At 45.1% G+C, this 129328-nt stretch overlaps 10 protein-coding genes and 2 non-coding genes across 17 annotated transcripts in view; 6 read left to right on the top strand and 6 right to left on the bottom strand.

Moving 5' to 3' along the window:
• LOC112235898 (phospholipid phosphatase-related protein type 3-like) overlaps positions 1 to 6355 on the bottom strand; it is a 7270-nt gene extending 915 nt beyond the window's left edge. The window contains exons 1-10 of the mRNA XM_042324989.1: positions 5376 to 6355; positions 4404 to 4510; positions 4051 to 4236; positions 3819 to 3945; positions 2084 to 2279; positions 1803 to 1860; positions 1410 to 1583; positions 954 to 1166; positions 653 to 879; positions 126 to 564 (exon numbers count right to left, since the gene is read on the bottom strand). Coding sequence (XP_042180923.1) covers positions 126 to 564; positions 653 to 879; positions 954 to 1166; positions 1410 to 1583; positions 1803 to 1860; positions 2084 to 2279; positions 3819 to 3945; positions 4051 to 4236; positions 4404 to 4487 — 1704 coding nt within the window. The 5' untranslated portion in view covers positions 4488 to 4510; positions 5376 to 6355. The remainder of the gene's footprint in view (positions 1 to 125; positions 565 to 652; positions 880 to 953; positions 1167 to 1409; positions 1584 to 1802; positions 1861 to 2083; positions 2280 to 3818; positions 3946 to 4050; positions 4237 to 4403; positions 4511 to 5375) is intronic.
• Positions 6356 to 10037: 3682 nt separating this feature from the next.
• On the top strand, positions 10038 to 23947 carry LOC112235897 (paralemmin-1-like). Its single transcript, XM_042323914.1, has 6 exons — positions 10038 to 10543; positions 17140 to 17182; positions 19779 to 19859; positions 22064 to 22179; positions 22465 to 22520; positions 23640 to 23947. Exons 1-6 carry the CDS (start codon positions 10482 to 10484, stop codon positions 23930 to 23932), a joined length of 651 nt encoding a protein of 216 aa, XP_042179848.1. The 5' UTR covers positions 10038 to 10481; the 3' UTR covers positions 23933 to 23947.
• A 2716-nt stretch (positions 23948 to 26663) lies between these two features.
• Positions 26664 to 37099, top strand: LOC112235907 (polypyrimidine tract-binding protein 1). Of its 3 annotated transcripts, none has more exons than XM_042323911.1 (17): positions 26664 to 26796; positions 27483 to 27539; positions 27615 to 27699; positions 28202 to 28244; positions 29981 to 30153; positions 30863 to 31009; positions 31174 to 31383; positions 31498 to 31608; positions 31748 to 31937; positions 32081 to 32155; positions 32949 to 33085; positions 33741 to 33774; positions 34263 to 34355; positions 34442 to 34531; positions 34642 to 34768; positions 34851 to 34928; positions 35402 to 37099. In XM_042323911.1, exons 1-17 carry the CDS (start codon positions 26789 to 26791, stop codon positions 35532 to 35534), a joined length of 1791 nt encoding a protein of 596 aa, XP_042179845.1. In that variant the 5' UTR covers positions 26664 to 26788; the 3' UTR covers positions 35535 to 37099. The 3 variants fall into 3 exon arrangements, with proteins under 3 accessions (XP_042179845.1, XP_042179846.1, XP_042179847.1); XM_042323912.1 differs by having other exon boundaries at positions 26665 to 26796; positions 27681 to 27699; XM_042323913.1 differs by lacking the exon at positions 26664 to 26796 and adding an exon at positions 27237 to 27256 and having other exon boundaries at positions 27681 to 27699.
• Positions 37100 to 40678: 3579 nt separating this feature from the next.
• Positions 40679 to 77017, top strand: LOC112242635 (ephrin-A2-like). The gene is made up of 4 exons (XM_042323910.1): positions 40679 to 42339; positions 72976 to 73268; positions 74164 to 74229; positions 76883 to 77017. Exons 1-4 carry the CDS (start codon positions 42149 to 42151, stop codon positions 77014 to 77016), a joined length of 684 nt encoding a protein of 227 aa, XP_042179844.1. The 5' UTR covers positions 40679 to 42148; the 3' UTR covers position 77017.
• Positions 77018 to 78152: 1135 nt separating this feature from the next.
• On the bottom strand, positions 78153 to 80080 carry LOC112235900 (coiled-coil domain-containing protein 122-like). Its single transcript, XM_024404445.2, has 4 exons — positions 79676 to 80080; positions 79111 to 79509; positions 78830 to 78946; positions 78153 to 78566 (listed from the first exon to the last, which is right to left on the bottom strand). The coding sequence occupies exons 2-4, from the start codon at positions 79447 to 79449 to the stop codon at positions 78420 to 78422; spliced, it is 603 nt and encodes a 200-aa protein (XP_024260213.2). The 5' UTR covers positions 79450 to 79509; positions 79676 to 80080; the 3' UTR covers positions 78153 to 78419.
• Positions 80081 to 82914: 2834 nt separating this feature from the next.
• LOC112235911 (tumor necrosis factor ligand superfamily member 11) lies at positions 82915 to 84991 on the bottom strand. The gene is made up of 2 exons (XM_024404457.2): positions 84695 to 84991; positions 82915 to 83855 (listed from the first exon to the last, which is right to left on the bottom strand). Exons 1-2 carry the CDS (start codon positions 84842 to 84844, stop codon positions 83226 to 83228), a joined length of 780 nt encoding a protein of 259 aa, XP_024260225.1. The 5' UTR covers positions 84845 to 84991; the 3' UTR covers positions 82915 to 83225.
• A 124-nt stretch (positions 84992 to 85115) lies between these two features.
• LOC112235909 (mitochondrial translational release factor 1) lies at positions 85116 to 88168 on the top strand. Of its 2 annotated transcripts, none has more exons than XM_024404455.2 (9): positions 85116 to 85578; positions 85784 to 85881; positions 85973 to 86054; positions 86176 to 86283; positions 86388 to 86485; positions 86630 to 86747; positions 86909 to 87045; positions 87233 to 87331; positions 87445 to 88168. In XM_024404455.2, exons 1-9 carry the CDS (start codon positions 85239 to 85241, stop codon positions 87553 to 87555), a joined length of 1191 nt encoding a protein of 396 aa, XP_024260223.2. In that variant the 5' UTR covers positions 85116 to 85238; the 3' UTR covers positions 87556 to 88168. The 2 variants fall into 2 exon arrangements, with proteins under 2 accessions (XP_024260223.2, XP_024260222.2); XM_024404454.2 differs by having other exon boundaries at positions 86388 to 86560.
• LOC112235910 (WW domain-binding protein 4) lies at positions 88090 to 94451 on the bottom strand. The gene is made up of 10 exons (XM_024404456.2): positions 94314 to 94451; positions 92755 to 92827; positions 92416 to 92478; positions 91910 to 92036; positions 91408 to 91587; positions 90144 to 90214; positions 89915 to 89990; positions 89636 to 89823; positions 89296 to 89486; positions 88090 to 89099 (listed from the first exon to the last, which is right to left on the bottom strand). Coding segments are annotated over exons 1-10 (1188 nt in total). The 5' UTR covers positions 94316 to 94451; the 3' UTR covers positions 88090 to 88882.
• Positions 94452 to 94664: 213 nt separating this feature from the next.
• Positions 94665 to 94736, top strand: trnae-uuc. Its single transcript has one exon. It is a non-coding gene; the product is annotated as a tRNA-Glu (tRNA).
• A 1827-nt stretch (positions 94737 to 96563) lies between these two features.
• Positions 96564 to 96635, top strand: trnae-uuc. Its single transcript has one exon. It is a non-coding gene; the product is annotated as a tRNA-Glu (tRNA).
• Positions 96636 to 97046: 411 nt separating this feature from the next.
• On the bottom strand, positions 97047 to 105991 carry LOC112235912 (SLAIN motif-containing protein 1). Of its 3 annotated transcripts, XM_042323907.1 has the most exons (9): positions 105375 to 105990; positions 104391 to 104524; positions 102108 to 102239; positions 101554 to 101661; positions 100638 to 100787; positions 99824 to 100192; positions 98819 to 98971; positions 98320 to 98608; positions 97047 to 98208 (listed from the first exon to the last, which is right to left on the bottom strand). In XM_042323907.1, the coding sequence occupies exons 1-9, from the start codon at positions 105788 to 105790 to the stop codon at positions 98133 to 98135; spliced, it is 1827 nt and encodes a 608-aa protein (XP_042179841.1). In that variant the 5' UTR covers positions 105791 to 105990; the 3' UTR covers positions 97047 to 98132. The 3 variants fall into 3 exon arrangements, with proteins under 3 accessions (XP_042179841.1, XP_042179842.1, XP_042179843.1); XM_042323908.1 differs by lacking the exon at positions 101554 to 101661 and having other exon boundaries at positions 105375 to 105991; XM_042323909.1 differs by lacking the exons at positions 101554 to 101661; positions 102108 to 102239.
• Positions 105992 to 106767: 776 nt separating this feature from the next.
• LOC112235913 (28S ribosomal protein S9, mitochondrial) lies at positions 106768 to 121422 on the bottom strand. The gene is made up of 9 exons (XM_042324988.1): positions 121399 to 121422; positions 120628 to 120726; positions 116006 to 116236; positions 112623 to 112708; positions 112485 to 112539; positions 110855 to 111023; positions 110515 to 110623; positions 109448 to 109530; positions 106768 to 107220 (listed from the first exon to the last, which is right to left on the bottom strand). Exons 1-9 carry the CDS (start codon positions 121420 to 121422, stop codon positions 107129 to 107131), a joined length of 948 nt encoding a protein of 315 aa, XP_042180922.1. The 3' UTR covers positions 106768 to 107128.
• Positions 121423 to 129328: the final 7906 nt, after the last annotated feature.

The following is a 129328-nucleotide window of genomic DNA, read 5'->3' as shown; positions in this document are numbered from 1 at the left end:
CATTTAGCTAGTTACTTCAGCTAGTTAGAATGGAAATCAACAGTTCATTTAGCTAGTTACTTCAGCTAGTTAGAATGGAAATCAACAGTTCATTTTAACTAACTCAGATTTGATATTTATCTCACCTGCGCCACTCGCGGCTGATTGGGCGGCTGGTGGGGCACACGCGGAGTCGTCACAGGGATAGGACCCTCCCTGACTCGTTCCCCTCCCTGGTTAAGTGACATCAACTTGGCACGCGTCACCGCGCTCTTAGGGGAGACGGGGGGAGGTAGAGAGGAGACAGAAGGAGGTAGAGGGGAGACAGTAGGGGGGTGTCTAATCCCCTCCTTAGGGATATGCACTGGTGGGGCTGGCACTGGGGTAGCCGTGGCAACGGCTCTATTGGCCGACTGTACCATCGGATAGAGGGAGGGAGGATTCATCACCCCTGTCTCCCCTGCCTCTCCCCCTCCTCCTGCTCCTCCCTCTCCTCCGCCAGATGTGTCCGTCTCTCCCTCCTCCTCGCTCCGTCTCTCCGTAGAGCGCTGCTGTCTCCACTCCTGCACCAGCGGTGGTCGCAGCCTGAGATCACACATGATGTGTTTGACTTGACGATTAATACCAGGGTTGTATGACACACACCTACAACACACACTAGCCACAAACGTACCTTGGTTGTGACCTGCGGGGGTCGAAGGACAGGTGGAAGGTCATGTGACGCTGGTTGGAGGGGTCGTCTCCGGGGGGCGAGGTGCTGCTGTTGCCATTGGCGACGCGGGGTAAGGTATTGCTGAATGTTACCATGGTTTCCTTTCCCATGGGGCCGCGGGGTGCCAGGAGCTCCACGTCAGCACTGGCCCTCTTCAGAGATGCTACGCTGGCCTTCTCCCTACGAACCTACAGAACAACATAGTGTGGCTAACTACTAATACTAACCACGAATACACAACCTGTCTCCCTTCATCTCGTACCTTGCAGCGTCCAGTGCCCAGTTCCTCCCTGCTGTCTGAGGGTCTGGGTGTTTTGCTGCGGTACAGAGAGCCATGCTGAGAAGCATGACCTCTCTGGGCTCTTCCCCTCACCACCACCTCCCTCTGCTGCTGGGGGGGGGACGCAGCCCTCCGGACAGGCTGGGGGAGGCAGTCCTCCTCGGATGACCTGAAGTTACCTACTGCATACAGAGACTAGAGGGAGGGTACAGAGGGAGGGGAAGGAGAGGTGGAGATGGCGATAGAGAGAGAGGGATAGAAGCTTGAAATCTGTTGAGACAGGCCTTCTAAAAAATAACAGTGAAATTCTCCCCCTGAGAACTCTTAAAAGATTATTAATTCCCATCTCTCTCTGTCTCTTTCTCAGTCTACCCCCCCAGACACACACAAAGTCCCACACAAACACAAAGTCGCACCCCCCCACACACACACACTCACCAGGTAGACTCCTATGCCAGCTCCTATGGCGTAGCCAACATAGACATCTCTGGGATGGCAGCGGTGTTGTGTGATCTGAGTCAGTCCGGCTATACCCGCCGCCAGACAGTATCCAAACACCAGCACCGGCTTCACCAGCTTAGTACTACTGCTGATCACACTGTTCAAATACATCTACACACACACACACACACATACACAAAGTTAGAACTATTGCGGATGGCAATTTTTCCAATTTTAACTTCAAATGCATCTTCATAATGTCAGGCAGTCAGGCAGACAGGCAGGCAGACAGGCAGGCAGGCAGTCAGACAGACAGTCAGACAGTCAGTCAGGCAGGCAGACAGGCAGGCAGGCAGACAGGCAGACAAGTTAGTAGCTGTCAGTGCTTACAGAGATGTAGACAGCAGCGAAGCCAGAGAGCGTTGCATGCTGGGACGGAAATGTTTTCCTGAAGAGAAGGAGAGGGAGAGTAAGAATCAGGGAGAGAGAGGGAGACGTGATGCAGAGAGAGAGAAGGAGAGGTGGAGGTTTAATTGAAGCTGGAGAACACAAAGAGTGTGTTTGTGTGTGTGTGTGTGTGTGTGTGTGTGTGTGTGTGTGTGTGTGTGTGTGTGTGTGTGTGTGTGTGTGTGTGTGTGTGTGTGTGTGTGTGTGTGTTTTTTATTTTTTACCTGGCTGACAGGATGGCATACAGATCTTTCCCAGAGCAGATGTCCTGTGTGATGTAGTTGTTCCGGTCACATGATATCCCAGGCAGCGTGTAATTGGGCTGACAGACAGTCAGGAAGAAAGGGGTGGGATAACCAGTAGCCAATTGGATGATGTCCGTCATTAGGGCTGTTGCCAGGAGACCAAACACATGAACACCTGGGAGAGAAGGACGAGGGATGGAGGAGGAGAGAGTGGGAGAAAGGGAGAAGGGATGGAGGAGGAGAGAGGGGGAGACAGGGAGAAGGGATGGAGGAGGGAGAGGGGGAGACAGGGAGAAGGGATGGAGGAGAGAGAGGGGGAGACAGGGAGAAGGGATGGAGGAGAGAGAGGGAGAAGGGATGAAAGGAAGGAGCAGAGAGAGAGGGAGACCGGGAGAAGGGATGGAGAAGGAGAGAGGGGGAGACAGGGAGAAAGGAAGGAAGGAAGGAAGGAGAGAGAGAGGGAGACCGGGAGAAGGGATGGAGAAGGAGAGAGGGGGAGACCGGGAGAAGGGATGGAGAAGGAGAGAGGGGGAGACAGGGAGAAGGGGGAGGGAGGAGCATGCACCACGTAACAGTTATCTGAAACATCTGAAGACGTCTCGCCTGTCCTCATTCCCTCTACATCTCTCTTCCCTGTCCTCATTCCCTCTACATCTCTCTCTCCCCTGTCCTCATTCCCTCTACATCTCTCTCTCCCCTGTCCTCATTCCCTCTACATCTCTCTCCCCTGTCCTCATTCCCTCTACATCTCTCTCTCCTCCGTCCTTATTCCCTCTACATCTCTCTGTCCCCTGTCCTCATTCCCTCTACATCTCTCTCTCCTCCGTACTCATTCCCTCAACATCTCTCTCTCCCCTGTCCTCATTCCCTCTACATCTCTCTCTCCCCTGTCCTCTACATCTCTCTCTCCCCTGTCCTCATTCCCTCTACATCTCTCTCCCCTGTCCTCATTCCCTCTACATCTCTCTCTCCCCTGTCCTCATTCCCTCTACATCTCTCTCTCCCCTGTCCTCATTCCCTCTACATCTCTCTCTCCTCCGTCCTCATTCCCTCTACATCTCTCTCTCCTCCGTCCTCATTCCCTCTACATCTCTCTCTCCTCCGTCCTCATTCCCTCTACATCTCTCTCTCCTCCGTCCTCATTCCCTTACATCTCTCTCTCCTCCGTCCTCATTCCCTCTACATCTCTCTCTCTCCTGTCCTCATTCCCTCTACATCTCTCTCTCCCCTGTCCTCATTCCCTCTTCTCTCCCTAGGCTATCATTACTCTCTGAAGTAGATTCTCTCCCTAGGCTATCATTACTCTCTGATCTAGATTCTCTCCCTAGGCTATCATTACTCTCTGATCTAGATTCTCTCCCTAGGCTATCATTACTCTCTGATCTAGATTCTCTCCCTAGGCTATCATTACTCTCTGAAGTAGATTCTCTCCCTAGGCTATCATTACTCTCTGATCTAGATTCTCTCCCTAGGCTATCATTACTCTCTGATCTAGATTCTCTCCCTAGGCTATCATTACTCTCTGAAGTAGATTCTCTCCCTAGGCTATCATTACTCTCTGAAGTAGATTCTCTCCCTAGGCTATCATTACTCTCTGAAGTAGATTCTCTCCCTAGGCTATCATTACTCTCTGAAGTAGATTCTCTCCCTAGGCTAGCATTGTGCACCTGTTCACTCCCCCTTGAGGATTCAAGCGTAAATAACAGGTATGTACCAACAAAGCGAACAGTCCTCCGTAGGAAGGAGTTGAAGTTACACCCTCCAGCGATGATGGATCCTTCAGCTTTACTCTGTTTGACTCTGGACTGGTAACAATACACCAGCCCTTCACCTAGCATGATCTATTCACACACACACACACACACACACACAATTAGTCATGCACCCTGATAGGCTGTTCATTGATCAGTCTATTGATTCTAGGTTCTGACGGTGTGTGTACTAACCGAGGCAGCCGGTCCTGCGAAGGCCAGGCTCAGTAACATCAGCAGAGGGATCAGTTCGTCTCCTGTCTCCAGGTAGGGCAACGACAGGTCACGGTCATAGCAATGGAACCCAGGGGTCGCCGGGGACAACAGGTCTGTCAACTCCATGAAGTAGAGAGAGACAAGGGAGGAGAGGACGATGGGGAGCTAGACAGAAAGAAAGAGAGAACGAGAGAGAGTGAAGGCGAGCAAGGGAGAGAGAGAGTAAGGGAGAGAGGTAAGAGGGAGATATTGTCTTACTAACAGCCATAGTGAGTGGTATACATTAAATGCAGTTATATTGGACACACACGTATGCACGTACACACACACACCTCTATGAAGTAGAAGCATGGTAGAAGTGTCATGCTGTCTTTGGGAGGTTTCTTCTTGGTCTTGGCTTTTGGTGACGACATCATCCTGGTGTTGGTCCAATCAGAGTCTAGGAACAGACAGAAGGGGAGTGCTTAGTCATCACACTGGTGGCGTTCCAGGTGGCATACATTACAGAGGCGTTGTTGCACATTATCAGCTTGTTAAGTCATATTCTGCTACTACTTCCACATGGGCAAACATCTGCTTGGTCTCAGACTGGTCCTTTGAAGCAACCCGAAGCTAATAGTAAATAGCTGAATGCACATCTGTTGGGTTGGTCCCTCAACTCCAAATGAACGGAACATCAGAACACACACACACACACACACACACACACAAACACACACACACAAACACACACACACACACACACACACAAAACACACACACACACACAAACACACACACAAACACACACACAAACACACACACACAAACACAAACACACACACACAAACACACACACACACACACACACACACACACAAACATCTGTTTCCCACTTATCTCTCTAAATTCAGGACAATGGAGTGGACACAGGACAGCGCTAATAGTTACAGTAACTCAGAGAGAAAGAAGCAGGGAGTTGAGACACACACAATGCGTCACATACTCCTTTTGCCCGGAGTTATTCTACTGTAACTATGGCGCTGACCACTGCATGGTCCTGAACTCAGAGAGGGAGAAGCAGGGAGTTGAGACACACACAATGCGATACATACTCCTTTTGCCCGGAGTTATTCTACTGTAACTATGGCGCTGTCCACTGCATGGTCCTGAACTCAGAGAGAGAGAAAAAAACTGTCCTGATTAAAAAACATCGATTCTCTCAGACACTAGTGTCAGACTCACCCTGCCTTGCCTCTCCTCCACACACACACACACAAACACACAAACACACACACACACACACACACAGAGCGCTAAATTACCTCTGTCCCGCGGGTTGTGTGTGTTTGCAGAGGCCCGTCTTGCCCTCCCCCCTCGCCGAGGTCTAGCGTGCTGCTCCAGTTTTCCGTTCAAACGTTAATCCATCTTCACGCGCTGCCAGTTGTTTTACGCTCCCAAAACACACATACACACACAGTAGGTTGTTTGGGTTGGTCAGATTCTCCACGGATTGAGAGGACGAGAGAATGATAGATGGGTAAAACGAAAGGGAAAATATATTCGATATTTCTCCGTTATTTTCCCTTCTGATCGCGCATGTGTGAATAAACTCAGAGGTTTCACGTGCCTTCTACCGGTTCACCCCAGTCCCAGTCAGCCACGCTATGTTCGAACAGCCCACACAAACTCAAACAGCGCTCAGAAACGAACCGATATCTCACTTGAAGAACCGATATCTCACTTGAAGAACCGCCGTTTACAGAGAGCCTCGCGCACACAAAGGCATGGGGGGCGGCGGGAGACGAGGGGAGGAGACCGACTGCTCCTTCACACATACACAAACGCCCCTCCTCTCACCACTACAAATTCCTAATGGAGGAGTGCCACCACCATAAAGCTGGGAAAAACAAAGCGATGGATTTTGGTGTGTGTTTGGGTATGCGCGTGCATGAGTGAAAGCATGTGTGTCTGTTTGATTCTGAGTGTTTCTTCGAATATATTACCCTTTTAGAACATTCTATTTTAAATGTAAAGGCTATTAATTTTAGGCAAAAAGATGCTGAACCCCCCATCTCTCTTCCTCTTTCATATTTGGTTAGTTTTGTTGTGGGTAGACCTAGCCCAGTAGGGTGGGGTTGGGTTGGGTTCTGACCACGTGCCTGTGACTGCTGCTGCGGTGTGTATTTGCGTCTCTTCATTCAACAAACGTGCACGCCCGCACTCACACATCTACTGCCTCTGACTGTCTGATTTACCTTGACATGTACACATTCAAACCTTTCCCCCACAGTTATAAATACACATACACCATGACACACCCTACCCACCCACCCACCCACACACACACCCTACCCATCCACCCTTTTCTCCTGGACTGGTCACAGCTGGGCTGCTAATAAACTCATCACTCACTCACAAATACATATAGAGAAGACTCCAACCTATCAGCACTAACCTACAGACGACAGAGAAGACTCCAACCTATCAGCACTAACCTACAGACAACAGAGAAGACTCCAACCTATCAGCACTAACCTACAGACGACAGAGAAGACTCCAACCTATCAGCACTAACCTACAGACGACAGAGAAGACTCCAACCTATCAGCACTAACCTACAGACAACAGAGAAGACTCCAACCAACCTAATCAGCACTAACCTAACAGACAACAGAGAAGACTCCAACCTATCAGCACTAACCTACAGACAACAGAGAAGACTCCAACCAACCTAATCAGCACTCCAACCTATCAGACAGACACAGAAGACTCCAACCTATCAGCACTAACCTACAGACAACAGAGAAGACTCCAACCTATCAGCACTAACCTACAGACAACAGAGAAGACTCCAACCTATCAGCACTAACCTACAGACAACAGAGAAGACTCCAACCTATCAGCACTAACCTACAGACAACAGAGAAGACTCCAACCTATCAGCACTAACCTACAGACGACAGAGAAGACTCCAACCTATCAGCACTAACTACAGACAACAGAGAAGACTCCAACCTATCAGACTAAACAGAGAAGACTCCAACCTATCAGCACACTACAGACAACAGAGAAGCCTATCAGACAGACAGAGAAGACTCCAACCTATCAGCACTAGCCTACAGACAACAGAGAAGACTCCAACCTATCAGCACTAGCCTACAGACAACAGAGAAGACTCCAACCTATCAGCACTAGCCTACAGACAACAGAGAAGACTCCAACCTATCAGCACTAGCCTACAGACAACAGAGAAGACTCCAACCTATCAGCACTAGCCTACAGACAACAGAGAAGACTCCAACCTATCAGCACTAGCCTACAGACAATAGAGAAGACTCCAACCTATCAGCACTAACCTACAGACAACAGAGAAGACTCCAACCTATCAGCACTAGCCTGCCTACAGACAACAGAGAAGACTCCAACCATCAGCCTATCAGCACTCAGCACTCTTCTACAGACAACAGAGAAGACTCCAACCTATCAGCACTAGCCTATCAGCACTAGCCTACAGACACAGAGAAGACTCCAACCTACAGCACTAGCCTACAGACAACAGAGAAGACTCCAACCTATCAGCACTAGCCTACAGACAAGAGAAGACTCCAACCTATCAGCACTAGCCTACAGACAACAGAGAAGACTCCAACCTACCAGCACTAGCCTACAGACAACAGAGAAGACTCCAACCTATCAGCACTAGCCTACAGACAACAGAGAAGACTCCAACCTATCAGCACTAGCCTACAGACAACAGAGAAGACTCCAACCTACCAGCACTAGCCTACAGACAACAGAGAAGACTCCAACCTATCAGCACTAGCCTACAGACAACAGAGAAGACTCCAACCTATCAGCACTAGCCTACAGACAATAGAGAAGACTCCAACCTATCAGCACTAGCCTGCAGACAACAGAGAAGACTCCAACCTATCAGCACTAAACATATGATTCTATCTCTACCTGTATTCTCTGTAAATCCAGCCTGGTCACCAGAAATACCACAGCAATCAGTAGCTCTATTGATATATTCTGCCTGTACATGTAGTAGGGCTACTTTTCATTTGTTTCTGTTTACATGAATAAATACAGAAGTAAATGAATGAAATATGTTTAGAGCGCATGGGTCTGAGTGTGTCTTTATACATGTGTGTCCCAATTTACAGCTGCTAATGGCTAGAGGCATCCTCTTCATCCTTTCATCTCTTCCCTGTCCTCTCCTCTTCTCCGTCTATGAACCAAATGCAGCACACAAAAGCCCCCTTCTGACCACAGGATACCACATGCCACAATAAATATGTTATGGCCAGTAGATGGTGGACTTCACCAACTGAACCTATCTACATGAACAGTGCCTTCAGAAAGTATTCATACCCCTGGACTTTTTCCCCATTTCGTTGTGTTACACTTACAGACTGAATTCAAAATGGATTAAATATATATTTTTCTCACCCATCTACACACAATACCCCATAATGACATCACAATACCCCATAATGACATCACATCACAATACCCCATAATGACATCACAATACCCCATAATGACATCACAATACCCCATAATGACATCACAATACCCCATAGTGACAAAGTGACAACATGTTTTTTGAAATTGTTGTACATTTATTTCAAATAAAAACGGAAATATCTCATTTACATAAGTATTCACAACCCTGAGTCAATACTTTGTAGAAGCACATTTGACAGCGATTAAGAGATTTCCACACCTGGATTGTGCAACATTTGCCAGTTAATCTTTTCAAAATTCTTCAAGCTCTGTAAAATTGGTTGTTGATCATTACTGACAACCATTTTCAGGTCTTGCCATAGATTTTCCAGTAGATTTAAGTCAAAACATTAACTTGGCCACTCAGGAACATTCACTGTCTTCTTGGTCAGCAACTCAAGCGTAGATTTGGCCTTGTGTTTTAGGTTATTGTTCTGCTGTCTGATGGAAAGTAAACTGAACCTGGTTTTCCTCTAGGATTTTTCCTGTGCTACGCTCCATTCCATTATTTTTTTGTCCTGAAAAACTCCCCAGACCTTAACAATTACAAGCATACCCATAGCATGATGCAGCCACCACTATGCTTGAAAATATGGAGTGTTGTACTCAGTAATGTGTTGTATTGGATTTGCCCCAAACATAACACTTTGTATTCAGGACAAAACGTGAATTGCTTTGTCACTTAAATATTACTTTAGTTCCTTGTTGCAAACAGGATGCATGTTTTGGAATATTTGTATTCTGTACAGGCTTCCTTCTTTTCACTCTGTCATTTAGGTTAGTATTGTGGAGTAACTACAATGTTGTTGATCCATCCTCAGTTTTCACCAATTACAGCCCTTTAACTGTTTTAAAGTTACCATTGGCCTCATGATGAAATTGATCCAATTTCAATGTTGTTTGAGTTGCTTTGTGCATCAGCAAATTAGCTTGAGATGATTTTACTGCAACACTGGTCACTGTATCCAAGTTGCTTGACATGGGTGTTTCAAAGAGCTGTCAGTCAAGGTGAGCTCATGAATATAAGCTCCCTGCCCACTCAGCCTATCTTTTCAAACTTCCTGGTAGTTAGCCATGAGAGAAAAGGTACATTTCAGAATGACTGTTCAGGACCTTTAATGTCTTTGAACTCTGTTTCCTGACTGAATCAGCATTCAAATGTAATTAATTGTGTTTGTGGTAGAGCCTCATTGGCAGCTATTGTTATCATACTGTATGTCTGCATCAGACTGTCGGCTAGACCCAGAGCCATTTAGAAACAGAGGCCCATTATCGTGTCAGACTGTCGGCTAGACTCAGACCCCATTTATAACCAGAGGCTCCAATATCCTATCAGACTGTCGGCAATACCCAGACCCCAATTATAACCAGAGGCCTCAATATCATATCAGTCAACAACACACCCTGGGCCTCCTTATCTCGGGAGGAAGGCTACTTCTCTCTCTCTCTCTCTCTCTCTCTCTCTCTCTCTCTCTCTCTCTGTGTGTTTGGCCAGCTGGTGAGAGCACAAACCTTTCTGCAAAACAGGTCGCCTACAGGAGACAAATCATAATTTTGAGGGGACCAGGAGAGCTTTCATCTCTCCAAAAATCGCCAATTCACCCACGAACTCCTGTAATGTCGTGGAACGAAGATAAATAACGGCCAACTTGTTCTCTCTGTTGGTGTTGAGCGGATCGAGCTCCCGCGACACACACGCACACACACAGCTCGGCGTTCCCGCGACTCCTCAGCGGCCAACGGAAGGGTGGCAGGAGAGAGGAGAGAGGAGGAGGAGAAGGGGAGAGAGGAGGGAGAGGAGGGGAGGAAACCCGACTGTTTTGAAGCTATACGCCAGTAAACATAGACTATAATCATACACAGTGAAAGAAGAGAAAACCGTCGCAGTGCTATTTTAATTCAGTGTGGATGAAGCTACGATGAGAGAGACGCCAAAGGAGAGAGACGCCATCGGTGACAAGATAAAGGACTCCGCTATTAGGTAAGTAGCCCGGCTGTCTGTCTGCTCGTTACACGCAGTGTCGACTCACGACTATACTTGGCCTGATTTCCGCGAATTTGTTGACTAGCCGTAGCGCTCCACTGCCTCAGCATCACCGAACAGCGATGAAGGATGGAGGTGAGGAGAGAAGGGGATGGAGGGATGGAGCAGAGGGAGAGATGCAGAATAGACGGAAAACGAGATGAAGAGATAATGTGTGTTTTCTAATGTAGGCATAATGTAATTATAAATTATACAAATCCCGTTAATGCATACATGGAAATGCATGACAATAATGTGAACAAAACAATATGATAATAAATACCACTCTTACATAAATAAATAAACAATATACAGTACAGGTATAGCCGGATTATGAAATCATAGACCTCGGGGCACTGTTTTTTTTTGGCCCCCACACACTTCCTGGCACACCATTATTTTCTGTAAACAAATCCATCCACCAAGATGCAATTCAATGCGAGGTTTCCTGTTGAAGAAAAAGCCCCTTTATAATAAAGCCATAATAACATTTGTAATGTAGGCTACAGTTGAGCAGGGGCGTTTTTAGGATTTCCACACATGGGGAACACTTGTTTGCAGGGTCCGAATATTTGTTTTGCCTTTTAAAAACGCATTTCATACAATGCTACATACTTTACACGATAGAAGACATTAGCGGAATCGTTTCTAATACCACTCAAATGACCGAAATCAGTGGCTACTCTGTCACTAACAAACTGAGATCAATCTGGTCTGGAATTCAAACAAATATAGCGAAGGCTAATGAAGCGACACACATTGTACAATATTGGGAGGTAATATAGACTATATATACAAAAGTATGTGGACACCCCTTGAAATTAGTGGATTCGGCTATTCCATCCACACCCGTGGCTGACAGTTGTATAAAATCGAGCACACCGCCATGCAATCTCCATAGACAAACATTGGCAGTAGAATGGCCTTACTGAAGAGCTCAGTGACTTTCAACGTGCCACCGTCATAGGCCACCTTTCCAACAAGTCAGTTCGTCAAATGTCTGCCCTGCTAGAGCTGCTCCGGTCTACTGTACGTGCTGTTATTATGAAGTGGAAACGTGGAGCAACAACGGCTCAGCTGCGAAGTGGTTGGCCACACAAACTCACAGAACGGGACTGCAGAGTGCTGAAGCGCGTAGCACGTAAAAATAGTCTGCCCTTGGTTGCCACACTCACTACCGAGTTCCAAACTGCCTCTGGAAGCAATGTCAGCACAAGAACTGTTGGTCGGGAGCTTCATGAAATGGGTTTCCATGGGTCTCCCGAGGGCCGCAGCGGTCTAAGGCACTGCATCACAGTGCTAGAGGTGTTACTACAGAACCAGGTTCATTCCCAGGCTGAGCCACAACCGGCAGTGGCCAGGAGTCCCATAGGACGGCACACAATTGGCCCAGTGTGGTCCGGGTTAGGCGAGGGTTTGGCCGTGGAGGCTTAACTTGGCTCATCACACCCTATTGACTGCTTGTGGTGGGCCGGGTGCCTGCAAGCTGACCCCGGTCACCAGTTGAACGGTTTCCTCCGACACGGCTGTATGTGTAGAAGGCTTGACAGAAATGGTAGCAGAAGGTGAATGTTGAACTTTTGTTGCATACATTTCCAGATGATGCTGTACACTATTTTGCACAACGACGCTGTCGGTGTGATCGAAGCGTAAGATCACCAAGTGTCGGCTGGAGTGGTGTAAAGCTGGCTGCAATTGGACTCTGGAGCAGTGGAAACGCCATCTCTGGATTGATGAATCACACTTCACCATCTGGCAGTCCAACGGACAAATCTGGGTTTGCGGATGCCAGGAGAACGCTACCTGCCCCAATGCTTAGTGCCAACTGTAAAGTTTGGTGGAGGAGGAATAATGGTCTGGGGCTGTTTTTCATGGTTTGGGCTAGGTCCCCTTAGTACTGCATCTAGCTCTGACCTCAACTCCATCAAACACCTTTAGGATGATTTGGAACATCAACTGCGAGCCAGACCTCACTAATGCTCTTGTGGCTGAATGGAAGCAAGTCCACACAGAAATGTTCCAACCTCTAGTGGAAGCCTTCCCAGAAGAGTGGAGGCTGTTATAGCAGTGGGTAAGACCCTCCATTAATTAAAATGTGAAAACAAACAGTATGCTCTGCCCCTGTATGTTGAATAGCTTATTCTAGGCCTTAAATTCTCAAACGGTCAGGTGGACTAGGCTAACACAAATAATAATTTGACAATTTGAATTGTTGCTACATAGGATAGGACATAGGCGACACTAAACGATTCCAATATGTTAGTGTAATCATTTATGATGTAGGCCTACCTTTCATGTTTATCTATTTCTTTGACACACACACACACACACACACACACACACACACACACACACACACACACACACACACACACACACACACACACACACACACACACACACACACACACACACACACACACAGACAATATAGATCTGTTGTGGGAGTGTTTCTATTTTGGGGTGTCTGGCTTTTAGCATCGATATGGCATTTTACCAGGCAGGAGAGAGAGAGAGACAGAGAGAGAGAGAGAGAGAGAGAGAGAGAGAGAGAGTGTGTGTGTGTGTGTGTGTGTGTGTGTGTGTGTGTGTGTGTGTGTGTGTGTGTGTGTGTGTGTGTGTGTGTGTGTGTGTGTGAGTGTGAGTGTGAGAGAGAGGGAAGAGAGAGAGGGATAAGAGAGAGAGAACGGGAGAAGAGAGAGAGACAGAGAGAGACAGTGAGAGAGAGAGAGAGAGAACGGGGAGAAGAGAGAGAGACAGAGAGAGACAGTGAGAGAGAGAGAGAGAATAGGAGAAGAGAGAGAGAGACAGAGAGAGAATGGGAGAAGAGAGAGAGAAAGAAAGAGAGAGAGAGAGAGAGAGAACGGGAGAAGAGAGAGAGACAGAGAGAGACAGTGAGAGAGAGAGAACGAGAGAAGAGAGAGAGACAGAGAGAGACAGTGAGAGAGAGAGAGAGAGAACGGGAGAAGAGAGAGAGACAGAGAGAGAACGGGAGAAGAAGAGAGAGAAAGAGAGAGAGAGAGAGCAGAGAGAGACAGGAGAGAGAGAGAGGCAGAGAGAGACAGTGAGAGAGAGAGAGAGAAGAGAGAAAGAGAGAGAGAAGAGAGAGAACTTGAGAAGAGAGAGAGACAGAGAGAGACAGTGAGAGATAGAGACAGAGAGAGAGAGAGAGAGAGAGAGAGAGAGAGAGAGAGAAGAGAGAGAACTTGAGAAGAGAGAGAGACAGAGAGAGACAGTGAGAGAGAGAGAGAGAGAGAGAGAGAGAGAGAGGGGGATAAGAGAGAGAGAGAACGGGAGAAGAGAGAGAGAGAGAGAGATACAGTGAGAAAGACAGTGAGAGAGAGAGAGAGAGCGAGAGAGAGAGAGAGAAGAGAGAGATTCAGATTTGTAAGACGTGTGCTTGCTCCCTGAGCCTTTAGCCCATCAGGCTCACACAGTCTTGTGGCATGCAGGTGACATGTTTGAGACTCCCCCTCCCCTCCCCTTCTTTCCCTCCTCCCCATCATACCAGATAAAAGAAAGGATTTGTTTGTTTTCTCTATCTGTTGTTTTCTGATCAATTGTGTCATTTTTAGCCTCTAATCCATTTTAATCTCTCTGTCTCTATCTCTCTGTCTCTCTCTCTCTATCTCTCTTTCTCCCCGTCCATCTCTCTCTCTCTCTCAATTAAATTCATTTAAATTCAAGGGCTTTATTGGCATGGGAAACATATGTTAACATTGCCAAAGCAAGTGAAGCAGATAATAAACAAAAGTGAAATAGACAATAAAAATGAACAGTAAACATTACACTTAGAGAAGTTCCAAAAGAATAAAGACATTTCAAATGTCATATTATGTACATATACAGTGTTGTAACGATTGTTGTATTTACAATGATGTTTGTTCTGGTTGCCCTTTTCTTGTGGCAACAGGTCACAAATCTTGCTACTGTGATGGCACACTGTGGAATTTCAAGTATGTACAAGTCAAAGCTTTCCTTAAGTTTGGGTCAGTCACAGGGGTCAGGTATTATGCCACTGTGTACTCTCTGTTTAGGGCCAAGTAGCATTCTAGTTTGCTCTGTTTTTTTGTTAATTCTTTCCTATGTGTCATGCAATTATCATTTTGTTTTCTCATGATTTGATTGGGACTAATTGTGTTGCTGTCCTGGTGCTCTGTGGGGTCTGTTTGTGTTTGTGAACAGAGCCCCAGGACCAGCATGCTTAGAGGACTCTTCTCCAGGTTCATCTCTCTGTAGGTGATGGTTTTGTTATGTAAGTTTTAGGAATCATTTAGTTTTAGGTGGTTGTAGAATTTAACGTCTCGTTTCTGGATTTTGATCATTAGCGGGTATCGGCCGTATTCTGCTCTGTATGCATTATTTGGTGTTTTACATTGTACACAGAGCATATTTTTGCAGACTTTTGCATGCAGTCTCAATTTGGGGTTTGTCCCACTTTGTAAATTCTTGGTTGGTGAGTGGACCACAGACCACACAACCATAAAGAGCAATGGGTTCTATTACTGATTCAGGTATTTTTAGCCAGATCCTAGTTGGTATGTCGAATTTAATGTTCCTTTTGATGGCATAGAATGCCCTTCTTGCCTTGTCTCTCAGCTCGTTCACAGCTTTGTGGAAGTTACCTGTGGCGCTGATATGGTATGTATAGTATGTATAGTTTTTTGTTTGCTCTAGGTGTCTAGATTGAATTTTTATTTGTGGTCCTGGCGTCTGGACCTTTTTTGTAACACCATTAGTTTTTGTCTTACTGTGATTTCCTGTTAGGGCCCAGGTCTAGCAGAATCTATCCTCCTTAGTTGGGGACAGAAGCACCAGATCATCAGCAAACAGTAGACATTTGACTTCATATTCTAGTAGGGTGAGGCCAGGTGCTGCAGATTGTTCTAGTGCCCTCGCCAATTCGTTGATATATATGTTGAAGAGGGTAGGGCTTAAGCTGCATCCCTGTCTCACCCCACGGCCCTGTGGAAAGAAATGTATGTGTTTTTTGCCAATTTTAACCTCACACTTGTTGTTTGTGTACATGGATTCTATAATGTTGTAGGTTTTTCCCCCAACACCACTTTACATCAATTTGTATAGCAGACCCTCGTGCCAAATTGAGTCAGTCTTTTTTGAAATAAACATGCATGAGAAAACGTTGCCATTGTTTTAGTTTGTTCGTTTGTCAATTAGAGTGTGCAGGGTGAGTACGTGGTCTGACGTATGGTAATTTGGTAAAAAGCCAATTTGATATTTGCTCAGTACATTGTTTTCACTGAGGAAATGTACGAGTCTGCTGTTAATGATAATGCATCATCTTTTGTGGATTGGTGTGATCAGTCCTTGGTTTCAAATATTTGGGAAGATGCCATAGGATGATGGTAAAGGGTTTAAGTATAGCCAATTGGAATTTGTTGTCTGTATATTTTAGAATTTCATTGAGGATACCATCAACACCACAGGCCTTTTTGGGTTGGAGGGTTTGTATTTTGTCCTGTAGTTCATTCAATGTAATTAGAGAATCCAGTAGGTTCTGGTAGTCTTTAATAGTTGATTCTAAGATTTGTATTTGATCATGTATATGTTTTTGCTGTTTGTTTTTTGTTATAGGGCCTAAAATATTGGAGAAGTGGTTTACCCATACATCTCCATTGTGGATAAATAACTCTTTGTGTTGTTGTTTGTTTAGTGTTTTCCAATTTTCCCAGAAGTGGTTAGAGTCTATGAATTCTTCGATTACATTGAGCTGATTTCTGACATGCTGTTCCTTCTCTCTCTCTCTCACTCTCTCTCTTTCACACGCTCACTCATGATCATCAGCAGTCCTGCACCAGATATATAAAATCCAATGCACTATTGATAGAGAACAGAGGGGTCCAGTATATTTTACTACCTGTTCTCCCTCAGGCTACAATTACATACAAACACACACACACTCACACACACACACACACACACACACACACACACACACACACACACACACACACACACACACACACACACACACACACACACACACACACACACACACACACACACACACACACACACACACACACACACACACCATATTGTATCAGGAGTTGACTGTACATAACAGACTGGTCAATAACCTTGGCCTTATGGCTCTGCTCTACCATTAGCATTGATTGATTGATCAGTCTCCTCTCTACCCCAAGACTGTTTCTGGATGTTTCTGAGTAGATGGGGAGAGTTATTCAATTGTATAATGAGAATCCCTCCAGAGTTAGGGTTCATGTTATAGGGTTACGATCAGTACTCATGTACGTGTTGTGTTATGTCATGTTATGCAGCGTGTCAGGGTACCTGCAGTGTGTGTTGTATGTCTCTCCTAATCCAGGTCTCTTGGTATTTATTTCAGACTGATCACACCCACGTACGGCACCACACACACGTGGACGCACTCACGCACTCACGCAACCATGCAAGTCTTCCCAATGAGGCAGAGCGGTATTCCCTGCCAGAGCTCTGGAATCTATTAAAGCAGGAATGTCGACATCACTCTGTTATTCTTCTATCTCACTAACTTTATTTCTCTCTCTCAGGATGGCTGAGGTTTCACAGCAGGAGAGAATTCAGGCTATCGCTGTAAGTGACACACACACACACACACACACACACACACACACACACACACAGCATGCATGGTTTCATACAACCATTAATTAATAACTCCTGTTAGACCAGCCTGATCAACAGAAATAGACTTAGATTTCGGACATTTGAAAAGTTCCTGAGAACGTTGCGCTCACCAAAAAAAAGAGCTCAGACCACTGCGCTACGATAGTTCACAATGCTCTAGCAAGCCGTGAGAATACTTTATGATACTTGAGGGTATGAGGTCGGTCAGTTTGCAGAGCCTTCCCCAAACCATGCCGAATGAACCCTGTAACCATGCCGAATGAACCCTGTAACCATGCCGAATGAACCCTGTAACCATGCCAAATGAACCCTGTAACCATGCCGAATTAACCCCGTAACCATGCCGAATTAACCCTGCAACCATGCAGAATTAACCCCGTAACCATGCCGAATTAACCCTGCAACCATGCCGAATTAACCCTGCAACCATGCCGAATTAACCCTGCAACCATGCAGAATTAACCCCGTAACCATGCCGAATTAACCCTGCAACCATGCCGAATTAACCCTGCAACCATGCCGAATTAACCCTGTAACCATGCAGAATTAACCCTGTAACCCACTCATTGCTTTTTACCCCCCCCCCACACACACACACATACACACACACACCTCAGACCTATTAGCCCTTTCCGCCCCTATCCCTCCAGACCCCCTATCCCTCCAGACCCCATATCCCTCCAGACCCACTATCCTTCTAGACCCCCTATCCCTCCAGACCCCCTATCCCTCCAGACCCCATATACCTCCAGACCCCCTATCCCTCCAGACCCCCTATACCTCCAGACCCCATCCCTCCAGACCCCCTATCCCTCCAGACCCCCTATCCCTCCAGACCCCTAGACATCCCCTCCAGACCCAGACTCCAGACCCCTCCCTCCAGACATCCTCCAGACCCCCTTTCCAGACCTCCAGACCCCTATACCTCCAGATCCCTCTAGACATCCTACCTTTCCAGACCTCCAGACCCCATATACCTCCAGATCCCTCCAGACCCCTATCCCTCCAGACCCCCTATCCCCCCCTATCCCTCCAGACCCCCTATCCCTCCAGACCCACTATCCCTCTAGACATCCTACCTTTCCAGACCTCCAGACCCCCTATCCCTCCAGACCCCCTATCCCTCCAGACCCCCTATCCCTCTAGACCTCCTATCCCTCTAGACCTCCTATACCTCCAGACCCCCTATCCCTCCAGACCCCCTATCCCTCCAGACCTCCTATCCCTCTAGACCTCCTATCCCTCCAGACCCCCTATCCCTCCAGACCCCCATCCCTCCAGACCTCCTATCCCTCCAGACCCCCTATCCCTCCAGACCCCCTATCCCTCTAGACCTCCTATCCCTCCAGACCTCCTATCCCTCTAGACATCCTATCCCTCCAGACCCCCTATCCCTCCAGACCCCCTATCCCTCTAGACATCCTATCCCTCTAGACATCCTATCCATCCAGACCCCTATCCCTCCAGACCCCCTATCCCTCCAGACCCCCTATCCCTCTAGACATCCTATCCCTCTAGACATCCTATCCCTCCAGACATCATATCCCTCTAGACATCCTATCCCTCCAGACCTCCTATCCCTCCAGACATCCTATCCCTCTAGACATCCTATCCCTCTAGACATCCTATCCCTCTAGACATCCTATCCCTCCAGACCTCCTGTCCCTCTAGACATCCTATCCCTCTAGACATCCTATCTCTCTAGACATCCTATCCCTCCAGACATCCTATCCCTCCAGACATCCTATCCCTCCAGACATCCTATCCCTCTAGACATCCTATCCCTCTAGACATCCTATTCCTCTAGACCTCCTATCCCTCCAGACCCCCTATCCCTCTAGACCTCCTATCCCTCCAGACCCCCTATCCCTCTAGACCTCCTATTCCTCCAGACCCCCTATTCCTCCAGACCTCCTATCCCTCCAGACATCCTATCCCTCTAGACATCCTATCCCTCCAGACCTCATATCCCTCTAGACATCCTATCCCTCCAGACATCCTATCCCACTAGACATCCTATCCCTCTAGACATCCTATCCCTCTAGACATCCTATCCCTCCAGACCTCCTATCCCGCTAGACATCCTATCCCTCTAGACATCCTATCCCTCCAGACCTCCTATCCCTCTAGACATCCTATCCCTCCAGACCTCCTATCCCTCTAGACATCCTATCCCTCTAGACATTCTATCCCTCTAGACATCCTATCCCTCTAGACATCCTATCCCTCCAGACATCCTATCCCTCCATACCTCCTAACCCTTCCAGACAACCTATCCCTCTAGACATCCTATCCCTCCAGACAACCTATCCCTCTAGGCATCCTATCCCTCTAGACATCCTATCACTCTAGAGCCTGTAGATGAACATCTGTAGCTGAACATCCAGAAGCATTAGGCTAATGCTAGAACAGTGATGGACTTATATCCGGCATGAACATGCAGACACAGCACACATCACATTGGTCAAAATATTTAACATGGCCACTTACTGTGTGTGTGTGTGTGCGTGTGTGTGTGTGTGTGTGTGTTGTGTCTTTACAGGAGAAGAGGAAGAGGCAGACAGAGATTGAGAACAAGAGGAGACAGCTGGAAGATGACAGAAGACAGCTTCAACACCTAAAGGTACACACACACACACACACACACACACACACACAGTCCTTTGTGTCTCTGTTTAGTACCAGATAGAAACACACTCAGCTGTCACAGACTGTTAACACAAGCTAGGAGATAAAGCCTGCTTCGATGCACACTACATAGCCTCCCTGTTATCTCCCATCTAGCTGACTTGACCAAAGCTAAAATAGCCATTTGATAACCCTTCACACACTGACTGAAGCACCAGCCTCTGATAAAAGTAGTGCGTGTTAGAACACCACCAATGACCTTGTGTGCTCCCATTCCTGTCTTCTCTGTGTGTGGCTAAAACGGGGTACAGAATGTGTGTGAGAGTGGTTTCCTGCTCAGAGGGAGTGGGACACAAATCTGTTTCCTCTGACCAACCTTCTATGGATTATAGACACACACACACACACACACTATAGACACACACACACACACACACACACACACACACTATGAGTTCTACAGCGGCTGTTTCTAATTAGGTGTCATATGTGATGATGTAATGCAGCCTGGAGATTTTGTGATGTAACCATGGAGACGTGCACACGTATGGTAGAGAAGTAAAAGTTTGAGAGGTGTGTGTGTGGTGTGTGTGTGTATGTGTGTGTGTGTGTGTGTGTGTGTGTGTGTGTGTGTGTGTGTGTGTGTGTGTGTGTGTGTGTGTGTGTGTGTGTGTGTGTGTGTGTGTGTGTGTTTGTGTTCCTTCCATTGTCAGTAGTGTAAGTAGTATTTGCACCAGAACAATGAACAGTGTGCTGAGCTGGGGAGGGTGTGTATATCCAATTATATCCAAGCGGTGGGGGGAAGGGGAGACACTTTGCTGATGGCTACTTTACTGAGGAAAAATGTACTTACTAGGTCTGATGTGTGGTTGTCCCACCTAGCTATCTTAAGATGAATGCACTAACTGTCACTCTGGATAAGAGAGTCCTGGCGAGAGAAGGACTACTCCTTTTTCCTGGAGCTGGTCTAGCTGACAGAAGAATCCTGGGGAGAGAAGGACTACTCATTTTTCCTGGAGCTGGTCTAGCTGACAGAAGAATCCTGGGGAGAGAAGGACTACTCCTTTTTCCTGGAGCTGGTCTAGCTGACAGAAGAATGCTGAGGAGAGAAGGCCTGCTCCTTTTTCCTGGAGCTGGTCTAGCTGACAGAAGAATGCTGAGGAGAGAAGGCCTGCTCCTTTTTCCTGGAGCTGGTCTAGCTGACAGGAGAATGCTGGGGAGAGGAGAGAAGGCCCGCTCCTTTTTCCTGGAGCTGGTCTAGCTGAGAGGAAAATGCTAGGGAGAAAAGGAGCTGGTCTAGCTGACAGAAGAATCCTGGGGAGAGAAGGACTACTCCTTTTTCCTGGAGCTGGTCTAGCTGACAGAAGAATCCTGGGGAGAGAAGGACTACTCCTTTTTCCTGGAGCTGGTCTAGCTGACAGAAGAATCCTGGGGAGAGAAGGACTACTCCTTTTTCCTGGAGCTGGTCTAGCTGACAGAAGAATCCTGGGGAGAGAAGGACTACTCCTTTTTCCTGGAGCTGGTCTAGCTGACAGAAGAATCCTGGGGAGAGAAGGACTACTCATTTTTCCTGGAGCTGGTCTAGCTGACAGAAGAATCCTGGGGAGAGAAGGACTACTCCTTTTTCCTGGAGCTGGTCTAGCTGACAGAAGAATCCTGGGGAGAGAAGGACTACTCCTTTTTCCTGGAGCTGGTCTAGCTGACAGAAGAATGCTGAGGAGAGAAGGCCTGCTCCTTTTTCCTGGAGCTGGTCTAGCTGACAGAAGAATCCTGGGGAGAGAAGGAGCTGGTCTACGTAGTTGACACAGTGTCGCTGCCTGAAATATACACTTAGATAAAAGGCTTTAGGACCCTTTCAGTTCCATGTAGAATCCTCCCTGGAAAGTGTTCTACATGGAACCGAAAGGGTTCTACCCTTAACCAAAAAGGGTTCTTCAAAGTGTTCTCCTTTGGGGACAGCTGAAGAAACTTTATTGGTTCTAGATAGAACCACTTTTTTCTAAGTGTGTACATAGCCTAAATACCTTCCTCTGTGACCAGGGGTTGAACCTCTATTTCCTACTGTCTGTCTACCCTCTCTCTATGCCCTTGCTCATTCTATTCTACCTGTGCTTGCGTGTGTGTGTGTGTGTGTGTGTGTGTGTGTGTGTGTGCGTGCGCGCGTATATTTCCTGCATGCGTGCGTGCGTGCGTGTGTAGTCGAAGGCTCTGAGAGAGCGCTGGTTGTTGGATGGGGCTCCAGAGGAAGATGAGACTCAGAGACGACTTCAGGAGGACGAAGAGAGGACTAAGGCACTAGAGAAGAGCATCCTCTGGTTAGTACAAATACATACACACACATACGCACACGCACACACACATACACACGCCGTTGCCGGTCGTTGTTGTCGATAAAGCAAAGTAACTCTTTACTTTCTCTTTAATACTCTTTCTCCACACACTCCATTCATGTGTAATTAATGTGTGTGTGTGTGTGTGTGTGTGTGTGTGTGTGTGTGTGTGTGTGCGCGCGCGCATATGTGTGTGTGTGTGTGTGTGCGCGCACGCATGTGTGTGTGTGTGTGCGTGTGCGTGTGCATGCGCGTGCGTGTCTGTGTCAGCTTGGAGCAGGATATAGAGGAGCTGGAGAATCCAGTCGTGACCAAAGAGAACGGAGGTCAGTATTTTCCATGTGGTATTGCTTTTTTTCCCATTTGTTAAAAAAGTACCAAAAGTTTACCAACATTTGCTGATTATATGATGCAAACTATTTTTATATGACAGTACTTTATTCACATAAAAACAGTTGGATGGAAACCTGGCTAATGTTTTCTAGATTTGTGTTAATGTAGAGCCTAACCAGCTCCCCCCCTCTCACTCACCTCTTTCTCTCCCCCTCTCTATTTCCCCCTCTCTCACTCTCCTCTTTCTTCCCCCTCTCTCACTCTCCTCTTTCTCACCCCCTCTCTATTTCCCCCTCTCTCACTCACCTCTTTCTCTCCCCCTCTCTATTTCCCCCCCTCTCTCACTCTCCTCTTTCTCTCCCCCTCTCTATTTCTCCCCCTCTCTCTCACTCTCCTCTTTCTCTCCCCCTCTCTATTTCCCCCTCTCTCACTCTCCTCTTTCTCTCCCCCTCTCTATTCCCCCTCTCTCTCACTCTCCTCTTTCTCTCCCCCTCTCTATTTCCCCCTCTCTCACTCTCCTCTTTCTCTCCCCTCTCTATTTCCCCCTCTCTCCTCTCCCTTCTCTCCCCCTCTCTGTTTCCCCCTCTCTCCTCTCCCTTCTCTCCCCCTCTCTATTTCCCCCTCTCTCCTCTCCCTTCTCTCCCCCTCTCTATTTCCCCCTCTCTCCTCTCCCTTCTCTCCCCCTCTCTATTTCCCCCTCTCCCTCTCCTTCTCTCCCCCTCTCTATTTCCCCCTCTCTCCTCTCCCTTCTCTCCCCCTCTCTATTTCCCCCTCTCTCCTCTCCCTTCTCTCCCCCTCTCTATTTCCCCTCTCTCCTCTCCCTTCTCTCCCCCTCTCTATTTCCCCCTCTCTCCTCTCCCTTCTCTCCCCCTCTCTCCTCTCCTTTCTCTCCCCCTCTCTATTTCCCCCCTCTCTCCTCTCCCTTCTCTCCCCCTCTCTATTTCCCCCTCTCTCCTCTCCCTTCTCTCCCCCTCTCTATTACCCCCTCTCTCCTCTCCCTTCTCTCCCCCTCTCTATTTCCCCCTCTCCCCTCTCCCTTCTCTCCACCTCTCTCCTCTCCTTTCTCTCCCCCTCTCTATTTCCCCCCTCTCTCCTCTCCCTTCTCTCCCCAGCTGTAAATGGAGTATCACAGAACCAGAGTCCTAGAAGAGAACTAACAGGAGTAGAAGCCAAGCTGTTGGGTCCCAGTCCAGACCAGGCCAGTGCTGAGCACCCTGTTACCCTGGTCTTCATGGGCTATACAGCTCTGGAGGGTGAGACAGCAGGGGAGGTGGGGGAGGCAGGGGGGACAGAGGGTGGAGACGGCTCAGTCAAGGCGGAGTTTGTGATGCTACCAGACGGGGGGGAAGGGGGTAGGAGAGGGGGAGACGGAGACACAGGCAGCAGCCAATGGGAGTACGGGTGAGAAGGGGGAGGCAAATGGGGGAGGAGGGGAGGAGGGGGAGAAGGAAAAGAAACCGAGTTGCAAGTGTTGCACAGTCATGTGAGTGTGTGTGTGTGTGTGTGTGTGTGTGTGTGTGTGTGTGTCAAAGAAAGATGCTTGTGTGTGTGTGTGTGAGTGTGTCAGAGCAAGAAAGACTCGAGTGCGTACGTGTATGTGTGTCTGATCACACACTTCACAGGACTACAAAACCAAACAGTCCGACTCCTCCTGCCAAGCAGCAAAAACTACAGCCAACACCAACCATATACAGCCAACAGACACTGGAGAATCAATACTACTGTATTACTGTAGTAGTACTACAACAACAACCTACAGCCAGGACAATATACACTAGACTATGTCTTACTCTAGTACTACAATAACAACCTACAGCCAGGACAATATACACTAGACTATGTACTACTCTAGTACTACAATAACAATCTACAGCCAGGACAATATACACTAGACTATGTACTCCTCTAGTACTACAATAACAACCTACAGCCAGGACAATATACACTAGACTATGTACTACTCTAGTACTACAATAACAACCTACAGCCAGGACAATATACACTAGACTATGTACTCCTCTAGTACTACAATAACAATACAGCCAGGACAATATACACTAGAAATCTAGAAATGAAATCTGAAAACCCTATTCCCTATAGTACTTTGGGCCAAAACACTCCCACAGTGCACTAGTATAGGAAAAGGGCTGCTGTTTCAGATACAGCTAGTACCTCCAGACTGATCAAGCAAAACCTCCCTCACTGTGTACTGCTATCGTACTACTATTTACTACAATGTATTTCTTCTGATATGGATTATTCTTTTATTGTGATTGCTATTTTTATATTTTTCTGTCTTGACATTTATAGTGTATTCTGTGTGTACTTCTGTATGCTATTCTATTAATATTATCTTTATTATTGAACTGGATGTGCCGTCACGTTATTGTTGAAAAGAAAATGTAGCAGGTCTTTGTATTGTAATGTGTCTGCTATCGGAGCCATCTGGAAAATGTCTATCATTGTTTTTTAGTCCAGAATATGAAGAAGACATACATTTTGTATATTTCTCTGTGTATCGAGCATTTATCAGTCAGTTTCATATTATATTGTCTCTGTAATATAGTTTCACAGTGTGAACAGTATTCAAATATGTTGATATCAAGTTTTATACAATGTATTCATTGGTTTGGTTTCTGCCAAATCATAGCCAGCCACACTCTGCATGCAAGCTTGTACCATCATCACAAATCAATAGGTAAACCAATCAATCAATTCATCAATCAGCCACACCATGTCATCTGGTACATCTCAGATAACATTATTATCTCTGTTTTAAACTGTCCATCCCATGTCGTCATCTCTATCTCATCATCTCAAGTCATTTATACTCTACTTACATCTAGTAATCTATTGATCTCTACTAATCTCCTCATTAGACTCACTATGACACTGCAACTCATAAACACATTTCACTATTTTATTATTATTTTTAATTAAAAGATGGCTGTTTCACTGTTTGAGTCAAGCCCAGCCATTGTTTTAATGCTGATGCTTATGAATTTTGTTGAGTCAGTGATGTTGAATCTTCTGATGTAGCATTAACTCTAACTCTGATTAGTGTTGTTATTGATCGTAATACTCCTCATCAGGTCTGATCAGTATCATTGAAAACTATATACATCCCTTCGGCATATTGCTTAACATGAATGTAATAATGGGTTCTATTGGGATCGAAGGGAAGGTGAAACCTGTCGTCAGCAGAATAAACCTTCCATTCCCAGAGACTCTCTGGTGTCTGTGTGTTCCATTACCCTGCTCTACAGTGTACACTAGGGGAAAGAGAAAGGGTGGGGTCTGGGATGAGAGAGGGAGGAGGGAGAGAAGGGAGACTGGAGAGGATAGGTTGAATGAAGGGAAATAGAGAGGGGAGAGGGAGGTGGAGAGAGAAGGTGGGGTTAGGGGGAGAGAGAGAGAGAGAGAGAGAGAGGAGCAAGAGAGTGAGAGATTACAGATCTCTCGCTGGAACCAGGGAGTGTGATGGTCTTGGGTTAGCTGGGGTTGTTTATGGGTCAGATCCACACACCATATATTACCTCTGCTTTTTTATGCATTGGAAATAGTAACAACTGTTTCAAACCCCTTAATACAACAACAACAAAAACATGCAAAAAAACACCTGGGTCAAAGTCTGTGAAATGCTTTGGATTAATTCATGTGAGGTTGATTTTGTTTTACCAAGCATGGAGTTTGTACCTAACTATTCCATTGTATCCAGCATAGTAATCTGCTGCTGAAGTATAATGAACGTTGATATTTTGACCCAGCAGGTCTTGCTTAGAGTCCCATAGTAAACCAAATCACACAGCCGCTCCTCCTCAGTCAGCCCTGTAATAGACAAATTATGCCATCTGTTGGCCAGTGCATGAACTACAACTCTATGGAATTTGTATTTTCTGAACTACATGAACTGATTGTGAAACAGGAAAGAAGCAGCATTCATTGTTTAGTTGCAAAGGTTTGCGAGTCAGCCATCCGATACTAGAACATAATAAATCAATGTGTGTCAATGTGTGTCAACAAAACAAGGGTATGGTTTCACAGTTATTTTGGTAAAATTTCGGTCGAGAACTTTAAGAGAATGTTATAACCACCCTTTTACGAACCAATCAATTCGCGGTGCTAGGTGTAAGTGCCCGCCCATTTCGGGGTTTTCCATGTACCTGGACCAATCAACGAACGCCTCGGTGTATTCAGCCATTTTGTATGAAAATCAAGGAAATCTGCCGCCGTTCCAGAAACCTGTGGATTATATCGAACGATGGAAGGGTGAGTGAAAAAGATGTAGTTTCATGTCGAAAAGAAACGGAAATAATCTAACCGTAGTTTGACTATTTTTATATACAGTTATGTTGTTATGCAATATGTTTAGTAGTAGTTTAACGTTTAGTTTGAGACGAGATGATGTTTGAGACTTTCAACAAGGCTAGCTAGTTAGCATTGTCTGCGCGTGAGCGTGTCCGGAAGAGATGCGAACTAGTTGAAGTTAAGACTTTTAATAAGGGTTGTTTTTAAAAAAACTTATTATATTGCAAATAACAGAAAAAAACGCTAGTTGCAGTTTTTTTCCCATGTAGACAAAAGTAACCACCTTTAACGTATTGCCAAATTTAGTTTAAAAAAAACGCCCATCTTGAATCAACGTGTCTTTGTAACGTTAGCTAGTTTCCGCATTCCCATATGTGCGCTCGTGTTTGTGGAAGGCGAATGTTGTGTGTTCGGGATTGGGGTAAATTCTTCCAATTCTATGGCTATTAGCTGCTCAGGGGACATTTCAATTCAACGAAGTGAACTAACGCAACTTTTCTTGAGTCAATGCAGTTTCTAGCTAGCTATGAACTTCCATAAAGTTAGTAACTAAACTTCCTCTATCCTCCATTTCCTTGTCTTTCTCTCCCCCCTCCCCCTCCTCCCCCCTCCCCCCCCTCCCCTCCCCTCCCCCCCTGTCTCAACAGACACAAATTAGATGCTGATCTGTATCCTATGGGACCTGGCTACGTCACAGACATAGAGTAAGTCTCCTGATAAGATTTTTGCATTTTACAATCAATGTAAAATGTTGATTTACTGATTGGTTGATCTTTTAGGAAAATGCATCCTGCTGTCTTTGGAGTAACTCAAATGAGTAACCCTCCTTTTCTCTCTCTCACCAGCGTCTCAGTGGGTACCAAGGTAGGCATCTTTTCATTCACAATTTAATTCCTTGTTTTTTCTCTCTGTCTTTACCCCTGTCTTCTGTGCTAAAACGTTGGTTAAAGTCTCTCCTCTCTGGCTGTGTGTCTTGAGTGCTGTTAGCATGAGTGTCTTTGTGTCTCTGGCTGGAACAGTAGCTGTATTGTAGAGAGATGGAGTGAGGCTGCTGGGCCACTCCAGACATGAGCACCATTGACTGACTGACACAGAGCGGCTTCATTAACTGTAGTCTGGCTGAGCAAGACCATCTGTCTGACAGACTGCTCCTCTCCAGCCATAACTCATAACTACATTTACCCAGGTCGTATTTGTTGGTGTATGTAGCAAAACGTTTTGGAACAGAAAATGGAAACAAGTTTGTTATTGAGCATGTTCATGTTTTTTTCCAGTTAGTGCTTAGTGAATACAACCCAGCTAGGCCTGTGTCTATCTCCATGATGTATGTGGTTATGATCATTGTGAATGTTCCTTTCTCTTCCAGAGGGGATCTGATGAACTCTTCTCCTCCTACATCATGACCCCAGGTGTGTGTGTAGCTGATGATTAATCAGAATGTTCTCTGTTGTTCTCTAGTAGCTAATGGTACTGTCTGTTAATCAGAATGCTGTTCTCTAAGAGATACATTACCATTAGCTACTAGAGAACAGCATAGAACATTCTGATTAATAACAGACACATTACCATTAGATACTAGAGAACAGCATAGAACATTCTGATTAATAACAGACACATTACCATTAGATACTAGAGAACAGCACAGATCATTCTGATTAACCTGTCTAGGACCCCGCAACAGCCAGTGAAAGTGTAGGGTGCCAAGTTCAAAACAACAAAAATCTTATAATTAAAATTCCTCAAGCATACAAGTGTTTTAAACCATTTTAGAGATACAATTCTCGTTAATCCAGCCACAGTGTCTGATTTCAAAAAGGATTTACAGCGAAAGCACCACAAACGATGTTGTTAGGTCACCACCAAGCCACAGAAAAACAGCCATTTTTTCCAGCCAAGGAGAGAAGTCACAAAAAGCAGAAATAGAGATAAAATTAATCACTAACCTTTGATCTTCATCAGATGACACTCATAGGACTTCATGTTACACAATACGTGTATGTTTTGTTTGATAAAGTTCATATTTATATATATATTTTTTAAATCTGAGTTTACATTGGCACGTTACATTCAGTAGTTCTAAAACATGCGGTGATATTGCAGAGAGCCACATAAATTTACAGAAACACCCATAATAAAGATACGACTACTATACATGGAACTTTAGATAAACTTCTCACCGCGGTGTCAGATTTTTAAAGAAAGCAAACCATGCAATAATCTGAGTATAGCTTTTAGGCAACAAAGCAGCCAAAAAGATACCCGCCATATTGGGTAGTCAGAAATAGCATTTTAAATATTCACTTACCCTTGATCTTCATCAGAATGCACTCCCCGGAATCCCAGTTCCACCATAAATGTTTGATTTGTTCGATAATGTCCATCAGTTATGTCCAAATATCTTCTTTTGTAAGGGCGTTTGATAAACAAATCCAAAAGTGTGTTCAGGTCGTGCCGAACGTCGGACGAAGAGTTAAAAAAGTTCCATTACAGCCCGTAGAAACATGCCAAACTGATTCCATACTTAATCTTTAGGATGTTTTTAACATAAAACTTAATGTTCCAACCGGACAATTCCTTTGTCTGTACAAATGAAGTGGAGCGTAGCTACCTTTCACGTGAGCGCATCAGACCGAGGCTGTGGCACTCTGCCAGACCACTCACTCAAAGAGCCCTTATGAGCCCCTCCTTTAGAATAGAATCCCCAAAACAGGTTCTAAATACTGTTGACATCTAGTGGAAGCCGTGGGAAGTGAAACATAACCAATATCACCCTGTATCTTCAATGGGGGCTGAGTTGAAAAACCACAAACCTCAGATTTCCCACTTCCTGGTTGGATTTTTTTTCTCGGGTTTTTGCCTGCCATATGAGTTCTGTTATGCTCACAGACATCAATTCAAACAGTTTGGAAACTTCAGTGTTTTCTATCCAAATGTACTAATTATATGCATTTTCTAGCTTTTACGGCTGAGTAGCGGGCAGCTTAATTTGGACATGTTTTTCATCCAAGCTTCCCAATATTGCCCCCTACCCCAAAGAAGTTAACAGACACATTACCATTAGCTACTAATCAGAATGTTCTGTTGTTCTCTAGTAGTTCATGGTGCTAAGAGTAAGAAGTTAAATTTAAAAGTTGTCTGTTTGTAGCCAACGGTAATGACAGTAAGAAGTTCAAAGGTGAGATGCGGAGCCCCAGCGCTCCATCGCGTGTCATCCACCTGCGCCAGCTGCCCGGGGACATCCAGGATTCTGAAGTCATCAGCATGGGAATGCCCTTTGGGAAGGTCACCAACCTTCTGATGATGAAGGGAAAGAACCAGGTACGTGAGCACACTACAGATCCTCTACCCTAAAGGTGTTCTCACACACACTACAGATCCTTTACCCTAAAGGTGTTCTCACACACACTACAGATCCTCTACCCTAAAGGTGTTCTCACACACACTACAGATCCTTTACCCTAAAGGTGTTCTCACACCCACTACTGATCCTCTACCCTATGGGGTGTTCACACACACTACAGATCCTTTACCCTAAAGGTGTTCTCACACACACTACTGATCCTCTACCCTAAAGGTGTTCTCACACCCACTACTGATCCTCTACCCTAAAGATGTTCTCACACACACACTACTGATCCTTTACCCTAAAGGTGTTCTCTCACACACTACAGATCCTCTACCCTAAAGGTGTTCTCACACACACTACAGATCCTCTACCCTAAAGGTGTTCTCACACACACTACAGATCCTCTACCCTAAAGGTGTTCTCACACACACACTACAGATCCTCTACCCTAAAGGTGTTCTCACACACACACTACAGATCCTTTACCCTAAAGGTGTTCTCACACACACTACAGATCCTCTACCCTAAAGGTGTTCTCACACACTACAGATCCTTTACCCTAAAGGTGTTCACACGCACACACACTACAGATCCTTTACCCTACAGATGTTCACACACACATTACAGATCCTTTACCCTAAAGGGGTTCACACACCCGGCTGATCTTATGTGTGTGTGTAGGCGTTCCTGGAGATGAACACTGTGGACCAGGCTCAGACCATGGTGAACTACTACGCTACGGTCACCCCCCTCATCAGACAGCAGCCTGTATTCATGCAGTACAGCAACCACAAGGAACTCAAGACCGACAACTCACCTAACCAAGTAGTAAGAGGACACTTCCACCATTGACCCATACCAATATGAGACTCACTAACTTGTATGTCTGTAGCACATTTGTCAAATCATTTTCTTTGTCATATGCAGAGGTTACAGCATAGTGCCCACGGTACAATGTAATAACAGTGTATGTTTGTGTGTCCCCTCCCTAGAGAGTCCAGGCAGCACTGCAGGCAGTGAATGCTGTCCAGGGTGGCACCATGTTGGGCTCTACCATGTCCGGTATGGGGGGTGTAATGGGTGCTACCATGTCAGTTGGAGGGGGAGAGATGGGAGCCAGAGGCATGGCCACCCAGAGCCCTGTCCTTAGAGTCATAGTGGAAAACCTCTTCTACCCCGTCACACTGGAAGTCCTGCACCAGGTACGCACACTCCTCCAGTGTTTCTTAGTCATGAGTGTGTTCAAATGGTGTTCTTTTGCTTGTTGTCAAAATGCCCGCAGAAGGGATGTAACCTGTGTGTGTTCTCCCCTGTAGATCTTCTCCAAGTATGGGTCTGTTCTGAAGATCATCACCTTCACTAAGAACAACCAGTTCCAGGCTCTGGTCCAATACGCTGACCCCATGACGGCACAGCACACCAAAATGGTACGTACACCCCTCCCCCCTTGAATAAACCTCTATCTCTCTCTCTCTGCCATCTCCAGATGGTCAGAACATCAATAATAGATGCTGTAAATGGACTTGCCTGAACTTCCACACCCCCAATCCCTCTGTGTCTCTGCAGTCTCTAGACGGTCAGAACATCTATAACGGTTGCTGTACTCTGAGGGTGAGTTTCTCCAAGCTGACCAGCCTCAACGTGAAGTTTAACAACGATAAGAGCCGTGACTACACCAGACCTGACCTTTCTACTGGAGAGCAACACAACCCTCAGCCTGGAATGGACCAGCACGCGATGGCTGCTGCCGCCTTCGGTAACACACACACGTTAGACCGGTGTTTCTCAAACTTGTTTTGTACCAGGAGCTACCAGGGTGCTCTTCTGGAGACTGTCAAACTGACACTGGAATTAGATTCATGTCTTTTTCCCTTCCCTCTCCCACCTATCTCTTTCCAGGGTCTCCAGGTCTGATCTCAGCATCTCCTTATGGACACGGATTCCCCCAGGCCTTCACTCTACAGCAGGCAGCAGGTACATCCTCACATTAACCTCTCTGGGATATGTGGGACGGTAGCCTCCCACTTTGCTAAAAGCCAGAGAAAATGCAGAGCGCCAAATTCAAATAAATTCCTGTAAAAATCAAACTTCCATGAAACGTAAGATACCAAATTAAATTAAAGCTACAGGTGTTGTGAATCCATCCAACATGTCAGATTTCAAAAAGGCTTTTCGGAGAGGATTGCACCATAGTAAACAAGAGAGAGAACATTTCAACCCTGCAGGCTCGACACAAAACGCAGAAATAAAAATGTAAATCATGCCCTACCTTTGACGAGCTTCTTCTGTTGGCACTCAAATATTTCCCATAGACATCACAAATGGTCCTTTTGTTCGATTTAATTCCGTCCATATATATCCAAAATGTCCATTTATTTGGCACGTTTGATCCAGAACAACACCGGTTCCATCCTGCGCAACGTGACTACAAAATATCTCAAGTTGCCTGTAAACTTTTCCAAAACATTTCAAACTACTTGTATTACACAACTTTAAATATTTTAGTTTTAGAAACTTCAGAGTGTTTTCTATCCAAATGTACTAATATGCATTTCTTATCTTCTGGGAATGAGAAGCAGGCATTTGAAATTTTCATCCAAAATCCAGTCAGCTGGTTCACTCTACCTGTAGCCTACTACAACCCTGTTCTTACTCCATTTATTACATAGCTTTTGCTACATTGTCAAATCATCGGTCGGTCTACTCCAGCTGCACAGGTTGGCCCCGGTGCTTGAGATAATGTGTGTGTTTCTTTGTGTGTGCCTAGGTTTGTCTATGCCCGGTGCCTTGGCGTCATTCGGTATGGGTCCAGGGGGCATGGCCGCTAGTCGTCTCGGCCTGCAAGCCCTCGGCGGTGGAGGAGGACAAGCTGGCGTGCTATTGGTCAGCAACCTCAACCCAGAGGTCAGGACTGTTACTACCCACACACTCTTTCTCTCACCCACAAGCACACCAGTATACATCCTTTCTCTATTGTACAAGCACACCAGAGTAAACTTTTCCTCTAAACCCTTTAAATGGGTGTATCTCCACAGTTTAGAACTAACAGTCTTCTGTTATCTTCCATTTCATGGCTTCCTTTTTGTCTATTCTTGAGTTGCTGGAGACACAATAATCCTTATATAGAGACACCCCCCCATGTTATTGTACTGTATTATCTGACCTGTACTGTTGCATTGTTAATCTCTCTTTTCTCCTCCTAATGTTGCCATAGTGACAGTGTTTTAATTTAGACACTTCTGTGTTTACTGACCTTGTTTTTTTCTTCTTTACCTCCTTTTCTTTCTTTTATTCTCTCTCCTTCCCCATCTCATCCTGCTCTTTGCCCTTTATAAAAACTCACTCCTATGCCAACTTTTTCTTCTCATCATTCTCTCTCGATCTCTCTCCCTCTCTCTACCTCCTCCATGTGATCCTCCCGTGGACCTCTTGGCTGCTGACTGCTGGACTCCATCCCTCCATCCCTGACTCCACTCTCCTCCCCCACTTTACCCCTGTCCCCTCCCTCTTTCTCTCTCCCCCTCCCTGGTTCCTCTACCTCCCCCTGCTGTTTATAAAGAGCGTTACACCAAACTGCCTCTTTATTCTCTTTGGTATGTTATCAGCCTTTCGTTTCCCTTTATGACTTTAGATTTTACATTTACCTACTGTTACCAATAATATTATATCATCACTGTACCTACCTCATTCAGTCTTCATTTACCCTTATATTGACCTAAATATATACTTTTTATTATTTTATCATTCTTGAATCTGTTTCATTTAATATATTTATTTAATTACCAACTGGTACTGAATCTAACTGTTACCTGGGCTGGTTTTCATGTTGTGGTCTGTCTGTCTCTGAATCAGAAATCCAAGCTCTCCTTTACATTAATCAGTCGTTTCATTTCAATGGCCAGAAACTGAGTAGTGTGGTGGTATAGAACCTGTTGTCTGGGCATTACAGTAGTCTAGTCTGTCTGCTGTTGATCAAGACAATCACATTACAACACTGACATTACAACTAAGTCTCTTTCTTCATGAAAAATGCATCTGGTTTGGAGTGTGTGCTGTGTTTTAACCTGTGTGTGTTCTCCAGGTGTGTATGGTGACGTGATGAGAGTGAAGATTCTGTTCAATAAGAAGGACAACGCTCTGGTCCAGATGGCTGATGGCACACAGGCTCAGCTAGGTACTGTGTGTCTGTGTGTTGTTGTGTGCATTGCAGTAGTTGGTGAGTGTGTGCTCTGGTGTTTGACGGGCTTGTCTTCTCCTCAGCAATGAGCCACCTGAACGGGGTGCGTCTCCATGGCCGGTCTCTACGTGTCTCCATGTCTAAACACACCACCGTACAGCTGCCCAGAGAAGGTATGTACACACACTACCATGTCTAAACACACAGCTGCCCAGGGAAGGTATGGGCCGTCTAACATCCACTACTGTTGTGTCATGACATGTTCTACTCTATCCTATTCAAGGCCATGAGGATCAGGGGTTGACTAAGGACTATGCCACCTCTCCTCTCCATCGTTTTAAGAAGCCTGGCTCCAAAAATTACAACAACATCTACCCTCCCTCTGGCACACTGCACCTCTCCAACATACCGTACGTACACACACACACACAACATCCCCTTTATGTTTGATTGTCCTATTGCTTTCTCCTAATGCTTTCTCTTTCTCTGTAGTCCTGCAGTAGGGGAGGAGGATCTGAAGGCTTTGTTCAGCAGTTCAGGAGCTTCAGTCACGGCCTTCAAGTTCTTCCAGTAAGTCTCAACATCCAACTACACTTTTATGACATCACTACCTAATCATCAAATCAAACTTTATTTGTCACATGCGCCGAATACAACAAGTGTAGACTTTACCATGAAATGCTTACTTACAAGCCCTTAACCCAACAGTGTAGTTCAAGAAGAGTTAAGAAAATATTTATCAAGTAGACTAAAACACAATGACAAGGTTATATACAGGGGGCACCAGTACTGAGTCAGTGTGCGGGGGTACAGGTTAGTTGAGGTAATTGATGTGCTCGTCTTTACGACATCTTTACCTAATGATGTAATCGTCTTTGGGGCATCACTACCCGACAATGTAAAGGTCTTTACGATGTCACTACCCAATGTTCTAGTCTTTATGGCATCACTACCTGACGATGTTCTAGTCTTTATGGCATCACTATCTGTATTTATGGCCATCACTATGTAATGGGGAATCCTCTTTCCTGGTGTGTGTATAGGAAGGACCGTAAGATGGCTCTGATCCAGATGAGCTCAGTGGAGGAAGCTGTTGAGAGTCTCATCGAGTTCCACAACCATGACCTGGGAGATAACCACCACCTCAGAGTGTCTTTCTCCAAATCTACCATCTAACACAATCACTCACACACAGCTGTAACTACAGAGTATAGACCAAACCTGTTCATCAGAATGCCTTCCACGTCGTTTGTATGTCAAGTCTTGTTCTACACGAGACACTTAATCATTCCTTTATACTTGTTTAAGTTTTATTATTTTTACACAATTATTTACATTTACTATGGATATAATCGGTTCATATTTTATTTTAGTAGTTCGACTTCTATGGAAGGAAACTCACAGAACTCTCCAAGATGCACATCTAGTATTTCTGTTTCTACACTCTGCAGAATGCACATCTAGTCTTTCTGTTTCTAGATTACAATGTTTTTTTCATTTGATATACTTAAAAAAAATATTCCATTGATTAATGTTTTCTGTTTCTACTGTCTGTCCTTGGGATCTTCACCACTAGTCATATTGCTCTAACAAAATGCCTTTCTGCAACAGTCTAGTGCCTTAACCAGACCAGCTGGCTAGCCTTTCCATGCTATTACATTGATTTTATACGATTGGAGATATATATTTCTTTGAACATCAATAATTTGATTTGAAATATATGGCTGTGGTCTTCCCTTTTTGATTTCTAGATGTACACTATGCATTCCATTGTATTTTTGTAACATTAGTAGTTCTATACTCTTATTTTCTATACTGTTTGATATCTACAGGTCACTGTGCCTCAAGTCTTAATTCTTGCTCCAGAGGTGCCACTTAAAATCATGCAGCATTTAGTCTTTAGTGCCTACTTCACCCCTAATATTTTACAGATACACACATGCAATTCTCCAATTTTATTTCACACAGGCTTAGGTATTTAGTTCCTACAACACAAATGTATTTATTACCTTTGTTCTGGCACTGACTGTCTATATATAGCTTTTGCTATAGATTCTTCTGTAGCATAAACAGTTTCATGTAGCTATTGATGGTTGATGTTATTGAGGACCAAAGTACCTACCACCCCTGCTACTTAAATGATCCTTGTCAGTTTAAAAGACAACGTTCTAAACTCTCTTTTCTCCCATTGGTTTGATTCTATGGTCCAAATCGCCTTTAGGGATTTGATTTTGTTTTAATTTTATACCTAATCAGTCGGCCACTAGATTTAAAAATCGTAATTATACCTTGAATTTGTGATATTTGGTTTCTTGGCCCATTTCTGATTCATTACAGTTAAATTTCTCTGGTAGAGTACTTTAAGCATGAATATATATACTGTATGTTGACCTAGTTGGTGATATCACAGTGGATAGCTGTGAGGTAGTTCTGTGTTCCTCTCCTGGTAACGGTTGACGCTTTTATTTTCCATTATGGGTTTTATTGAGGTCAGGGGTCAACAGGATGTGATGTCATGAAGCAGGGGGAGGGTTTTTGTCTGTCTATATTTAGTGTTTTTGTACCACAGTGATTTGGATTGTACCACAGATTCCATTTCATTCCAACATGTATATTTTGATATATAGTTAACAAACGTTGATTCCAACATGTATATTTTGATATAAAGGTAATGCCAGCTTTCTCTGGAGGGCTGTAAAGATGAGTTTTGTATCACAAAAAATTAAACTTAATGGAACACAGCCTTATGTTTTTGATGTTTGCTGATTTCCAAATGGCCCCCTAGTCTCAAGGCACTACCCCCGGCCCCTACTCCCAATGGGCACACTGGTAGATCTGAAAAGATTTGAGAGGTTTAAGCAAGCGTCTTTGACTTCTGATAGGCTTGGGAATTACCCTCTCACTGGTCAATCCCTGTATGGCCACTTGGTGGAGCTAGAGCCATGTATACAGTATACATCACTATCCAGGAAGATAATATGGCACTAGGTGGAGCCATCTCTTACTGACTTTGTCCCCACTGATACAGAGGTGACTTTACCTTGTGATTATTTCTCTGACTGTCCCCACTGCTACGAAGATGACAACCTGGTGATCATCTCCCTGACTCTGTCCCCACTGCTACAGAGGTGACTTTTTTGCCAATTAGATAGGATTAAATGCATAGAAATAGAATGAATAGAACAGTAGTTCAGGTCAATGATTTGCCTGTTCTATTCATTTAATCTAATCCGATTACCGAAATCCAGATAGTTAACTTTAGTAGTGATTATCTCTGTGACATTGCCTTTGTGACATTTTCTTGTACTTTTACTCCTAGGACATTGCTTTGGTGCCTTCTGTTCAGACCTCATGGGTTGAGTTTTTTAAATTTTTTAAATTTTACCTTTATTTAACTAGGCAAGTCAGTTAAGAACAAATTCTTATTTTGAATGACGGCCTAGGAACAGTGGGTTAACTGCCTGTTCAGGGGCAGAACGACAGATTTGTACCTTGTCAGCAAGGGGGTTTGAACTTGCAACCTTCCGGTTACTAGTCCAACACTCTAACCACTACTACCCTGTGGAGGCCAGGTCATCTTATGCAGCACTCCATCACTCTCCTTCTTGGTCAAATAGCCCTTACACAGCTTGGAGGTGGGTTTGGTCATTGTCCTATTGAAAAACAAATGATGGTCCCACTAAGCGCAAACCAGATGTGATGGCGTATCGCTGAAGAATGCAATGGTAGCCATGCTGGTTAAGTGTGCCTTTAATTCTAAATAAATCACCGACAGTGTCACCAGCAAAGCACCATCACACCTCCTCCATGCTTCACGGTGGGAACCACACATGCAGAGATAATCTGTTCACCTACTCTGCGTCTGACAAAGACCGGTTGGAACCAAAACTCTCACATTTGGACTCATCGGACCAAAAGGACAGATTTCCACCGGTCTAATGTCCATTGCTCATGTTTCTTGGCCCAAACAAGTCTCTTCTTATTGGTGTCCTTTAGTAGGGGTTTCTTTGAAATTTGACCATGAAGGCCTGATTCAGTCTCCTCTGAACAGTTGATGTTGAGATGTGTCTGTTACTTGAACTCTGAAGCATTTATTTGGGCTGCAATTTCTGAGGCTTGTAACTTTAATGTACTTAAATGTCCTCATGAGAGCCAGTTTCTTCATAGCGCTTGATAGCTTTTGCGACTGCGCTTGAAGAAACTTTTAAAGTTCTTGACATTTGACTGACCTTCATGTCTTAAAATAATGATGGACTGTTGTTTCTTTTTGTTTATTTGAGCTGTTCTTGTCATAATATGGACTTGGTCTTTTACCAAATAGGCCGTCTGTATACAAACCCTACCTTGTCACAACACAAGTGATTGCCCCAAATGCATTAAGAAGGAAAGAAATTCCACAAATTAACTTTTAACAAGGCATACCTCATGAAGCTGGTTGAGAGAATGCCAAGAGTGTGCAAAGCTGTCAATCAAAGCAAAGGGTGGCTACTTTGAAGAAGGGTGGCTACTTTGAAGAATCTCAAATGGAAAATATATTTTGATTTGTTTAACACTTTTTTGGTTACTACATGAGTCCATATGTGTTATTTCATAGTTTAAGTCTCCACTATTATTCTACAATGTAGAAAATGGTACAAATAAAGAAAAACCCTGTAAAGAGTAGGTGCGTCCTAACTTTTGTCTGGTACTATATATATATTAGAACTGCCCTTGTAAAAAAAATATATATATCTGTCATTATCCTGCATATGAAGCGGGCCAGTAACCGGAGGGTTGCCAATTCAGATCCCAGGGCTCATGGGGATTATCTGCCGGGAGTGAGCAGACAGCCGGAGGGCTGCTGGCAGTGGCCTCTATCCCATGTCCTACATACTGCCTTTGCGCCCTTGAGCAAGGCACTTAAGCTCACACAGCTCCAGGTTTGCTCAACCCTGTTCTGCTCGTGTGTAGGGTTGGGTAGAGCATCTACAAGCTACTTCCTCCTGCATGTGTGTTTAAACATGCACGCTGCAGACCGGCAGAGAGATGGAGAGGAGCGAGACAGGAGACTAGGAGGGAGGGGTAGAGGAGGGACGAGAGGTGTGTGTTTAAACATGCGTGCTCCAGACAGACCTTATGAATAATTCAGTCAGACAGTCAGACAACATGCAGCTGGGTCTGGGTTGTTTGGGTTAGAATGGTTAGTTTATTATTAATTTATTTAGGTTATGATGGTTAGAATGGTTAGTTTATTAATTTATTTAGGTTATGATGGTTAGAATGGTTAGTTTATAAAACCATTTTTAGGTTATGATGGTTAGAATGGTTCATTTATTATTAATTTATTTAGGTTATGATGGTTAGAATGGTTAGTTTAATAAAACCATTTTTAGGTTATGATGGTTAGAATGGTTAGTTTATAAAACCATTTTTAGGTTATGATGGTTAGAATGGTTAGTTTATTAAAATAAATTGGTTATGATGGTTAGTTTATAAAAACATTTTTAGGTTATGATGGTTAGAATGGTTAGTTCATAAAAACATTTTTAGGTTATGATGGTTAGTTTATTGAAATCACATTTTTATTGGTCACATACACATTTAGCAGATGTCATTCCGGATGTAGCGAAATGCTTGTTATTAATTTATTTAGGTTATGATGGATAGTTTATTATTAATTTATGATGGTTATGATGGTTAGTTTATTATTAATTTATGATGGTTATGATGGTTAGAATGGTTAGTTTATTATTAATTTATTTTGGTTATGATGGTTAGAATGGTTTATTACACAGAGCAGACCCAGTATGCCAGTAGATGTATTATTTTACAGCTGTATTTGGGTTATATTGGTTATGATGGGAGTATATATATATATATAGGTATGTTCATACAGATAAGTATTTATTATTGCAATACTCTTAATACTTCGATTATATATATTCTTGCAGCACAGATGCGCTACAATTATAACTACATTATTATGGAACAGTACAAATGTAGGAATACCTTAATTGTACAATAAAGGTGTAGTAATGACTTGATTACACAACTTGATTTGTACAGATGTAGTAACTGGATTGACAGTGATAATCTAACCTAACACTGTCAGTATTATCCTAACCCATGTTATGTACATGTGGATACATACAGTTTAATACAGCTGAACTAAGCGGCTTCAGAGCCGCGAGAGCAGTGAGTCAGACACTGTCCCCAGAGCTAAGAGACTGAGAGACTCCGCCAGCTTAGAGTGAGTGAGGGAGGGAGGGGGGAGAGGGAGGATGGGGAAAGGGAGGGAGGGAGGATGGGGAAAGGGAGGGGGGAGAGAGAGAAGGAGGTGAAAACGAGCAGTGAGGAGATTCTGGCAGCAGCGGGAGCTGAGAATCAGATTCACCACGAGGAGTGTTGTCACCGTGAGAGACTGTTGGAAGGATCGCCACGTTATTCACTCTGTCGGTCTGTCTCTCTGCCAGTCTGTGTGTGTCTCTGCCAGTCTGTGTGTGTGTCTCTGCCAGTCTCTGTGTGTTGATCCGTAAAGAACACTGTGGAGTGTGGACCATGAAGCCGAATTGAATTTTACATCCAAATCAGCAGAAACAGACAGAAGAGGAACTTGGGACGGGAGGAGCGTGATAGTTGGTTATCTCTGACAAAAACGAGCAGCAATAACAGGACCCAACCAGCCACTCTCACTGAGGAAACGATTAACCTGTCGTGGTTTATTGACCCGAACGGACATCTGAAGAATATTCAAATGGACCTCCCTTAATAAAGGGAGGTGTTCAGGACCAGATAGAAACTGGTCAGTACTGAAACATCTTACAGAGGAACCTTCAGCACCAAAACAGAATCTGTTAGTGGGGAAACTGGTCAGTACCAAAACATCTTACAGAGGAACCTTCAGCACCAAAACATAATTTCTCACTGAAGAAAGTGTTCAGTACCAAAACAACTCCCTGAGGAAACTGTTACGAACCAATATATCTCTTACTGAAGACAGTTCAGTCCCAGCGAGCTGAGGGAAGTCAGGATGTTTGGTCCCCGGACGACATTAAACCCAGATTGGATTTGGCTTCGCGTCTCTTTGTGGAGTGGAGGAGAGGAGTGGAGAGAAGAGGTTTCTTTCTATTTGTACTGATGGTGTGTGATCGAAAGAGAGAGGACGACATCGTGAGATGGCTGATAATGCATCAACGCCAGCATTTATAGAAATACAGAAATATGTCAAATAATAACAATCACCGTAATCTGTCAAATAATAACAATCACCGTAATCAATCATCAATGAACAGACAGTCGACTTAAGATAAACGCGTGGATTCAGGAGAATGAAAGTCACTAGTTTGGATGTCATATTCAGGGGAGCACATGTTGTACAATGGGAGGACAAGTCTCAGACCCTGGCAAGAACATAGACACTCTTCCTGTATTGATTGAGATTGAGTGATTTGCGCAACATGCATGCGCAACAGGTTAGGTTTGGGCATGCTAGCGATTGGTTAGGGTAAGGTTAGCTTTAGGCATGCTAGCAAAGTGTTCAAGGTTCAGAATAAACAAAAGCACGCCAAAACAACACACCTGGATCCAAACCGCATTACAAAGCCCTGGATTCAAAGTCCTGCCCACTACGACCTCTGCCACCCTGTTTCCACTAACAGGCTGGAGCAATCGGAATGGAATGGGATCTTTGAATGCCCAGACACTGATTGAGACGGTCCATGTCCTGGATATTCCAACTCAACTGTAAGCTAACATAACCAGCAAACACTACTGTGGAGGTGGATCTAACAAGCAGACTTCAAGTGGACACTATGATGTTGTGTGTAACTGGTTGGAGGAGTGTGAGGTGGACGGCTCGGCCTGGTCAGAGGAGCGTGTGTACGTGTGTGACGCAGGTGGTTCTGATGTGTCTGACCATCCTGTCTTCCTGTCTGTCCGTCTGGGCTGAAGACCAGATCATCTTTGACCACCATGCTGTCTACTGGAACAGCACGAACCCCAGGTAGGATGATACTGTGTGTGTGTGTGTGTGTGTGTGTGTGTGTGTGTGTGTGTGTGTGTGTGTGTGTGGATGCTATAATTGAGCTGAAAGCTCCTTTTGTCTCTGATAGACAATGAGGGCATCATGCCTCCCCCTTTCATTCTGCCTCCCTCTCTAGTTATTGAGTATAGGGGATAGACACACGCAAACACACACACACACGCACACTGCTGTGGTTAGCTGGGTCTCATTGACATGGTGCAGAGCAGCCTCGCTCTGTCAGTCTAATGAATTCTGACAGACTGGACAGCCTCCCTCTCCCTCCCTCCATCCCTTCTCTCTCTCAGGTACATATATAAACAGTGAAAGTGCTCCCACTCTATCACGGTTGAATTACCACTAACCGGCTAACAGCCCTGTCTCCCCCTGCAACACACACACACCGACGCTGCTGATTTAGTTCAGCTAAAACCCCTGTCTCCCCTGCAACACACACACACCAACGCTGCTGATTTAGTTCAGCTAACAGCCCTGTCTCCCCCTGCAACACACACACACCGACGCTGCTGATTTAGTTCAGCTAACAGCCCTGTCTCCCCCTGCAACACACACACACCGACGCTGCTGATTTAGTTCAGCTAAAAGCCCTGTCTCCCCCTGCAACACACACACACCGACGCTGCTGATTTAGTTCAGCTAACAGCCCTGTCTCCCCCTGCAACACACACACACCGACGCTGCTGATTTAGTTCAGCTAACAGCTCTGTCTCTCCACAAGTGCTCAAATATTTAACAGGCAAGGAGGAAGACTCTCCTCTCTCTCTCCTCTCTTTCCTTCTTTTTTCCCTCTCACTCTGCTCTTCCCTTCCTCCCTCTGTCAACGTGCTACATCAGACAACATGCTTTGTTTGTGCAATACTATTGTTGTATCGCTGAATTAATGTGTGATGGGAGGTTGATGGAAAAGTTTGTTTATACAGAAACAAATTAACAGGAGATAAGTTTCAAACCACACACACACAGCTTTGTTTTTGCGAAACACACACGCATCCTGTCTCTCTAGCCTCAGAGAATAGCCAAATCTAATCCCAGGGTTGATCCTTCAAAGTAATTCTATTCTTCTCCTCTCTTTTCCTCCCCATCCCATTTTCTCCCCATCCCATTCTCTCCCCATCCCGTTTTCTCCCCATCCCGTTTTCTCCCCATCCCATTTTCTCCCCATCCCATTCTCTCCCCATCACGTTTTCTCCCCATCCCATTTTCTCCCCATCCCATTCTCTCCCCATCCCGTTTTCTCCCCATCCCGTTTTCTCCCCATCCTGTTTTCTCCCCATCCCATTCTCTCCCCATCCCGTTTTCTCCCCATCTCGTTTTCTCCCCATCCCATTTCTCCCCATCCCGTTTTCTCCCCATCCCGTTTTCTCCCCATCCCATTTTCTCCCATCCCGTTTTCTCCCCATCCCGTTTTCTCCCCATCCCATTTTCCCCCATCCCGTTTTCTCCCCATCCTGTTTTCTCCCCATCCCGTTTTCTCCCCATCCCTTTTTCTCCCCATCCTGTTTTCTCCCCATCCCTTTTTCTCCCCATCCCGTTCTCTCCCCATCCCATTCTCTCCCCATCCCTTTTTCTCCCCATCCCGTTCTCTCCCCATCCCATTCTCTCCCCATCCCGTTTTCTCCCCATCCTGTTTTCTCCCCATCCTGTGTTCTCCCCATCCCATTCTCTCCCCATCCCGTTTTCTCCCCATCTCGTTTTCTCCCCATCCCATTCTCTCCCCATCCCGTTTTCTCCCCATCCTGTTTTCTCCCCATCCCGTTTTCTCCCCATCCCATTTTCTCCCCATCCCGTTTTCTCCCCATCCCGTTTTCTCCCCATCCCGTTTTCTCCCCATCCCGTTCTCTCCCCATCCCATTTTCTCCCCATCCCGTTTTCTCCCCATCCCGTTTTCTCCCCATCCCGTTTTCTCCCCATCCCATTTTCCCCCATCCCGTTTTCTCCCCATCCTGTTTTCTCCCCATCCCGTTTTCTCCCCATCCCTTTTTCTCCCCATCCTGTTTTCTCCCCCTTTTTCTCCCCATCCCGTTCTCTCCCCATCCCATTTTCTCCCCATCCCGTTTTCTCCCCATCCCGTTTTCTCCCCATCCTGTTTTCTCCCCATCCCATTCTCTCCCCATCCCGTTTTCTCCCCATCCCGTTTTCTCCCCATCCCGTTTTCTCCCCATCCCATGTTTTCTCCCCATCCCGTTTTCTCCCCATCCCGTTTTCTCCCCATCCCGTTTTCTCCCCATCCCATTTTCTCCCCATCCCGTTTTCTCCCCATCCCGTTTTCTCCCCATCCCGTTTTCTCCCCATCCCTTTTTCTCCCCATCCTGTTTTCTCCCCATCCCTTTTTCTCCCCATCCCGTTTCGCCCCATCCCATTCTCTCCCCATCCCGTTTTCTCCCCATCCCGTTTTCTCCCCATCCTGTTTTCTCCCCATCCCATTTCTCCCCATCCCGTTTTCTCCCCATCTCGTTTTCTCCCCATCCCGTTTTCTCCCCATCCCATTTTCTCCCCATCCCATTTTCCCCCATCCCGTTTTCTCCCCATCCCGTTTTCTCCCCATCCCATTTTCTCCCCATCCCGTTTTCTCCCCATCCCGTTTTCTCCCCATCCCGTTTTCTCCCCATCCCGTTTTCTCCCCATCCCGTTCTCTCCCCATCCCATTCTCTCCCCATCCCGTTTTCTCCCCATCTCGTTTTCTCCCCATCCCATTCTCTCCCCATCCCGTTTTCTCCCCATCTCGTTTTCTCCCCATCCCGTTTTCTCCCCATCCCATTCTCTCCCCATCCCGTTTTCTCCCCATCCTGTTTTCTCCCCATCCCATTCTCTCCCCATCCCGTTTTCTCCCCATCCTGTTTTCTCCCCATCCCGTTTTCTCCCCATCCCGTTTTCTCCCCATCCCGTTTTCTCCCCATCCCATTTTCTCCCCATCACGTTTTCTCCTCTCTCTTCTGGGATGCTTTGTGGTTCTCTCCATCCTCCTCCAGAGGTCCCTAGTGATGGTTGCAGAGGGTTTCATGCTATGGGATGTCCTCAGAGAGAGACTGAAAAGGGTGTGTGTCTGTGTGCGCAGAAAGGCCTACTCTCCACGCAACTGTGTCAGACACACAGAGTTAGCCATGCGCAGTCTCTCCTGTCCCCTGTGGCACATTCACATCCATGTATCTGTCTTGCCCTTGTCCCCCAACACACACACACACACTTTCTCTACTGTCCCCTGTGACATAAACAGATATATCTTTCAGTTTGTTCTGACACACACATCTTTACTATACACTTACATGTAACAGCAAACCTCTTGTGTGTTAGTGTGTGTGTCTGCCTGTCTCCCTATCTTACTGTTTTCTCTGTTCGACATGAAACAGCCTCTGTCTGCCTGTCTTCCTGTCTGTCTGTTTCTTTCTCTGTCTGTGTCTGTCTTCCTTTTATTCCCACTATGACTGATGTACACCAATTATGACAAACACTTCTAAACAACAGAAAAGAAACAGGAGACAAGACAACAAAAGCCTTTAACGTCTCTGACTTGATTACAATACAGTAATCAAAGCTTCTGGTGTGTGTGTGTGTGTGTGTGTGTGTGTGTGTGTGTGTGTGTGTGTGTGTGTGTGTGTGTGTGTGTGTGTGTGTGTGTGTGTGTGTGTGTGTGTGTGTGTGTGTGCTCTCAGTACACCATTTTTACAGAGAGAGAGGGAGGGAGAGAGACAGGTTGTAAAGGAGAGAAGGAGAAGAGTTGTGAAGTGAGATGTGGATGAGAGAAATTATGTGGAGAGAGACAGAAAGAGATGTTTTGCTGATGTACACGATCTGTTTTCCACTTGGTTTAGCTTCACAGGTGATGTTAAACGTCTATAAAACATTTAAGGACTCGGAACAACTTTCACTCAACCAACTTTGTCAGGAAATCTCTGTTTTTAGTGGTGTGTGTGTTTGATATTGCAATCACATCACCACTCATGATATGTTTTAAAAGATGGAGGCACTTGTCTGAAATATCCCCTTATTCTTAATCTGATCTCGCTTCACTGACAGGTCCTTCTTGAATTACGGTGACATTTGGGCAAGGCACTTTGGGGAAAAAAGTACTTAATTCTTCTTGATGTGTATTTATTTCAATGTATTTAGTTGCATCTTACCATTCTAAATCAACTAACATGGTACCTTAATGACTTTAAATAACGTTTACCATTATGATAACATTGTGTCACCAGTAGGAGTTTTAACACCAATGAGGGTAACCCCAATGTGTCACGTGTGCTCCCTCTCCGACCTCTAGGTCATCAGGCTGCTCGTTATGGTGCACACCTGTCACCATCGTTACGCGCACCAGCGCCTCATCAGACTCACCTGGACTCCATCACTTCCCTGATCACCTTCCCTATATATGTCACTCCCTTTGGTTCCTTCCCTATTTATGTCACTCCCTTTGGTTCCTTTCCTATATATGTCACTCCCTTTGGTTCCTTCCCCAGGCACCATTGTTTCTGTTCCAGTGTCATGTCTATGCGTTGTTTGTGTTTCCTGTTTTTAGTTATGTTTATTTATTAAAACACTCACTCCCTGAACTTGCTTCCCGACTCAGCGCACACCGTTACACAATGAGACATTTTATGTTAAGGTTTTTCTGAAATGGAGACCACATCAATCCATTAAAAATAATGTACTGAAGTGATATGATTTATCATTTTGCTCACAATGTTATTTCCCTTCATTTCAATTCACTAACACCAAGTGGTACTTTGGATTTAGACACACCACATGGTCAACTGAATCCTCAAATGTATGACGTACTAAAAGGGTGTGTTTAGCTAATCATTTTATTTAATATAGACCCATCCCCGATAACAGTTTGCCACTGGAGAGAATGCTCAAGGTCCTTGTATATCTTTCTAATCATTGATTTTCAAGGCGGTAACACCAATGACATAACACTGAGGGACACACATTATATAACTTCATAGCCTTTGTTTTTATTGATCTATACAATACCTGATAGTAGATGTCAAAGATAGCATATATCTGGTGTACTGTATTAGAAACACAATATACTAGAGATATATTGTGAGATGAGATGGAAAGAAGATATTCGACACAGATGCACGCCCACCCACACACACGACAATGAAATGACAGGAGTGAGAAAGGAAAGAAGTAGAGAAATAGATTTGTGACCTGTTGCCACGAGAAAAGGGCAACCAGTGAAGAACAAACACCATTGTAAATACAACCCATATTTATGCTTATTTATTTTATCTTGTGTCCTTTAACCATTTGTACATTGCTAAAACACTGTATATATATAATATGACATTTGTAATGTCTTTACTGTTTTGAAACTTCTGTATGTGTAATGTTTACTGTTAATTTTTGTTGTTTTTCACTTTATATATTCACTTTGTATGTTGTCTACCTCACTTGCTTTGGCAATGTTAACACATGTTTCCCATGCCAATAAAGCCCTTGAATTGAATTGAATTGAAATATACTATAAGAAAGGCAGGGACAAAGACAGGGGAGATAAAGAGATTACAGGAGGAGTTACAGGAGGAGTGTGTGAGGTATGAGTTGTGGCGTATGGCTGTGGAGCTGCATACTCACTGTTTGATCACCTACACTTCAAACGCACACTTCTGTCTTCTTTCCAGATCCCAGAAATGTGTGTCTTTGTGTGTGTGTGTTAGAGATGGTGCACTGTTCTAAACTGGGTCGGTCCTAAAAACTAGACTGCTGAGAAAGTGGCGGTGCAGCTACCTTCTAACATTACTAACAGCTTTACGCTGGGCTTCTTAAAGGGATAGTTCACCCAAATGATTAAATGCCTATTTAGTTTCCTTACCCTGAAAGAGGTCCTATGGACAAGGACAGACTGTAATCCATGCTTTGGGTGTGTTTACTCATGGTGACCAACCACTAACTTTAAGCATTATTGTGTGTGTGTGTATGGAAAGGGATTGTGATAGTTTATCATTCTGAAGTTTTTCTTGCTGTCTACATCTGTGAGAGAAACACAGTTAAGAGTGAAAATACTTGTATGTATGAGAGAGATGTTTTCAGGTGTGTGTGTGTGTGTGTGTGTGTGTGTGTGTGTGTGTGTGTGTGTGTGTGTGTGTGTGTGTGTGTGTGCGTGTTGTGTGTGTGTGTGTGTGTGTGTGTGTGTGTGTGTGTGTGTGTTTGTGTGTTTGTGTTTGTGTGTTTGTGTTTGTGTGTGCGTGCGTGCGTGCGAGCCACAGCTGGTGAGGAAATGCTCCCAGCAACATCTCCTCATTGGTTCAAAGTTCAAAGACTGTTTTCTCTCTGGTTGTGGAGAGAGGGAATTAACCTCCCCCCCTCAACACAAACTGCTGTCTTTATTAGTTTTGAGGTGATGAGGCACAATCTCTCTCTCCCTCCTTCTTTCTCACTAATTCGGAGAGACTGCCTGGATGTATAATTCATGTTCTCTCTGCCAGCCTCATTCAGGTGCATTCGTGCACTGTGCTATTTCGCAAATGTTCAGCTTTAACATGTTTCAGCTGTGAAGAACATCTCCTGTAATGCTTCCACATTCGTCTCTAAGCCTAGCTCTACTCCCCCCCACCACACACACACACACACACACACACACCTCGGCTGTAACCCTGTGCTCTACAAATCATTCATACTTTTTTTTCTCTACACAGTCAGATGGATAAATAATGTATTAATGATCCATCTACACTGTCAAATTATTTTGAAATGTTCTATGTTTTGTACATAGACATTGATAAAAGTGTTATTAGCCAAATGCTTTCTCTAAACTACCGTCAAATGACTTAGACTTTCAAATGTATAGGCTGATAGGTTCATACTTTATTAATCCTCAAGACGACATTTCAGTAGAGAAAGCTGAGAGACATAAGAGGGTTAAAATGAGAAATGTTTTAAATCATTTGAAGAGAAAAAGAGGAAGTTTATACAGTGAGACAGACAAATGGGTTAGAAAGGATGCTGGTTGTCTGGTTAGAGAATCCTCTATAGATGCTGGTTGTCTGGTTAGAGAATCCTCTATAGATGCTGGTTGTCTGGTTAGAGAATCCTCTATAGATGCTGGTTGTCTGGTTAGAGAGTCCTCTATATATGCTGGTTGTCTGGTTAGAGAATCCTCTATAGATGCTGGTCGTCTGGTTAGAGAATCCTCTATAGGTGGTGGTTGTCTGGTTAGAGAATCCTCTATAGATGCTGGTTGTCTGGTTAGAGAATCCTCTATAGGTGGTGGTTGTCTGGTAAAAGGTTGGGGGTTGTCTGGTAAAGGGTTTGGGTGGTGGTTGTCTGGTAAAGGGCTGGGTTGGGGGTTGTCTGGTAAAGGGTTTGGTTGGTGGTTGTCTGGTAAAGGGTTTGGTTGGTGGTTGTCTGGTAAAGGGTTGGGGTGGTGGTTGTCTGGTAAAGGGCTGGGGTGGTAATTGTCTGGTAAAGGGTTGGGGTGGTGATTGTCTGGTAAAGGGTTGGTGATTGTCTGATAAAGGGTTGTGTTGGTGGTTGTATGGTAAAGGGTTGGGGTGGTGGTTGTCTGCTAAAGGGTTGGGGTGGTGGTTGTCTGGTAAAGGGTTGGGGTGGTGGTTGTCTGGTAAAGGGTTGGGGTGGTGGTTGTCTGGTAAAGGGTTGGGGTGGTGGTTGTCTTGTAAAGGGTTGGGGTGGTGGTTGTCTTGTAAAGGGTGGTGTTGGTGGTTGTTTGGTAAAGGGTTGGGGTGGTGGTTGTCTGATAAAGGGTTGTGTTGGTGGTTGTTTGGTAAAGGGTTGGGGTGGTGATTGTCTGGTAAAGGGTTGGGGTGGTGATTGTCTGGTAAAGGGTTGGGGTGGTGATTGTCTGGTAAAGGGTTGGTGATGGTCTGATAAAGGGTTGGGGTGGTGGTTGTCTGGTAAAGGGTTGGGGTGGTGGTTGTCTTGTAAAGGTTTGGGGTGGTGGTTGTCTTGTAAAGGGTTGTGTTGGTGGTTGTTTGGTAAAGGGTTGGGGTGGTGGTTGTCTGGTAAAGGGTTGTGTTGGTGGTTGTTTGGTAAAGGGTTGGGGTGGTGGTTGTCTGGTAAAGGGTTGTGTTGGTGGTTGTTTGGTAAAGGGTTGGGGTGGTGGTTGTCTGCTAAAGGGTTGGGGTGGTGGTTGTCTGGTAAAGGGTTGGGGTGGTGGTTGTCTTGTAAAGGGTTGGGGTGGTGGTTGTCTTGTAAAGGGTTGTGTTGGTGGTTGTTTGGTAAAGGGTTGGGGTGGTGGTTGTCTGATAAAGGGTTGTGTTGGTGGTTGTTTGGTAAAGGGTTGGGGTGGTGATGGTCTGGTAAAGGGTTGGGGTGGTGATTGTCTGGTAAAGGGTTGGGGTGGTGATTGTCTGGTAAAGGGTTGGTGATGGTCTGATAAAGGGTTGGGGTGGTGGTTGTCTGGTAAAGGGTTGGGGTGGTGGTTGTCTTGTAAAGGGTTGTGTTGGTGGTTGTTTGGTAAAGGGTTGGGGTGGTGGTTGTCTGGTAAAGGCTTGTGTTGGTGGTTGTCTGGTAAAGGGTTGGGGTTGGGGTGGTGATTGTCTGGTAAAGGGTTGGGGTGGTGATTGTCTGGTAAAGGGTTGGGGTGGTGTTGTCTGGTAAAGGGTTGGTGATGGTCTGATAAATGGTTGTGGTGGTGATTGTCTGGTAAAGGGTTGGGGTGGTGGTTGTCTGGTAAAGGGTTGGGGTGGTGATTGTCTGATAAAGGGTTGGGGTGGTGGTTGTCTGGTAAATGGTTGGGGTGGTGATTGTCTGGTAAAGGGTTGGGGTGGTGGTTGTCTGCTAAAGGGTTGGGGTGGTGGTTGTCTGCTAAAGGGTTGGGGTGGTGATTGTCTGATAAAGGGTTGGGGTGGTGATTGTATGATAAAGGGTTGGGGTGGTGGTTGTCTGGTAAATGGTTGGGGTGGTGATTGTCTGGTAAAGGGTTGGGGTGGTGATTGTCTGGTAAAGGGTTGGGGTGGTGATTGTCTGGTAAAGGGTTGGTGATTGTCTGATAAAGGGTTGGGGTGGTGATTGTCTGATAAAGGGTTGGGGTGGTGATTGTCTGGTAAAGGGTTGGGGTGGTGGTTGTCTGGTAAAGGGTTGTGTTGGTGCTTATCTGGTAAAGGGTTGGGGTGGTGATTGTCTGATAAAGGGTTGGGGTGGTGATTGTCTGATAAAGGATTGGGGTGGTGATTGTCTGGTAAAGGCTTGTGTTGGTGGTTGTCTGGTAAAGGGTTGGGGTGGTGGTTGTCTGGTAAAGGGTTGGGGTGGTGCTTGTCTGGTAAAGGGTTGGGGTGGTGATTGTCTGATAAAGGGTTGGGGTGGTGATTGTCTGATAAAGGGTTGGGGTGGTGATTGTCTGGTAAAGGGTTGTGTTGGTGCTTATCTGGTAAAGGGTTGGGGTGGTGGTTGTCTGGTAAAGGGTTGGGGTGGTGGTTGTCTTGTAAAGGGTTGTGTTGGTGGTTGTTTGGTAAAGGGTTGGGGTGGTGGTTGTCTGGTAAAGGCTTGTGTTGGTGGTTGTCTGGTAAAGGGTTGGGGTGGTGATTGTCTGGTAAAGGGTTGGGGTGGTGATTGTCTGGTAAAGGGTTGGGGTGGTGATTGTCTGGTAAAGGGTTGGGGTGGTGATTGTCTGGTAAAGGGTTGGTGATGGTCTGATAAAGGGTTGTGGTGGTGATTGTCTGGTAAAGGGTTGGGGTGGTTATTGTCTGATAAAGGGTTGGGGTGGTGGTTGTCTGGTAAAGGGTTGGGGTGGTGATTGTCTGGTAAAGGGTTGGGGTGGTGGTTGTCTGTTAAAGGGTTGGGGTGGTGGTTGTCTGCTAAAGGGTTGGGGTGGTGATTGTCTGATAAAGGGTTGGGGTGGTGATTGTCTGGTAAAGGCTTGTGTTGGTGGTTGTCTGGTAAAGGGTTGGGGTGGTGATTGTCTGGTAAAGGGTTGGGGTGGTGATTGTCTGGTAAAGGGTTGGGGTGGTGGTTGTCTGGTAAAGGGTTGGGGTGGTGTTGTCTGGTAAAGGGTTGGTGATGGTCTGATAAATGGTTGTGGTGGTGATTGTCTGGTAAAGGGTTGGGGTGGTGGTTGTCTGGTAAAGGGTTGGGGTGGTGATTGTCTGATAAAGGGTTGGGGTGGTGGTTGTCTGGTAAATGGTTGGGGTGGTGATTGTCTGGTAAAGGGTTGGGGTGGTGGTTGTCTGGTAAAGGGTTGGGGTGGTGGTTGTCTGCTAAAGGGTTGGGGTGGTGATTGTCTGATAAAGGGTTGGGGTGGTGATTGTATGATAAAGGGTTGGGGTGGTGGTTGTCTGGTAAATGGTTGGGGTGGTGATTGTCTGGTAAAGGGTTGGGGTGGTGATTGTCTGGTAAAGGGTTGGGGTGGTGATTGTCTGGTAAAGGGTTGGTGATTGTCTGATAAAGGGTTGGGGTGGTGATTGTCTGATAAAGGGTTAGGGTGGTGATTGTCTGGTAAAGGGTTGGGGTGGTGGTTGTCTGGTAAAGGGTTGGGGTGGTGATTGTCTGGTAAAGGGTTGGGGTGGTGATTGTCTGATAAAGGGTTGGGGTGGTGATTGTCTGATAAAGGGTTGGGGTGGTGATTGTCTGGTAAAGGGTTGTGTTGGTGCTTATCTGGTAAAGGGTTGGGGTGGTGATTGTCTGATAAAGGGTTGGGGTGGTGATTGTCTGATAAAGGGTTGGGGTGGTGATTGTCTGGTAAAGGGTTGTGTTGGTGCTTATCTGGTAACGGGTTGGGGTGGTGGTTGTCTGGTAAAGGGTTGGGGTGGTGATTGTCTGGTAAAGGGTTGGGGTGGTGGTTGTCTGGTAAAGGGTTGTGTTGGTGGTTGTTTGGTAAAGGGTTGGGGTGGTGGTTGTCTGATAAAGGGGTTGTGTTGGTGGTTGTTTGGTAAAGGGTTGGGGTGGTGATTGTCTGGTAAAGGGTTGGGGTGGTCATTGTCTGGTAAAGGGTTGGGGTGGTGATTGTCTGGTAAAGGGTTGGTGATGGTCTGATAAAGGGTTGGGGTGGTGGTTGTCTGGTAAAGGGTTGGGGTGGTGGTTGTCTTGTAAAGGGTTGGGGTGGTGGTTGTCTGGTAAAGGGTTGGGGTGGTGGTTGTCTGGTAAAGGGTTGGGGTGGTGGTTGTCTGGTAAAGGGTTGGGGTGGTGGTTGTCTTGTAAAGGGTTGGGGTGGTGGTTGTCTTGTAAAGGGTTGTGTTGGTGGTTGTTTGGTAAAGGGTTGGGGTGGTGGTTGTCTGGTAAAGGCTTGTGTTGGTGGTTGTCTGGTAAAGGGTTGGGGTGGTGATTGTCTGGTAAAGGGTTGGGGTGGTGATTGTCTGGTAAAGGGTTGGGGTGGTGATTGTCTGGTAAAGGGTTGGGGTGGTGATTGTCTGGTAAAGGGTTGGTGATGGTCTGATAAAGGGTTGTGGTGGTGATTGTCTGGTAAAGGGTTGGGGTGGTTATTGTCTGATAAAGGGTTGGGGTGGTGGTTGTCTGGTAAAGGGTTGGGGTGGTGATTGTCTGGTAAAGGGTTGGGGTGGTGGTTGTCTGTTAAAGGGTTGGGGTGGTGGTTGTCTGCTAAAGGGTTGGGGTGGTGATTGTCTGATAAAGGGTTGGGGTGGTGATTGTCTGGTAAAGGCTTGTGTTGGTGGTTGTCTGGTAAAGGGTTGGGGTGGTGATTGTCTGGTAAAGGGTTGGGGTGGTGATTGTCTGGTAAAGGGTTGGGGTGGTGGTTGTCTGGTAAAGGGTTGGGGTGGTGATTGTCTGGTAAAGGGTTGGGGTGGTGATTGTCTGATAAAGGGTTGGGGTGGTGATTGTCTGATAAAGGGTTGGGGTGGTGATTGTCTGGTAAAGGGTTGTGTTGGTGCTTATCTGGTAAAGGGTTGGGTGGTGGTGGTTGTCTGGTAAAGGGTTGGGGTGGTGATTGTCTGGTAAAGGATTGGGGTGGTGATTGTCTGGTAAAGGCTTGTGTTGGTGGTTGTCTGGTAAAGGGTTGGGGTGGTGGTTGTCTGGTAAAGGGTTGGGGTGGTGATTGTCTGGTAAAGGGTTGGGGTGGTGATTGTCTGATAAAGGGTTGGGGTGGTGATTGTCTGATAAAGGGTTGGGGTGGTGATTGTCTGGTAAAGGGTTGTGTTGGTGCTTATCTGGTAAAGGGTTGGGGTGGTGGTTGTCTGGTAAAGGGTTGGGGTGGTGATTGTCTGGTAAAGGATTGGGGTGGTGATTGTCTGGTAAAGGCTTGTGTTGGTGGTTGTCTGGTAAAGGGTTGGGGTGGTGATTGTCTGGTAAAGGGTTGGGGTGGTGATTGTCTGGTAAAGGGTTGGTGATGGTCTGATAAAGGGTTGGGGTGGTGGTTGTCTGGTAAAGGGTTGGGTTGGTGGTTGTCTTGTAAAGGGTTGGGGTGGTGATTGTCTGGTAAAGGGCTGGGGTGGTGATTGTCTGGTAAAGGGTTGGGGTGGTGATTGTCTGGTAAAGGGTTGGTGATTGTCTGATAAAGGGTTGTGTTGGTGGTTGTATGGTAAAGGGTTGGGGTGGTGGTTGTCTGCTAAAGGGTTGGGGTGGTGGTTGTCTGGTAAAGGGTTGGGGTGGTGGTTGTCTGGTCAAGGGTTGGGGTGGTGGTTGTCTGGTAAAGGGTTGGGGTGGTTGTCTTGTAAAGGGTTGGGGGGTGGTTGTCTTGTAAAGGGTTGGGGTGGTGGTTGTCTTGTAAAGGGTGGTGTTGGTGGTTGTTTGGTAAAGGGTTGGGGTGGTGGTTGTCTGATAAAGGGTTGTGTTGGTGGTTGTTTGGAAAAGGGTTGGGGTGGTGATTGTCTGGTAAAGGGTTGGGGTGGTGATTGTCTGGTAAAGGGTTGGGGTGGTGATTGTCTGGTAAAGGGTTGGTGATGGTCTGATAAAGGGTTGGGGTGGTGGTTGTCTGGTAAAGGGTTGGGGTGGTGGTTGTCTTGTAAAGGGTTGGGGTGGTGGTTGTCTTGTAAAGGGTTGTGTTGGTGGTTGTTTGGTAAAGGGTTGGGGTGGTGGTTGTCTGGTAAAGGGTTGTGTTGGTGGTTGTTTGGTAAAGGGTTGGGGTGGTGGTTGTCTGGTAAAGGGTTGTGTTGGTGGTTGTTTGGTAAAGGGTTGGGGTGGTGGTTGTCTGCTAAAGGGTTGGGGTGGTGGTTGTCTGGTAAAGGGTTGGGGTGGTGGTTGTCTGGTAAAGGGTTGGGGTGGTGGTTGTCTTGTAAAGGGTTGGGGTGGTGGTTGTCTTGTAAAGGGTTGTGTTGGTGGTTGTTTGGTAAAGGGTTGGGGTGGTGGTTGTCTGATAAAGGGTTGTGTTGGTGGTTGTTTGGTAAAGGGTTGGGGTGGTGATTGTCTGGTAAAGGGTTGGTGATGGTCTGATAAAGGGTTGGGGTGGTGGTTGTCTGGTAAAGGGTTGGGGTGGTGGTTGTCTTGTAAAGGGTTGGGGTGGTGGTTGTCTTGTAAAGGGTTGTGTTGGTGGTTGTTTGGTAAAGGGTTGGGGTGGTGGTTGTCTGGTAAAGGGTTGTGTTGGTGGTTGTTTGGTAAAGGGTTGGGGTGGTGGTTGTCTGGTAAAGGGTTGTGTTGGTGGTTGTTTGGTAAAGGGTTGGGGTGGTGGTTGTCTGCTAAAGGGTTGGGGTGGTGGTTGTCTGGTAAAGGGTTGGGGTGGTGGTTGTCTGGTAAAGGGTTGGGGTGGTGGTTGTCTTGTAAAGGGTTGGGGTGGTGGTTGTCTTGTAAAGGGTTGTGTTGGTGGTTGTTTGGTAAAGGGTTGGGGTGGTGGTTGTCTGATAAAGGGTTGTGTTGGTGGTTGTTTGGTAAAGGGTTGGGGTGGTGATGGTCTGGTAAAGGGTTGGGGTGGTGATTGTCTGGTAAAGGGTTGGGGTGGTGGTTGTCTGGTAAAGGGTTGGGGTGGTGGTTGTCTGCTAAAGGGTTGGGGTGGTGATTGTCTGATAAAGGGTTGGGGTGGTGATTGTACGATAAAGGGTTGGGGTGGTGGTTGTCTGGTAAATGGTTGGGGTGGTGATTGTCTGGTAAAGGCTTGTGTTGTTGATTGTCTGGTAAAGGGGTGGGGTGGTGATTGTCTGGTAAAGGGTTGGGGTGGTGGTTGTCTGGTAAAGGGTTGGGGTGGTGATTGTCTGGTAAAGGGTTGGTGATTGTCTGATAAAGGGTTGGGGTGGTGATTGTCTGATAAAGGGTTGGGGTGGTGAATGTCTGGTAAAGGGTTGTGTTGGTGCTTATCTGGTAAAGGGTTGGGGTGGTGGTTGTCTGGTAAAGGGTTGGGGTGGTGATTGTCTGGTAAAGGGTTGGGGTGGTTATTGTCTGGTAAAGGGTTGGTGATGGTCTGATAAAGGGTTGGGGTGGTGATTGTCTGATAAAGGGTTGGGGTGGTGAATGTCTGGTAAAGGGTTGTGTTGGTGGTTGTTTGGTAAAGGGTTGGGGTGGTGGTTGTCTGCTAAAGGGTTGGGGTGGTGGTTGTCTGGTAAAGGGTTGGGGTGGTGGTTGTCTGGTAAAGGGTTGGGGTGGTGGTTGTCTTGTAAAGGGTTGGGGTGGTGGTTGTCTTGTAAAGGGTTGTGTTGGTGGTTGTTTGGTAAAGGGTTGGGGTGGTGGTTGTCTGATAAAGGGTTGTGTTGGTGGTTGTTTGGTAAAGGGTTGGGGTGGTGATTGTCTGGTAAAGGGTTGGTGATGGTCTGATAAAGGGTTGGGGTGGTGGTTGTCTGGTAAAGGGTTGGGGTGGTGGTTGTCTTGTAAAGGGTTGGGGTGGTGGTTGTCTTGTAAAGGGTTGTGTTGGTGGTTGTTTGGTAAAGGGTTGGGGTGGTGGTTGTCTGGTAAAGGGTTGTGTTGGTGGTTGTTTGGTAAAGGGTTGGGGTGGTGGTTGTCTGGTAAAGGGTTGTGTTGGTGGTTGTTTGGTAAAGGGTTGGGGTGGTGGTTGTCTGCTAAAGGGTTGGGGTGGTGGTTGTCTGGTAAAGGGTTGGGGTGGTGGTTGTCTGGTAAAGGGTTGGGGTGGTGGTTGTCTTGTAAAGGGTTGGGGTGGTGGTTGTCTTGTAAAGGGTTGTGTTGGTGGTTGTTTGGTAAAGGGTTGGGGTGGTGGTTGTCTGATAAAGGGTTGTGTTGGTGGTTGTTTGGTAAAGGGTTGGGGTGGTGATGGTCTGGTAAAGGGTTGGGGTGGTGATTGTCTGGTAAAGGGTTGGGGTGGTGGTTGTCTGGTAAAGGGTTGGGGTGGTGGTTGTCTGCTAAAGGGTTGGGGTGGTGATTGTCTGATAAAGGGTTGGGGTGGTGATTGTACGATAAAGGGTTGGGGTGGTGGTTGTCTGGTAAATGGTTGGGGTGGTGATTGTCTGGTAAAGGCTTGTGTTGTTGATTGTCTGGTAAAGGGGTGGGGTGGTGATTGTCTGGTAAAGGGTTGGGGTGGTGGTTGTCTGGTAAAGGGTTGGGGTGGTGATTGTCTGTAAAGGGTTGGTGATTGTCTGATAAAGGGTTGGGGTGGTGATTGTCTGATAAAGGGTTGGGGTGGTGAATGTCTGGTAAAGGGTTGTGTTGGTGCTTATCTGGTAAAGGGTTGGGGTGGTGGTTGTCTGGTAAAGGGTTGGGGTGGTGATTGTCTGGTAAAGGGTTGGGGTGGTTATTGTCTGGTAAAGGGTTGGTGATGGTCTGATAAAGGGTTGGGGTGGTGGTTGTCTGGTAAAGGGTTGGGGTGGTGGTTGTCTTGTAAAGGGTTGGGGTGGTGGTTGTCTTGTAAAGGGTTGTGTTGGTGGTTGTTTGGTAAAGGGTTGGGGTTGTGGTTGTCTGGTAAAGGGTTGTGTTGGTGGTTGTTTGGTAAAGGGTTGGGGTGGTGGTTGTCTGGTAAAGGGTTGTGTTGGTGGTTGTTTGGTAAAGGGTTGGGGTGGTGGTTGTCTGCTAAAGGGTTGGGGTGGTGGTTGTCTGGTAAATGGTTGGGGTGGTGGTTGTCTGGTAAAGGGTTGGGGTGGTGGTTGTCTGGTAAAGGGTTGGGGTGGTGGTTGTCTTGTAAAGGGTTGGGGTGGTGGTTGTCTTGTAAAGGGTTGTGTTGGTGGTTGTTTGGTAAAGGGTTGGGGTGGTGGTTGTCTTGTAAAGGGTTGTGTTGGTGGTTGTTTGGTAAAGGGTTGGGGTGGTGGTTGTCTGGTAAAGGGTTGTGTTGGTGGTTGTTTGGTAAAGGGTTGGGGTGGTGGTTGTCTGATAAAGGGTTGTGTTGGTGGTTGTTTGGTAAAGGGTTGGGGTGGTGATTGTCTGGTAAAGGGTTGGGGTGGTCATTGTCTGGTAAAGGGTTGGGGTGGTGATTGTCTGGTAAAGGGTTGGTGATGGTCTGATAAAGGGTTGGGGTGGTGGTTGTCTGGTAAAGGGTTGGGGTGGTGGTTGTCTTGTAAAGGGTTGGGGTGGTGGTTGTCTGGTAAAGGGTTGGGGTGGTGGTTGTCTGGTAAAGGGTTGGGGTGGTGGTTGTCTGGTAAAGGGTTGGGGTGGTGGTTGTCTTGTAAAGGGTTGGGGTGGTGGTTGTCTTGTAAAGGGTTGTGTTGGTGGTTGTTTGGTAAAGGGTTGGGGTGGTGGTTGTCTGGTAAAGGCTTGTGTTGGTGGTTGTCTGGTAAAGGGTTGGGGTGGTGATTGTCTGGTAAAGGGTTGGGGTGGTGATTGTCTGGTAAAGGGTTGGGGTGGTGATTGTCTGGTAAAGGGTTGGGGTGGTGATTGTCTGGTAAAGGGTTGGTGATGGTCTGATAAAGGGTTGTGGTGGTGATTGTCTGGTAAAGGGTTGGGGTGGTTATTGTCTGATAAAGGGTTGGGGTGGTGGTTGTCTGGTAAAGGGTTGGGGTGGTGATTGTCTGGTAAAGGGTTGGGGTGGTGGTTGTCTGGTAAAGGGTTGGGGTGGTGATTGTCTGGTAAAGGGTTGGGGTGGTGATTGTCTGGTAAAGGGTTGGTGATGGTCTGATAAAGGGTTGTGGTGGTGATTGTCTGATAAAGGGTTGGGGTGGTGATTGTCTGGTAAAGGCTTGTGTTGGTGGTTGTCTGGTAAAGGGTTGGGGTGGTGATTGTCTGGTAAAGGGTTGGGGTGGTGATTGTCTGGTAAAGGGTTGGGGTGGTGGTTGTCTGGTAAAGGGTTGGGGTGGTGATTGTCTGGTAAAGGGTTGGGGTGGTGATTGTCTGATAAAGGGTTGGGGTGGTGATTGTCTGATAAAGGGTTGGGGTGGTGATTGTCTGGTAAAGGGTTGTGTTGGTGATTATCTGGTAAAGGGTTGGGGTGGTGGTTGTCTGGTAAAGGGTTGGGGTGGTGATTGTCTGGTAAAGGGTGGTGATTGTCTGGTAAAGGCTTGTGTTGGTGGTTGTCTGGTAAAGGGTTGGGGTGGTGGTTGTCTGGTAAAGGGTTGGGGTGGTGATTGTCTGGTAAAGGGTTGGGGTGGTGATTGTCTGATAAAGGGTTGGGGTGGTGATTGTCTGATAAAGGGTTGGGGTGGTGATTGTCTGGTAAAGGGTTGTGTTGGTGCTTATCTGGTAAAGGGTTGGGGTGGTGGTTGTCTGGTAAAGGGTTGGGGTGGTGATTGTCTGGTAAAGGATTGGGGTGGTGATTGTCTGGTAAAGGCTTGTGTTGGTGGTTGTCTGGTAAAGGGTTGGGGTGGTGATTGTCTGGTAAAGGGTTGGGGTGGTTATTGTCTGATAAAGGGTTGGGGTGGTGGTTGTCTGGTAAAGGGTTGGGGTGGTGATTGTCTGGTAAAGGGTTGGGGTGGTGGTTGTCTGTTAAAGGGTTGGGGTGGTGGTTGTCTGCTAAAGGGTTGGGGTGGTGATTGTCTGATGAAGGGTTGGGGTGGTGATTGTCTGGTAAAGGCTTGTGTTGGTGGTTGTCTGGTAAAGGGTTGGGGTGGTGATTGTCTGGTAAAGGGTTGGGGTGGTGATTGTCTGGTAAAGGGTTGGGGTGGTGGTTGTCTGGTAAAGGGTTGTGTTGGTGGTTGTTTGGTAAAGGGTTGGGGTGGTGGTTGTCTGGTAAAGGCTTGTGTTGGTGGTTGTCTGGTAAAGGGTTGGGGTGGTGATTGTCTGGTAAAGGGTTGGGGTGGTGATTGTCTGGTAAAGGGTTGGGGTGGTGATTGTCTGGTAAAGGGTTGGGGTGGTGATTGTCTGGTAAAGGGTTGGTGATGGTCTGATAAAGGGTTGTGGTGGTGATTGTCTGGTAAAGGGTTGGGGTGGTTATTGTCTTATAAAGGGTTGGGGTGGTGGTTGTCTGGTAAAGGGTTGGGGTGGTGATTGTCTGGTAAAGGGTTGGGGTGGTGGTTGTCTGTTAAAGGGTTGGGGTGGTGGTTGTCTGCTAAAGGGTTGGGGTGGTGATTGTCTGATAAAGGGTTGGGGTGGTGATTGTCTGGTAAAGGCTTGTGTTGGTGGTTGTCTGGTAAAGGGTTGGGGTGGTGATTGTCTGGTAAAGGGTTGGGGTGGTGATTGTCTGGTAAAGGGTTGGGGTGGTGGTTGTCTGGTAAAGGGTTGGGGTGGTGATTGTCTGGTAAAGGGTTGGGGTGGTGATTGTCTGATAAAGGGTTGGGGTGGTGATTGTCTGATAAAGGGTTGGGGTGGTGATTGTCTGGTAAAGGGTTGTGTTGGTGCTTATCTGGTAAAGGGTTGGGGTGGTGGTTGTCTGGTAAAGGGTTGGGGTGGTGATTGTCTGGTAAAGGATTGGGGTGGTGATTGTCTGGTAAAGGCTTGTGTTGGTGGTTGTCTGGTAAAGGGTTGGGGTGGTGGTTGTCTGGTAAAGGGTTGGGGTGGTGATTGTCTGGTAAAGGGTTGGGGTGGTGATTGTCTGATAAAGGGTTGGGGTGGTGATTGTCTGATAAAGGGTTGGGGTGGTGATTGTCTGGTAAAGGGTTGTGTTGGTGCTTATCTGGTAAAGGGTTGGGGTGGTGGTTGTCTGGTAAAGGGTTGGGGTGGTGATTGTCTGGTAAAGGATTGGGGTGGTGATTGTCTGGTAAAGGCTTGTGTTGGTGGTTGTCTGGTAAAGGGTTGGGGTGGTGATTGTCTGGTAAAGGGTTGGGGTGGTGATTGTCTGGTAAAGGGTTGGTGATGGTCTGATAAAGGGTTGGGGTGGTGGTTGTCTGGTAAAGGGTTGGGGTGGTGGTTGTCTTGTAAAGGGTTGGGGTGGTGGTTGTCTGGTAAAGGGCTGGGGTGGTGATTGTCTGGTAAAGGGTTGGGGTGGTGATTGTCTGGTAAAGGGTTGGTGATTGTCTGATAAAGGGTTGTGTTGGTGGTTGTATGGTAAAGGGTTGGGGTGGTGGTTGTCTGCTAAAGGGTTGGGGTGGTGGTTGTCTGGTAAAGGGTTGGGGTGGTGGTTGTCTGGTCAAGGGTTGGGGTGGTGGTTGTCTGGTAAAGGGTTGGGGTGGTTGTCTTGTAAAGGGTTGGGGGGTGGTTGTCTTGTAAAGGGTTGGGGTGGTGGTTGTCTTGTAAAGGGTGGTGTTGGTGGTTGTTTGGTAAAGGGTTGGGGTGGTGGTTGTCTGATAAAGGGTTGTGTTGGTGGTTGTTTGGTAAAGGGTTGGGGTGGTGATTGTCTGGTAAAGGGTTGGGGTGGTGATTGTCTGGTAAAGGGTTGGGGTGGTGATTGTCTGGTAAAGGGTTGGTGATGGTCTGATAAAGGGTTGGGGTGGTGGTTGTCTGGTAAAGGGTTGGGGTGGTGGTTGTCTTGTAAAGGGTTGGGGTGGTGGTTGTCTTGTAAAGGGTTGTGTTGGTGGTTGTTTGGTAAAGGGTTGGGGTGGTGGTTGTCTGGTAAAGGGTTGTGTTGGTGGTTGTTTGGTAAAGGGTTGGGGTGGTGGTTGTCTGGTAAAGGGTTGTGTTGGTGGTTGTTTGGTAAAGGGTTGGGGTGGTGGTTGTCTGCTAAAGGGTTGGGGTGGTGGTTGTCTGGTAAAGGGTTGGGGTGGTGGTTGTCTGGTAAAGGGTTGGGGTGGTGGTTGTCTTGTAAAGGGTTGGGGTGGTGGTTGTCTTGTAAAGGGTTGTGTTGGTGGTTGTTTGGTAAAGGGTTGGGGTGGTGGTTGTCTGATAAAGGGTTGTGTTGGTGGTTGTTTGGTAAAGGGTTGGGGTGGTGATGGTCTGGTAAAGGGTTGGGGTGGTGATTGTCTGGTAAAGGGTTGGGGTGGTGATTGTCTGGTAAAGGGTTGGGGTGGTGGTTGTCTGGTAAAGGGTTGGGGTGGTGGTTGTCTGCTAAAGGGTTGGGGTGGTGATTGTCTGATAAAGGGTTGGGGTGGTGATTGTACGATAAAGGGTTGGGGTGGTGGTTGTCTGGTAAAGGGTTGGGGTGGCGATTGTCTGGTAAAGGGTTGGGGTGGTGATTGTCTGGTAAAGGCTTGTGTTGGTGGTTGTCTGGTAAAGGGTTGGGGTGGTGGTTGTCTGGTAAAGGGTTGTGTTGGTGGTTGTTTGGTAAAGGGTTGGGGTGGTGGTTGTCTGTAAAGGGTTGGGGTGGTGGTTGTCTGGTAAATGGTTGGGGTGGTGGTTGTCTGGTAAAGGGTTGGGGTGGTGGTTGTCTGGTAAAGGGTTGGGGTGGTGGTTGTCTTGTAAAGGGTTGGGGTGGTGGTTGTCTTGTAAAGGGTTGTGTTGGTGGTTGTTTGGTAAAGGGTTGGGGTGGTGGTTGTTTGTAAAGGGTTGTGTTGGTGGTTGTTTGCAAAGGGTTGGGGTGGTGGTTGTCTGGTAAAGGGTTGTGTTGGTGGTTGTTTGGTAAAGGGTTGGGGTGGTGGTTGTCTGATAAAGGGTTGTGTTGGTGGTTGTTTGGTAAAGGGTTGGGGTGGTGATTGTCTGGTAAAGGGTTGGGGTGGTCATTGTCTGGTAAAGGGTTGGGGTGGTGATTGTCTGGTAAAGGGTTGGTGATGGTCTGATAAAGGGTTGGGGTGGTGGTTGTCTGGTAAAGGGTTGGGGTGGTGGTTGTCTTGTAAAGGGTTGGGGTGGTGGTTGTCTTGCAAAGGGTTGTGTTGGTGGTTGTTTGGTAAAGGGTTGGGGTGGTGGTTGTCTGGTAAAGGGTTGTGTTGGTGGTTGTTTGGTAAAGGGTTGGGGTGGTGGTTGTCTGGTAAAGGGTTGGGGTGGTGGTTGTCTGGTAAAGGGTTGGGGTGGTGGTTGTCTGGTAAAGGGTTGGGGTGGTGGTTGTGTAAAGGGTTGGGGTGGTGGTTGTCTGGTAAAGGGTTGGGGTGGTGGTTGTCTTGTAAAGTGTTGGGTTGGTGGTTGTCTTGTAAAGGGTTGTGTTGGTGGTTGTTTGGTAAAGGGTTGGGGTGGTGGTTGTCTGGTAAAGGCTTGTGTTGGTGGTTGTCTGGTAAAGGGTTGGGGTGGTGATTGTCTGGTAAAGGGTTGGGGTGGTGATTGTCTGGTAAAGGGTTGGGGTGGTGTTGTCTGGTAAAGGGTTGGTGATGGTCTGATAAAGGGTTGTGGTGGTGATTGTCTGGTAAAGGGTTGGGGTGGTTATTGTCTGATAAAGGGTTGGGGTGGTGGTTGTCTGGTAAAGGGTTGGGGTGGTGATTGTCTGATAAAGGGTTGGGGTGGTGGTTGTCTGGTAAATGGTTGGGGTGGTGATTGTCTGGTAAAGGGTTGGGGTGGTGGTTGTCTGTTAAAGGGTTGGGGTGGTGGTTGTCTGCTAAAGGGTTGGGGTGGTGATTGTCTGATAAAGGGTTGGGGTGGTGATTGTATGATAAAGGGTTGCGGTGGTGGTTGTCTGGTAAATGGTTGGGGTGGTGATTGTCTGGTAAAGGCTTGTGTTGGTGGTTGTCTGGTAAAGGGTTGGGGTGGTGATTGTCTGGTAAAGGGTTGGGGTGGTGATTGTCTGGTAAAGGGTTGGGGTGGTGATTGTCTGGTAAAGGTTGGGGTGGTGATTGTCTGGTAGGCTTGTGTTGGTGGTTGTCTGGTAAAGGGTTGGGGTGGTGATTGTCTGGTAAAGGGTTGGGGTGGTGATTGTCTGGTAAAGGGTTGGTGATGGTCTGATAAAGGGTTGGGGTGGTGGTTGTCTGGTAAAGGGTTGGGTTGGTGGTTGTCTTGTAAAGGGTTGGGGTGGTGGTTGTCTTGTAAAGGGTTGTGTTGGTGGTTGTTTGGTAAAGGGTTGGGGTTGTGGTTGTCTGGTAAAGGGTTGTGTTGGTGGTTGTTTGGTAAAGGGTTGGGGTGGTGGTTGTCTGCTAAAGGGTTGGGGTGGTGGTTGTCTGGTAAAGGGTTGGGGTGGTGGTTGTCTGGTAAAGGGTTGGGGTGGTGGTTGTCTGGTAAAGGGTTGGGGTGGTGGTTGTCTGGTAAAGGGTTGTGTTGGTGGTTGTTTGGTAAAGGGTTGGGGTGGTGGTTGTCTGGTAAAGGGTTGTGTTGGTGGTTGTTTGGTAAAGGGTTGGGGTGGTGGTTGTCTGGTAAAGGGTTGGGGTGGTGGTTGTCTGGTAAAGGGTTGGGGTGGTGGTTGTCTGGTAAAGGGTTGGGGTGGTGGTTGTCTGGTAAAGGGTTGGGGTGGTGGTTGTCTGGTAAAGGGTTGGGGTGGTGGTTGTCTGGTAAAGGGTTGGGGTGGTGGTTGTCTGATAAAGGGTTGTGTTGGTGGTTGTCTGGTAAAGGGTTGGGGCCAGAAGGGGGTTATGGTTGCTTGTTTTCTGGTAAAGTGCTTACGGGGCATGTCAGTGTTTGGAGGTGTTAATAAAACAGAAATTATATTATTGATCAAAGATGTGGCAAACTGCCCGCAGATATAACCTCATTTTGATATGGATGTGTGTTCGATATGGATTTAGTGAAGAGCCTCTAAGTGTTTTCCAGCTTTGAGTGATTAAGTCAGGCTACTACAGTAGACACACATGAGGATGGGTGGGTGGAGAGAGGGATGGAGGGAGAGAGAGAGAGAGATAGGTGGGGCAGGAATGAGGGGAAAACTCTTATGTTTATGTCAGTTGGTTAATCAGTTAGTTAGTCCAGTCAATCAGACAAATGTGAAGCATCTACTGTGAGATTCAATTATTCAATTTCATCAAAATCACTGGAGCAGTTACATACTTTAAGTCAATTTATTTCAATAAGCTTCCCCAACCCTCTCATACCCGGGAGGGGTAGTACCGTACAAAACTAGTCCCGAGAGGAGAGAGGGATAAAAGAGGAGAGTGTAGAGGAATGTGAGAGGAGAGTGTAGAGAGATATGAGAGGAGAGTGTAGAGGGATATGAGAGGACAGTGTAGAGGGATAAGAGAGGCGAGTGTAGAGGGATATGAGAGGAGAGTGTAGAGGGATATGAGAGGAGAGTGTAGAGGGATAAGAGAGGGGAGTGTAGAGGGATATGAGAGGAGAGTGTAGAGGGTTAAGAGAGGGGAGTGTAGAGGGATAAGAGAGGAGAGTGTAGAGGGATAAGAGAGGGGAGTGTAGAGGGATATGAGAGGAGAGAAGTGCTGGATGAGAAAAAAAGTTGAGAAAGTTGCTGAAGGTCATCTGAGAGCCTCGGGGTAGGACCAATCAAAAGATGAATCTGTCAGCCAATCAAATCTGTCAGCCAATCAAAGCCCAGTCCTGTATCATATTCTTCAATCGACAAAAACACACACACACACACACACACACACACCGCAGGGAAATGCAAGTAAGTGAACTCTTTCAAACAGAGGGAGCTAACCTTCATCAGCCTGCTTTATCTGGAAGTTTAACCTACACAACTATTAATATGCCACTCTAACACTGGGAGGAGAGGAGCGATCACAGGCTTTGATATGGTAATGAGAGGGTTTACACACTCACACACATACACACACACACACAGCCTGAGTGCGATGGGGCTGTTTACATAAGGGCCTGCCCTGGGAGGAGTGAGAGCTGTCATCCTGCCAGAAAGAGAGAGAGAGAAAGAGAGAGGGGGAGTGAGGGAGAGAGAGAGAGCAAACAGCCTGTCTGATCTTTTTTACTGAGGGATGGAGTGAGAAGGTGTGGGATGGTGAAAAGGAACTGTTTAGAGAAGAGGAAGGACAACTGATAAGAAAACAGAAGATGGAGGAATGAGAAGGAGATGGAGGGTAGAGAAGGAGATGGAGGGAAGAGAAGGAGGAAAGAGAAGAGAAGGAGGGAAGAAGAGGGAAGAGAAGAAGGAGGAAAGAGAAGAGGAGGGAGGAGAATAGAAGAGAAGGAGGGAAGATAAGGAGATGGAGGAAATAGAAGGATATGGAGGAAAGAGAAGGAAAAGGAGGGGAGATAAGGAGATGGGGGGAAAAGAGGAGGGAAGAGAAGAGAAGGAGGAAAGAGAAGGATATGGAGAAAAGAGATGGAGATGGAGGAAAGAGAAGAGAAGGAGGAAAGAGGAGGGAAGAGAAGAGAAGGAGGAAAGAGAAGGATATGGAGAAAAGAGATGGAGATGGAGGAAAGAGAAGAGAAGGAGGAAAGAGGAGGGAAGAGAAGAGAAGGAGGAAAGAGAAGGATATGGAGAAAAGAGATGGAGATGGAGGAAAGAGAAGAGAAGGAGGAAAGAGGAGGGAAGGAGGAAAGAGTAGGGAAGAGAAGAGAAGGAGGAAAGAGAAGGATATGGAAAGAAGAGAAGGATATGGAGAAAAGAGATGGAGATGGAGGAAAGAGAAGAGAAGGAGGAAAGAGGAGGGAAGAGAAGAGAAGGATATGGAAAGAAGAGAAGAGGAGGAAAGAGAAGGAGATGGAGGAAAGAGAATGATATGGAGGAGAGAAGGGGATGGTGGTAAAGTGGAGAGTGTCATGGAAAGAGAAGGGGAATGATAAGACCTAGAGGAAAAGGAGGGGAAGGCAAGAATAGAGAGAAGTGGGGAATAAAGGATATGGTCCCCTGTTTCCCTCAGTTCAATGTGTCCTCTTTCAGGCTCTTAATCTACATTAACACACACACACTGCCTTCATGTATGCACTCAGTGCTTAAAATAAAGTTCAGTGTGTGTGTGTACTGTGCGAGTGTGTGTGTGTGTGTGACTGTGTGACTATGTGTGTAACTGTGTGTGTGAGACTGTGTGTGTGACTGATTGTGTGTGTGTGTGACTGTGTGTGCGTGACTGTGTGTGTGTGTGTGTGTGTGTGTGTGTGAGTGACTGTGTGCTTGTGTGTGTGTATGAGGGGGTTGTAACCAAGGTCAAAACCACTTAAGTGTCTGTCTTATGTAACCCCCCAGTCCAAATATTCCCCCGCTATGTCTGAGTCTGAGCTGCATACTAAGGTGGACACACACAGGCACACACTCTCTTTAAAGTGAAAGGGTGTGTATCGATTTAGCATGGTGTGCAGATTCCCACCACAACCCCTATACAAGGATTAAAATGAGAGCGCCAGAGGAACACACACACATCGCTTCTTAACGACACAACCTCTCCTAGCTACTCCTGTATCAGTTAGTTGAGGGTTAGTTAGTCTCTCTTCCTCCCCCGTCCTCCTCCTCTTTCCTCTCTTTCATCTCGCCATTAGGCCCACAGGCTAAGGAGGTGTGTCTTTGTGTGTGTGTGTTTAAAGGAAGAGAAACAGCAGAGCTAGCAGTAGTTAATTAATACACATCAAAAGGACCATTAAATATGAAACAGCTACACAGCACAGCCAACAGCAGCAACAGTTTGGCTGACCTGAATAATTCACACAAGAGCTCACCCTGTGTGTGTGTGTGTGTGTGTGTGTGTGTGTGTGTGTGTGTGTGTGTGTGTGTGTGTGTGTGTGTGTGTGTGTGTGTGTGTGTGTGTGTGTGTGTGTGTGTGTGTGTGTGTGTGTGTGTGTGTGTGTGTGTGTTTAATGTGAATTATTCAGAATATAGCTTACCCTTCTGCCCAACACTCTATTTTGTTAACAAGTCTCTTTAGCTTTATATAATTATTTATAATTAGTGCTGTTACTATCTCGATTAGTGCTGTCAATATCTCTACCAATCATGTTACTATCTCGATTAGTGCTGTCAATATCTCTACCAATCATGTTACTATCTCGATTAGTGCTGTCAATATCTCTACCAATCATGTTACTATCTCGATTAGTGCTGTCAATATCTCTACCAATCATGTTACTATCTCGATTAGTGCTGTCAATATCTCTACCAATCATGTTACTATCTCGATTAGTGCTGTCAATATCTCTACCAATCATGTTACTATCTCGATTAGTGCTGTCAATATCTCTACCAATCATGTTACTATCTCGATTAGTGCTGTCAATATCTCTACCAATCATGTTACTATCTCGATTAGTGCTGTCAATATCTCTACCAATCATGTTACTATCTCGATTAGTGCTGTCAATATCTCTACCAATCATGTTACTATCTCGATGAGTGCTGTCAATATCTCTACCAATCATGTTACTATCTCGATTAGTGCTGTCAATATCTCTACCAATCATGTTACTATCTCGATAAGTGCTGTCAATATCTCTACCAATCATGTTACTATCTCGATTAGTGCTGTCAATATCTCTATCAATCATGTTACTATCTCGATTAGTGCTGTCAATATCTCTATCAATCATGTTACTATTACGATTAGTGCTGTCAATATCTCTATCAATCATGTTACTATCTCAATTAGTGCTGTCAATATCTCTATAAATCATGTTACTATCTCAATTAGTGCTGTCAATATCTCTATCAATAATGTAACCCATCCAATCATCCCTGTTATAGCTCAGTCAGTCGTTACTATCTCAATCAGTCCAGTTACAATAGTCAGTCAGTCCTGTTACTATCTCAATCATCCCTGTTAGGCTACTCTCTCTAACTCACCCCCAATATTGGGTATGTAACAGAATATACTTAGGCCGGGATTCAATCCGTTCGCACATTGAAACACACTTGGCATTGTCATGTTCGTTGGAATGAATGTCGGACCAAGGTGCAGTAAGTAGAGTTCCACATTATTTATTAGAAAGTGAAACTTAGAAAAAAACTAAACAATAAAGAATAAACAAACTGTGACGACAATGCAGTGCTAACAGGCAACTAAACATAAACAATATCCCATAACCCACAGGTGGAAAAAATGCTACTTAAGTATGATCTCCAATTAGAGACAACGATAACCAGCTGCCTCTAATTGGGAATCATACAAATCACCAACATAGAAAATAAACCTAGAACCCCACATAGAAAATATAAACTAGAACAACCCCCCAGTCACGCCCTGACCTACTCTACCATAGAAAATAAAAGCTTTCTATGGTCAGGACGTGACAGGCATTTAAAGGTAATTTCCGATTGAGCAATGTGGGAACATTGCGTGTAATGCGCGATTGGATTGAATCCAGCCCTTATTCAGATTACTTTTACATCTCCACCAGTGAATAGCTCGCAATGTCAAGAGCATGAATGGTAGTAAATTAACAAAATAAAAATATTATTATTTGAAACCCAATGAGGCTAGAGAGTTGCATTTATTTGACCGGCCAGCTATGTGTGTAGATCTTCCCATTTTACTATTGGTTTTCATTCTTAGGGTTGAAAACGGAAAGAGTGGAAGAGAGCTGCTACACTATGGGCGTCGCTTGATGTCTGTGTGTGTTTCCCCCTGAGCGGATGCCTATTTCTAGATCGGTGGGGGGCAAGGTTTGGCCACTGGAGGAGAAAAGCTGTGTTTCTGTTTTAGAGAAGAAATCCTCACAACCTAAACCCTTCACACACGCCCACACAATGAAGCACACACACACAATGAAGCACACACACACGGGTCTTTCTATAAACTAGGGTACCAGTGAGGATTTCTTATACTGGACAACTTGTTAATAAGTCATTGATAACAATTTATTTTCATGTCATTACATTAAGATACAGTATAAGGGGGGATCATACACTACAAGGCCAAGCGCTTGCAAAGCTGTCATCAAGGCAAAGGTTGACTACTTCAAAGAACACTTTTTGGGTTGCTACATGATTCCATATGTGTTATTTCATAGTTTTGATATCTTCACTATTATTCTACAATGTAGAAAATAGTAAAAATAAAGAAAAACCCTTGAATGAGTAGGTGTCCAAACCTTTGACTGGTACTGTAGGTCCAGACTATTTTGGGGTCTCATTCCTGTGTCTAGCTGTACGCAATTGTGTAAGATAGACTATTGCGCAACACCCAACACGCTTCCTATTAATTATTCGGCATATAATGACGACAAATTACATAGCCTAGTGGGCTTATTCACAACATGATCTGGTAATGAAATAACATGACAAATCCATTTTATTTCCCATGTTACACCTGCCATTTTAAACGACAAGGGGCTTGAAGTAGCCCACTTGAACATGAATTCGGAGCTCAGAAATTCAAGTCCTAGAATATGGCTACTGTAACGGCTTTCATTGGAAGAAGAGGAATCGTCAGACCAAAATGCAGCGGGATACGTGTTCATCTTTATTTTGAGGAACTGAACACTGAATACAAAAATAACAAAAGGAAAACCCGAAACAGTCCTGCAAGGTGAAACAAACACTAAACAGAAATACAACTAAAAGTGGAAAAACAGGCTACCTAAGTATGATTCCCAATCAGAGACAATGATAGACTACTGTCCCTGATTGAGAACCATACCCGGCCCGAAACATAGAAATACAAAAACCTAGACATACAAACATAGAATACCCACCCAAATCACACCCTGACCAAACAATAGAAACATACAATGCAATCTACGGTCAGGGCGTGACACCTACCATGAGTTGAACATTTCCTCAATTTGGTGCTTGAAAATTCTTTCTAATTATTGCAGCCAATTTATAAATTCTCCTGCTCCCATATAATTATCTGTGATTTCATTTTTTTATCTGTTTTTGCCACTTTTTTTTGTTTCCCGACGCAACTATGTTGCCATAAAATCACGTGCAGTTGTTATGAGGACGACAACATCTACTGAAAAATCGCCATGCATGCATCCATCCAATCTATTTAGTCGGGTAATGTCCAAATTATTCTCATATATTTTATAATGTAATAATAAGAATTAGAATATCAATATTCTAATTATATATACTTTTTTTTAATATACTTTTTCTTTTGCACTTTTTTGGGTGGACTGTATTAGGCCCTACATGTACAATTATATAAATTATACAATTGTTTAACATTGTTGACATCCTCGAAAAGGACACTTGAAAGCGTCCCTGAACATCCTTGAATTAGACTTGCCAGTGTCTGTATGAACCCGAGTTAAAGGATGTATAGTCCTAGTCCTGTGTTGTTGTCTAGGTGGAGTAATGGGTTTCTTAAAGGATGTATAGTCCTAGTCCTGTGTTGTTGTCTAGGTGGAGTAATGGGTTTCTTAAAGGATGTATAGTCCTAGTCCTGTGTTGTTGTCTAGGTAGAGTAATGGGTTTCTTAAAGGATGTATAGTCCTAGTCCTGTGTTGTTGTATAGGTGGAGTAATGGGCTACTTACAGGATGTATAGTCCTAGTCCTGTGTTGTTGTATAGGTGGAGTAATGGGCTACTTACAGGATGTATAGTCCTAGTCCTGTGTTGTTGTCTAGGTGGAGTAATGGGTTACTTAAAGGATGTATAGTCCTAGTCCTGTGTTGTTGTCTAGGTGGAGTAATGGGTTTCTTAAAGGATGTATAGTCCTAGTCCTGTGTTGTTGTCTAGGTGGAGTAATGGGTTACTTAAAGGATGTATAGTCCTAGTCCTGTGTTGTTGTATAGGTGGTGTAATGGGCTACTTACAGGATGTATAGTCCTAGTCCTGTGTTGTTGTCTAGGTGGAGTAATGGGTTTCTTAAAGGATGTATAGTCCTAGTCCTGTGTTGTTGTATAGGTGGAGTAATGGGCTACTTACAGGATGTATAGTCCTAGTCCTGCGTTGTTGTATAGGTGGAGTAATGGGCTACTTACAGGATGTATAGTCCTAGTCCTGTGTTGTTGTATAGGTGGAGTAATGGGCTACTTACAGGATGTATAGTCCTAGTCCTGCGTTGTTGTATAGGTGGAGTAATGGGCTACTTACAGGATGTATAGTCCTAGTCCTGTGTTGTTGTATAGGTGGAGTAATGGGCTACTTACAGGATGTATGGTCCTAGTCCTGTGTTGTTGTATAGGTGGTGTAATGGGCTACTTACAGGATGTATAGTCCTAGTCCTGTGTTGTTGTATAGGTGGAGTAATGGGCTACTTACAGGATGTATAGTCCTAGTCCTGTGTTGTTGTATAGGTGGAGTAATGGGCTACTTACAGGATGTATAGTCCTAGTCCTGTGTTGTTGTATAGGTGGAGTAATGGGCTACTTACAGGATGTATAGTCCTAGTCCTGTGTTGTTGTATAGGTGGAGTAATGGGATAATTTGCATGTATTCCCTTTTATTCCTCTAAGTATAGATGTGGAACTGCATGAAAATCCTTTTGATCTTGTTTCAAACCATTTAGAAATGTTTTGCCCAATGTCACACTGGCCTCATTATTTATAGAAAGATCCACATACATTTTCAGCAGAAAGTAGAGTTGTGCGCATGTGTTTGTATCTTTGTGTAATGTGTGTGTGTGTGTGTGTGTCTGCTTGGTCACGGTGGTTGAGCACTCTGATTAATGCTTACAGAGAGACAACAGATGGGGGAGAGGGGAGATATGAGGGGATAGAGGATATAGATGGTGGAGGACAGGGAGCTGGAGAGAGATATGAGTAGTGGGAGAGAGAGAAACAGAAGCAAGGAGAGAGAGAGAGAGAGAGAGACAGAGACAGAGAGACAGAGAGAGACAGCTAGATGGAAAGAGAAAGCAGTGTAAATCCATCCTAACCCTGTGGTTTTGTTGAGGTTGTGTTGTGGCAGTTTTTTAACCATGTTGTTGTGTTGCGGTCTAGGTTCCACCATGACTACAGGGTTGCGGTCAATATAAATGACTACCTCGACATCTACTGTCCATTCTACACCAACGGCCCTCCGGCTCACGGTCGAATGGAACGCTATATCCTGTTCATGGTCAACCACGAGGGGTACACTTCCTGTCAACACAGGATGAGGGGGTTCAAACGTTGGGAGTGCAACCGTCCTACTGGTCCTGACGGTCCCCTGCGCTTCTCAGAAAAGTTCCAGCTGTTTACGCCTTTCTCCCTGGGCTTCGAGTTCAGGCCAGGACATGAATACTACTATATCTGTGCGTAATATATCGTACCACTACAATATAACTAATATGTGAGCAATATCTTGTACTACTACTACAATATAACTAATATGTGAGCAATATCTAGTACTACTACAGTACTACCACTATAAATATGAGAAATATGTTGTACTACTGCAGTACTACAACTATAAATGTGAGTAATATCTTGTACTACTACAGTACTACCACTATAAATGTGAGTAATATCTTGTACTACTACAGTACTACCCCTATAAATGTGAGTAATATCTTGTACTACTATAAATGTGAGCAATATATTGTACTACTACAGTACTACCACTATACATGTGAGTAATATCTTGTATTAGTACAGTACTACTACTATATATATGTGAGTAATATCTTGTACTACTACAGTACTACTACTATACATGTGAGAAATATGTCGTACTACTGCAGTACAACAACATATTATGGGGTGAGTCGAAACGTCCATTTAAGTCGAATTTGACATGAATGCATGACGAAGTACAATTCTTGACTTCAATGTAAGTTAGGATTTACTCCTCTTACTGCTACAGTACAACTACTAGTATATGTATTACTACTGCTATGAGGAGAGAGAGAAGAGGAGGAATGAGAGAAATGTAGAGGGAGGGAGGGCAGAGGAAGGGTCGTGGTTATTTCCTCTGAGTAGCAGATTTTTATCTTGCCCTGAGGTCAAACTTGGCTCTTCTTATCCTCTCACTGTGTGTGTGTGTGTGTGTGTGTATGTGTGTATATCTCCCTTTCAACCCCATGGACACCAGATGTAGTGGGATCACCCAGGTCTAACCTGGACCCCATTCACAGTGGCGTAACCGACATAGCAAACTACAAACTATCTCCATCTCAATTTCTTTCCCTCCCTCTTTCTCTCTGTCAGCGTCTCCTCATCCCAACCATGTAGGGAGGCCGTGTCTGAGGCTGAAGGTGTATGTCAGACCCCCAGGTAAATCACGCTCTAACTACACACACACACACACACATATACACACACAGAGAGACATGACTCCTCTCCTTTAAGTTAAGTTCCCAAAATAGGCATGACTCCTCTCCATTTAATTTAGTTCCTAACAGAGGCATGACTCCTTTCCTTTAAATGTAGTTCCTAATAGACATGACTCCTCTCCTTTAAATGTATTTCCTAATAGACATGACTCCTCTCCTTTAAATGTATTTCCTAATAGAGACATGACTCTCCTTTAAATGTAGTTCCTAATAGAGACATGGCTCACCTTTCAATGTAGTTCCGAATAGAGACGACTCCTCTCCTTTAAATGTAGTTCCGAAAAGAGACATGACTCCTCTCCTTTCAATGTAGTTCCGAATAGAGACGACTCCTCTCCTTTAAATGTAGTTCCGAAAAGAGACATGACTCCTCTCCTTTCAATGTAGTTCCGAATAGAGACATGACTCAGCTCTTTTCAATGTAGTTCCTAATAGAGATGACTCCACTCCTTTCAATGTAGTTCCTAATAGAGACATGACTCCTCTCCTTTCAATGTAGTTCCTAATAGAGACATGACTCCACTCCTTTCAATGTAGTTCCTAATAGAGACATTACTCCTCTCCTTTAAATGTTGTTTCTAATAGACATGACTCCTCTCCTTTCAATGTAGTTCCTAATAGAGACATGACTCTCCTTTCAATGTAGTTCCTAATAGAGACATGGCTCACCTTTCAATGTAGTTCCGAATAGAGACGACTCCTCTCCTTTAAATGTAGTTCCGAAAAGAGACATGACTCCTCTCCTTTCAATGTAGTTCGAATGTAGTTCCTTTAAATCCGAAAAGAGACATGACAATGTAGTTCCGAATAGAGACATGACTCAGCTCTTTTCAATGTAGTTCCTAATAGAGATGACTCCACTCCTTTCAATGTAGTTCCTAATAGAGACATGACTCCTCTCCTTTAAATTGAGTTCCGAATAGAGACATGACTCCTCTCCTTTCAATGTAGTTCCTAATAGAGACATGACTCCACTCCTTTCAATGTAGTTCCTAATAGAGACATTACTCCTCTCCTTTAAATGTTGTTTCTAATAGACATGACTCCTCTCCTTTAAATGTAGTTCCTAATAGAGACATGACTCCTCTCCTTTCAATGTAGTTCCGAATAGAGACATGACTCAGCTCTTTTCAATGTAGTTCCTAATAGAGATGACTCCACTCCTTTCAATGTAGTTCCTAATAGAGACATGACTCCTCTCCTTTAAATTGAGTTCCGAATAGAGACATGACTCCTCTCCTTTCAATGTAGTTCCTAATAGAGACATGACTCCACTCCTTTCAATGTAGTTCCTAATAGAGACATTACTCCTCTCCTTTAAATGTTGTTTCTAATAGACATGACTCCTCTCCTTTAAATGTAGTTCCTAATAGAGACATGACTCCTCTCCTTTCAATGTAGTTCCGAATAGACATGACTCCTCTTCTTTCAATGTTGTTCCTAATAGAGACATGACTCCTCTCCTTTCAATGTAGTTCCGAATAGAGACATTACTCCTCTCCTTTCAATGTAGTTCCTAATAGACATGACTCCTCTCCTTTAAATGTAGTTCCTAATAGAGACATGACTCTCCTTTAAATGTAGTTCCTAATAGAGACATGACTCTCCTTTCAATGTAGTTCCTAATAGAGACATGACTCTCCTTTAAATGTAGTTCCGAATAGAGACGACTCCTCTCCTTTAAATGTAGTTCCTAATAGAGACATGACTCCTCTCCTTTCAATGTAGTTCCTAATCGAGACATGACTCTCCTTTAAATGTAGTTCCTAATAGAGACATGACTCCTCTCCTTTCAATGTAGTTCCTAATAGAGACATGACTCTCCTTTAAATGTAGTTCCGAATAGAGACATGACTCCTCTCCTTTAAATGTAGTTCCTAATAGAGACATGACTCCTCTCCTTTCAATATAGTTCCTAATAGAGACATGACCTCTCTCCTTTCAATGTAGTTCCTAATAGAGACATGACTCCTCTCCTTTCAATGTAGTTCCTAATAGAGACATGACTCCTCTCCTCTGTAATTACAAGTTTTTTCTGACTCTGACATAGAAACCTCATCTTCTTCTAAAGACATTCTACAATTATCACTGTGTGTGTGTGTGTGTGTGTGTGTGTGTGTGTGTGTGTGTGTGTGTGTGTGTGTGTGTGTTTGTGCGCGTGCGTGCGTGTGTGTGTGTGTAACTGTATTAAACTGTAATTAGGTTGCTTAAACCCCCTGCTGAGGTCTTGGCGACATTAGTCTCCTCTCTCTCTTTCTCTTCTACACTCTTTCTCTCTTAATGTATCTGGAACTCCAACACTTTCTTCTTCTTATTTTCTGTATATTTTAGTAATTTTCTCTCCATTCTGTTGTTCTCTCTCTCCAATCAGTTGGTTGTTTAGATTTCTTTCACTCTACTTTCAAATGCTTCTATCATTTTCTCTCCGCTTTCAGATGGTTCTGGCCTTCTCTTTCTCTCTGTTCTATTCTGTGCTATCTCTCCTTTCAGATGTTTTCTGTCCTCTCTGTTCTGTTGTTTTCTTTCTGTCTGTTCAGACTTCAGTGTTTTCGCTCTCTGTTGAGTCATGCTGTCATTCTCTCTGTCTGTTCCAGGCAGTTCAGGGTTTGACTCTCCAGAGCCCTTTCTGACTGATGGAGCTGCAGACTGGAGCCCAGAGTCCCTGCTAGCCCCAGCCCTAATACCCTGCCTGGCCTCACTGCTACTGGGCTTCCTCTCATCGCTGTGACCCCCCTCCACTGGAGCAAGACCTAGACCAGAGTCTTTGCTGGAAGACTGCCTGTAGGACTGCCTGGCTGGCTGTCCCTCAAACTCCCACACTCTCAGGGAGAAACTCTCTTTCAGTCCTAGAATAAAAACCACTGTGGGTCCCCAGGACAAGCATTTACAGCCCCTGGGCTAATTAATGGATGAAGAGCCCCTAGTCTAAACTTAACCCTAACCCCCCTTGGGTGTCTGAAGGGACATGGATGGGGGTTGGTGGTACTTGGATGGACACACGCATGCCTGACCACTGTGAATCTGGACTGAACTGACTAAACTGATGGTGTTTCTGTTATGTTTACATGATCACATATAATTTAATTGAAGTTGGTCCTACAGATGATGTTATGGTTATATTTGAAATGGACAGTTAATTAGACTTCCAAAGTGCAGATTCTGATCTGACACTCAGAAGCCTTCTGATGGACAGAGAAACAACTCAACTATATTTACTGCTGCAACCCCCAGCCCACAGAGCGAAGAGGAGAAGGAAGGGGAGAGGGAAATAAACAAAGGAGAGAGAAAGAAAGAGAGTCTCTGGGGACCGAGACTTCTTTAATGTCGGGAAGGGAACATAATGAGAAGGCACTGTGTTTACACACAAACAAACAAGAACACTGACACGTTTCTACCCTGTTTCATCTTATTTTTGTTCCGTTTAAAAGCACCATCAATTATTAATATGTGTGAGAGAGAGGGAGAGAGAAAGGAAATTTTGGTCCCTACTTTATTCTCTAACCCTAAAACTGTTGATGATGACTCAGTATTCTGTTCCTCTGATGTTGCGTGTCTTAGTGTGTGTAATCCGCCGGTAGTTGGTTCTATCATGTACAGCATTTACGCTAAGGCGATCCCTGCCATGGTTTAATGTATAAAAGGTTTCCTTCACGTCTCCATCTCATCAGTTTGTCTCCTGTTCTGATCTGTTGTTTTTGTCAAGATGATGAGAGACAGGAGAGAAACACACCAATAAATATTGTTTTGTCTACAAAGTGACTGACAGTGATTATTGTCTTCTATACAGTAACACAGGAATAGTTGCTATTACTTAATTGGTTGACACCATTGCCCTCTGCTGGTCAGTGAGTGTCACAGTTTTACCTCTAAATTCAGGGGGAAACCCAAGTTATTTATAATGGGGAGGGAAAGGGAGTTTTCTGTAAAGACATGTGTTTGTTTAATGGCTTTCCAATTCATTACTTTCACTGAAAAAATTATGAGAGAGAAAAGTGTCAAAAAGAAAATGAACAGCAACAAAACAGTTATGCACAGACCTACACTAGTGCCTGAAGTATGTCTTGGTTAGGGAAAACTCCTAGCCTTAGGTCATACTACAAAACATACAGTTTTATGAACCAGAATGCTAACTTATGGCACCTCGAGGTGTCTCTTGAGGTCCTGGATCTCTCTCTCCATGTGGTAGATATCATCAGACAACTGCCTGTGGCCGGACTGGGCCTTCATTAGTTGGCAGTGGAGACGCTTCACGATGGCATCGTACCGTCTGTTCTGGATCTGAGAACAACACACTTGGGTTTTAAACAGATATGGTACTTTTTGATTTTTGTTGACATTGTCCTGCATTTCTTTCCTTTTTGTATGTACAACACTTTGAGCTGCATGTTCGAAAGGTACCAGATAAATAGTTATTCTTATTATGAATACTGTACATGGTGGGTCTTTATCTGACATTAACTGTCTGGAGTGAGTTATTTTCTGTTGGATTAGAGTAAAAAGGGGGTAAGTGAGCATCAGACAATAGGGATTCACTACCGTACCTCGATATGCTTCTTGATCAGTGTGTGACTCTCAAACTCCTTCAGGATGAGCTCTCTTCTCTCAGTCACCATCTTCCTCCAGTCTGAGATCTGCCCCCTCATGTCATCCAACTCTTTCTGACAAGAGATTGCAGTTTTATTATTGATTCACGATAACAACTTGCAACCAGACGAATTGGAGAAGACAGGGATCACAGGACCAATTCTTTTATATATTTTTTAACATATCCCATATGACTGTAATCTGTCAACATCTACACTGGTTCCTCAGCTGCTCTGACCTGTGCCTGCTTCACAGCATTCCCCTCTGGGTTCTCCAGGTCGGCCCTCAGCTCCTCTCTCCTTTCTGTGAGGACTCTGACCAGAGCCCTCTTCTCCACTAGCTCCCTGTGAGCCCTCGTCTGGCTCTCCGCTTGCAAGACGGCTGTCCGGTGGCCCTCCATCTTGTTCCGGTAGGTGTTGTAACCGGCCAGCACGCGGCTAAAGTTGTCCTCCTCTTCCTCGATCAGCAGTCGGAGCTCTGTGTTTTCGTTGTAGACGGTGACGGAACGCAAGCCCAGGTCTTGCATGTGTCGCTGCAGGTGTTCCATCTCACCCTCCAGGATGAGAATCTGCCTCATGTTGGATTTTAACTCCACTTCAGCTTCTTTGCCTTTCTTCTCAATGTCTGATAATATGGCCTGGTAGCAGATGAAAACAACATTGCTTTACACTGAGTGTTAAAACAAATGTTCTGATATTAATGTTGCAAGGAAAATATATTTAATTTAAGCAGCAATAATTACAGTGTTCCTGGAGTTTTAAAATGTTACTGGTCAGTGTGTTGGCAGGTAAGGAGAGATTCACCTGGAGAGAGCTGAGCACTTGTTGTTTCTCCCGGAGGGCCACAATCTGGGCATATCCTTGTTGAGAGACATCTTCTAAAGCTTGAGTTAGAGAGAAGTCAGGCCCTCCATGTGTCTCTACAGCAATACATGGAAGGGACGCTGTCACGTCTGAAGAAAGAATGTGGTTTGTTATTAGCTAAGCTAGCTAACGTTAGCTTCCTAAATTAGCTTGTTGTAGTCCTACAAACGTTAACTCTTTAGTATCTCCACCCCCAACAACTTTAGGCCTACTTCGCTGCTGTTTTAGCAAAGCTTCCCAAGATAATACAGATAGTCCAACATTTTATAAGGATTTTGCTATATGTTTTCTTGCCATTTTCCACCGTCATCCCAGCAGAGTTGGCCATGTTGACACGTTTGTTGTTGAGCGCGAAACAGAGTTGGTTTTCGCGCTCAGCTCAGCACGTGCAGACGTTTCCGGTGGGGGGGTTTCCGGTGTGATTCCCCCAATGCGCCCCATATTGACTGACTGCACCTTTGCCAAGTAAAACAATATACTTATGTTTAGAATTAATTAATGAAAGAAACCACAAGTTCTGACACACCCAAAGAGTTCCATTGAATTGAGTGGCTCATCTTCAGATATTGGAGAAATGTTCAATTGTGCCCTTCCCACTCAAAATGTAGGGGGGAAAAATAGTGATTGTTATTCAAATCCATTGGTCAGTGAAGTAAACTAAAGGAAATGTAGCCCTAGTTGTTGTATAAATGTATTTTACAATGGATTGACAGATGTCTGGATTTGATTCTATACATAATTTGTATGTGATAAATGACAGGGACTTGTCCCTATGGTTTCTGGTGGTATGAGACAGTATAGATGTCAGTTATGTGTATTTACATGTTTCTTTGTTCCCAGTGTGAGACCATAGCCTACTGGTTAGGTCCACAAGTGGTGTTTTAGGGTTAACGATTAATGTAGAGACCATTCTCTCTCTCTCGCTCTCTCTATACCTTTCTAAACATAATTTATGATATGAGAAGATGGCAGTTATGGAGAAAATGTGTCTGTAGGCTATTTGATTACACACAGCAGACCTCCAGGATATGTACTCAAGTCACTCATTTTGTTTCCTTACTAAAACCAGAATATAGGAAGGATATAAGGAAGCTAGTACTGAAACATCCCCATTACGCTTCCACGTGCGCGTGTGTGATGGGATCAAGTCCTTTCAGTTTTTGTGCAGCCTACTGGAAAGTATTGTGACCATCCAGATGAATAAAACAAGGTTTCTTTCCCAGGCCCATGCAGCCCATAAAGCCATGACCCAGTAGGATTTGGCTGTGAAGGTGGGTGAGAGACACACCATTTGCTAAACAATAGCCGATAGACTTGATTTACTAGCACAGGACCTGACTGTTATTTGTGCTGGTGGATGTAAGTATTTTATTTGTTGTTTGGGTTTGTTTTGCGCACTAAAAAGAGCAAATTGTTTGAACGTGATGACAGTTGGAGTTCCCCATTTGTGGATGAATGCTTAGGTATAGGGAAAACACTGGGCTATTATTGTTAACATGTTTGCCTCCAGATGCTGAAGTTCTGAGTAATTAGCTGCTGTGGTTTCTGAGTCTTGTGGCTTTATTGAGACAAGTTTACGGTGTACATAATAGGTGCAGGTGTGTGCCGGTGCCCTGTAACTAGTTATGAAAACAAAACGGATGTGCTGCAGTGAACATCATGATCTTATAGACTATTGCGCCATTACATCCTATGCACTTTTTCTGCGTTTGAATTTCTCATGTGTGTTTAATTAAATAGAGCCCTCCTCACTCAATCTCAGTCTCAGTCCCATAGACACAACAGGATAAACTGTATGTATGACTCAACAGGGTGCTCCCCCTCCCTGCCTCCTTCTCTCCCTCCTACTGTCCCTCCCTTCCTCCAATCCCTCCCTCCTTCCAATCCCTCCCTCTATCTGTGACTCAATATAACCACAACTATTTCCTGTCTGGTTCCCTGACATTGTCTCTCATTCCCTGTGTTTCGTCAGCACTACAACATGTGTGCCAAAGAGACGGTTTTTACTAGGTCACAGGTGTTCCTGTTTTTACCCTAGTCTGCATTGTGTCAACACAACTAAACATTAACTAGAAGTATCTGTTGCTATTATTTTGTCCACCTCCATCCTTCCTCAAAATAGGAAGAGAGACAGTGAAGAGGGGATGGATGGAGATACAGTAGAACATAGCTATGTTAATTTTTAATTTCATACAATGTTGATCTTTTAAATACCATTAATAGCCCTAGAACAGGGGTTGTTGGCTGTGGGTGGTCAACTACATGAATACCCTTTCATTCATCTCATCTGCTGATATTTGGGCTACCTGTGTTTTGAGGTGAATACTGCGGTTTCCAGGTGTTTGATGCCATTCCATTCACTCCGTTCCAGACATTATGAGCTCTCCTCCCCTCAGCAGCCTCCACTGATTTGAAGTATAGTAATTTGAGTGCTTGCATCAGCAGTTTTACAAATGAAACCTTTTTTTGAAAGCCGAGCTGATTCGTGTGCTATTGTTGCCCATTTTCCGATAGGTTAAAGAACAGTGCCAGCTATATGCCAGACTGAAAACAAATGAAACAATCTTTGTTTCAGTGGATGACTTTAATGCTCTCTTAGCAGTGCAACTGTAGAGCTGAGATGGTGTAGTTAGGTGGCGTTAATGCATGCTTTGACATGGAAATGACATACGAGTGAAGAAAGCTTTCAAGGGAAACATGGTGTGTGTGTTGAATTGTTCTAATCCAAGCATGGACAGATCGATTCCTCACTTCGCAAATGGATTTTCATGTGAAGAAGGCAAACTGAGCATAGTAATGACATTACACGTCAACAAAAGAGTATCTCATTTCATTTTAAATCAGAGACATGAGGCGGGGTGGGGGAGGGGCAGGACTATAGGGGTCAGTGAAATCAGGGAATGAGTAAGGAGAGTAGGGGGCCTCTAAATGTGCATGACACAGCACTCCCAGCATGCATCACTAACTGGAGTTGTTCCCTTCTAACCACAGAAAGCACATAAAATCGTGGCGCCCTGCGCTCATACGCCTGAGGCAGTGTCAAGTTTTCAGAGATCTGCTGAGGTAAACAGTCTCAGGGTGAAACGTAATGGTCTAATGGTATCCCTGTTTTCCTATGACATGGGTTGAAGCATGGCAATATTGGTGATAATAACAGAGCATTTATAATCTCTCTCCTGTATTTTTACAATTGTATATGGCTTTATTGGAATGTTCTATAAACACACAAAAAACTGAACACGGAATTGAATACGAGAGACATCAGAAAATACATAAATATTGAAAACTTCATAAAACTAAGTTCAAAGTGAGCCAAATTCAGTTTGTTTTCGCAGTATGAAAATACAAAAATCTATTCCATATGCAGACAGTCCAGCTACCTAACAGATATGAATTCCACCTCATCTACAGCCCTCAGCTGGGAATGGGATTAAAGAGATATCAGTTACTAATTCATCAATTAATTGCCCTGGGTCTGCTTCCTCATTCATCATCTGCTGATTCTGAAGGCCCCGAAGTAGCTTCCCTCAGCTTCCGGGTCCAGCAGCCAGGAGTTGGACACGCTGACGTAGATACTGTCCCCGGGCCCCAGGGGGAAAGCCCCTCCCTGCTGCTGACAATACATGTGGTAGTGGCCCCTCTGCCAGTGCTTGGTGCTGCCGCATTTCATCAGCACAGATGGCCTGAGGGGGGCACTGTGACTGTGACGCTCGTGGAACACGTATTGTATAAGAAGGGCACCAGCCCCGGCCCCATCTTCTCTGTGAATGCTAGGCTCTGCTGAAGCCCCTTTTCTCCCTGGAGCATGAGACCCAGACTCCAACAGTGACTCCTCTACCTGGTCGTAGTACCTGAAGCAGGTTTTGGCGTAGATGTAGTACAGGCCTCCCTCGCGGACCAGGATCCTTCCGTCATGGTACCCGATCTTGGACAGGTGTCCATGGGCGTGGTCCCAGTGGATCATGGTATTCTGGATATCTCTCTGGATGTGCCCACTGGGAGGCTGAATGGGCAGGTGGGCTGATGGTATGACCTCCCTGGGTTTTTTTGGGCACCTCTGTGACTCCCCTCTCTGGAGGTCGTCCGAAGTCTCAACTAGGGCTGGTCCGATCTGGGTGACCTGAAGTTGCCAACAGAGACAGCGGCAAGAGAGGTTAGAGGTCACAGCAGCCCAAATCCCTCATTGGGCATTGATACACTGCTGTTAGAGACACATTTATAGAGTTATTGACCACTTGTCACTTAAACTTTTTTACTGCAGTAGGCTAAATCAGGGTCACACAGTGTATTTCTTGGTAGTCTTAAACAAATCTACTTTGAAACAAGTATACACCTTCACACACATGTACACACCTTCTCTATTAATATACTGTCCCTACACACCAATATACATATTTATATTCTGGACTCTGACATTGTTCATTCTGATATTTCTTAATTTCTTTCTTTTTACTTTTTGGATTATGTGTATATTGTTTTGTATTGTTAGGTATTACTGTACTGTTGGAGCTAGAAACACAAACATTTTGCTGCACCTGCGATAACATCTGCAAATCTGCGTAAACCAATAAACTTTTATTTTGACTTGTTGCTCTCTTTTAAAACATAAGGCTACATTGTAAGCCATAAGATGCAATAGCCAGTAAAACCGTCCATACAATATGAAACACTTTGCCTCTATTTGAAGTTTAATGTGTTCTAGATGTTGTGGTGAGAGAGCAACCACTTGAAATGGATTACAAATGTGTATTTGTGGCAATCATTGTATATAATCATTTTCTTGTCCAATGTTTTCTTGCAGCACCTGCAAACTGTTATGACAATAACTTTTTTCTTACAAAATACAACTTGGTGCTATAGAATTACATAGATTTTATGACCATTTTTAGAGGAGACTCTTGGTATAATCCAATCTAAGAGACCTATGCATTAGGACTTGTATTATTATGATTTCCTTACCTGTTGAAGATGACCTGTCAAGTGAAGTACAACAGCAACACTTGATACCACTTGAAGTAATCCCATGAAAACGACAGTACCAATAAGAGTTCTGTTTGAAGTTGCTTCTGTTCTCCTGAGCTGCTGAAATCTTGGCAGACTGCTTTCCATTTCATAAAGATCCGTTTAATACTGAACGTTAAATATCCACTGTGTTTCATAAATACAGACCCAATGTTAGTCTATACTTTCCCCGAGATATGTTTGTATTTCAGCATATTCTCATTACCAATATAAGTTTTTAAGAGGTGGTTTTCTCAGTTTAGTACCCCCCTCTTTGAGGACCAATCAGATTACAGATGAATTTAAATAGCTTTTTAACACCACCAGGGGTGCTGTTGTAAAATACTGTGCGAAAAACATCATTTATGACTACATATCCCAGCATTCAACACCACTCTTTGACCTTGCTGGAAGCGTGATTATATTCTTTACAATGTTACTAAATATGAGATGATAAACTCATGTAACCAGTTTACACTTATTTCGTATACACTGTAGCCAGATGCTTACGCAGAAATGTATTCGACTGTATGGCTGGTGCGCCCTCCACATGCGTAAGAGAATATGGAAGGAACTAGCAAATCGATCACTCGTACCATCAAGACGCTGTTGTAACAATCATTTGGGAGATTTATACCGGAATGAGTCCGTACAAAGATATCTTCGGCAGCTTGTGGAAGAGTACAGAGATGTCACCAAAACATTACAACATGGGTTTCTCAACGACCCCGCCAGGAAAGAGTTGAACAAGAGACAGGTGGGACTTTCACCAGTGGCCACTGCGTTTCAGAGCGCTGAACACGCCGTGATAGACCTAGAGGAGGTTGAAACTCTGCTTCAGAGTAAGTAAGCTGTGTTCTGTTTTGTGTATTTTGTTAAATTGCTACCTAGCTAGTGGTCTTTCTGTATCTTCCTTTCATAAGTGTCTGTAACGCCTACGTGCCGCAATAACCAGAGGTCGCCAATGCTTCAATAACAATGTGCTAACTGTGAAATGTGTCATGTATCTGAAAATATTGTACAGTCATCCATATTCTCCTTTTACAGAGACAGTCGGTTCCAAAGAGGAAGACAGACAAATGGTCCAGCTACTGAAAGAGGAACAAGCACAGATCACCCAAAGAATCGAGTCATTGAGAAAAGATGTACGAACAGACATTAGACACAGAACATTTTAAATGTCTGCCTTGGTCAGTCTGGAACTTGATGAGAAAATCTGAATTCATATTCCCCCAGTTGATCCAGACACTAGTACCCAGTGACCCACACGACACCAGTAATGTCCTTCTGGAGGTGGTAACAGGGCGGACAACAGGAGGTGAGTCGGTGAACTGTAATTACTCAATGAACAGCATAGGCCATGGACAACGGCTCTCCATTACACTCCTGGTCCTGATGATAATGTATGTCCCCTCTCTGGTGCACATGTTTGGATCCAGGTGACATCTGTCAACAGTTCACCAGAGAGATGTTTGACATGTACCAAGGCCTTGCCAGCCACAAGAACTGGGACTTTGAGATCTTCAACTACACACCTGCTGAATATGGTAATGCTTCTCTTCTGTCTGTGTTTTATGGGTCACTGGATGAAAGTGTCTGCGTTTATGTATGATTGATTGGTGTGTTTTATGGTCTGATTTGATTCACTCAGGCGGACTGCACCATGCGGCAGTAAGGATAGCGGGGGAGAGTGTGTACCGGCGTCTGAAGCATGAGGGAGGGACACACCGGGTCCAGAGGATCCCCGAGGTGGGCCTGTCCTCCAGGATGCAACGCATTCACACAGGAACCATGACTGTCATCGTCCTGCCACAACCCAACGAGGTACACCTGTCTGTCCTGTCTGTCGGTCTGCCTGTCTGAACGATAATACATTGGGATTCTGTTTTGTAGCTGGACATCAGCATTGACCCTAAGGACCTGCGGGTTGATACGTTCAGATCGAGAGGGGCGGGAGGTCAAAGTGTCAACACAACAGACAGTGCTGTCCGAATAGTACACCTGCCAACAGGTAAGCGCTTACCGTTCGGGGAAACAGAATATTTATTGAAAATCAACTTTAAGAAGTTTTTAAAAAATCAATGCCACTTCTCAATTCTTGATTTTGAATTGATCTCCTGATATTGACTGAATTGAAATGGAATTACTGACTGACCCGTTCTCTGACCCTAGGTACGGTGGCAGAGTGTCAGACATCCCGCTCTCAGCTGCAGAATCGTGACACGGCCCTGCGCGTGCTGAAGGCCCGCCTCTACCAGAGCATGATGGGCAGAGAGACGGAGCAGAGACTTACGGCACGCAAACAGCAGGTGATCCCTGACACACAGTCCCATCCTAACGCTTTACTGTCCCCCTCCTCCCTCCCCCCAACTCACCTCAGAGCCATTCATGTTACTCCTTCTCCAGGTGATCACCGACACCCAGTCCCATCCTAACGTTTTACTGTCCCCCTCCCGCCAACTCACCTCAGAGCCATTCATGTTACTCCTTCTCCAGGTGGGCACTCGCTCCCAGTCGGAGAGGATTCGCACCTACAACTTCAGCCAGGATCGCGTGACAGATCACCGGACTGGCTATGTGACCAGAGATATCAAGGTGGGCTTCTAACTATGCAAACAAGCAGTCTATAATGGAAGTTTATTTGTTGTGTAATGTTTTACATGTAGTGGTAATAGTTGGTTAATGTGTCTTCTGCATTCCCTTGGCAGGAGTTCATGAAGGGCGGGGAGCCCCTGGATGATCTGATCTCAGAGCTGTTGGAACACGGAGACAAGGAAGCTCTGCTGGAGCTGGTGGTGACCTGCAGTCAGAGATACTGACTCAAGACAGTGTGACGCCTTAGTTCTGGGAGCTAGCTGACATGACCCACTGCAGCAGCACTGACAGGAGAACAGTCAGACCAGATATGGAAGCAGTCGCTCGAACACTGATTCAGTTTGTGAAAAGAATGGCGTGTGGGTGGAGAAGAGAACCTGGCTGCAGACAACCCAGCTCTTTAACCAGTCTCAGACATATACCCAATTACACCCTAGCATCTTAATAAAGTCCTAAAACTTGACTGAAAATAGTTGGCGACGAGCCCTGCTCCTATTGGGTGTGTCAGAGCTATGTTTCAGCCCAACACACATGCTCTAATCTCAAGCACCCAGGCCGTCTGGCAGCTGGCCAGCCATGGCATCAGTATCTCTCCTACACAGCCATAGCAATGAGCATGTATTGGCACCAGTGAAGGGTTGAATTACCTTTGAGGCTACTCGAGCCCCTGTGAAATGTTTGAGTTGCTCTGACGGAAGTCTGCAAAATAAATCCATGGAAGATGATTGATTACTAAAGGAAGAAGCACAGAGAAAATGTCCACACCAGCAGAATATATATTCAACAGTGCTCGCAATAAAAAAAATAAAGATAAAGTACAATCTTTAATCAATCATACTGTAGAAAACTTGCTTTGCATTCTTTCTCGCATACTCCAACCATGCTGGAGTACGGTTCACGGATGGGATTCCCAAAGCTTCGTAGCACTAGGATGTTAATACCATTGAAAATAAATAGACAAAAGATGACCGTTGTGCTACGATGGTTTTGGGGAACCCAGGCATGAGCATGTACTGGTGGTGATGTGGAAAATAACCACCACCACCACAGTAAGGACATCACAGGGGTCCTTCACAAGCCATCCACAAATGATCCAGTTAAAAATACATCACACACGCATAAGAAAATACCTCTGGGAATGATAGTCTGTCCGTCACGGCTGTACGCTATTCAACTCAAAAACAAGCAGGAGGGCATCAGGCATTGAAAAAGGAAATTGTAAAGAGTAACACTTCAAGTTAGGACAGCTAAAGCTACTGATCTAGCTTGTTTCAGACGTCTGCTTGTCCTATTCAACCCCAAAAGCTGCTGATATACTGTAACTTGGGTGGTTGGATGGGTAAAATTCAACCTGAACAATTCTGAAATGATGGCATCTTGGTGAGTACCTAATTCGAGTTCTCTGTAGCCCACAGGGACCTGACCTGCGTATCCAGGTATTATATGACGTTGCTCGAATTGTCCCCTTACACAAAAACTCCAACAACATCCCCCAGTTTGTCAAGGCTTGTTTCTGTTTAAAAATAGTTCATATCTGAGTTAGCCTGAGTATTAGTCATCATCTCCCCGTTGCCTCAGGCTCCTGGAGGATTTCCCATTCTCTGCTTTCCTCTTCCTGAACGTGGCCCCGGCTCCCGACGCGGGGCCTCCCTCGTCGCCCAGAGAGGTGATGATACGCTCCCTAAACTTGGGTTTGGGCTCAGGCGGCAGCTCCGCGGGGGCGCTAGCTGCTCCTTCCACCTGTGGTAGCTGCAGGTCCACTTCCTCACTGGAGGAGAGAACATGGGTGGTGGGGTATAGAGCAGGTAGGTGAGTTATTAGTTTAGCATTTAATAAGGCACACAATAACAAGTTGGCTAAAGTAGAGACAGACTAGCACCAGGGTCCTGTTCATTAAGGCAAACTGTAACAAAATCTCATAGTTAAATCCAAATGAAGACATTGACAGTATAACAGTCTCTTACTAAGGCTCTTCTTCCTGTATCTGCTCCCAGGCTCCGTAAGGGTTGGTCTTTCTGGGCTTCTTAACAGCAGGCCTCTCCTCTTTCTCCTCAGGCACAGCTGCCGGTGTGTCTTTGGCCCCTTCGTCTCCCTTCCCCCCGTCATCATCCTCACCATCTTTATCCTCTCCCTCCTTGTCTGAAGGCGGCGTATTCTTTTTGTGAGGAGAGCAAATGATTATTGAAATGATTGTCAGTCACCATGACTCAAATCCTAAACGAATGCCTATTATTGTTTGTGCCCATTCACTACCAATGGGGTTGTATTGAGAACTGAGTCTCACCCTGAACTGAATCTTGGTACCTGTTTGGAATCCTCTCTCTCCCCGGCTCCTTTGGTACTGTTGGAGCTGTCCTCCCCAGAGAGGGGTTCTGGCTGCAGGGCAGATGGGTCATCTAACCCTGGGGGGCCCACTGTCTCTCCACTGGGCCCGGGCCCAGACCCAGACTCACCACCGGCAGGGAGATCTGCAGGTCTTTCCCAGCTGGACTCTGTCAGAGTGGGGGAAACATCAAAACTATGTCAAACATAATTATGTCAAACATACATCATTCTTGTCATCACCCGTCTTCATAGACTGACCTCCAGTCTCTGTGTTGTAGTAGTATGTAAATCCATCAGGACTGACAGCCTCCATCCAGGCACTACCTAAGGAGATCTACAGAAAAAAAGTGTGTTCACACCAGGACTTGAATGTATTACCTCGGTACATTGCACTGACTCTAAACATATCAAATGGGTAACAACATATAAGAGACTTCCTGGTGAAATGAAAGGTATTAAGAAAAATACATTAAAAAGTTGGGTGTACCTCGGTTTGACCCGGCTGTGGAGAGGGTGTGCTCTTTCCCTGCAACCCATATGGTTTGTCCCACAGAGATTCTGAAAATATATAAAAACACAATGCTTCAGGAGAAAGGTGAATGGTCCTAGGTGTATGTTCAAAACTGATTTATTAAAGTCACAGTCTGACTTTTAACCCGTCATCTCTGATATCTGCGGAGGTGTTGTGGTCTTCAGCCTACCCCGGGTTCATACGGAGGTGTTGTGGTCTTCAGCCTACCCCGGGTTCGAACGGAGAGTTGCAAACCAAATTCAAGGGTTTTCAAGTACTTTTTAAGCACTAATATTTATTTCCAAGGACCAGCAATTTGTGATAGCTCCTATTATGCAATTCTTTCTATTCGCCACCAGATGGCGGTATATTCGCCAAAACCTCATGAAAAAAAAAACGTACTTATTCATTACTACCTTAAAGGCTCTACTCAATAATACATGTTTCACTACTTATTTACTACATGTACTACATACATGAGGTAAATCAGTTGATGTAATTTGAGTAGTGATGAGCAGAGTTTTGGGACATGCCTACTTGTGAACACACATTTCTTATTCGCATTACTACACAACTCCAGCTTTATGACAGTATTGTAGTTTTATTGGGCATTTGGGAATCTACCTCTCAATAGCTACGACAAAGCGTCTTGCTTCCGACTAGCAGCTTTAGAGTCGCTGGTCGGGAGAAGGGCGGGTGGGCTGTGTGAGGAAAACGGCACGTGAACGGCAACCAGTACAGCAGGAGCACAGCTGCCGCTTGATAAAGTGGAATATCGCAGGCGCCCCTTGAATGAGGGAAAAAAAAAATCTCTTAATGTAGAACTGGCACCAGCGCAGGATGTAGTGTTGTGCCTTTCCCCTCCAGGGCCGATTACACCATGTTGCCCAGGATTTTAGCTATCGATGTGACGTTTGGCAGTGCCTAATCAGTCGGTTCTGTACCTGCCTGGCTGAGTGGCAGTGCGGGTAGAATGAGAGAGCTCGCCTGGCAACCAGAGTGGAAACATATTAAATAAAACTTGGTAGTGTTCCTGTAAATGAATTCGTAAGACCAAATATATTTTTCTAATATTTTTCAAATTAACATATTTTATCGTTATCTGTTCTCCTCTCATTTTAATTCAAGTACTTTTCAAGTACCAACTTCAGATTTTCAAAGTATTCAAGTAATTGAATTTCAGAGTGACAAATTCAATTACTTTAAGTACTTACAAGCACCTTGTGTGAATCTTGCCTACCTCCTGTCATAGAGTTGTAGTAGTATGTGAGTCCTTCGCCTGTCTTTCCCTCCACCCAGTTCTCGGATTCGTTTCTGGGCATCCTCTCCTTTCCAGGCTTTCGCTTCTTTTCTTGTTTTCGAGGTGGAGATTGAGATGGAACTGGGCTTGGAGTTTGGGCTTTGGTTTGAGATGGGGAACCTAAGCAAACACACAACATCACATTGATATATTAGCCATTTGAGCCGACCCTCTTATCCAAAACAACCTGTTCTAACAACTTTTTAAAAGCGTCAAGTTTCATTAGTCGTATGTACAGTATACATCATCCGACAAAATGCTTACTTGACAGGTTCCTTCTCGACAATGCAACAACAATAAGAGATAATAAAATATTAGAATACAAAAACTCTAAGAAACAATGGTAATAAGTTAGTTACACACTTAGTAGACGGTACAAATAAAAACAGACTGGCAGGTTATTAAGTTAGTAAATCAATAAAACATTTAACTAAGAAGTTACCTGATGGTTTTATCCCCAACCTTTTCATATCCTCCTCATAAGCTTTCAGTGCAGCCGCCTCCATCGTTGCAAACTCTTTAGACTGACGATCCTCCTTCTTCGCCTTGTCAATGCTCTTCTTTTGCATCTGAACAGAAGAGGGGCCGGAGTATCAGTCAAGTCACCAATGAGATGACAGCATGGTGTGAGAGTGGCATATCTGGACCTTATCTCTGCTTAAATACACCACTAGGCCAGCCAGGAGGGCTATGTATGCCAAGCTGTGTTTACAAAGCATCCCTCAATAGTTTCCCTCGCAACAGTGACCCCTGTTGATAGTTCTGTGTAATAACGTGTTATCAGCAGACTACATAGAGCCCAGAGAGAAAACAGTATAGTCTCAGGTGATTGACACATTTATGGCATCTGTATTTCTTATGTAGTATGGTAGCTACAACCCTGGCACTGACAGGCACCCATCTTTCTGTTTCACAAGTTGAAGGCAAAACACAATGATGACAACTCACCTCAGCAATTTTGGCAGCAACATTTTCTTTGTGATTCTTCCCTCGTTCATGAAACTCAACACTCTGCATGAGAAACAAACATGCACAGGGGTGAATATATGATCAAATCTTGTCCTCAGCCACAACCCCTTGCAGTCATAACATAACCGACTACTCTCTCTTTGACACACATCACCAAGAACAAGTAAGCATTCATTCAACGTTAGCAACATGAGAAGGGTCTAGTCAAAGAGACTGAATAGCTAGCATGATGATCATGTCTGAATGGGTAGCTAGTCGGCTAATTACACCAACTTTACATACCGGTACAAATTACATGACAATTTACTCAACACTCACAGGTTTATTGTCGGCTATCCAGCACTTGCAGTACTGGCAGAATTTCTTTGGCTGGGACTTCCAATATTCCGACCTCAGTAATACAAACAAAATAAACAACTTCATAAACATGTGTTTGAAAGCTGATCAGAATAGCAACCATGGTCGTACAAACTGAACTAGCTAGCTTATGTTAGCTTATGAGTAGATGCAACAATATGAAATCAAATGTTATTGGTCATGTTATACAACAGGTGTAGACTTTACAGTGAAATGCTAATTTATGAGACAATTCCCAACAGTGCAAAGTTAAAAAGTAAGACATATGTCTACACTACATTGCCAGGTCACAATTGTAAATGAGAACTTGTTCTCAACTTGCCTACCTGGTTAAATAAAGGTGAAATAAATAAAAAGTTTTAATGGACAAAAAAATTGCTTTTTATATATATATATATATATATATATATAAAATATGTTTTTGAAAGAAAAGCACATTTTGTTGTCCATTAAAATCACATCAGAAATACAGTGTAGACATTGTAAATGTTGTAAATTACTATTGTAGCTGGAAACGGCTGATTTTTAATGGAATATCTACATAGGCGTACAGGGGCCCATTATCAGCAACCATCACTCCTGTGTTCCAATGACACGTTGGGATAGCTAATCCAAGTTCATAATTATAAAAGGCTAATTGATCATTAGAAAACCCTTTTGCAATTGTGTTAGCACAGCTGAAAACTGTTGTTTTGATTAAAGAAGCAATAAAACTGGCCTTTAGACTAGGTGAGTATCTGGAGCATCAGCATTTGTGGGTTCGATTACAGGCTCAAAATGGCCAAAAACAAAGAACTTTCTTCTGAAACTCATCAGTCTATTCTTGTTCTGAAAAATGAAGGCTATTCCATGCGAGAAATTTCTAAGAAACTGAACATCTCGTACAACACTGTGTAATACTCCCTTCACAGAACAGCACAAACTGGCCCTAACCAGAATAGAAAGAGGAGTGGGAGGCCCCGGTGCACAACTGAGCAAGAGGACAAGTACATTAGAGTGTCTATTTTGAGAAACAGACGTCTCACAAGTCCTCAACTGGCAGCTTCATTAAACAGTACCCGCAAAACACCAGTCAACAGTGAAGAGGGCACTCTGGGATGCTGGCCTTCTAGGCAGAGTTCCTCTGTCCAGCGTCTGTGTTCTTTTGCCCATCTTAATCTTTTATTTTTATTGGCCAGTCTGAGATATGGCTTTTTCTTTGCAACTCTGCCTAGAAGGCAATCATCCCGGAGTCGTCTCTTCACTGTTGACGTTGAGACTGGTGTTTTGCGGGTACTATTTAATGATGCTGTGTTCCAATGGCACTCCGTTGTCATTTTAGCCTACGTTTCACTGATCTTAGTAGCATTTTACTCCCTCTGTTTAATATAACACACATACATTAATTATTAATTTCGGTTGCCTATCCTGATGTGAAGTTTGTTCTATAGAAAGTATTTGACTCTAGTGACAAAATTAAGGAAATTAGAATTTCGGCAGGCAAGAAAATGGCTTTAGTAAATCTTAAACGAAATACTCACATTGTGTCTTCTGATCCAATATAACGTTACTATAATTAAGGTTAAACAACCTAGCTAGCTACACACAAAAGCAGAAAATGTTGAACATTTCTCAACCATCAACAGCACCGCGTCCGTTTCTTATGACGTATTTACGGATGTCTTTGAGGGTCAAAATTGTTTGTACTCGCTACTGTTATCGCTTTTATTGGCATTATTTTGATAACACAATCGTTTAAAGTGTCGTTTTAATCGCAGTTTATTATAAAGAATATGAGAAGAATGTATCGAATAACAAAATTAAATATAAATATGTCATCCGTCCCGAGTAGACGGAACAAATTGTCTATAGTCCTTTCACATTTCAAGACCTCCCATATGGTCTAGCGGTTAGGATTCCTGGTTTTCACCCAGGCGGCCCGGGTTCGACTCCCGGTATGGGAACAACTGTTTTATTTAAAAATCATTGAACGTGATGTTCTCTATAGTAGTGTTTCTTAATAACCCTGCTCCTCGAACACATTGGTGGAAAAAGTACCCGATTGTCATACTTGACTAAAGATACTTTATATAAAATGGCTCAAGTAAAAGTCGCCCACTAAAATACTACTTGATTAAAAGCCTGAAAGTATTTGGTTTTAAATGTACTTATGTATCAAAAAGTAAGTCTAATTGCTCAAATATACTTAAGTATCAAAGTTGCCTCACTTTCGAGGGCCTGATGCGTTTTCTTCTCTCAGTAATTATTTGTCCCGTTTTCAAGAAGACCCTCTCAGTAGGAACGGATCCACTATGCTCTCGCTATGCAGTCTCCCTGTCATTACTTTAGTAAGCCGTGGGTATCTTCAATGAAGTGACATGTAACCGACATGTAAGAAGTGGTTACCTTTGACAGTGGTAAGGCAAACTTCAGTAGCTTTTTGGACTCTTTCCCGCACTGAAGCCTGTGTGCTCTCATAAAGTTGTGGAATAAGTGAGTTAATAGGTTTTGAAAGGGTTTTCCTGCTTGGAATTGTGTACATTGGATTTAGACTATAGCTCTAATTTCTAAAACCTCTGTCCTCCATGATCGAAAATGGCTGGAAATCTGTGGCAATCATTTTAGCCAATCCAATATCGATGTGGCGTTGTTTTGCAACATAGTTGGCATTGTTTGCTACTTTGGGATAAACTGGTCCATAGAAGACTGCGTAGCTGTGGGTCGCGGAGTAGGCCTACTTGACTGAGTGGATACAGCTCCACGTGTGGGCGTTCTGGCTCCACCACAATCACTAGCAGGCCCGCTAGTTTCTCGAAGCTCCGCTACAGCTAGCTTCACAGTTCGCATATGCCGGCGTAGGTTGTGCGTAGAACCGGCATTGTGCTCTAACATTGTCTACATTATTAAAATGCATCCAAATGCTACTATGCTTCCGACTCATTTTACAGCTCTTCCTCTCTCCTCAGCTGCTAAGTGTGTGACTGTGAGTGAGCTGGTTCGGCCCTCCCTCACGCATTGGTTCATTGGTTGATACTGTGTGTCTGATTGACAGGAACAACAGGTGAGGCTATTGGTCTGAGCAGACAGTCAGAACGAATGTGTGTGCGCTTGAGCATTTAGAGCTATATTATTTTATTTACTTTTTCGTTATTTGAATTAGTTAATTATATTCATTTAAGTATTTTGATGATTCATATCTTTAAAAAAAAAAGTTTTTTATAAATAGATTCGGCTCTTCTGATATGCGAGCCGGCTCCCAACGTTCCCCTACAAGAGCCGGCTCATAGAGCCGACTCGTTCGCGAACGACCCATCACTACAAACAAAGCATTTGTGTTGAGTGAGTCTGCCAGGTCAGATGCTGTAGGGATGACCAGGGATTTTCTCTTTAAGTGCGTGTCCTGTCCTGTTTAGCATTCAAAATGTAACGAGTTCGAGTACTTTTGGGTGTCAGGGAAAATGTATGGAGTAGAACGTACGTTATTTTATTTAGGAATGTAGTGAAGTAAAAGTAAGTTGTCAAAAATGTAAATAGTAAAGTACAGATACCCCAAAAAACTACTTAAGTAGTACTTTAAAGTATTTTTACTTAAGTACTTTACATCACTTCTCGAATACCCCCAACAGTACATATTTTTATTGTAACCCCGGATTAATCACCAAACCCTGTTTACCAAGGCTATAATGAAAAGTGTACTGTTGGGACCCTCAAGGGTTCGGAAATAACATTCTACAGTACCAATAAGCTTACCTATTAATTTGATTGTTAAATTACTACTACGTTTTCCAACCTCCCATATGGTCTAGCGGTTAGGATTCCTGGTTTTCACCCAGGCGGCCCGGGTTCGACTCCCGGTATGGGAACGACATTTTTATTAGAACTTTGAACATGTTATGCACAGTAGGCCTACAGGTATATGCCTGCGGCCTTGCCTGTTAAAATATTGCGAACTGACAAAATAGAATACTCTATCCGATGTAGGCTACTCTAGTAATGCTGAAACTAGCGCTCACAGTCTCAGATCAGAATTACACGTTCATCCACGTAACTCAAACGTCAAATTTCTAAGTGCTTAGACATTAACTCCGCATTTTTGAGGTTAGGCATTAACGGTGAAATGTTAAGGTAAGGATTGGGATAGGCTTAAAACAGAAAGCGTTACATGACATTTGATACGGAAACTGAATTACAATCAGACATATATAGAGAAACTGTAAGAACTTCACCTGTGAAAATAACCAGTAGCCTACTAACTCTAGAGACAGAATTGAATATCAGGTCCAAATAACTTTTTTTATAATTTGAAAATCTTTAATTTTAGTTTTTAAAACAACTACACTCATTCAATTAAATACAGTCAAAAAATGTTTTGGAGAAAGAGATGGTGAGGTGTGCCATGAAGACTAACCTGCTTTTTTTGAAATAGTGAAAAAAGTATTAAACAGACAGAGAATGCAATGTAAGTGATCTTTAAAAAGTAATCCTTCATCCCCAAAAAAACAAACATCTACCCTGTGCTCTTCAACAACAAAATTATAATTAACCATAAAAGTGCAATATCACAAATAAAAGGAACAAAATCAATTACATTTCAATTCACACTTGTACAATCAGTGCAACAATTACAAATATTTGATAGATATACCAGTGAATCTTTATAGTTTAAAAAGTGTCCAAAACACAACTTGAAGTCATTTCCCTGTCTTGGTGAGACATTTTGTAAACAGATTCAGACATTAGCTTTAAATTTGGTTAATATGCTTCACATAAACATTTAAAATAAATCATGAAGAATATTGCATCAATACGATCAGCATCCCAACAATGCACACTGAAAGTTAACTTTAGTCTCAACACTAATCATAAAAGATTTATTTTAAATATACCTTGCCATGTAAAAATTAGACCAAATACACCCACCCAGACAATAGGGAGTGATTTAGACTTTTTTTAGCAGCATATTTGGTGCTCTCCATTAAGAGAAAATACACCTTTTATTAATCAGAATTCCAAAGTAAAAAAAACAAATTAAGTGGCAGCTCTTTCTTTAGTATGTTAATGTAACCATAGCGGTTAAAACTTGTTAGTGCATAAAAATATCAACAGGGGGATTCCCCTTGGCACAGACCAAATTGGACAGGTGGAGAATGCATGTTTGACTTTGAGTGCTGACCACACCTCACATACCCAATCATGAGGGCGTTCTACACAAGGTTGTTATTCCCTATAGTTTGGTTGACCTGCCTTCTCAATTCCCCAAGAAGACTTTGTGTGGCAGTGAGTGACCCCAACCAGCAGGGTCTATCTACATTGCCAGCTCTTCTTCTTCTCTGAATCTCATCTCTCCATTCATCCCTCTCTCAGTAGCAGCCATCCCTCCAGCTCCCGTCTCGTAGGGCACTCAGGCTGGACAAGCTCTTAGGAGGCGTCAATAAACTGGGGAAAAGAAGATCAGATTGAGATGAAAAATAGGAAATTATGATCCCAGACAACAAGAACCTAGTTTTGAGCTTGTTGGCGCTCCCCTAGTGTCCTACAGTAGCCTACCTGCGTGTGGGTTGGGCGATCTTGCTTCGAGGTGTGGAGCTGGTCCCAATAAAGGAGGCGGGGCGGGGCAGACTGCTCCGGGGGGGCGTAGGAGTGCCCCCCACCCCCACGGCTGGTTTACTGGGGAGGGGGATGCCGCTCAGGGACTGCAGACTGGTGGAGGTCGGCATGGTAACTGGCCCTTTCACAGTGGGGCTGACGTAGGCTGTGGCTTTGAGAGGTTGCCGTGACAACGACTGGAAGTTCCCCACACTCTGGACTCTGTTCTGCAACTGACTGGGTGAAGGGACTAGTGGGGAGAGGGTTGACAATAGATCATATACAGATTAATGGATTGATATAATATTAATGTTTTCCTCAGATGTACTGTACAATGTATGGACTACCTACTTAGAATGATCATTTTCAATTTGATGAATTCTGGAAAGTCAATCAAGCCCTGCAGTTTATTAGTATGTGTATGGTGAGAGCTAAAACAAAGAAGAAGACGGTATCTCACTGGAGGACTGTAGCCTGCTGGCCAACCCATTGGACGAGTCGAAGCTCAGACTGTTCCGAAGGGTGGAAGGAGAGCCGATGTGATTGGCTGGGCTCAGTGGACTCGGCACACTGGGAGCCCTGAACAGGTTGGGCATGCTCCTCCGCAGCTTATCTAAATAGAATGTACACACACACACACAATATTCCTGTATGAATTCAAGGCCACAGATCTAGATGACTAAGACTTTATCATTTCAGATTCCACATAGAGCCCTCTTCAAGAGGAATTACGTGCCACTCACTAGTCTCTCTTGAAGAACACCAGTGTTGAGGCCCCAAAGAGAAACATCTCCTGTAATCTCACCACCCTCTATTCAGTGTCCCTCTCCGGTTCAGCTCCCAGAACAGAAACAGAATAGCCTCCAAGAGCTTACGGAACAGTCAGTGTCTCAAGAGGCTTACAGTGAGCACATCCCTGGTAATCTGCCAGTACAGTCAACGGGCTAGGGAAGTACCTACGGTAGTAACTAACGAGTGCGTGACCTTAAAATGACCTCTTTCTCCATTAACATAAACAATGACAAGTTGAAAACAAACCTAGAAATAGATTAGTATAACTTTCATAAGAGGGCCATCATGTTGTGTGTCAGTTATTTTGTAGCCCTACTAATATTGTACTTTGTTATGCAAATGTTCCATCAAGAAAACAAGGCTTGTTTGAAAAATGTACTCATATCTGCATTCCAAATGTGATCCCCAAAATATATAGCGAACATAAATACACAGAAAACAAACATTATTAGAAGAGAGTCTTGCAGAGCAAGAATTCTTATTAGAAAGTGTGAGATTTCATACATTTAAACAGAGGGCCAGGGTTGAGTCCAATAGACACCGAACAGAAGAACACACACATACATACAAAATGGAGGAGTCCAGTGCAACTACCCCCCAAAAAAAAAAAAAAAATCTCCCATTTTCTCTAATGAACGCAACCCAAGTACCTGCATGGGCCAGGCCTGCTCACCTGATCCAGGCCTGAAGCCCTGTTGTTCGGGTGTGTAGGTGCTGAGTGTGGGGCTGGCCAGGGCCTGGGGTGGGGGTGGGGGCTGATAGGAGAATCCTCCAGAGGGGTACTGAGGGCTGGAGGGGCTGGAGAGGCTGGTTGTGCTCCTCCTCCAGTCCCGTATGCTGGAGAAGGTGTGGGAGTGGGAGAGGCCGCGCTGCAGGGTGGGTCCCACACGGGTCAGACGGGGCTGGGGAGGAGGTAGCTGCCCGTACTCTTCCTCATCCTCTTCCTCCTCCAGGTCAGCCTCGCCGTTGTGCTGAAGGGAGAGGAAGGAGAAGCTGGCGCTGCGGCGGTTGATGGAGGTGGTGGCGTAGTCCTGACGAAGACCTGAAGGAGGGGGAAATACGGACAAGCGCAAACACACAAACACGCACGCGCACACAATCAGTCGTCACCTTCTGCGCCTGAGGTTAAGGTTAATAAAGCCTGGATGAAGCCTGAGGTCTTGTATCACAGGTTAGTGTTAGAAGGGAGAGAAGGACAGAGGAAGATAAGGACAGAGAGGAACAATAAAGGGCAAGAATATGGCCAGGAAACCAAGACCACTTGAACTGACCAGTAACAACTCTGGGCCATATTTTTAATCTTGGGGCCCAGAGTTAATCCCTTTCAGGTCACCTATTCAATAGTTAATAATAGTTCTGATTTATAAAGCATTTTCCACACTTTTACATAGAAATGGGGGAAAACTCACCTCTTACTATGTAAAACAATATATAGTCAACTATGTGACAACACCAAAACAGTTTTTAATAAAGGGTGAGGGACTCACTGTCCTCCTGCAGACGAGCCATGACCTGGACGTCAACAAGGTCCTGCAGTTTGTATCCCTGCGTAATGGCGTCATCCTCCAGCTCGGAGGCACTGAGCTCACTGTCCATGGAAGACTGGGGGCTGAGGAGGAACCGCCGGAGGCTGCGGCCTTCAGCACACAACAACACAGTTCAGGTCAGATCACAGACAAATTACATTGCAGAGATTTTACATTAACAATGAACACAAAGAAAACTGACCAGATGAAAAGCAAGATTAGTTTAGATAGAGGCACACTGGCAGCAAAAAAACATCACTCTCCCTTTAAGAAACATTGCCGAGTCACTGTTAGTAGGGAGGCCACGTCATGGAATTGTACCTTTGGTGATAGAAGCACCAGAAGCACCAGAAATCACAGACAAAGCAAGAAAAGGCCATATTGTGTTTATGGCCACTCCAAGCCCCCATGGCCATTTTCCATTATGGCCGCCAACCAGATCCCACAGGCTCGACCTAGCTGTGTGACATGTGGCGCTTCCTTCACCAAAGGGACTATTCCACTCAAGTCTATCCCCTCACCATCGCACTATGTTGAACTTCACATGGCAAACACCTGAAGTAGCAGAAACTGAACACACACTGAAACACTCCTTCTCTTGCCGTGACAAATGATGAATGATGACCTTGGGGGCTTCTCAATAGTCTATAACAGCTTCCTCTCCTCTCTTCTTGTGTCCACCTCTATTCTGATCTGACAAGACAGCCAGTAGGTGAAACTTAAGGTATTTCACCAGTCCATATGTCTAACATCAGCAGGAACGAAGGAGAGGAGACAAGGAGAGGAAGCTCTTTCAAACAGGCTATTGAGACGCAAACCTTGACATGACATAGAGACTGAGACAACGTGAGCCAGCGGGGGAGCGAGCGAGGCTTACTGCGATTGGCTGAGTGATTGGCTGGGAGGAATGTGGGAATTCTCTCAGCCTTCCCTACAGGAGTCAGGGACAGGTGGAGGAGAGGATGGAGGGGTGAGGAGAATGAGGCTGATGGAGGGAGAAATAAAGGGAGGGGACAGAGACAGGATAAAAGGGAGAGAGAGAGAATCATGGAGAGTTGTTTCAATGGAGAAAAAAATGTAACTATTCCAATGAAGAGACTGTGGTATTTTTTTCAATTGTGAAATACCATGTTTAAGAAGTAATCATGGATGGAGTAACCCTCATGTCTAAGAACCAGGGGGTTTCCTCGCCTGGTGAACTGATCAGGAGTGTTGAGTTTCTGCTCAACACGGCCCAGGATTTTTCTGCTCAATATGGCCCTGATTCTGCTCAATAGGGCGCAGACGATTCCTGCTCAATAGGGACAAGTTTCTCCTGATCAGGTTGCAAGGTTGAAAAACCTCTAGTTCAACTAATGTCATATGGTAATATTATGGTAACATTATGGCAATATGTACCCATGTCACATAGTAATCTGTGTGTGTATTTACCAGGTCTGTCAGCGGGCGGAGGGGTGGGGCAGGACCTGGAGAACGAGGCACTGAGGGGGGACACTCCAGCTACACGTCTCAGGGGGAGAGCAGGGGAAGAGTGGCTGGAGAAGACCCCCCGCCACCTATGGACTACGCATGGGAGGGAGGGGAAAAGGCAATGTCATACTCTATCAGACCACCCCCAAAACACACACAGCTGTCAGTGCTTTCCGGGCCCCTCACAAGGAACAGAGGTCAGCAGTGTGAAGTGGTTGTTTACCTCACACCCAGCGCGTCACATTGCTGTGACAGTCACAGAACCACTATTCAGTAGCAGCCAGGGAACACATCTGCTGTCCAATGCCCAGGAGACAAAGCTGCATTCACAACCTCACACACACACTGCTCAACACACCCATTCAGCACGGGCCAGGACCAGGGACGGAGCAGCGACCACACACACCTTCTGAAATATATTCATAGAGGAGACCTACAGGAATGAACACCCGCTTAGCATATTTACAGAAATCTATCTAGAGGAGATGTGGTGGATCAAAAGAACAAAGAGAGAGGAGAATGATTAATAAATGTTGCAGAGCTGAGAAAGCAAATCATCTCTCTCTCTCTCTGTGTGGTGGTTCGACTGTGAGCTGCTGAACACAGCGCTGCATATATCCCTGCACCAGATAGAGTGGGGTTATGTTATACCTGTCACTGAGAATATAAACCACTTAGCAGCATCGAGGCGAGGTGCCTTTCATGTAAACACGGTAACCATGGTTACCCCTCTGGTTGCTGAGGGAGGCCCTGTGAACGTAGCAACAGGCAGATAGTAGGTCAAGTGTGAAAGCAGTGGAAGGCTTTTCCTGCAGTTACAGCTACTGTGGAATTAATATACAGGCTTCTAGTATAGATCCTTACAGCAATATATTGTAGTAAAATACAGGTAACTGCCAAAATAAAGGAAACACTAGTATGAGGGATAAAAGTATATTTTATAAGTATTACACTTTATGTTGTTGTTCCCATTATTTTGGCTGTAGTTCACTGATGAAATGGCGGCAGGTAGCCTAGTGTTTAGAGCGTTGGACTAGTAACCGAAAGGTTGCTAGATTGAATCCCTAAGCTGAAAAGATAAAAATCGGTCCTTCTGCCCCTGAACAAGGCAGTTAACCCACTGTTCCTCGGCAGTCATTGTAAATAACAATTGTTCGTAACTGACTTGCCTGGTTAAATAAAATTTAAAATTTAAAAATGGCAGCTTCACTGATGCAACGATAAGCTGTTGCATGACAAGTATATAATTTGAAGGCCAAGTTAAATAGGATCTAATATGCAAAACCATATCAAAACATTTGATACATTTCAAATATATAATAGTAAAAAGAAATGCAATTAAGCTGACGTGTGTGTTTACTCTAAGTTGTTGAAAGTGACGCACACACACAGACAGTTGCGGCCAGTGCTTCACCTCTCATTAAGAGCTTAGAGGACTAGAGCAGTATTAATACATTACCTTCAGCGAAGTCCGTGGGAGACGTCACATCTACTCACTGTTTCACACCACAGCTTCCTCTCAGACATGAACCCAAGGTCCACTCTCAGTGGTCATTAGACACCATAAAATGTCTCAGGAGTAGAGGCATTAACCCTGACTTTACCGCTAAATTGCCAGAGTTGGCCACTCACATCTTCACTTCAGGGCCTCTCACTCATTCTCATTCAACCTCATCACCTCTCCACTGCAACCCTTCTTCAGGTAGATGCTATGAATTAGAATGTGATCTCCATCACCTAACCAGGTGAAATGAATGTGCTCAATGTCATAACCATGGTGCGAATGTGTGGGTCTGTAGGTTGGTATACGGCTGTCTTTTCAGGAGTGACTCCGCTTGTGCGTGACCACCGTGCATAGTTTAATGGCGCCGGTCGTGTTGTGCGTAGTTTAGCGATACCATCACTGTGTGTAGTTTAATGTAGCTGGTGCTGTGTGTGACTAGTGACTGTCTGGCAAGGTGCTGTACTTTTATCTCAGAGTCCAAAATAGTCTGGAGTTGGCTAGTTACATAATCCTGAGACTTGAGGACCTGTTTCACACTGAGCTCAAGGCATCACAATGCTAGCCTCCCCCTTCACCTCCATGTCCCCACACACACACAGTAAAATAGAATCATAACCATCTGTTGAAAGGAAGTCTTTGAAAACTAAACGTTTTGTCAGGTTGATAGAAACCTATGGTCTATTACATAGCCATCCATCTATCCACCCTTTTCGGTCCCTAGTTTCCACCCCTCCTCATACCTTGGTCCAACCTGAGGCACAGTGAGCGGGCCGACTCCACCTCTGTTCTGGGGCTGTCCAGGACCTGTCTGCTCCACTGAAGGGGGGTAACAGGGCTCTCCCCCCACAGCCGGGCCTTGGCTGACACATACAGCCTGCAGGGAAGACATGATGAGAGCCAGAAGAGGAGGAATGAAGAGGATTTTACTGCCCTATAGTCCCATATCAACCCTTATGGGCCTACAGGGAAGCCTGGTTTCAGATCAGGGATACGTTTTCCAGTTTTACTATGATCCCAAAAATGTACATCAAGCCACAACCTCACTTAAAACCTGAGAATAGAATCATATTGATTGTAGCCAACAAGTGCAAACCGTGGCGCATAGTGTGGAGCAGCCAATTCTGACTGCAGTCCAAAATTGGTTTTGGGCACTATAATGGATTTGACAAAAAAGATTGGGTCACAAGTATAATGTCACCTTTTATCAGCGGGTATTCTTATGCATACGTTTTACCACTAAAATTATAGCACTTCTTGTGTCCAGTCGTCCACCCCCAAGTCGACATGTCTCAGACTGATGCGGTCTAGCCTCCATTTCAACAGGCACATTTTCACAGGGCACAGTGGCCGTCTGCTCAATCATAATCGTTGACTATGATAACTGCAACACATCGATGTTTTGTGTTTGCTAAAGAAAAATCTAATGATATTGGAACAAGTGTCAGCTCCATATTTCTGTCCAATTTGCCCCGAAGGTGTGGCTTTGTTGTCGTATATCATTCCTACTAGGATTTGAGTCTCATTTGCAGGTACATCATTATATTCCATACCAGAGTAACAGTCACATATCCTATAAAATAAACAGAACACTGCATCACCATCGTATATGACAGGTCAATTGTCATATGCAAATAAGGACTGCAAGTTTCAAAGAAATCTGTCAGATTAAATTTGCCACCTGTCAACTACATTATACAAACCATTGGATATTGTGAAATAGTTACCAGGTAGCTTCAGAGTCTTCAATAGAGAATAGAGCATCTAGGTCCAGAATGTCCACCTCATCCAGAACCGTACGTTCCATATAATCAGCCTCCGTGTCGAGAGCAGTATCAACATAATGCGAATGTAAATATTCGAACGGTTCGTCCAACGGGAAAAATGACTCCAAGGAAGACTGGCACAGTAGCGTCGGTAACGGGCTAGGTATGCAGTAGCTCCCGGCCATGTAGGCCGGAGAGGGAGGTAGAATGTGGGGGCTGCCAGTGCAGCCGTTCGCCCGCGTCCTCAATTGCTCATTTTGCCGCTCCAATTTCCGAACCAGCTCTTGGAGCTTTTTCACCTCCAGTTCGGCGTTCGCGGCATTGCTGTTGCCGTTGACATCCGTCATTATCTGGGGGTTCATCACGGCTGCATCCATTGGATGGAAAAGTACAAATACCCGATATATTTTTTATTAAATGGTGGACGGGGTAAGCTACACTCAAGTCTCAGCTCACCCGTTGCCCACACTGTGATTTGGGTATGGGTTGTATCTCGCTTGCTCTAGAGCCCATCAGGACTAGAGCTTTCAGATGTCACCCAATAAGGGATGGTGGCGTGCTACAGACTGTCTCCACCCCCAAAGTGCTGAATCCACCGCGGGAACTGTTGCCTAATTAGTGGGCAGGGCAGGTGCGTGCAAGCGTTCTCTCCTCAAACTTCACAGTTGTCACATTGATAAGGGACAATTATTTGTTTGACCACAAAGACAATGCACAACACATTGTCTTTGTCCGTAAAGAAGGAGCAGACGGCCACTGTGCTCTGTGAAAATGTGCCTAAAGAAGATGCAACATTTTTGTTTCAAATATGTTTATTAAAACAGAGAATGAGAGATTACGTCCGAAGTGAAAATATATTATTTGATCATAGCCTACCTTTTGATAACACAAGATATTGGCTAAACCATTCATATTTGATCTACAAGCATACACAGTTGACTTCATTGAATACACATAAAGATCTATTGAATTGAATAATAATTTCACCAGCCACTACATATTCTACAACCGCATGCTCAGAGCGCCCATGCATCTTGAACACTCCCCTGGTTAAACCAGGGCATTTTATGCGCATTTATCGCCCTCCTGTGGTGTAAATTGAGACGGCAAATGATGGTACTGTGGTGACTTTGTCCAATTTAACGCAGGAGTGAAAGTTCTGAAGGCACGAAATATAAATACAGAATCTGCACCGCAGGTTTCAGCACCATGGACAGCGACTAAGGCAGAATCCCTAACGTGGACTTTCAGCACCCCATGACAGTGGACAGCGCCTGGTTAAAGTGCAGCTCTAACGTTACCGGCCATTTATTTTTTTATATGGAATAAAAACAGCATATTATAGCAAGGTATATGAAAAACAAAATTTTATTTTCAATATACAGACAAAGACAATGGACAGGTATGTTGCCAGAGATGGCCCTCTGGTGGCAGAAAAAAACATTACAGCCTATATGGAGTTGGGTATCCTGCCCTCACATGGACAGAATTTGACAACAGCATGGCAGCAACTTTGAATTTGTACAAGTATTTGAGTCATGTACTTGGTGGCTATTTCCAGATCTAAAACACCTTTAGGGGACATATAAAAGGCTACAATAGGGGTTGGATGAACAATTTGTCCACTTACTAATAACAGTTCTGATCTCAGAGGAAGATAATGATGAAGATGTTGCTGTGATTTTCCTGTGTCCAGTTCTATTCTGTCCTCCACCTCAGCGTTTCTTCCAGGTGAACTTCCTCCTCGCTCCCTCCTGGCCCGGCTTCTTCCTCTCCTTAATTCTGGGGCCAGGGGTCAGCAGCCCAGCTGAGAAGGAGGCAGAGATGCAGGTCAAAGATCAAACCAAAAATAGTACTATACATCAACAACAAAGCAACAGAGGAACAGCGGCCAATGTTGTTCATTTGATGTAAATTAAAACGGTCCTTCTCTCAACACATATCAAATTAGCAGGCTAAAGTTAAATCTACACCTGGTTTCCTCTATCGTAATCGCTCCTCTTTCACCCCAGTTGCCAGACTAACCCTGATTCAGATGACTATCCTACCCATGCTAGATTACGGAGACATAATTTGTAGATTGTTAGGTAAGGGTGCCCTCGAGAGGCTAGATGTTCTTTACCATTCGGCCATCAGATTTGTCACCAATGCTCCTTATAGGACACATCACTGCACTCTATTACTCCTCTGTAAACAGGTCATCTCTGTATACCTGTCGCAAGACCCACTGGTTGATGCTTATTTATAAAACACTCTGCAGCCTCACTCCCCCCTATCTGAGATATCTACTGCAGCCCTCATCCTCCACATACAACACCCGTTCTGCCAGTCACATTCTGTTAAAGGTCCCCAAAGCACACACAGCCCTGGGTCGCTCCTCTTTTCAGTTAGCTGCAGCTAGCAACTGGAACAAGCTGCAACAAACACTCAAACTGGACACTTTCATCTCAATCTCTTCATTCAAACTCAATCATGGACACTCTTACTGACAATTGTGGCTGCTTTGCGTGATGTATTGTTGTCTCTACCTTCTTGCCTTTTGTGCTGTTGTGCCCAATAATGTTTGTACCATGTTTTGTGCTGCTGCCATGTTGTGCTGCTGCCATGCTGTTGTCATGTTGTGTTGCTGCCATGCTGTGTTGCTGCCATGCTGTTGTCATGCTGTGTTGCTGCCATGCTGTTGTCATGTTGTGTTGCTGCCATGCTGTTGTCATGTTGTGTTGCTGCCATGCTGTTGTCATGTTGTGTTGCTGCCATGCTGTTGTCATGTTGTGTTGCTGCCATGCTGTTGTCATGTTGTGTTGCTGCCATGCTGTTGTCATGTTGTGCTGCTGCCATGCTGTTGTCATGTTGTGTCTGCTGCCATGCTGTTGTCATGTTGTGCTGCTGCCATGCTGTTGTCATGTTGTGCTGCTGCCATGCTGTTGTCATGTTGTGCTGCTGCCATGCTGTGCTGTTGTCATTTGTGCTGCTGCCATGCTGTTGTCATGTTGTGCTGCTGCCATGCTGTTGTCATTTGTGCTGCTGCCATGCTGTTGTCATTTGTGCTGCTGCCATGCTGTTGTCATTTGTGCTGCTGCCATGCTGTTGTCATGTTGTGTTGCTGCCATGCTGTTGTCATGTTGTGTTGCTGCCATGCTGTTGTCATGTTGTGTTGCTGCCATGCTGTTGTCATGTTGTGTTTATGCCATGCTGTTGTCATGTTGTGTTGCTGCCATGCTGTTGTCATATTGTGTTGCTGCCATGCTGTTGTCATGTTGTGTTGCTGCCATGTTGTGTTGCTGCCATGCTGTTGTCATGTTGTGTTGCTGCCATGCTGTTGTCATGTTGTGTCTGCTGCCATGCTGTTGTCATATTGTGTTGCTGCCATGCTGTTGTCATGTTGTGCTGCTGCCATGCTGTTGTCATTTGTGCTGCTGCCATGCTGTTGTCATTTGTGCTGCTGCCATGCTGTTGTCATGTTGTGCTGCTGCCATGCTGTTGCTGCTGCCATGCTGTTGTCATGCCATTGTGCTGCTGCCATGCTGTTGTCATTTGTGCTGCTGCCATGCTGTTGTCATTTGTGCTGCTGCCATGCTGTTGTCATTTGTGCTGCTGCCATGCTGTTGTCATTTGTGCTGCTGCCATGCTGTTGTCATGTTGTGCTGCTGCCATGCTGTTGTCATGTTGTGCTGCTGCCATGCTGTTGTCATGTTGTGCTGCTGCCATGCTGTTGTCATTTGTGCTGCTGCCATGCTGTTGTCATGTTGTGCTGCTGCCATGCTATGTTGATGTCTTAAGTCTCTCTTTATGTAGTGATGTCTCACTTGTGGTGATGTGCTGTGTTTTTTGTTTTTTTTTTTTTTTTGCAGCCCCCATCCCAGCATGAGGCCTTTTGCCTCTTGGTAGGTCATCATTGTAAATAACAATTTGTTCTTAACTGACTTGCCTAGTTAAATAAATAAAAAAAATACAACAATAAATCATGAAGCTTTCTGAATGATGTGTGTGTCTCATTAGTCGTGTGTGTGTGTGTGTGTAGTACCACTACCAACCTTGTCTCATGGTCTCCACCTGTCCCTCAGACAGAAAGCTCAGCATGGCGCGGGAGATGGCAAGGCGTAGCGCCCCCGCCTGGCTGGAATGGCCCCCGCCAGGAGGAGAGGAGGGAGGAGAGGGATGAGATGGTGAGAAGGGAGGAGAGGAGAAAAGAGGGATGGAGAGGAGAGAAGGGAGGGGAGGGATGGAGATGGAGAAGAGCAGAGAGGGATGAGATGGAGAGAAGGGAGGAGAGGAATGGAGATGGAGAGAAGGGAGGAGAGGGATGGAGAGAAGGGAGGAGAGGGATGGAGAGAAGGGAGGAGAGGGATGGTGATAGTGGAGGAGAGGGATGGAGATGGAGAGAAGGGAGGAGAGTGATGGAGAGGAGAGGGATGAGAAAGGAGAAGAGCAGAGAGAGAGGAGAGAGGAGAGAGGAGAGAGAGAGAATACCAGTTATCAACAGCAGTGGTTGTCTAGAGGATTGTAAAGAGCAGTGGTGTGTGTATAGAGTCCTGTTAACCTCTGTTAGAGCCACACGGTCATATTTAGACACTACAGCAGTCACTCTTCTGTCTCAGTATGAAAAAGACAGATGAGGGGTGTGTGTCTGAATGTGTATGTTCTGGCCCACATCCCAGCAGACTAAATGAAAGGCTTATTGCTGACACAGTCAAACCACCGTCACCCTTCAGGTCCTATTAGTCCTGTCTCAGTCTGTCCTCAGCCCAGGAGATAACACACACACACACACACCCAACCCACTCAGTTGTGTAATTAACGCTGCTATATCCCAGATAAATAAAAGAGGCTATAAACGCAGTGAGGTGCAACATAAAGATACTTTTCAACAGCGTTTTGAGAGTGCATGTGGCACGGCATGCACGCTAAGGAAGGATGGGGAGAGGAGTGTGGAAAGAAGCAGGGACTTGTGATTTCTTCAGTGGGGGAGGAAGCACTAACGAGCCATGTCAATCCTCTAAAGCTTCCTCTCTGATTTGTCTCCTACTTCATCAGTACGGGTCTGAAAGCACATGCTATTTGAAAACATTACGGTGGATGTCTACTGGGAAGGAATACGGACCGGTCTTGCAGGACAGGGAAGTAGTGGACATAGTTTGTCCCGTTGATGCTGATGGATCCTGAACCGCTGTCTCTCAGTAGGACAGTACCCGTAGCGGTCTTTCTTCTGCCTGGGGAGACACACACAACTTATTATCCTAGATCTCCCTCTTCTACCATGAAGCCCTGGTCAACCAATGACTGTAGGTCATTCTTTGAAAGGGAAAGATCACTGAAACTGTCATGAAATTTAGACCCTGTTTCTGTCAACTGCTTTAAGACAAATGTAAATAAATGCTACACGTAACATATTGATCCATTGATTGATAAAAGCCCAGTCGTATTACTTGATTGCTGTTTACCATCTCCGGTGCTGTAAGCCACTCCGTGCTGGTTGTATTGTAGGGGCTGGACCTGCTGCTTGGAGGACTGGATCTCTAGCTGTCTGCGGTAGTGCTGGACAAAGTCCTCCTCCACAGAGCAGTTGGGCAGAGACAGCAACCTCTCCATCAGCTGGATGAACCATGCATACTGACGAGAGACACACACAACATGGAAGAATAGGAGTAGCCCCTAGACGCTGATTTTGGGTCAGTTGATCATTTCCCCGACTAATGGCAAAGGTTAGGATTGGGGGAGGGGAAGCTGATCCTGGATCTGTAGGGGAAACGTCACCCCGGAGCGTAAGAACATAAGCACACACGCCTACCATCTATTGGCGTTGAGGGCTCTGTTCAGTGTCTAAACAGCAGCCTCTTGTGGTGACTAGGTGAACTGCATCCTACCAGTAATACAGTATCTAGCATGCCAACAACCAGGTTTCTAGTCAACCTTCTATGTGAGTAAAGAACAAGTCAGATACAAATACTGGAAGGCATGATGGAAACAGCAAAGTTGTCGGTAAGCTTTCCAAATGTTGCAAATATTGATATAATAACCATCATATGGAGGTAAACTTGGAGTCATGTGATGACGTTGTGTGGTACTCCCACTACGACCCAGGAAACCATCCAGTTTATTAGACTACAGATGAAATAAATGATGATGATCTTCACAGGGTGGTGAAAGTGCAAGGTGATGAGTTTGATGCTACTTTCCAATAAATATTGAGGGTCTTATTCTGGTGACATGATGATTGATGCTTGGGTGTCTTGACAAATTAAACGAATCTCGCTTTTTAGTCCATAATAATCTCATCATGTAGGCTGTACCCGCAATGTATCTGCTACCTGTTAGCTAGAGCGCACGTGCCAACACCAGGGTGCACAGTCGCTATATAATGCAGCATTTGTGATAAAACCATCAGTATTGTTGAAAATGTGAGAAATCCAGTTAATTAGTTTTTTAAATTTTATTTAGTATATGGGAATTTAACCGCAAACTTTATTTTTTATGTGGACTACCTAATCACACACTTTAATCCGCAACAATTCAAGTTGATGAAATTGATTATTCTCTGGTGGGAAAATGCACATATTTCATTTATGCAGATTTTTGAATATTCACATGAAAATCTGGTGTCAATTGGATGGAAACCTAGCTAGTGATATCTAAGGTATTTTTCCTCTGTAAATACTATCACAGCAGAACTGTTGAAGTGTGAAGGAGAGGGACCAGAAAGAGGGACCAGAGAGAGGGACCAGGGAGAGGGACCAGGGAGAGGGACCAGGGAGAGGGACCAGGGAGAGGGACCAGGGAGAGGGACCAGGGAGAGGGACCAGGGGGAGAGAGGACCAGGGAGAGGGACCAGGGAGAGGGACCAGGGAGAGGGACCAGGGAGAGGGACCAGGGAGAGGGACCAGGGAGAGGGACCAGGGAGAGGGACCAGGGAGAGGGACCAGGGAGAGAGACCAGGGAGAGGGACCAGGGAGAGAGACCAGGGAGAGGGACCAGGGAGAGGGACCAGGGAGAAGGACCAGGGAGAAGGACCAGGGAGAAGGACCAGGGAGAGGGACCAGATATCTGGATGGTATTAAAAGAGTTCCTTCTTACATCGTGTTCTGAGATGGTCTCCACCAACAACTCCTCCAGCTCTTCTTTCAGAGAACTGAACACACACACACACACACATGCGTATCAACATTCACTGGTGAACTTATTTCACTGCTCTGTGAAAACAACTATCCTCACATCTGCTTGGCGTCCTGGGTGAAGAGATTCTTTCCTCTCAGACGGTCCTGGTGCTTCTCTACTGCCAGGGCTTTAGTGACAGTGTCCTGAATGGGACAGGAGGACACAGACGACCAGATTAAACAACATGGAACACCCTATGGTCTATGAACCTTTCACTCAGTATTAACAATGTGTATTTGTGTTGTATCAAGAAAAGACCAGTATGGAATGCACTGTATAATCTGGAGTGTGTGCGTGTGCGCGCACACACACACACACACACACACACACACACACACACACACACACACACACACACACAAGAGATAAAGAAAGACAGAGGATTCTCCATTATGAAAGCAGATCCCATATCTGTCCCCATCCTTGGCTGGATTTAATTGGGTGGGAAAATTGAATTGGGGAGCACTTGGGCTAAAGCTTACTCCCCCTTTCTCCCCAAGAAACCGACATGAAGAGCGAGAGGGCTAGCTACCCGCTGTCTGCGGGCACGCTTATCTAAATAGGCATGGAGCCCACGAGCTTGGCATTAGCCCATCAAGCGTGGTACAGTACGTTAAGGCTGGTGGTAGAGGGCCCAGACCTGACCCGGGCCAGCAGCCTAGCATTCTGGTCACGTCCCAAAGCAGCCTCAACTCCCCATCCATCCACCCCCCCACGCGACCGGGTGAGAACTCATTTCCCTGTCCATTATTCAGCAGATGTTTGTTTAATTCCTTCTTGATAGAGTGGAGTCTAATCCGCCACCACTCCACCACAGAGAGAGAGAGAGGGGGGGGGAAGCAAACATCAAGCAAAATCCAATTTGTGTCACAAAAAAATAAGTAATAAAATAATCTTCATAAAAAGGGAGGGCAGGTGGTGGTGTGAGGGAGTTTGGCGTTACACATTTGTGAACACTGGGCCCAACAATGGCTGGGAAATGATTGAGGTATAGAGGCCTTGATGAAAAAGAGGAGGATAGTGGGAGACAAGCCAGTCATACAGAGAGAAAGAGATATAGAAGAGTAATGGATGCCTTCTATACTTGAACATTTTATACTCAACTCACGTCTAGTTCTTCAAATTCAATAAGCAGCGTGAAGCAGCACCCTGTTAGCATGGCTTTGATTTGTCTTCACCAGTGAGCCATTACATAGCAAAGCTCTGAGGAATATGAGAATGAAATCCTCCAACATCAGAAGCTCCAGAGTCCCGAGTCAGGAACCCCTGGTTCCCCTCAGAAGTGGGTAGGGGGTAGTCAGGTACCCCTGGTTCCCCTCAGCATTGGGTAAGGGGGAGTCAGGAACCCCTGGTTCCCCTCAGCAGTGGGTAGGGGTAGTCAGGTACCCCTGGTTCCCCCCAGCAGTGGGTAGGGTAGGGGGTAGTCAGGTTCCCCTAGTTACCTTCAGCAGTGGGTAGGGTAGGGGGTAGTCAGGTACCCCTGGTTCCCCTCAGCAATGGGTAGGGTAGGGGGTAGTCAGGTACCCCTGGTTCCCTTCAGCAGTGGGTAGGGTAGAGGGTATTCAGGTACCTCTGGTTCCCCTCAGCAGTGGGTAGGGTAGGGGGTATTCAGGTACTCCTGGTTCCCTTCAGCAGTAGGTAGGGTAGGGGGTAGTCAGGTACCCCTGGTTCCCCCCAGCAGTGGGTATGGTAGGGTGTAGTCAGGTACCCCTGGTTCCCCCAGCAGTGGGTATGGTGGGGGGTAGTCAGGTACCCCTGGTTCCCCTCAGCAGTGGGTAGGGGCTAGTCAGGTACCCCTGGTTCCCCTCAGCAGTGGGTAGGGGCTAGTCAGGTACACCTGGTACCCCTCAGCAATGGGTAGGGGGGAGTCAGGTACCTCTGGTTCCCATCAGCAGTGGGTAGGGTAGGGGGTAGTCAGGTACCCCTGGTTCCCCTCAGCAGACGTAGAGGGTAGTCAGGTACCCCTGGTTCCCCTCAGCAGAGGGTATGGTAGGGGGCAGTCAAGTACCCATGGTTCCCCTCAGCATAGGGTAGGGGTTAGTCAGTGAGGGGGATAAACCCAACAGAAGCACAGAGCACTCAACCTGGAAGCCTCTTCCTCATACACACAGCCAGCTGTACACCCCAATGACTTGGCATAGCTGTGTGTGTGATGTATTATGGGGGCGGGGGGAGGTGTTGTGGCTGTAAATACAGTACTGTGCACATGTAAGTAGACGTGTGTTTGCAGAGTTAATTAACACTCAAATGTTGGGATTGTGATTCTTCCAGAGGTATTAATCAATACGTTGTGTAGTGAGAGAGACGCATAGAAAGAGGGGGAAACAGAGGGTGTAGTGACCCGTCCCCCTTTTAATCTCAGACTCTGTTCTCCCCTGCAAGGCACACTGGGGTGTTTGTTGTACATGGTCGAGTTGCACTACAGGGGTCCGGGCTGACAGGGGGAGGGGGGGGAAGAGAGAAAAGCCAAAAGAGTGGAGGGGGTGAGTTCCCCATCACAGAGAAGGGAAGAGAGAGAGCAGTAGAGTGTACTGTTTACTGGTATTTTTTATTGGTTATTTAACTTTTGTTTATTATCGAATTCAGAGAAAGAGAGTTGTTTTCCCTCAGAGAGACAGACAGCCCTCCCTCCCTCCCTCCCTCTCAGACACGTCTGGTCTGACATCCCTATTTAAAGTAACAGCAGGGAGCCAGGAGTTGCTGCAGGGCATGGGAAGGGGTGGGAGGGATGACAAGAAGACAAAAATATTGCCAGGTTACACACACTTCTTATCTGCCGGAGAAACACACCTCTGTCCTAGGTCAAATCAACCATATAAACAAGAGGGAGGTAAAGAGGGAGAACGAGCGGGTGTGATGGAAAAATACAGAAGATGGAGGGATGGAGGGTAAGCTGAGTGGGTAGAGGTGGGTAGCTAATCTACAGCACCGGACTCCAGGGACCCTCTACCTCTCTGGTGAAATCCCCAGGGCAGAGCAGCTCTCATCCAGGCACAAAGCCTGACTATCAGCCATGGTAGTCACCAAGCCAGGCCTGAAACACGATTTAGGACGGGGACAGAGGGGCCCGTCACAGACACAGTCACGCCCCCTGCCTGTCTGCACCCCTCCCTACCTTCCACAACCCACCTCTCCCAAACACCCCCCATTCCTCTCACACTGCTCCTACTCTCACCATCCCACCTCCATCCACATCGCTCTCCATACCTCCCCACCCCTCCCTCCCTCCTCACCCGGCCTTCCTGCTGTATTCAGCTGTAGCTCTGGCTGTGTGTGTGAAATGGGATGTGACAGGAGCACCTTTCCCTGGGGATCAGAAGCCTCTCTCTCCCATAAATAGGGCCCTGGAGGCGAAGACTGGGGGCTTTCTACCTCCAGAAAAACATCCCCCATCAGTCTTTCTCCTCCCGGTCTCTCTCACTCATACACCCAGTACTCACATGCATTAGAGAGTAGTAGGACTGCTTTCCTGTGTAGAACAGAAAGTGGAATGGCCGTCTATCTGCGCCCCATTGGACAGCTAGAGGATATATATACTCATATATGAGAGAGAGAGAGAGAGAGAGAGTTAGGCCATTGGTGTAAACCACTTTACTTTGTCTAGCCCAATTAGTTAGAGATTGAGCAAAAAACTCAAGAGGTCCCCCTGCTGGTGATGTTGTGAAAGTGAGCTCTCACACAGTGAAAATTACCATAGGAGTAGAACAATCTCAAAAATCATTAACATATCATAAAGATGGAGGGAGAAACGTTTAGTTTAAACAGCCAGCTCTAGACAAGGAGAAACCTTTAGTTTAAACAGCCAGCTCTAAACAGGGAGAAACCTTTAGTTTTTTATTTTAATTGTATTTATTTCACCTTTATTTAACCAGGTAGGCAAGTTGAGAACAAGTTGTCATTTACAATTGCGACCTGGCCAAGATAAAGCAAAGCAGTTCGACACATACAACAACAGAGTTACACATGGAGTAAAACAAACATACAGTCAATAATACAGTAGAAAAATAAGTCTGTATACAATGTGAGCAAGTGAGGTGAGATAAGGGAGGTAAAGGCAAAAAAAGCCCATGGTGGCGAAGTAAATACAATATAGCAAGTAAAACACTGGAATGGTAGATTTGCAGTGGAAGAATGTGCAAAGAAGAGATAGAAATAATGGGGTGCAAAGGAGCAAAATAAATAAATAAATACAGTAGGGAAAGAGGTAGTTGTTTGGGCTAAATTATAGGTGGGCTATGTACAGGTGCAGTGATCTGTGAGCTGCTCTGACAGCTGGTGCTTAAAGATAGTGAGGGAGATAAGTATTTCCAGTTTCAGAGATTTTTGTAGTTCTTCCCAGTCATTGGCAGCAGAGAACTGGAAGGAGAGGCGGCCAAAGGAAGAATTGGTTTTGGGGGTGACCAGAGAGATATACCTGCGTGCTACAGGTGGGTGCTGCTATGGTGACCAGCGAGGTGAGATAAGGGGGGACTTTACCTAGCAGGGTCTTGTAGATGACATGGAGCCAGTGGGTTTGGCGACGAGTATGAAGCGAGGGCCAGCCAACGAGAGCGTACAGGTCGCAATGGCGGGTAGTATATGGGGCTTTGGTGACAAAACGGATGGCACTGTGATAGACTGCATCCAATTTGTTGAGTAGGGTATTGAAGGCTATTTTGTAAATGACGTCGCCGAAGTTGAGGATCGGTAGGATGAAGGATGCTTTGTTGCGAAATAGGAAGCCAATTCTAGATTTAACTTTGGATTGGAGATGTTTGATGTGAGTCTGGAAGGAGAGTTTACAGTCTAACCAGACACCTAAGTATTTGTAGTTGTCCACATATTCTAAGTCAGAGCCGTCCAGAGTAGTGATGTTGGACAGGCGGGCAGGTGCAGGCAGCGATCGGTTGAAGAGCATGCATTTAGTTTTACTTGTATTTAAGAGCAATTGGAGGCCACGGAAGGAGGGTTGTATGGCATCGAAGCTCGTCTAGAGGGTTGTTAACACAGTGTCCAAAGAAGGTATACAGAGTGGTGTCGTCTGCGTAGAGGTGGATCAGAGACTCACCAGCAGCAAGAGCGACATCATTGATGTATACAGAGAAGAGAGTCGGTCCAAGAATTGAACCATCTGGCACCCCCATAGAGACTGCCAGAGGCCCGGACAACAGGCCCTCCGATTTGACACACTGAACTCTATCAGAGAAGTAGTTGGTGAACCAGGTGAGGCAATCATTTGAGAAACCAAGGCTATCGAGTCTGCCGATGACGATGTGGTGATTGACAGAGTCGAAAGCCTTTTTTAAACAGCCAGCTCTGAACAGGGATAAATGGTAGTAGCAGCCAGTCTAGCTAACAGGTTAGAGAGGAGACACTCAAGTCTTTTAAGAGTTCAGATAAAGGCTAGAGGGAAGTTCCTAGAGAACAGCAGTGAAAGTTAGAGGGGAGAGAGAACAAACAAACAGCTAGGTGAGAGGAACCAGAGGACAGACTAGAGTCACCAGTTCACCCTAAGTTCACACACTCACAGCCAGTCTCCTTGTGAAGGCAGCAGAATGGAGCCAGGTCATTAGTGCTGCTACAGATGGCACTACTCTTGACAGGGTGTGTGTGTGTGTGTGTGTGTGGGGGGTAGGCTGAAGGTGTGTGTGTGTGTGGGGGGGGTCGGAAGGTTTGTGTGTGTGTGTGTGTGGGGGGGAGAGTCTGAAGGTGTGTGTGTGTGCGCGCGTCTCTGAAGGTGTGCATTTGTGTGTGTGGGAGGAGAGGGGGACAGACAGGTAGTGTCCACCCTGCCACTCTTCTCCAACCAGTCTGCTCATCCCCCCTCTCCCTCATATTTAACTTATTTTCCTCCTTCACTCTGTCTGCTCAATTAAGAGAGGGAACAGGTGCTAGAAGGAGAGAGCATGCTGCAGCCTTTTGGGCTGTCAAGACGAGGGGAATCAAGAGAGAGAGAGAGAGAGAGAGAGAGGAAAGGAAGGAGAGTGAGAGGTGGAAGAGAGAGAGGCAGGTGAGGGGGAGGTAAAAAGAAGAAGACGGGAGGAGGAGAGTGGAACACTGTGCCAGATGAAGGCAGCACCTGTTCATTTCATACCCTAGGCTGCAATATGGCAGAGTACCCTAGGGAGAGACAGAGAGAGGGGAAAGGGAGAGACCTTCTCCCTGCCACAGATTTCACTGTGTTGTTCACAGCACTCTAGATTCCTCCACTCGGTCTGAACTCCATCGATGTCAATAAAACAACTTAAAGAGAGTACTGCTACACAATAGTTTCTGCCCAGTGCCTAATTTAGAAACTAAGTTTCACTTTAATTATCTCACCTGCTAACACTTGCATTGTTTGCGCTACTAGGAATGTCACATCAACTGAACCAGAGTCAACAATAACACACAGGCGCAAGTCTCCCCTAATTACCCCTCTAGTGGTCCCCATTACCCCTCCTTTTCCCCTAATTCCCCCTCCAGTGGTACCCCATTCGCTGTCCAGTCTCCCTAATTTCCCTCACCCCCTGTCCAGTCTCCCCATTTTCCACATCTCTCCCTACTCCACTCATCTGAGGACGGGACGCTCCATGTCACTTCCTGTTACACAGCCCACTGCTAACAGCTCTATTCATTAGATAGGATGAAGGTTAAAGACTGCCAGGAAGTGAAGAATCATGGGAAATCAAACTAAATGAGTGGGGCAAACGAAGCTAATGCATTCTTCCTTCGTAATGAATAAAACATGGGATGTGTGTGTATCAGGCGTTGCTAATACAGTGGACACAGCACATTACACAGTGCTGGCCCCTGCTGAGTCTGTCTGTGTGATCAGATCCAGGTCTTATTGTTTATTTTCATAATGACTATATGTGTGCACATCTTCTGGACACCAGAATAGTAGAGGTACACAAGTTGTTTTGAAGTAGGTCACTCTGCAATGATTTGCACGACCACCGTGCATCCCACATGTCATGGTAATGTAGGTGGGTGTTTTACACTTTTGAACATAATATTCCCTTACTGCTGTCTAGGTTCCAACCCGGCCTGATTGTACATATGAATTTAATTATTGATGCCAACATGTACCTCTCTGAATATTTGAATATGCATAAAGTGTTGTTTTTTGAATGGCCATATTTTGTATAGCATCTACACCCACTATGCGTCGTATGTGTAATGGCTATGTGAGGTAAAATGTGGATATATTAGAAGATGGGATAACGCGGTCTGCTTGACCTGATGAAGATCTGTGTTGGATCGAAACATTGTCATTAAAGGTGGTAATTGGGGGCAAATTCAGTGTGTGGGCCTTTCTGTTATTTTCAATTAAACTTCCTTACCCCATCACCTAGGTGTTTTAAGGACATGCATATGACCACAAACTGTTTTACACAGCCCACTGGTAAGTGGTAACAGTTCTGTTCATTAAATAGAACGATGGTTAGAGACCGCCGGGAAGTGAAGAATCATGGGAAATCAAACTAAATGAGTGGGGCAAACGAAGCTAATGCATTCTTCCTTCGTAATGAATAAAACATGGGATGTGTGTGTATCAGGCGTTGCTAATACAGTGGACACAGCACATTACACAGTGCTGGCCCCTGCTGGTGACTGTTAGAGTGTGTCTGTGTGATCGGCTCCACCAGATGCTGCTGATGGCATGCGGAGACAGACCAGAGACAGACCAGAGACAGACCAGAGACGATTCTCAACTACTGTTGGGGAATTAAACTAATATGGCTGGAAAACCACCTTGAAGACATGTGACACCTCCTCTGAGAAAGAAAGCATAATGTATCTACTCCAAATAAGGTGCCACCTTTCTAAACATTGCCTAGCCAAATGCATATCTCAATTGAGTTGATGGTGGACACATAGACTTATTGAGGTATGAATCTGTCTCTGATTGTAGGGTAAGGACAAAAAACTGCATTACACTACATCCATCTAGGGTTTACACTGCATCCCTCTATGAAAGACAGGAGTTGTACACCCCTCGTTAGACATAAGTGCAGTCTTTCTTACATTAATGTCCCCCTGAGTGAAGGTCTCCCATCATGTTGGCTAGATGTCTCTTCCCGATGTTGAACTCCTCCACCTGCTTCTTGATGAACTCCTCTGAGAACTTCTCTGGGCCCGCTGCAGCCAGGTTCTTCCTGTGGTGCACAGCACTCACACATAGCTGTCTGGACAGCACCTGAGGTGTGGGAGAGAGGAGGTTGTTATGTTAGGATACATACTGTAGTATAGAACTGGTGCTTTAATAACCCAGGGCATTGGCATCACAGGGATGGATGAATGTCAATTATCTGGGCCAATAGACAGTCTCTGGTCTTTTAGGTGCATTAAATTAGTCTGAAACGGTGAGATTTGGCATTGACAAATAGACCAACTGATGTGCATTTGACAGCAAGGTATCCATTAGTAAATGGGACTAACATTGAACTGACGTAGTAAAACGTTAGCTAGCTATGTAAACAAGCTCTGTGAGGCTTAGCTAACTACGGTTCTATTCAACCAAAATATTGCGAATTTTATGTCCATTATGTTCATGTAGCTAGCTATGTCCACTATGGCATGCATGTTGAGACAAGAAGAACAATATCTAGAGAGTCAACTAGCTACTTAGCTAGCTGTCTGTCTTACTTCAATGACAGTTTACATGTGAGCTAGTTGACAAGGCAGCGCGTTGCCACTAGCGCTGAGCTATTTCAGGGACGACTCAGCCCTTCTCTGCAACTCAACCCCGTTGACATTACCGTGAAAACATGGCGAATTAAACTCTTGGCATTACCTGGGCAGTTAAATTTGACGAGACTGTGTTAAAATTGAAGCAGCAATTTCCGAATTTCCAAAGAAAATATCCCACGGTTTTTCCACAGGAGGCCGCCATGTTTGCTGTACGACGCTCTCGTGAAAACAGGAAGTACGTCGATAGCAAATGCATTTGTGTTACAATGTAACTGTTACAATGTTACTCCATTACATTTCTCACAGTATATCTGGCAAAATTCGGATACAACGTATTTGATTCAACAAAACAATAACCGTATTTGATAAATCCATAGAATAACTAGAATAAATGTATAGGTTGTTCAGTCCCTTTGTTGCATCCTACAATTAGTTGAACAGACTGGAATTATTTATTTATTTATTTGATCTATTTCACCTTTATTTAACCAGGTAGGCAAGTTGAGAACAAGTTCTCATTTACAATTGCGACCTGGCCAAGATAAAGCAAAGCAGTTCGACACATACAACGACACAGAGTTACACATGGAGTAAAACAAACATACAGTCAATAATACAGTAGAAACAAGTATATATACGATGTGAGCAAGTGAGGTGAGATAAGGGAGGTAAAGGCAAAAAAAAACCATGGTGGCAAAGTAAATACAATATAGCAAGTAAAACACTGGGATGGTAGATTTGCAGTGGAAGAATGTGCAAAGTAGAAATAAAAATAATGGGGTGCAAAGGAGCAAAATAAATAAATACAGTAGGGGAAGAGGTAGTTGTTTGGGCTAAATTATAGGTGGGCTATGTACAGGTGCAGTAATCTGTGAGCTGCTCTGACAGCTGGTTCTTAAAGCTAGTGAGGGAGATAAGTATTTCCAGTTTCAGAGATTTTTGTAGTTCGTTCCAGTCATTGGCAGCAGAGAACTGGAAGGAGAGGCGGCCAAAGAAAGAATTGGTTTTGGGGGTGACCAGAGAGATATACCTGCTGGAGCGCATGCTACGGGTGGGTGATGCTATGGTGACCAGCGAGCTGAGATAAGGGGGGACTTTACCTAGCAGGGTCTTGTAGATGACATGGAGCCAGTGGGTTTGGCGATGAGTATGAAGTGAGGGCCAGCCAACGAGAGCGTACAGGTCGCAATGGTGGGTAGTATATGGGGCTTTGGTGACAAAACGGATGGCACTGTGATAGACTGCATCCAATTTGTTGAGTAGGGTATTGAAGGCTATTTTGTAAATGACATCGCCGAAGTCGAGGATTGGTAGGATGGTCAGTTTTACAAGGGTATGTTTGGCAGCATGAGTGAAGGATGCTTTGTTGCGAAATAGGAAGCCAATTCTAGATTTAACTTTGGATTGGAGATGTTTGATGTGGTTCTGGAAGGAGAGTTTACAGTCTAACCAGACACCTAGGTATTTGTAGTTGTCCACGTATTCTAAGTCAGAGCCTTCCAGAGTAGTGATGTTGGACAGGCGGGCAGGTGCAGGCAGCGATCGGTTGAAGAGCATGCATTTGCTTTTACTTGTATTTCAGAGCAATTGGAGGCCATGGAAGGAAAGTTGTATGGCATTGAAGCTTGCCTGGAGGGTTGTTAACACAGTGTCCAAAGAAGGGCCAGAAGTATAGAGAATGGTGTCGTCTGTGTAGAGGTGGATCAGAGACTCACCAGCAGCAAGAGCGATATCATTGATGTATACAGAGAAGAGAGTCGGTCCAAGAATTGAACCCTGTGGCACCCCCATAGAGACTGCCAGAGGTCCGGACAGCAGACCCTCCGATTTGACACACTGAACTCTATCAGAGAAGTAGTTGGTGAACCAGGCGAGGCAATCATTTGAGAAACCAAGGCTATCGAGTCTGCCGATGAGGATGTGGTGATTGACAGAGTCGAAAGCCTTTGCCAGATCAATGAATACGGCTGCACAGTAATGTTTCTTATCGATGGCGGTTAAGATATCGTTTAGGATCTTGAGCGTGGCTGAGGTGCACCCATGACCAGCTCTGAAACCAGATTGCATAGCAGAGAGGGTATGGTGAGATTCAAAATGGTCGGTAATCTGTTTGTTGACTTGGCTTTCGAAGACCTTAGAAAGGTAGGGTAGGATAGATATAGATCTGTAGCAGTTTGGGTCAAGAGTGTCCCCCCCTTTGAAGAGGGGGATGACCGCAGCTGCTTTACAATCTTTGGGAATCTCAGACGACACGTAAGAGAGGTTGAACAGGCTAGTAATAGGGGTGGCAACAATTTCGGCAGATAATTTTAGAAAGAAAGGGTCCAGATTGTCTAGCCTAGCTGATTTGTAGGGGTCCAGATTTTGCAGCTCTTCAGAACATCAGCTGACTGGATTTGGGAGAAGGAGAAATGGGGAAGGCTTGGGCGAGTTGCTGTGGGGGGTGCAGTGCTGTTGACCGGGGTAGGGGTAGCCAGGTGGAAAGCATGGCCAGCCGTAGAAAAATGCTTATTGAAATTCTCAATTATAGTGGATTTATCAGTGGTGACAGTGTTTCCTATCTTCAGTGCAGTGAGCAGCTGGGAGGATTTGTTCTTATTCTCCATGGACTTTACAGTGTCCCAGAACTTTTTTGAGTTAGTGTTGCAGGAAGCAAATTTCTGCTTTAGCCTTGGCTTTTCTAACTGCCTGTGTATAATGGTTTCTAGCTTCCCTGAAAAGCTTATAACAAATGTTATGACAAATGTGATTTTATTATTATTCATTATTATGCGATATGAGGGTAGAATTCCTAATTTTGGTCAACCTTTCGTGTGGGCGGTGGGGGGGGGTGTAAATAACAAACAGCCATACAAAGTATTCACTATGCTTCAGCTGTAACATAAGTGTTGGATACTTGCACTCCCCCTTTATGGATTTAAAACCATATAGGGTTGTTGTAGGCATTGGCCGGAGGGAGTTTCCACCATTGCTAGTTTTCAAATGTTAAAATACTGAACTTTTCTTTTAAGAAACTCTTCTCTCCACTGCGGCTTCCTGGTGTTGTGTAAGGTCCTCCGGAAAAGTTAAGAGTAAAAAAAAAATGTGTTGCACAGGATCTATTATATGAGGACCAAGTAGAATATCATCTTCAAAACGGAGATGACATAAAGTGAGTATTTCAGAAATGAATCCACATATACTTAAGTATCAAAATTAAAAGTACAAGTATAAATAATTTAAAATTCCTTATATTAATCAAACCATACAGCATGACTTTCTTGTTTTACGGATAGCTAGGTGCACACTTCAACACTCAGACATAATTTAAACTAAGCATTTGTGTTTAGTGAGTCTGCTAAATTGGAGGCATTAGGGATGACCAGGGATGTTCTCTTGATAAGTGTGTGAATTGGACCAGTTTCCTGTCCTGCTAAGCATTCAAAATGTAACTAGTACTTTTGGGTGTCAGGGAAAATGTATGGAGTAAAAAGTACATTATTTTCTTTAGGAATGAAGTGAAGTAAAATTTGTCAACAATATAAGTAGTAAAGTACAGATTCCCCAAAAAACGACTTAAGTAGTACTTTAAAGTATTTTTACTTAAGTACTTTCCACCACTGACTGTGAGTATTTTTGGGTGTGTACACTTGAATTCTGCTGCTGTTTTCAACTCTCTAGAGACAGCAGGAGCGGTAGAGATACTCTCAATGATCGGCTATGAAAAGCCCACTGACATTTACTCCTGAGGTGCTGACCTGTTGCACCCTCTACAACCACTGCGATTATTATTATTTGACCATGCTGGTCATTTATGAACATTTGAACATCTTGGCCATGTTCTGTTATAATCTCCACCCGGCACAGCCAGAAGAGGACTGGCCACCCCACATAGCCTGGTTCCTCTTTAGGTTTCTTCCTAGGTTTTGGCCTTTCTAGGGAGTTTTTCCTAGCCACCGTGCTTCTACACCTGCATTGCTTGCTGTTTGGGGTTTTAGGCTGGGTTTCTGTACAGCACTTTGAGATATCAGCTAATGTAAGAAGGGCTATATAAATACATTTCATTTTATTTTATTTGTTTGAGGTACAAACATATTCACCAACATTCTTCTCTCTGTTACAACATATTTAAGCTTACAGTGGTGAGACAATGTTGGGGACCAACTGGTTCCTACAGGGAGGAGGTGGATCAGTGAAACGCTTTGTACCTTGACTCGCCCTTCAGTTCACCAGACAGCAGAATGAAGAGCAGAGCTTCACACAAAGGGGATACATAAATTAATGATCACTACTGTAAGTTGTTGGGTTGTGTGTAATATGCTAGTGATAGTGCATTTGGAAAGTATTCAGACCCCTTGACTTTTTCAACATTTTGTTAGGTTACAGCCTTATCCTAAAATTGATTCAATTGTGTTTTCCCCTCATCAATCTACACGCAATACCCCATAATAACAATGCAAAAACAGGTTTTTAGAAATTTTAGCAAATGTATACAAATAAATAAAGTCAATATTACATTTACATAAGTATTTAGACCCTTTACTCAGTACTTTGTTGAAGCACCTTTGGCAGCGATTACAGCCTCGAGTCTTCTTGGGTATGACGCTACAAGCTTGGCACACCTGTATTTGGGCAGTGTCTCCCATTCTTCTCTGCAGATCCTCTCAAGCTCTGCCAGGTTAGGTGGGGAGCATCGCTGCACAGCTATTATCAGCTATCTCCAGAGATGTTTGATCGGGTTCAAGTCTGTGCTCTGGATGGGCCACTCAAGGATATTCAGATACTTGTCCCGAAGCCACTTCTGCTTTGTTTTGGGGGTGTGCTTAGGTTTGTTTTCCTGTTGGAAGGTAAACCTTTGTCCCAGTCTGAGGTCCTGAGTGCTCTGGAGCAGGTTTTCATCTCTGTACTTCTCTCCTTTCATCTTTCCCTCGATCCTGACTATTGTCCCAGTCCCTGCTTCTGAAAAACATCCCCACAGCATGATTCTGCCACCGCTATGCTTCACCATAGGGATGGTGCCAGGTTTCCTCCAGACGTGACACTTTGCATTCAGGCCAAAGAGTTCAATCTTGGTTTCATCAGACCAGAAAATCTTGTTTCTCATCGTCAGAGTCCTATTGGTGCCTTTTGTCAAACTGCAAGTGGGCTGTCATGTGCCTTTTACTGAAGAGTGGCTTCCATCTGGCCACTCTAACATAGAGGCCTGATTGGTAGAGTGCTGCAGAGATGGTTGTCCTGCTGGAAGGTTCTCCCATCTCTACAGAGGAACTCTGGAACTCTGTCAGAGTGACCATCGGGTTCTTGTTCACCTCCCTGACCAAGGCTCTTCTCCCCCGATTGCTCAATTTGGCCGGGCGGCCAGCTCTAGGAAGATTATTGGTGGTTCCAAACTTCTTCCATTTAAGAATAATGTAGGCCGCTGTGTTCTTGGGGACCTTCAATGCTGCAGATGTTTCAGTGCCCTTCTCCAGATCTGTGCCTCTACACAATCCTGTCTCGGATCTCTACAGACAATTCCTTCGACCTCATGGCTTGGTTTTTTCTCTGACATGCACTGTTAACTGTGGGACCTTATATAGACAGGTGTGTGCCTTTCCAAATCATGTCCAATCAATTGAATTGACCACATGTGGATCCAATCAAGTTGTAGAAACATATCAAGGATGATCAATGGAAACAGGATGAACATGTGCCCCATTTCCAGTCTCATAGCAAAGGGGCTGAATACTTATCTAAGTAAGGTTTTTGTTTTTAATTTTTAATACATTTGCAAACATTTCGAAACTGTTTTCGCTTTGTCAGTACGAGCTATTGTGTGTAGATTGAGGAAATTGTTTAATTTAATACATTTCAAAATAAGGCTGTAAGGTAACAACATGTGGAGAAAGGGAAAGGGTCTGAATACTTTCTGAATGCAGTGTATACTGTTCCAGATTATTCTTTAAATTCAACCTTTATTTAACTAGGCAAGTGAGTTAAGAACAAATTCTTATTTACTATGACGACCTGCACCGGCCAAACTCGGACGACGCTGGGCCAATTTTGTGCCGCCCTATGGGCCTCCCAATCACGGCCGGTTGTGATACAGCCTGGATTCAAACCAGGTTGTCTGTAGTGACGCCTCTAGCACTGAGATGCAGTGCCTTAGATAACCAGGTGAAGACGTCTTCTTTCATGACGATATCGAGACATCATGTGAAATACGTCATATTTTGGTTGTTATCTGGTGAGAGAACCAGATCATTTATGGTCGTTAAAAAGACATTTGACAAAACAACCTGACCAAAACATGTCATAATGACATCAATACATACACACATACCGTTACCATGGCAGTATATAAAAAGTTAACTCACTGGATCTTTGTTTTTTATTGCAGTCCAAGACAAACTGAAATCCTACATTAAGAAGAAGTACGGCTGTATGTATGAGGGGACGTCAAAGGAAGGTGATTCCATCTACCTAGACCAGATCTACACTGAGCTCCATGTGATCGAGGGGGCCTGGGGAGGGGTCAGAGATGAGCATGAGGTCATACATCTGGAATCTAGAACACCAGCCACAGGAGCGACCACTATTGAAGCCAACAACATTTTCAAAACCCCGACCTGATCAAAAGAAGCCAATCAGAACAGGGCTTCCACTGGGCATCGCTGGTGTGGGAAAGACTGTCTCCGTTCAGAAGTGTATTCACGACTGGGCAGAAGGAAAGGAGAACCAAGACATTGATTTCATCTTTCCGCTTACTTTTTTCCAAATTAATTCTAATATGTGGGAAAAGGACTGCAGTCTAATTGAACTGCTTCATCAATTCTTCAGTGTCATGGGACCGGTGAAGACCCTGGGGGTAGGTTTTAAAGTTCATCTTTGATGGTCTGGACGAGAGTCAACTTCCTCTGAACTTCAACAGTAAGGTTCTGACAGACGACACAAAGCCAGCCTCGCTGGACCAACTGATCACAAACCTCATCACAGGAGAGCTCCTCCCCTCTGCTCTCATCTGGATAACCTCCCGACCTGCTGCAGCCAATCAGATCCCTCGTCAACACATCCGCCAGTGGACAGAGGTACAAGGGTTCAATGACCCACAGAAGGAGGAGTACTTCAGGAAGAAAAGGAGTGATGAGAACCTGGCCAGCAGAATCGTCAACCATGTCAAGTCATCAAGGAGCCTCCACATCATGTGCCACATAGCTGTGTTCTGTTGGATTGTAGCCACTGTTCTAGAGAAGCTGTTGGATGAAGCAGGGAGTGGAGATGTCACGTAGAGTAGGCCAGATGGCTAAACTGGATAACCTAACCTCTATAAAAATAAAAAGATGGCGGAACCGCAAAAGTTCTTCTGTGCAAAGGTGTTTATTTACAAGTGATTCCGGAACAGAAAATAACAGTACTGCCATCAACGTCTACCTTATGGGACAGCTTAACAACAATGCTGCCCCATCCACAGCTCAATCCAAAAATCCCCTTAGAGACTGGAGAGAGGCTCCTTTTGTAGGGCTAGCCCCTCCCCTCAGAACAATTAACCCTAATTAATTAATCAATTAACAATACAAACCTACATTTTCCATGAACTAAACATACTAAAGGATATACATTGCAACACGGTTTTAAACAATATCACAACATAACATTTACAACATTACATCATTACTGACAATATCTTTCAATATGCCCATATGCATTAATGAGCCATTTGGGACAGGCACTATAAAGCCAACCCAATTCCCTTAGCTCGGGTCCTTTTCCAGCATACCCAGAAGCTACAGAGATGGAGAGAGAGGAACAGAACAAACAAACAATGCGCTCATCCACAACATTGATAAGTATAATAATTATTGTATCTCTCAAATATGAACATTGACAAGTGTGAAATGCATGCACCAAGACAGAAGTTAAATTGTGTGTCGACCCACATTGTTAACTTATGGTATAATGGCGCAGGGAGGAGTGATGAATATGTGTGTGCGTTAAAGAACCAAATGCTGCCCGCGGCCAGTGACGGACTTCTACGTCACAGGAGATTTGCCCAAAACCCTGACAGAGACATACTTACACTTCCTGTTCTGTCAGACAGACAGGATAAGAGCAAAAGGTAACTCCGTAGGAGGTGACAACATAGTCCTCAA

The sequence above is a fragment of the Oncorhynchus tshawytscha genome, linkage group LG07, assembly GCF_018296145.1.
Source record: "Oncorhynchus tshawytscha isolate Ot180627B linkage group LG07, Otsh_v2.0, whole genome shotgun sequence".
In the NCBI taxonomy this organism is placed as follows: domain Eukaryota; kingdom Metazoa; phylum Chordata; class Actinopteri; order Salmoniformes; family Salmonidae; genus Oncorhynchus; species Oncorhynchus tshawytscha.
The sequence above is the reverse complement of the archived record's forward strand: the minus strand, read 5'-3'. Positions and strand labels throughout refer to the sequence as shown.

Excerpts from the sequence above, each read along its gene's own strand:
- LOC112235897 (XM_042323914.1), top strand. The coding sequence starts at position 10,482 with ATGAGAGAGACGCCAAAGGAGAGAGACGCCATCGGTGACAAGATAAAG. Across the intron at positions 22,180-22,464 it reads CTAGAGAAGAGCATCCTCTG|CTTGGAGCAGGATATAGAGG; the intron begins GTTAGTACAAAT and ends TGTCTGTGTCAG. Across the intron at positions 22,521-23,639 it reads CGTGACCAAAGAGAACGGAG|CTGTAAATGGAGTATCACAG; the intron begins GTCAGTATTTTC and ends TTCTCTCCCCAG.
- LOC112235907 (XM_042323911.1), top strand. Across the intron at positions 31,010-31,173 it reads ACAACTCACCTAACCAAGTA|AGAGTCCAGGCAGCACTGCA; the intron begins GTAAGAGGACAC and ends TCCCCTCCCTAG. Across the intron at positions 34,929-35,401 it reads ACGGCCTTCAAGTTCTTCCA|GAAGGACCGTAAGATGGCTC; the intron begins GTAAGTCTCAAC and ends GTGTGTGTATAG.
- LOC112242635 (XM_042323910.1), top strand. The coding sequence starts at position 42,149 with ATGATGTTGTGTGTAACTGGTTGGAGGAGTGTGAGGTGGACGGCTCGG. Across the intron at positions 42,340-72,975 it reads TGGAACAGCACGAACCCCAG|GTTCCACCATGACTACAGGG; the intron begins GTAGGATGATAC and ends GTTGCGGTCTAG. Across the intron at positions 74,230-76,882 it reads GGTGTATGTCAGACCCCCAG|GCAGTTCAGGGTTTGACTCT; the intron begins GTAAATCACGCT and ends TGTCTGTTCCAG.
- LOC112235900 (XM_024404445.2), bottom strand. The coding sequence starts at position 79,449 with ATGAGGCAGATTCTCATCCTGGAGGGTGAGATGGAACACCTGCAGCGA. Across the intron at positions 78,947-79,110 it reads ATGCTGTGAAGCAGGCACAG|AAAGAGTTGGATGACATGAG; the intron begins GTCAGAGCAGCT and ends ATCTCTTGTCAG. Across the intron at positions 78,567-78,829 it reads TGATCAAGAAGCATATCGAG|ATCCAGAACAGACGGTACGA; the intron begins GTACGGTAGTGA and ends TGTTGTTCTCAG.
- LOC112235911 (XM_024404457.2), bottom strand. The coding sequence starts at position 84,844 with ATGGAAAGCAGTCTGCCAAGATTTCAGCAGCTCAGGAGAACAGAAGCA. Across the intron at positions 83,856-84,694 it reads TGACAGGTCATCTTCAACAG|GTCACCCAGATCGGACCAGC; the intron begins GTAAGGAAATCA and ends TGGCAACTTCAG.
- LOC112235909 (XM_024404454.2), top strand. The coding sequence starts at position 85,239 with ATGCTTACGCAGAAATGTATTCGACTGTATGGCTGGTGCGCCCTCCAC. Across the intron at positions 86,055-86,175 it reads AACAGGGCGGACAACAGGAG|GTGACATCTGTCAACAGTTC; the intron begins GTGAGTCGGTGA and ends GTTTGGATCCAG. Across the intron at positions 86,748-86,908 it reads AATAGTACACCTGCCAACAG|GTACGGTGGCAGAGTGTCAG; the intron begins GTAAGCGCTTAC and ends CTCTGACCCTAG.
- LOC112235910 (XM_024404456.2), bottom strand. Across the intron at positions 92,479-92,754 it reads GGATAGCCGACAATAAACCT|AGTGTTGAGTTTCATGAACG; the intron begins GTGAGTGTTGAG and ends TTTCTCATGCAG. Across the intron at positions 91,588-91,909 it reads GTTGGGGATAAAACCATCAG|GTTCCCCATCTCAAACCAAA; the intron begins GTAACTTCTTAG and ends GTGTTTGCTTAG.
- LOC112235912 (XM_042323907.1), bottom strand. The coding sequence starts at position 105,790 with ATGGATGCAGCCGTGATGAACCCCCAGATAATGACGGATGTCAACGGC. Across the intron at positions 104,525-105,374 it reads GAAGACTCTGAAGCTACCTG|GCTGTATGTGTCAGCCAAGG; the intron begins GTAACTATTTCA and ends TCTTCCCTGCAG. Across the intron at positions 101,662-102,107 it reads TCCGCCCGCTGACAGACCTG|CCTCATTCTCCTCACCCCTC; the intron begins GTAAATACACAC and ends TCCCTCCATCAG.
- LOC112235913 (XM_042324988.1), bottom strand. The coding sequence starts at position 121,422 with ATGGCGGCCTCCTGTGGAAAAACC. Across the intron at positions 110,624-110,854 it reads GGCTTACAGCACCGGAGATG|GCAGAAGAAAGACCGCTACG; the intron begins GTAAACAGCAAT and ends GTGTCTCCCCAG. Across the intron at positions 107,221-109,447 it reads GGTGGAGACCATGAGACAAG|CTGGGCTGCTGACCCCTGGC; the intron begins GTTGGTAGTGGT and ends CCTCCTTCTCAG.